This window comes from Sceloporus occidentalis, unplaced genomic scaffold (genome assembly GCF_023333645.1).
Source record: "Sceloporus occidentalis isolate IW3139 unplaced genomic scaffold, rSceOcc1.0.p SCAF_7, whole genome shotgun sequence".
In the NCBI taxonomy this organism is placed as follows: Eukaryota; Metazoa; Chordata; class Lepidosauria; order Squamata; family Phrynosomatidae; genus Sceloporus; species Sceloporus occidentalis.
The window spans coordinates 25,288,602-25,413,173 of NW_028316987.1; the positions used below are offsets into that span (position 1 = coordinate 25,288,602).

Genomic DNA, 124,572 nt, shown 5'->3' on the forward strand with positions numbered 1-124,572 from the left:
TAATTAGCATCTGTTCTGATAATTCTAGGTAACAACCTGGCATTTATTGTCTCAAACCGATGTTCCTCACTTCCTATGAAGTGTTTTGTTTATTTTATTGAAGTCAGTATTGGAACAGCGAAAAAGCTTGATTCTGTATTTGATTCTGATGCTATGTTCTTCCTAAATCTGAAGGCTGTAGGGTTTATGTATATATGTGTGCATGCCTTGGTTCTTTGGGAAAGTTTTGGTCTACAACTTTAAAAGAGCTGGCTACTTGTTGGTGATTTCTGTGCTTTTCTCTATGTTATGAAATATCCAGAGGGGATGCAATAACAACACATGGCAGAAAATCAGTGCGAAAAGATTAGAAACATTTCTCCCCAATTTCTTCACACTGCTATCATGGTATTCAGGAATACAAACAAAAACAAAAACATAAAAATGACAAGGAAAACAATATGAAGTGAATTCTGATCATTATTTCTTTATCTGTCTTGCATCCCCATCCTCTTCTATTTTATTAGAATATCATTTCCTCCTAATGTTGGCTGGCCTACCTTCATTTCCGTTACAAGAAAATGGGGTGGGACAAGATATAACTTTGGTCCATAAAGAGAAAAAAAAGCATATTAATCAGAATCATAGAATCATAGAATCATAGAGTTGGAAGAGACCACAGGGGCCATCCAGTCCAACCCCCTGCCATGCAGGAAATCACAATCAAAGCATCCCCGACAGATGGCCATCCAGCCTCTGCTTGAAGACCTCCAAGGAAGGAGACTCCACTACACTCTGAGGGAGTTTGTTCCACTGTTGAACAGCCCTTACTGTCAGGAAGTTCCTCCTAATGTTGAGGTGGAATCTCTTTTCCTGCAGTTTGCATCCATTGCTTCGGGTCCTGGTCTCCGGAGAAGCAGAAAATAAGCTTGCTCCCTCCTCAATATGACATCCCTTCAAATATTTGAACAGGGCTATCATATCACCTCTTAACCTTCTCTTCTCCAGGCTAAATTGAGGGTTTGGTGATTTAGAACTTTAGCTTATTTGTTGTCTGTGACTCTTATTAACAAAAATGTGGAAGTATTTTTCAGTCTCCTGTCATCTGAGGAAAGCAGTAAGAAATTATCAAATTGCTCTCCCTTCTCAAATTATACTAAAGTAAATATGCATAATTAAATTGTTCATATTTGATAAATACACTCCTCCCACTTTTTCCAATGGAGCACATGTGGAAAAATGCATACATAAATACAAAAGTGTACTTTGGAGAACAAAACATGCATGAATTTCTATTGGGGACTTAAAATAAAAAACTGAGATGTTTCTCAGCTTTTTGGTTAAGACCAAATACAGTATCCGTTCATAAGGATTCATATATATTCGTATTTAAAAACTGCATATCAAGTGTGTTTGCATATCTCTGTTCATTGATAATTGTGCAGTATACAGTATTCACATATTTCTGCTAAGCATTGTACAGTGGAGCCTTGCCTTATGCGAGGATCCAATCTGGACCTCCCCCCCCCCGCGTAAGGCAAATACCACATAAGTGCCATGGGCACGTGCACCATTCATTGAATAGCAGCACGGCTTCCATGTAAACCAGAAGCCACATATGGTGCGCCCACATATGGAGCAAGTGTGCTTTATATTCATGTGTTTAGGTCTGATTATCTTACTATAAAGGGCTAAATAATTGTACTGTACATTGTTGCTGCTGAGGTTTTTGCTGTTGTCTGTCATGTGTGTTTTGTACAAAGGTGAATCTACTATTTCATCCTTAAATGCAAAGATAAATAATTACTGATGCTTTTTGTCTGCTGGAGAAGAAAATGAGCATTTCTCCACATTTTGTTGTTGCTTGTTGCTATTTGCTATTAAGTCAACTTCAAATCATGGCAACCTTATGAATGAGAGACCTCCAAATCCTCCTATCATCAACAGTCCTGCTTGGATCTTGCAGACTCAAGGCCATGGCTTCCTCAATTGTGTCTATCCAGCTTCCTCTTTACCTACTGCTTTGTACCTTACCAAGCATTATTGTCCTTTCTAGTGAGTCATGTCTTCTTATGATATGGTCAAAGTACAACTAACTCAGTCTAGTCATTTTGGCTTCTTTTTAGCAGTCCACTGTATCCATGGAACTCTTCTCCAGCACCACATGTCAAATGAGATGATTTTCTTCCTATCGACTTTCTTCACTGCCCAGCTTTCACAATCATACATAGAAATGGGGAATATGATAGGGATGTAAATTTTCCTGGGTTTTATCCCCACATGGAAACATTTCCCCCCTGCCCTTTTTCAAACCAGTCTGTTCATACCTGTTTGACTTATTACAAGAAATAACTATTTCCAAGTGCTTAGTCTGACTGGTATAGGAATAAGAGTATTCCTCCTCACAACCTTCACCTTTGGGAAAAACCACTTTGATTTTAGGGCTGGTCCACTCATGACAGTTTACATATGGTCGAAGTATGGCTTCTAGGGAGAGTTCTGGCTTGTTCTGTTCTAGGACCTATTTATTTGTCTTTTTAGCTGCCCATGATATCCTCAGCACTCTTCGCCAGCACCACATCTCAGATGAATTAATTTTCTTCTTATCTGCTTTCTGTCCAGCTGTTACAGCCATACATGGTAATAGGGAATACAATGGCTTGAACGATTCTAACTTTTGTGTTCAGCTGTATACCTTTTCACTTTAGGATTTTGTCTAGTTCTTTCATAGTTGCCTTTCCCATTCCTAATCTTCTTCTGATTTCTTGACTGCAGTCTCTGTTCTGATCAATGTTTGATCCAAGGTGCTGGAAATCTTTAACTATTTCGATTTCCCTGTTATCTAGGTTGAATTTATGAAAACTCTCTGTGATCATTATTTTCGTTTTCTTTATGTTCAGTAGCAAGTCTGCCTTTGCACTTTCTGCTCTGACTTTCTTTAGTGTTTGTTACAAGTCTGTGATGTTTTCTGCTAGTAGTATGGTGTTGTCTGTATATCTTAGGTTGTTGATATTCCTTACTCCTATCTTCACTCTTCCTCCTGTGTCCAAGCTTATTTTTCTTACAATATATTCTGCATATAGGTTGAACAGGTAGTTGATAGGATGCAGCCTTGTCTGACTGCTTTGCCAGTTGGGAACCATTCTAGAAGTAATAGTCCCACTCTATTCTGCTCTGGTCAGGCCCCACCTGGGATACTGTGTCCAATTTTGGGTGCCACAATTTAAAAAGGATGTGGAGAAAATGGAGCGTGTCCAAAGGAGGGTGACTAAAATGGTGAAGGGTCTGGAAGCCATGCCCTATGAAGAACGACTTAGGGATCTGGGGATGTTTAGCTTGGAGAAGAGAAGGTTAAGAGGTGATATGATAGCCCTGTTTAAATATTTGAAGGGATGTCATATTGAGGAGGGAGCAAGCTTGTTTTCTGCTGCTCCGGAGACTAGGACCCGAAACAATGGATGCAAGCTACAGCAAAAGAGATTCCACCTCAACATTAGGAGGAACTTCCTGACAGTAAGGGCTGTTCGACAGTGGAACAAACTCCCTCGGAGTGTAGTGGAATCTCCCTCCTTGGAGGTCTTTAAACAGAGGCTGGATAGCCATCTGTCAGGGATACTTTGATTTGGATTTCCTGTATGGCAGGGGGTTAGACTGGATGGCCCTTGCGGTCTCTTCCAACTCTATGATTCTATGATTCTTTGTACTCTGTTTTTACAGTAGCCCCTTCTCCTAAGAACAGATTCCTCATCAGGACTATCAGATGTAGTGGCACTCCCATTTCTTTAAGAGCATTCCATAGCTTTTTGTTTTCTATGCAATCAAAGACCTTGCTATAATCTATAAAGCACAGGCTAATTTTCTTCAGGAATTCTTTGGCTTGTTCCATTATCCATTGTATACTGATGACTATAATATCACATAGCATATTGCTTCTGCATCTGTTGAAACAAACAGCCCCAAATCTAATGCCACAGACAGGAATTTTCATAATTCAGTAGCTGTTGACTTTCATTGTGCATGGTATACGCATGTTGTGAATGGTGTTCACACACACGCTCAAGTACTGTATGTTGATCAGGACAATTCCAGAAAAATTGATTCAGTTTCCAGATATGAAACAACTCTGGTTTTGTCTTCTCTCCCACTGTCTATGCTTGCTTGTTTTTTTATTTTTGTTACTTCATCTCACAGCATTTTGACAATCTAGATCACATGGTTCCAAAGCATTAATTTAAAGCCCTTCTATAATGGAGGGGATTAAGTTATACTTTCCTGTACAACAGACTCTGTAATTTAAACAAAAGGAAACCTTATAATGGTTATCCTGGCCAGCTATATTTTCAAGCATATTAGGAAGCCAATCTAGATTTGATTCCTTTCCTCTTCCCACCACGTAATTAGCAGAACTTCCACAAATCTCTTTGCAGTCATTGTTTTGTACTAGTCTCTGCAGTGCCACCAAGTTGTTTAAATAATATAAATGCAAAATGCAATTAGGTTTTCTAATTATTATTTTTTTTAAAAAAAAGGAACAGCCAGAGGAAATTTGGAAGTTGCTATCCCATTACATGCTTCTGCTGAGTCAAGGGAAAGGAGGATGTATTTAAGGAAGGGAAAGAACAGACTTACACTATAAGAAGAGGACAAGAATTACAATTTTGCCATGAGCACCCAATATCCAGTTTCTGAAAAGGCTTCTTGTCACTTATCCACAAGATCCTATGCTTTAACTCTACATTTTCCACATAAGTTTATTGTGTCTCTCTAAATCATGATTTAATCATTCAGCCACTGCTATTATTGAAATATTACGAAATTATTGAGACCTTAAAGGTGTGATTCATTGGAGCGTTACAGACCGCCCCTTTGGGGCGGCCTGTAGGTGCACATTTCCTAGCCGGATCGGGGCCTCAGCGGCCAGAGCGGCAGCCGCTGAAGCCCCGATCCACCGCTTTCCGGGCTGCAGGGAAGCGGCAAAAGGCCCCTTCCCTGCAGCCTGGAAAGGGGTGTCCTTGGGGGAGGAGAAAGGGGCTGCTTGGCCCCTTTCTCCTTTGGTCCGCTGGGCGCAGCCATCTGAAGGCTGCGCCCAGCGGACCAAACCAGGAAGGAGCTCCGAAACGGAGCTCCTTCCAGGGTTGCGGAAAGGGCGCCCTAGGCGCCCTGCCACGACCCCAATACGTCACGTATTGATGGCGGCGGCCGTGTGGAACGGCCACCACCATTTTGTGCGCGCACAGCGTGCACTAGGGTTAGGGCGGTGCAGAAGCACTGCCCCGTCTTAAACCCTAGTACGCGCTCCGCGCGTACTTTTTAGCTCGTCTGTAACGGGCCTTTGTCTGCTTAATTGGCACTGCAAGGTTGTAATGGAGAACAGAGTGCTTGATTGTGCCTTGGGGAACTAATGTTAATTCCACCTGATTTGTACCTCTCCTGAAATTGATCCCATAACTGTGACCATATGATATTTGCAATATAGTAGTTCCATAGGATTCATTCAGAATTCACAAAAGTGAAATACCTTTATTGGCCAACTAAAATGCACAAAAGACATCTTGCAAACTTTCAAAGCTCCACTGGCTCCCCCAAAATGGGATTCTCTTCTGCAAAGCTCCACTCTGGTTATTTTACAAAGAGAATAAAATGGCAGCCCATGATTCCAGATCTTAGAGAAAAAAGTGGCAGAAAATCAGTATAGATAGTTCAGTGCTTAAAGTTGTGGACTAGATATAATTAAATTTGGTGGTATAAAATTTTAGGATAAGCCTGTATTGTTGTTTCTTGTGTGCCTCCAAGTTGTTTCTGATTTATGGTGACCCTAAGATGAAACTGTCATAGGCAAGCTTTGTTCAGAGGGGGTTTGCCTTTGTCTTCCTCTGAGGCTGAGAAAGTATGACTTATCCAAGGGTAACTACTGGGTTTCTGTGGCTGAGCTGAGACTGAACCCTGTTCTCGAGCATCCTAGTACAATAGTCAAACCACTACATGATGCTGGCTCACCAAGTATCTGTTAGCTTTCAGTTATGGTCTCTTTTCTCTTATTGGTCAGAAAAACACTGGATGGTGAGGGAAGGTTTCTTTTTCTGATTGCATAATTTGTTAAAACACTGCTGCTTTCATAGTTTTCTTTATCATTGATCAAAGGGGCTAGAAACTTTTAGGAGGAAAAAGAGAGGACCAGAAAATCAAGGGAAAGAGACAGAAATTTTTGTGTGGAGGCATGCCTTCCCAAATTCCCTCTTCCCAAATGGTGTGGAGTTCTTGAGTCCAGCTTAAAGCAGCTCTTTGAAGCACGCACTATTGATGGGCCTTAAACCAACTATAATGTGGTTTCTGTCTTGTGTTACAGAAAGAGGATCAAAGGGGAATCTTGACCTAACAGAACTAATAGGAGTTCCACTTCCACCTTCTGTGTCATTTATCACTGGGTATGGAGGGTTTCCAGCATACAGTTTTGGACCAGAAGCAAACATAGGCCGTTTGACAAGAACTCTAATACCTCAGCAATTCTACAGGGATTTTGCCATCACTGTTACAGTCAAACCAAATAGTGATCGTGGAGGTGTATTATTTGCCATAACTGATGCATTTCAGAAGACAATTTACTTGGGCATCAGACTGTCACCTGTGGATGATAACACCCAGAGAATTATTATGTACTACACTGAACCTGGTTCTCACATATCTCGAGAGGCTGCTTCCTTTAAAGTCCCAGTGATGACCAACAAATGGAATCGCTTTACTATGACCGTAGAAGACAATGACATTGTCTTGTTCATGGACTGTGAGGAATATCACAGGGTCAATTTCCAGAGATCACCCTATGCCTTGCTCTTTGAATCCAGCTCAGGAATATTTGTTGGCAATGCAGGAGCAACAGGACTGGACAAATTCACTGTAAGTATGCCATATGGTAAATTTGTGGATTATTCTGTGGCTGGTCTACCACAACATTTGTAAATGAAATTGGTGGGTTCTGTTGCCCTTAAAAAGAAAACAGAGTGGCTACACAGACAGAATGGAAAAGCTGATAGGGGCAGGCAGCGCTTGTGGCTGCATGTCTTTTAGAGCAAGGAGACAGATGGGCGGAAAGAGTAAAGAGAGCAAAGACTGAGAGGGGGCAGGCAGGCAAGTGCCTAACCATTTACTATGGAGTTGATCACACATGAAATCTGAACTGCAATCCAAAGCAAATCTGAAGGGAAGGGGAAGCAGAGTCAATTTGAATCCAAGGCAATTCACGTGATTAATAATCTCACGTGAAGAGTGGAATTGTGGTCATTCCTGAGGCAAAGCAAAGTGAGTGCAAAATAAATTATCACACCAGTACATACCATGCGGAGTCACCAATTTGAATTAGCACCCTTGTACATGCTCAGTGGGGCTCTGAATGCATCGTGAACCTTTGCACTTCTGGGGTGAATTCCAGTTTCACGTGAATGCTAGCCTCACGTGAATGATTGTTTTATGTTTCTTCTTCCCTTCGATTTTATTCTATTTTTTACTCTATTTACTCTATTTCAACAATTTAGCAATGCCCGCAACTTGCACCATATGTGGTCTTGAGTATATATGCAGCCATATCCCAATGTGTCCTCTCTGTCATTCATTCATCCAAATCTGTCAGCCACATCCAAACATGTCATCAGTCTATCCATCCCTTCATGCAACATTCAAATCTGTCAGCCACATTCAAACGTGTCCTCAGTCTATCCATCCCTTCATGCAACATCCAAATATGTCAGCCACATCCATATGTGTCCTCCGTTCTTGAAGGAGTATGAGAAGCAAATGGAGCAAAATTTAAGCTCTGCATCATGGGAAATTTGCCACCTTGGAGGTTTGGGGGGGGTATACCAGGACTGAAGCAAAATTGCATTCCACACCAGACCAATTCGGATTGAAATCGAAGTGAGCTTGGAAACAATTTTTGTAAATTCACTTGTTACTGAATTCACCTACATCGGGAGTCACTTTGGAGTGACTTTGGATCTGGCTTGGAACTACTCCCCATAGAAAGCAATCATGTGTGATAATCTATCATGTTTTAATGTTTAATGGTTGGACCAGGAGCTACTTTGGATTAGAGCTCGTTTTAATGTGAATTTGCATGGTTGGACCAGGAGTGACTTTGGACTGGAGCTGCAAAACCCGTTGTGTGATATCGTCCCATGTAATGCCCTTGCCTGAGTGGACATAGTCCTTCTGATGATGCATGGGAGCACACCATGCTAGGTGGAAGAAAGCGTATGCATGTTGGTGTTTGAAAGAGGTGCACTGAGAGACTATTGGAGGATGCTGGCTGATGGAGGAGAGATGAGATAGAGAGAGAGAGAGAGAGAGACAGAACGGGCGGCTAATTGTAAGTGTGCCAAAGTCCCTGGATAATGAGCAGCAGAAACACTAGGCTAAGTGGCCCTAAAGGTGTGTTGTGCATTCAGGCTGGAACAGCTGCATGTGGGTAGTGGCGTGGTTTCAGCAGCATGCAAAGGCAGAAGAAGGCAAGTATGGTTGTGAACACAAAACATACCAATGTGAAATTTGAGAAATTGTCACTTAGGAGAGTATTGGATGTATTGTATGCAGGAATCCCAGCAGGAGAGACATGGGATCTAAAAGATGAAAACTGATTTACCCATGTCCCAGCTGTGTAGGCAGCCTGTATCCACTCGGGCAGCCTGTCTGCAACCCAGACTTTTCCTGCAGCTTTTTCAAGAATGGGAAAATTTCATTCTTGAAAAAGTTGTGGGAGAAGTCTGGGTTGCAGAAAGGCTGCCTGAATGGATCCAGCCTGGACACAGGTAAATGCGATAACATCCATTTTCATCTTTTAGATCCTGTGTATCTCCTGCTGGGATTCCTGGGTGCGATAATCTCCTTAGTGAAGGTGATAAGTCAGATTTATAGCTGAAGTGAGTGGGAGTTCCCCATCTTGTGCACACAAGTAGTATTACATACTGTCTACTTTCACGCTTTGTTTAAAGGCATAGAGCCAGTGTGGTGCAGTGGTTTAAACGTTGGACTACGACTCTGGAGACTAGAGTTTGATTCCCAGCTCAGCCATGAAACCCATTGGATGACATTGGACAAGTCCCATGCTCTCAGCCTCAAGGGAAGACAATGGCAAACCACCTCTGAACAAATCTTGCCAAGAAAACTCCCTAAATAGGTTTGCCTTAGGATTGCCATAAACTGGAAGTGACTTGAAGGCACACATTACCACCACCATTAGTGGTTTCCACACACCAATAGCGTAGTTTCCACACACCAATATTGTTTTAATCACTTTCATGGGCATACTTGTTTCACATTAGAAATGAACAAGGATAACCCTCACTTGAATTATAGAATCAACCAGCATAGCAGGAAAATAGCTGCAACAGATCTATCATGGCACATGGGAAACAGAAGACGTTGTCTTCTGATTGACTTTGTCTGCTGGTTGCATATCCATACCGTGTATCCCATTTAAATGAAAACTGTCTAAACACTAGTCATATGATTCCAAATCTTTCAACATTTGTTTCAATGGCTCCAGAAGGGGAAAGATTATACAAATGTATTTTATTAACAGCTATTAACCATAATAGCTAAGCAGAACTCCATTGAGATGTGGGACTGTAGTGGTTAAGACATTGGCTCTGATGATTGCAAGGTCAGCACATTGAGGCCCAAGTGTCGTGTGACCGAGTGAGCTCCTGTCACTAGTCCCAGGTTCTGCAGACCTAGCAGTTCAAAAGCATGTAAAAGTGCAAATAGATAAATAGGTACCACTTTGGTGGGAAGGTAACCATTTCTTTCAGTCATGCTGGCCACATGATTACAGAGTAGTCTTTGACAATGCTGGCTCTTTAGCTTAGCAATGGAGATGATTACTGCCCCCCTACAGTCAGACATGACTTGACAATTGTGTCAGAGGGGAAAGCTTTATCTTTAAAATTCCATAGTCAAAGAAAATATACAGTTGTCCCTCTGTTTGCGCAGACTTCAGATCCACGACCCTCACTTACTCGTGAGGAGCAAATGGAGGGAATTAGAATGGGGCGCCCATCCAAGGCGTGTCCCTGCAGCCACTTGCAGGCATGCGCCCCCATTCAGGCCTATAGGGCTTGAATATCTACGAGTTTCTGTTTTTGTAGGGGAGAGGGTCCGGCATGGATCCCCCGCGAAAATGGCGGGCTGACTGTACCTGTAAAGACCAATTGCAAAAAAGGAATAACATTGTCTTTCCTGAGTGTGTAATCTGATTGGATTTTTTTGCAAAAAGATGTTACAATAAGATGTTGAAAAAGTTTGATTGTAGCTAAAAAAAAAATTCTTATTATAGTTCCTGCATAACCTCAGCTTATTCATTTAATGGAGTGTTAAGTGAAGTGTTTAAAAATGTCCCATACTTCAGTTTTCAGTTGTGGGTGGGTGTTTAATGCTTTTCCACAAAAAACCTCCTTGCATGTTGAAATCTAATATGCTAGACATAAAGGATCAACCCCTAACTTTCTTTGTTTGCTTGATTTAAGGTGCAAGAAAGCACTGAATATATGAGCTCCAACATGCATCCCGAAGTGGTAGAGTGCAGATGCCAGAAGACTGCTCTCATTCTTTGTCCCTTTGTAGTCTGAAGGACTCTTCATGTGTTCTGTGTGGTTTTCCTTCGACAGAATGTCACCTTGAGTTGCTGTTTTTAATCCTTCTAGGGCTCCATTCAGCAGCTGACAATCAAGCCTGATGTAAGGGCTACTGAAGATCAATGTGAAGAAGATGACCCATATGTGAGTGCTCCCACATATGCATTTTTTAAAAAGTAGATGTCAATTGAGTACAAGCAGGAATATTTGCATTTCATTCTTTGTTTTTTTTGCAACTTCCACTGCAAATACTTCTTTAGCTGGAGACCAACATTTTATTTAATGGAAAACAGGTGAGGAGAATGCCAATTTTCATTGCTAAAAAAGCCTGCAGGAAGGTGTGTCATCACTTCTACTTCAGCAACACTGGGCCCAAACAGACAGGCCAAAATAAAGATGCTTCAGGTCACTTTGGAGGTACGCTGTTGAAATGCTGCATGTGTCCTAAGAGGCCGGAAGCTGCGCCAAAGCCATGCTCCAATCCTAAGGACTGGAGGCTTTTGGCCTCTTAAGATGTGTGAGTGTCGTTTAAACGGCATACCTCTAACGTGACCCGAAGCAGCTTTGTTTTGGCCTGTCTGTTTGGGCCCACTATTACAGTGACATTCACAGCTGCCCCCACCCCCAGCTACAGTTCAGAACCAAAGAGATATCAGTTGGTTAATTGCACATCTCCAGTGTCACCTTCAATTTTACTCTCATTGGTTCTACACACAAATAATCATGAGTTTTAGGTCCCTTTGGGGTGGCCTGTAGGCACTCCTTTCCCCGGTGTATTGGGGCCTCAGCTGCCACAACGGCAGCCTCCGAGGCCCCGATCTGCCGCTTTCCAGGTCGCGAGGAAGCGACAAAAGACCGCTTCCCCGTGGCCTGGAAAGGGGTGCCCTTGGGGCTTCAAGCCCCGAGGACACCCAATGGTGGCAGGGAGGAGGAGAAAGGGGCCGCTTGGCCCCTTTCTCTTCTGCGTTGCTGGGTGCAGCCATGTAAAAACTGCGCCCAGCGATGCAAACCTGGAAGGAGCTCCAAAACGGAGCTCTTTCTGGGGCTGCAGAAAGGGCGCTCTATGCGCCCTCACATGGCCTCTCTCTGTCACAACTGCACCACCCCGTTTAGAGGCGACACGGTCGTGACATCGTAATGGCGGCGGCTGTGTGGAACGGCCGCTGCCATTTTGTGTGTGCTCCGCGCATGCTGGAGTTGAGACCGTCCAGAAAAGACGCTCCTTTCTAACCCTAGCACACGCAGAGCACACACTTTTAGGCCCGTCTGTAACGGGCTTTTGTGAGGAACAAAAATGACTTTGCTTTTGCACTTTAGCCCTAAGGGAGCAGATCTTTGATTTCTGCAAATAAGAGGGCATTCTGGGTTGGAACACAAACCCCATTTATGCCCTGTATAGCAAGGTATAACCTACAATCTGTTTCATGGCACACTCTAGCACTTGTTCACCAAAGTTTTGTCTATATGGACATTTCCTGATTCTCCTTTATAGAAAAAGGTTCCTGGTAAAACAAAAACAAGTAAAATTTGTGTTTTAACTTTGTTTTAATATTAATAAGGTTTAACAATTTTTTAACTTTTGTAAATTAATGTTTTTACTACTGTCTTTTTAAATTATTTTATCTTTTTAAGTTATTGTAACCTGCCTTGAATCCCATTGTGGGAGAAAGGTGGGATTTAAATCCTTGAAATAAATAAATAAATAAATAAGAACAATGTGGCATGGGAAATCTGTGCTTTATGAAGCAACAATTTGGCTACTATCAGAAAGAAATAAAGGTTCACCTGAGCAGAGGAGTGGAAAGAAGGCCTAGGGTGCTGGGTTGCTGTGGGTGGTGCAGTGCATATTGTGTGCTCTGTCTAAAGCATCTTTGCTATTTAGTGGAAACTGGACTACTCAGGTGAAGTAGGCATTACTTTCATGTGGCAGCTTGAAACTGGATAATGAGGTCCCCCCCCCTGAAATTTTTTGCATGAGCTGCCCCTTTGTTTGATGCATGGACCACTCTAGTCTCTGTCTGTAGCTTAGTAGCAGAGTATATGCTTTACTCACAGACAGTTCCAAGTTCAGTCTTCATCATCACCAGTTAAAATGATGGCCCCTTCTACCACGGGGACAGTACCACCAGTCAGTAGTCTACGATCAGGATGAGGTACTAGTGTCCTTACAAATACTGCTGAACTACAACTCCTGTCATAGTTTATCACTGGTTATACTGCCTAGTACTAATAAAAATTCATGCCAAATATCTGAAGAGCCACAGGTTCCATACCAGCAAGCGGCCATATAACCAGCACATGGGATATATATGTACTTATGCAGTTTGTTCAGTGGTCAGCATATGCTGAATGTGCATATACAATATGTATTACATTTCTCATGACCTAAGTTCTTAATTATGGCTTGGTTCTTCTAGACTTCAGGAGAGAGCAGCGGACATGACAGTGTGCAGGAACAGGAGGGTGTCCCTGAGACACATGAAGTTATTTGGCCCTCACAAGTCCCAGTAAGTTTCGAACCGTATCCACTTTATCTTTGTGTCTTCCTTCTAATGAGAAAGTGCTATTGCTGTAGTATGCATGCACTGAATTTAATGCACACAGCAAATAAATTTGCTATTTGTATGCACCCATTGAATCTTATCAAGACAGCAAACGAAAGCAAATTGATTTGCTTGTGGCTATATCATAAGTTAATTTTTAACTCCAAATTTTATTTCTTTCGTATCTTCAAGATATGAAGGAGGAGCAGAGTAAGGCAAGAGCTAAATTATGACAGATACAAAACTTTCTCAGCTCAGGAATGCAACCACTATGTTAAAAAGATTAGGTCAAGGCCATGGTAGTCCTAAGCCTTTTCCAGCATCCCCAGGTTGGGAAGAAGTTGGATTCAAGAAAGCTGTAGATGGCTTGCTGTCAGCTCAGCTGGCCCTCTTGGTGAAGTAGGATTAGACACCAAGCCTACTAAAAGCCATGGCCCATGAACTGGTGCTGGTTTGTGAGCCAAGTTTCCAGGAAAGAAAGAATTGTAGCCATTGGGCACAAACATGGTACACATCCCTAGCACATTGGAAAAATAAATATATGCTAGTTTTCTCCCCATCAAGTAACCTGGGAAGCATTCCTCTAAGCCACTTAGTGAGGGCCATAGATCGTTTAAGGTAGGATATAATGACACAGCAATGAAGTGGGGTGGTCCTGTGCTGCATTTGCTGTTTCTGTAGCTGAGGCCCGATACAGATGGGCAAAAAGCACCATCCTGGGGCTGATTTAAGGGCTTGGGATAGCGGAGCGTCCCCACTCTCCCAAGCCCTGCTGTGCTCTCCCGGGTCATTTTGGTGCGCTTGCTTTCAGATAGTGTGCACGCCGACAACATGTGTTGTGTGCCACGTCCAAACAGCGTGGCGCACAACAGACGTCACCGCACCACTCCAAAGCACTAGTGGTGTTTCGCATCTTGTTTTTCTGAGTGCATTGTTGCACATGCGGTTGCCATGGCAACAGTGCGGGGGATTGTCTGTCCAGCCCCTGAGTTCCCCATGTGAGCCTGTCAAAATGTCTGACGCTTGCTGTCTGGGAGAAGGGGAGTCAGAATCCAGAGGGGAATGAGCCCTGCAGCTCTCACAAGGTTATATCTATGGTCACATGATTGTATCAGTAAATCCTAGTTAGAGGCTTGGCAACTATATCTTAAACCAAGGGCCAGAACAGACAGCCTGTAAAAGACACCTTCAGGGTGTCATCAGAGCATGGTATTTATATGCCACATGCTGTGACGACGCCTTGAAGCCGCCTGGAAGCCAGGTGGCTACCCAGACATGGGCAGTTTCAGCTCTGGCACACTGCTGGAGTGGCCTGCAGCCGGCTTGAAACTACAGCAAGGGGGGGAAAGCCATCTTTTTGCCAGCTGAAAAAGGAGTGAATCTTTGCCAAAAAAGGAGTGGATCTTGGTCGCTCCTTTTTCAGCTAGCTTCACAGCGGATTGGGGGTGCAATGTGTCTTTGCCACAGCCTCAATCCATATTCAGAAGGGCAGCTTCAAGCCGACCCTTCCTGCCTGTCTGTTTCCCCCATTACTGAACTTTCTGAACCAGTTTCAAAGGCAGCTGCTGACACTGTACAGTATATTGCAGTAATCCACAAGCCTTGGTTGCTAAAAGGTGCTCAAAGCCATTCAGACCACTTATACCTTAATAATGAATTCAATAGCACATTTAAACTGTGTACCTACTCTTTCAGGGGGAGTACAGTTTCCTCCAAAACAGACTGAAAATCTCTCAACCAGGCAGGTTAACCATCTGCTAACATTGCGTCCTTCCTGCCTCTATCAGGTTTCAGTTTGTGGCTCCCATGTGATCTATTAACCTCTTCAAGAACTGTCTCAAGATGGCCACTATCTCACTTATGTTAGTTTACTGGTTCCCAACCCTTGGTCCTCCATTTGTTTTAGACTCCAGATCCCAAAAGCTCCAGTGTGGCCAACAGTCAGGATTATGGGAGCTGAAGCCCAAACTATCTGAAGGACAAAAGGTTTGGAACCACTTTTTAACATGAAAAGCAGAGTAAAGCCAAGTTTCATCTCCATCCACCCACATCCATGTGTAAAGTTTTATATGTTAAATTAGCACCAGAGTATGTGTGAAATCAAGCTCTTGAGACCCTGTGAAAGAAGACCATGAAACAAGACCTGAATCCTTCACTACCACCTTCTGAAAATTTTCATCTATCTAGGAATAGAGCAGATGGAATGTAAACTAATGCCCTCCATCTCCAATTGAGGTAGCTGATCCAGTTTAATAACATGTTTTATGGTATCAAAAGCCACTGAGAGGTTAAGGAGAGTCAGTAGGGACGCACTGTTCCATCTTTCTCTTGGCAAAACCCATCCTGCATGGTGATCATGTTTCTGCCCCAAAACTGGGTCTAGATCCATATTGAAATAGCCCCATCCAAAAGAACCTGGAGTTCATTGGAAATCACTTGCTCTAGCACCTTTCTATGGGTCTACAGCTACCCTAAGAGCCTTTTTGAATGAGACCAAAGCCCTATTTGGTCCAACATGTTGTTTCCCACAGTGCTTAGTCCAGCATCTGTGGGAAGCCATACACTGGTCATGAGCACTAGATTTTAGCTAGCAACTGGTGCTAATAGGCATATATATGCTATCATGCCTTGTAAGCATTGATAACTTCATTCTCAAGGAATTTGTCCAAGCTCCATGTAAAACCATCTGTTAGTGACCATCATTACATAAAACTAGAAAATTCATGACTAATCTTTACATTTGACCACTTTAACTGCTTTGTAAGCAGCTGAAAGTCAATTGCATGCATTCTAGATAGGTTAACTTCAAGTAGCTTATCTTTTCTTTTTAAAGAATATTTTATTAAAGATTATATAGATCCTTTAATATAGAAAGAAGAAAATAAGTAAAAAAACTGTACAAATAAAGATTATGAAGCAAAGTAAAAAAGGCTTAATTCTTCCTTTTGGTTATATTTCAGTAATATAACAATACCATTATTTCAAGCCTCTCCAGACAAAAATCAAACAGTACCCTTCTTTACATACCCCATTTCACTATTTCTCAAAACAAGATTTCCTTTCTTCCAAAGAATAGCATAACTAACATTAAAATTCCACTCATCATCTTTCTGTAATTGTATCAAACATTTAAGCAATTACATCATACTAAGCAATGTTAAGTATATAATATTAATCCTGCTAATTTAAATTATAAATCTATTTCATATAATAGATGATCATCTATCCTGACCATCTTCGAGATTTCTGTTGAATTTCCTTAAAAAAATACACACATTCAAATGACCAAAATGGTATCCCTTATATAACATGGAAAATTAAGGCTTGCTATTTGGAATTCATGCCTTTTCTGAATATTTTCAAGCCGTGAATGCTTGAATCCGTGGATAAAGGGGGATGACTGTATGTATATATGATTGGCTTTTGTTTTGTGTGCACAGTCCATTGTTCTCTACTGGCCAGAACATGTTAAAGCCATTATTAGTGCTTGAACGGTATGTTTATGTGCAAGCACTTTTTTGTTTTTTGAATAGAACTTTGTCAGGCGATTTTTGCCTGACAAATATGCGCCCATCAGCACTGGATGGGGACGGCTGCGCGCCGGGGGATGGAACGGGGCCTGTTGGAGGACGTATTCATGTGCGATAAACTCTGTTCTTTGCAGGACGCGCGCGCACACAAGCGTCCTCCTACAGTTCCCAAAACGTTAAAAAATACGTGTGCGATAATGTTCAGAGTCTCTCTGTGAGACCTGCCTTCTGCTGCTCCAAGCTCAACATATATACAGAATCCAACAGGGGTCTACTCTGAAATAAGACCAGTTAACTTCAAGGAAACGGGGGCGGGTTATAGACCGCCGCCGCCGTTTGCTCCGTAAGGGAGCCGTCGCAGCCACACCGCGCGGCTCCCTTGTGGAGCAAAAAAGAAGCTCCAAAATGGAGCTTCTTTCTCCGGTGCCCTAATGACATCGCGAGGCGCCGCTGGCGCACTCGTGACGTCATTAGCGCCGCGACACATTCGGATGCACAGCGTCCAATACGTAAAGATGGCGCTGGCCGTGTGGAACGGCCGGCACCATATTGTACGGACAGAGTCCATACTAGAGCCAGGGGCGTCTAGAAGAGACGCCCCTTTTTTAAAATGGGACGTCCTGCGGATGTCCCAAGTGGCGGTCTATAACCCGCCATAATCTCAGGAAAATGGACATATATGTATTTCCTCAGAGGTATGTTGCATTGATTTCAGTGGAACTTACTTAGCATGTCTAAATTGGCTTAGAGTGTGGATAATGTTGGAAAACAAGAAATGACTGTATTGACTCATGTATAAGTCTAAAAATTTTAGTCAAAAAATTGACCCCCAAAACCTGAGTCGACTTATCCATGGATCAATGTAAATACTGTACTTTAATTCTTATTAAAAAATGAACTATCCCCTGGTGAAAGCCAAGAGTGAATGTCCTGGAAGCACTGACTCTCCTCTACTCTCTTATCCATTCAGGCTTTCATGTGAGCACTAACAGGTATGCCTGCTGGAATCTTGTAAATTCTTTGGCATTGTTTTCCTTGCTCCATCCTTTAGATCCTTTGTTATATGCCCCTACGTTTTACCCTTGACTTATTAAATTAAATGCATTTAATTGAGATTACGTTCCCTTGAGGTCAATGGGCTTACTTCTGAGTAAACTAATATTAGATTCTGCCTTGAGAAAAATTCAAAGATGAAATAGAGGAAAGAAGATACTAACACAATTCTTTAGCTATAATCAAGTTGGTAATGTGTCCTGAATACCAAAGTATAATAGCAATATTTTGGATACAACAAAACAGTTCATAATGTCTAAAACATATGTGATCACCATAAATCAATTTACCTGTTGACGTGTGATGGCCCAATTAATTTTATAAGGTTTTCTTAGTCAAAGAATTCTCAGTGTTTGTTACATTGCCACCACATATGTATGTATGATCCCACTTCATTACATCCTCTCCAACAGTATTTTGAATTATTCTTATCTATGTTATGTAATCTCACTGGCGTTAAGTACCATTTCCAGATCAGTTTATAATAATTTTCCTTTATTTGTACCGATAGATTTTTCAAATGTCTTTGTTCCCAAATTTTATTCCATTCATTTTCACAAAATTTACATCCAAATTCTTCTTCCCATATCTCTTTCCAAATATTTTGGTTTGTTCTCTATTAATATTTTATAAATTTTGCTAGTTATTCCTTTCATATTTTCATTTTCCTTTAATTCTTTTCCTTTCTGAATTATTTGTTCAAATTGCGTATATTTTCCCTTTTCTGTATTCTTTTTCTTCCAATTTTTCAACCATTGTTCTATTTGAATGTAATGAAACCATGACATTTTTATTCCCTTAAGTTTTTCTTTTATGTTTTCTCTTCCTATTTTTAATTCTATCCAATTTTCTATTTTACCTATCCTCCTTTCCTTTAATTCTTTATCTAGTAGATTCTTTAAGTTCTTTGGGAATGAATTTACCATTATTATTGGTGTTATTAATGTGTTTTCATTCAATAATTCTTTTTTATATTTGTTCCATATTTCTAGTATATTTTTCATAGTCAGAAGCTACCTGAAGATACATAACATCAACAAGGGTTTTTTGTTTTGTTTTGGGGTTTTTTTTTGCTGCTGCATAAAACGGTATAATGAATGACAGTAAGGCCTGGTACATAAGTCTGGGAAAGTCCGGGCTGGCGGTGGCCTGTTTACCTCTGGATGAACGCCGCAGCAGCCAAACTGCCTGGCGTCCCTCCACCTCAAAAAGAACCCAGAAAAACGAGTCCTTTTTGGGTCACTGTTCAGACGTCACAAGTGTGCCAATGGCACACTCATGATTTAATTGACGCACAGCAACATGTATATGCAGCATGCTGCTTATGCTAAGATGGTGATACCCATGTAGATGGGCCACTGCCATTAGCCCGCCGCCGAGCCGTGCTAGGGTTAGGGACCATGCAGTTGGTGCACAGTCCCTAACCCTAGTATCGGCAGCGGCACAGCACTTCAGGACTGTCTGTCCCAGGTCTAAGAATTATTTAGGACATCTTTCATGAGAATATAGACATACAAAATGACTTTACATTTCTGAGAAGAATTTTAATTGTTCTATTTGTTCTAACTGAAGTATTGTTTGACAGCTAAAATTCCTTTGTATTGCATTTTTTAAAATACAGTAGCAAAGGAAAAATAAGACTGGTCTCAAAATGATCCCTGTATGAATAAATACTGTACATCCACATTGACCTCAGATATTGCTCTTCGTTAGAATGGTATTTGGCTGTACAGATAATTTAATACAGTCGGCCCTTCTTATACATGGATTTTTTTATACACAGATTCAAGCATACACGGTTTGAAAATATTCCAAAAAAGTATAAATTTACCTTGATTTCTCATTTTTTATAAGGGACACCATTTTGCTATGTCATTATATTTAATGGGACTTGAGCATACATGGATTTTGTTATACACGGGGGATCTTGGAACCAAACCCCAGTGTATAACAAGGGTCCACTGTATTCTTAATTAGTGGCCAGTTTAAAGATGACAAAAACAAAAATATTGAAGAAAACCCTGAATTAATAAATAAATTATCACAACACAGTTTTGACATGTGTGTCCAAGACACAGATGTCCAAGCATGATAAGATTTGATTATATGTTCATTGTGGGCAAACGTGTGCTTCCATTCACATGCAGACAAGTTTGTGAAAATAACCTATCCACATTTAGTTTTGATTTGTTTTGTTTTTGTGGTATGCTGATCATACCTATATATCCAGGAAAGTACAGATAGAAGCCACAAGTCTCACTAAATTGCCTTATACAGATTGCCTGTGCTTAAGCCCAAGGTTGGCTCTTTTTCCTCCTTGCATCAGGTGTAAGCCAACCTTTCAAGTTGCAAATAGAAAAAGATTTACACACATTTTGTATCTTCCTCCTAGAAAAGCAATATGACTGTATCAAATTGAATTAGAAGATATGATAGAAGAGTGAGAGGAGAATTCACTTCAGTTAATTTCAGAGTGGGGGACATTTAAAACAAAAATTGTCCAAAAATATTGCACAGTGTTGTTGAGATTGTCAGTATCTTCCCTGTTATCTGAAAAATTAATGCTTCAAAGAATTGTGAAACATTACTGTTGATTTATTTGGAATAAATTTTGATTTCTATTGCTGTTAAAGAATGTCAAGCTATGACACAGAACAAAGCACAATGGCTTCTAAACTTCCCAACACAACAACATATGATCAATGAGATAATGTCCAGATAATGTTTGGTTTATATTCCTTCCTAGAAACCATCTGAGAATTCATCTGAAGAAACAACTGCAGGACCAGTAAGCCCACCACCAACCATATCAGTTCATTCTGAAGAAACGGATTTCTCAGGACAATATCTCTTAGAAGAAGCAGTGGGCTCAGCTAAAGTCAAAGAACAAGGCATTATACGTTTTAATTTCCCTCCCCACTACATGTTATTCAAAGTAGTGACTTGTCCCTGGTTGCTGAGGTGTCCCTCAGACAGCTATGATGATGATCATGATATGATAGTACTCCGTATGTAATTTTTGATGCAATGAGTATGTCCCGGAAGCCTCCATTCTGAGTGATGTTTAGTGGGGATTTGGCCACATTTTTAATACTTTTACATTGGTCTACAGAGAGAAACTCCATGGTCTGACTTCCTAAAACTTTCCATCGTATGTACGTATGGGCTTAATAAGACTATGCCAGTTTAGAGCAAGAGATTGAAATGAGAACCAGGGAGTTCCTGGTTAAAATCTCACCTGTTATAATCTTATAGCATAGTCACAAGAAAGTCTTTCTCTTGGCATCAGTTCCACCAAGTAAAAAATTGAGGGTAATTATTGAGCTATTTTATAGAGCTGTTTCAAGCAGTTACTGAAATAATGTATATGATATGCTTTGAGCACACTATAGAACTGCATTAGAATTAATACTGTTTCCACCTAGGAGTAATGACAATACCTAATATTTTATTTTAGCAGTTGTTAATAACAACTGAAGTGGGCATGGACCAGATATGGGATGCCTTTAAAGTTGTTATAAGGGGATTTTTTTAAATCAAAAAAGGAGCGGAAAATAAAAAAATAAAAAATAAATTGTTATGTACATTACAAGAAGAATTAAAGAATAAACAAGAACAATTAATGCTTAACTCTCTAAATAAAAAAAAAATCAAGAGGAAATAAAATTAATACAATCTCAATTTTCCTTACTTTTATATGATCAATTGAATAAAAAAATATGTTAAACAGAAATATTTTGAAACAGCTAATAGGCCAGGGAAGTTTTTATCTTATAGATTAAGGAAGGAAATAAACAAAAAATTAATCTCAAAAATAATACATACTGGTAAAATTTATGATAAACAAAATAAAATAAAACAAATTTTTGTAAATTATTATTTAAATTTATTTAAGGGAGATGAGATTGAATTGGACACAATTTTGAAATATTTAGATAGACAGGACATAGTTAAAATTTCTAAGGAACATCAAGAACTACTAAATCAAGAAATAACACAACAAGAAATTAGAACAGCAATAAAAAATAGTAAAACGGGTAAAGCTACGGGCCCTGATGGCTTTCCAGCTGAATGTTATAAAACTTTCTTGGAAGAGATAATTAATCCATTGCAAAAAGTAACGAATAATATATTAAAAGGTAACTATCCGGCAAAATGGCAGGAATCTTATACGACCTTAATTCCTAAACAAGACAAAGATGGTTCAGAACCAAAAAATTACCTCCCAATAGCATTGCTATATGCCAATTATAAAATCTTTGCAACAATATTAGCAACAAGATTAAAGACAGTTTTTAAAGAACGAATTAGTACTGATCAATGTAGATTCCTACCTGGAAGGAAAATGAAAGACAATATTAGATATATTTTAAATCTAATTGAATTACATGAGAAGAAAAATGAGGAAAAATGGCTTTGGTCTTTTGAAAAAGCGTTCAGTCGAGTTAATTGGTTATTTTTTTAAGCAAATTTGTAATGGAATGGATATGGGTTACAATTTTGAGAAGTGGATAGATCAGATTTACAAGAAGCAAGGAACCAAGCTCATAATAAATGGGAAAAGAACAAAAGCAGTTAAAATTTTAAGGGGAACAAGACAAGGTTGCCCCTTATCCCCCCTCTTATTTATCTCAATATTGGAAATACTTAATGATGTGATAAGGAATGATCCAAACATTGAAGGTGTTAAAATTAAGGGAAAGGAAATAAAGCTTAGGGCCTATGCAGATGATGTGTTATTAACACTAGCAAATCCGGTAGAGGTCATCCAAAAGGTAAATAGATTATTAGATCAATTTAGACAGGTATCTGGTTTATGTATTAATAAAGAAAAAACAGCCACACTTACAATGAATTTAAATAGGACAGAGAAAGCTCAATTTGAAATAAGATCAAACTATCATATTAAAGATAAAGTTAAATACTTGGGTATTTGGTTAACTACAAAAAAAAGTTGATCTATTTAAAAATAATTATGTAAGATTGTGACAAGAAATTAAAGAGGACATGTCACATTGGAGCAAAATTGGGCTCTTGTGGTTAGGAAGAATTGCCTCTGTGAAAATGAATATTCTACCTCAGTTAATATTCTTATTTCAAACTATCCCCATAATTGGTAATGAAACCCCCTTCAAACACTGGAACAAGGATTTAAGTAAATATATTTGGGCTGGTAAAAAGCCAAGAATTAGATTAAAAATAGTCCAAGATTAAGGAAATTGGGGTGGGTTTGGATTACCTAATGTTAAAATATACTTCTTTTCATTCTGTTTTGAGTGGTTAATAGACTGGTTTAAGTTGGAAAACAAGGACTTAATTAATCTAGAATTAGATGACCTATTTAGCAGTTGTTTCCAATTTACAGTTCTTAGGATTTCTTCTTTAATATCTTCACTTTCTGACTCATCCACCCCCTTTTCATCCTTCATGAACAAAAGTAACATTGTCTTATTACCTATCACCTTGTGTGTTGTTTTCTTCCTGGTGGATGTGATTTTATGGTGGAGTTTTGATTATTTCATGTAGTTTTCATTTTCTGTCTCATTTAGGTGTGACCACTATACAAATGAATAGACAAGAAAGTGAATCTACCACTATCGCTCAAGAAATATTGAAAACAGAAGTGGGGCCTTATGATGGTGTTCTGCAAGGTGCAAGCAGAGAAAAAGTAAGTATATATACACTGTTTGAGTAAGGCTCATGATACTAAGCGCTTATATCTTAGTGGACATGTGCCGAACTGTGCCAAAAGTGCCATTTTGCTCAGAATCGTCCTATGGAGATGAAAAATCAAAGGATTGGTTGTTTTTTCCCACAGCATGTGCTGTATCAGAATTGGTTCTTGCTACCAGAATTTACCCACAATCCTGTAAGGAGATACTTAGCTGTGCATAGAGAGGTCAGCAAAAAACAGAGTTTATACTTGGGATGAATGGACTCCAATTTCCATTCATAGCTTTTAAGATTTCTTATGTTCATAACGCTTAAGAGGACAACTTTAATTTCATTATTTCAGTTGAATTTAAAGAGGGTTTTCACAGTCCAGTTCTAAATATATTTACTCAGAGGTAAAACATAATTTAATTCTCATGGGGCTTTAGTTCCAAATAGTTTAGGATTATAGCCCTGATTTCTGATTCCTACCTGAAGGTGCAAAAAGATGCAAAAGGGCAAAAGGGAGAAGAAGGACTACCTGGACCTCCAGAAAAAGCAAGCCCAGAAGAAACAGAACTGGAGACGATAAGACCACCCGGGGTTCCTGGAAAGCCTGGAGTGGATGGCAAACCTGTGAGTATCACTATTTTGCTAATTTGGACTGTGCCGATTGATTTAAATGCCAGTGCTATGAACAGTAGTCTATCTGTATGAATGTGAATATGTTCAGATGTGTTCTAACCTTCCATAGATAAGAAATGTTCATTTTTGACAGCAGTGAAAATGATTACAAACTGGGATAAATGGTTTTAGTCAAATAAACACCAAAGTTTCCCCATTCTGCATTATATTTATTAGCTACAATAGACTCTTAATTCTTCCTTCATGAAAAAGATGGTTCTTGAGGAGTAAATTGAGGAAAGTTACAGAATGGTCCTGTTGACTTAGCTGGGTTAAAGAATTTACTCCTGAATCAATGATCAAACTATTTGACTGATAAAGTGCAGTATTATCAATATAGAAAGGAGACTAAACTCAAACCCTTTAAAAAGCCTTTTCTTCCATGAGGAATACAAAAATATGCTAAAATGGGAAGCTTTGAGGGGAAAGTTTTTGAGCAGAAAGGTATGGGTTGGGAGGCAATTCCAATTTTTTCTCCATCTGTTCATGCTGTACATACCTCTCTCTCATTGCAGTATAGGAAATAAATAGTATTTAATTCTACTTGCAAGCTATTTGCTCCATAGGAAATAAATAGTATTTAATTCTACTTTCATGCTATTTGCGCTCAGATATAAGCCAAATCACCACCAAACGTCAAAGAGTAGTTTCAGAAAACCACAGGGAGATGATGTTTCTATGACAACAGACAATAATAGCATGTTGTTGCAGACACAGCTCTGTACAGTATATGCTGTGCTGAAATAATACACATGGAAAACATGTCAGACACATATCTTCCGAATTGCTACTTTTATTCCCAAATGCGCTGACTTGACTTGGGAGAAGTTGGGTTTAAAAACAAATCAGAATATTTCTTCCTGTAATAGGATGGCTAACCTTTCCCATCCTATACCTTCCTGATGCTTCATTTCCATCCTCCTCCTTTCTCTGTTTCCTTTCTTCTTTATCCAGGGCTAACCCAATTCTGTTATGACAGAGCAGAAATAACAACTACTAGAAGCTAAAAAAATAAAAAACCCAAAATAAGAAAAATCTTTTTCAAGGTAAAAGTAAAATATGGAATTGTCAGTGCATACATTTAATCTTTGTGACATGGTCTACCACCATTTTCTAAGTTAATATGTATGAGTGCAGTCATCTCATACTATTAGAATTCAAAGATATAGCCATGTTAGTCTGTAGGATCAGTATGTAGAGAGATCTTGTAGCACCTTTAAGACCAACTGAAAGAAAAAAGTTGGCAGCATGAGCTTTTGTAGAGTAATGTCTATTATCTCAGATGCATATGTGTAGTATGCCTTGCAGGTCATTAAATGAAACTAGCAGAGGAAAGATAAAGGTTGCTGAAAAGAGATTTGCAGTGTTAGCTACTGTATGTATGACATGTACGTTATATAGGCAACTACAAGTCGACCTCATGTATAAGTCAAGGGCAGCTTTTGGAGCCAAAATTAGGGATTTTGAGATGACCTGTGGATAAGTCGAGGGTGAAACTCTAAGCACTATTCCTCCCCGTTCTCCACAACCCAGTTTTCCCCTCAGGAGACAGCTGGGCTGGGGAGGAAGATGGAGGGGTGAGCATTCGCCCTTTCTCTCCTCCACAGCCCAGCTGTTCCCTTAGGAAACAGCCAAGCTGGGGAGAGGCTTGGGGGATAAGCACTGGCCCTCCATCCTCCTCTCCACCCTGGCTGTCCTCCATGGGGCAGCCAGGCTGGGGATGAGGCTGGGAGGGGGGGCAGAGCTCACCCTCCATCCTCCTCCCCTGCGTCCTGGCTGTCTCCTGAGAGGCAGCTAGGGTGAGGATGAGGCTTGGGGAGCCAGCTCAGGAGAGCGCCTGGCTGGGGAAGGAGGCTTGATACCATATTGGCCCATGTATAAGTCGACCCAGGGTTTTTTGGTCAATATTTTGGGGCATTTTTTATTTACTTCTACATGAGTGTATATGACACTTATTCCTAGATCATATACAGTGGGCCCACATTATCTGTGGGTTTGGTATTTGCAGATCTGAGCATCTGCAGATGGAAATGAATAAATTTAAAAAAAAATTTTTTTTTACCTGTGACAGACTGCCATCAGGATGCAGTAGCAAGACTTGGGCACTAAGCATGCATTCTTCCTGCTTTGGTTGCCAAGTGATAGAAGAGAGTAAAGCTCTGATGGTTAGGTGCTTGGTGGAAGTACCTTCCATGAGCAATGAGAAGTGGGAGCAGAAACTAAACCCCACATTGCAAGCATTGTTCTTGCTTCCTACTGGAAGCACATGGGCCACGGCTTCTGCTTGTTGAAGAAAAGAGAAGAATTGCTGCAGCAGCCTGAAGCACAAAGTATGTGTGCTTGGTGCCTGGACCTTGTTTCTGCAGTCTGTGCTACTTCCCTGGGTCCATTTCTCGGCCTGGCTGCAATTGGTTCAGGTAATTTCAATTTTTCAATAGTGACTTGAGCATCCACAGTTTTTGTTATTCACAGGAGTCAGATACTTAGAGCCCACTGTATCTTAATTTTGCTATCCATCCCTCCTTTTAAACCAGAAAGAGTGTGATAAGGTAAAGACGATCTCACAGCAACACAATATTCCTTTTTGGAGCATTAAGCTCTGAATGCACTAAAGGAGAACATAAAGTGGATCTTCATATTTGTTCAAATGAAGCAACAAGTAGGGCTTGATTATCTTTGCAATTACAAAGAAACACTACAGAATTAATGGACTTACTGATACAAATGGTGATAAAATTTTCAGATTGTCAGGAGAAGCACAAACAAAACAGTTTAAGCCCCTTCCACTGTTATGTCTTCCATATACTTTGCAGAATTATAATGTAAAGTGTTTCTTTTTTTAAAAAAGGGTAAGCCAGGAACTCGGGGATCACCGGGGATAAAAGGAGAACCTGGTCCTAAAGGAGAAAAGGTAGGTGCTGTTTGATGTAAAAGAAATGACAATATCAATTGACAGTTAAATGCTGGATATTCTGAGAATAATGGCATATCCAAACTGATTTAAAAGTCCCAGATTTCATTCCACTATTTTTCCAGTTTACTGTTGTTGCTGTGTGCCTTCTAATCATTTCTAATTTATGTTGATCATAAGGTGAACCTATCATGGGTTTTTCTTGACAACATTGGTTTAGAGGAGGTGTGCCTTTTCCTTCCTCTGCGAGAATGTGACTTGCTCATGGTCACCCCTTGGATTTCCATGGCTGAGTGGGGATTTGAACCTTGCCTCCAGAATCATAGTCCCATGCTCAAACCATTATACTGGCTCTCACATACTGGGTTGATATAAACCACGTTGGGGTCGTTCCCACTATAATTTGCACCACATCATGTTGCAGGGTATATGACCCTCGTTCCCACTTGAAACCGCTTCTGATCCTCATTGGATCAATTCCAGTTGGAATAAAGTGGGGCAAACGTAAAAAACCCAGGCTATCCTGATAGTAGTTTTTTGGTGGTTCTTTTCAGGAGAATTGATTCTCATGCCTGTTCAATAAGTGGGAATGCCAGATAAGAATCGATTCTTTCTGATTACAAATGGCAGAGGGGTGTTTACCTTCCCTCCCCAGAGACACCCCAGTGCTGCCTTTTTGGAGTGGTTTTTTTAAAAATAAACTTGATTGCAAAATGGATAGGTTGGTAAAGCAACTATTTGCCTTTCCAAACATTGCTTTAGCAATATACCAATTTTGAGATAACAGGTTTTTTAATGTGTCCCCTGGCCACCTCCTCCTCCTCCTGAGTCCCCCTTGCCTCCATCCTCCTCCTCCTCCTCTCTGCTCTGTTCTGTTCCTCGGCCTGGCCTTGCTCTCTTCCTCGGACTCTGTGCTCCCTCCTCCTCCTCCCTCCTCCTCCTCCTCTGATCCAGAGAGAGAGCCAAAGGTAGTCTGGCCAGTGAGAGCCCCAGGAGCGGGAAAGACATCAGGGAGAGGGCTTCCTCGAGAGCCTTCCTCCCTTCCTCCATGCCCCACGGTGCCTGGCAGGGGTCTCGAGAGGGGGAAAGACACGGGGGAGAGGGCTTCGTCGGTGACCTTCCTCCGCACCCCATGGTGCCCAGCAGGAGTCTCAGGGGGAGCCCCGGTCCTGCCATCTCATCTGCCATGCCCCACCAGTGCCTGATCCTCCTCCTCAGCAGCTCACAGGACTGTGATTGCTGGAGGTAAAGGGTCTGGTCAGGGCCGCAGCCTTCCAAAGGGGTTCCAGGAGGGTGGTGACCAACCGGCTGAAGGGCTGCTCCACCTTCCACAGCTCCAACTAATGGGGATGACAAGCATGCTAAACAAAAGTGATTCCACAAAAGGTCCCTTTTTGTAGTGAGAACAAGGGACCTTTTGTATTCGCTTCACATAGCGGAGCGGAACCGGATCAGAAAGTGGGTTATAACCCATTGAGGAAGTGGAATAAAAAGTATCTAATTGTATCAGAAGTTAACTAAAAATATTGTGTGATAAGCAAAATATGTATGGACTTCCAAAATAAAAGCAGAAAGATCAAGAAAAAAGTCTGGGACTTTGTGATCTTTTTAACCAGTTTGTCTACACCCTAAGGTCCCTTCCCATATCATACAATGTCTGTGTACATGACTTATTACCCTGCTCCCATACAGGAAGGACAATCCTACACACAAGTAAGGTGCTTAGAATACACATGCTAGGAAGCTTCATTTGATGATGATATGAATGCAGTGGAAAATATTTGCAGTGATATCTCAAAAGCAGAATTTAGTGTATTGTTCTGATAGTAGACAAGAGGATAACACCTGTTTGCCTAGAAGTTACAAAGAAGTACAGACTTCATTCACTGCCTGTAATGGGTTAATACCATCAAGGTGAACCTGACCAGCATACTAGCCATGCCACTGCTGTTGCTTGAAGATTTAAAGAATCAGCAGACCTTTAATATGACTCACTATGGTTTTCTTTTCCCTCTGGTAGTGTAGTGGTTTTTTTTTTAAAACAAACAAACAAACAAACACATTATTGCTATTCATTGTATTTAACAACAAACAAACAAGCAAAGTATTCTTAATTTTATGATGTTAGGTAGATTGTTTTATAGCATTGCGGTACTTTACAAATATCTACAGACAAATAACATTAAACTTCTGGGACTAACCTTTCTCTGCAAACAGCATGCATGATACAGAGGAGTAGTGAAGGAGAGGAGAATGAAGCAAGGGAGACAACATGGTGAAAGAGCTGATGGGAAGGCAAGCAAGAGGTGATCATTTAATGATCATTAAAGGGGATTGAACTATGGGTGAAAATGGTTGAATGTTGCCAGGGGGAGAGGTCAGAAAAGAGAGAATTGACAACGTGCCCAATGAAAGGGCTGGACAAGAAGATGGGGTATAAGTGCAAAGGAGAGCCACCTTGGATCCCATCCTGGGAGAAAGGTTCTATAAATCTAATTTTAAAAAAAGAGAGACAAGAAAGAGATTATCTGGTGGACTCCTGACTCCACAAATATCTAGTAGGTATAGGTCCTCTACTTGCCAAAGGGATTTGTAAGATGTACAACTGGTTTGTTTATTCCACTAGTTTATTTTAGAAGAAGAATCTTTTAAAAAATGTTTTGTAAGGACAGACACTGATTACTGTGGTTGCTAAAATACAGGTCTTTGTTTATTCAAGTGCTAAGACACTTGTTTCTGTGTAACTTTGCCAACCAGTTCCTATAGCAACATATTGTATAAGTGCTATTCTTGTCATTTACTTCCTAACACCATATTCATATTTCTGGCTTAGTTTCCTCAGAGATAGACAGTCTGTACTCCCTCAACTGCTTATTATATCCCTCTCACTCACTCAGTCATGCATGCATACACACATAAAATATTAAAGCATTAATTCATTTAATTTGGTTCTATTTCAGAGCATCGCTAGTAGACAAAATTACTTTGCTACCTTCAGTGATTTAAGCTGGAGACTCTAATTTTTAAAAGAGTCGGGAAAGTTATAATGGAATATATAGTACCTGTTGACTAAAACAGTAGGATCCGAAATGTATCTATGCATTGCAGACAACTATGATTATTATATGATTCACAGTGTGACAGTAGAGGGAAGGGGTATCTGGCTATGAATGTTACAGAATGGCCTGAGGAGCATGGGGATGGGTAGGTAGGTGAATGGGAGAGAAAAGGCCCAGTGAGAAGCAATGGGAAACACAAGGCTGGACTTTATGTTGTGGATCCTTATATTGCTTGTCTGTGTGAAGGAAAGGGGCCATGAGAAAGTGAGATTCAGATATGAGATGGGTCATGGAAGGAGATGTTGGTTGAAATGATGTTATCCCAACAGGGCTACCTTGTGTTATGCAGCATTGCTAATTTGTGTTCTGGGTCTACTGGAAACATCTAGATAGAGATTCCATAGTGCTTACATTAATTCCCCTTTCTGTCAAGTCTAGTTTGCTACTGTACTAAATACTCAGATGAGCTGAGGGAAGTGAATCCCACCCAGCTCATCTACTCAGGTCTCACTAAAGCAAATAAGGTTGCTTTGAATGAAACAGTCCTGTAATTTAACATATATGCTCTAGTTTTCACAATATCATGCTTGTTCTAGGGAGATCCTGGTGTTGGATTCCCAGGCCCTCCTGGACTTCCAGGGCCCCCTGGACTACCTGCCCCATCTAAGGGATTTGTGAGTTTCAGTGTTTCTTATGTGGAGCAACTTTTCTGTTTTCTTTTATTTTCAATCTTACACAGAAGGTTTACCATGAACAATAGATGTGTTGGGGGAAAGCAACTGGTAAGAACAATATAAAAGGAAAGGAAAGGTGTGGGAGATATGCAGAGGTAGGTGAGAGAAATAGACTAGCAAGGGGGAAAGTGATAAAGAGATGAATGAAAAGTAACGAAAAAAAGACTGGAGACAGGGAAACCTAACCTTTGGCCAGAGTTTGCTCCTTATAACAAGGTAATACATGAGAGAACAAGATAGAGAAACTGTTTCCCCATAGTTCATTGATTGGTTGGCTATGTGTGGGCACAGCTAGAGAGGTTTTGAATTTATCAGCTTTATATATCACTTGATACAGACCTTTAGTGGTACTGTATATAAAGTTGTCTGGAAGAACAGCCAGATACATCAAAAAGAAGTCCTCAATTCCAGTAGACACAGTGGTGTTGTCTTTTTTCATTCATTCGTTCATCCATTCATTTATGGTCATTGACCAAATACAGTGTGCCTGCGTCATACATGGGTGCACCTTACACCCATGCTGGGAGAAGGGGCAGCGTGTCCCATAAGGAATAATGGGGTGCGTGCCTGTGGTGTGTGTGCATGCCGCCACACCGCCACTCTGCCGTGTGCATGAGCCCCATTCATTTAAATGAGGGTCAAGCATAGGCGGAATTTCCTTTATGCAGGGGAGTCCAGAACGGATCCCTGCGTAAAGGAAGGGCTGACTGTACAACCAAATGTTCTTGTACTTCTCTGTTCCATTAAAATGTAAAACCTGAATGTGAAAGTGGTCAGATTTTGCTATCAAAGGGGGCATGTCAGTGAGAAGAAACAAACTAAGGCTCTTCCCCACTTCATATTTCCACACTCTGTAACTTCAGACACTCTTCTCTGGTTGGGAGAAAAATACCTGGGATGACAGAAAGGTGAGAGAGGAGAAGATGATGTGATAAGTGGAGAAGATTCTATTTTCCCTACTTGCATGGCCCATTGCTGTGGAAATCGCACACTCACCCATCTGGTTTGTGTGTAAATGAGGCAGTTATATGCCCCAAACAGTTGTGACTTCCCATCACTCTTTCTTGCATCATAGATATTTGCACCTCCATTCTTTCTCTAGAGAGAAAAGTCTAGCAGCTTAACCTACAAACTAAAAATGCTATCAGTTTTATCAGATGACTATATTTCTTATGGTAGCATAAGGTGGTTTCATATCCCATTAACAGTGTTTTTGAAATAATGTTGTTCCTTATTGCAGAGAAGACTGGAAATAGACGGGTCTGGCTCTGGATCTGGTGACTTTGACAAAGACATAGAACTTCCCAGAGTAAGTAGGCACTACTAGTTGTGGATGATCGCTTCTTAAAACAAGAATGTGTCCTTACAACTGTGAGAATAATAGTTAGCAGAATTCTCTTTACTGTTTCAGTTTTCATATAGTATTACTCTGGACCTCAATAGAGGCACAGGAGTTTATCACATGGAACGGACCCTGTGACAAATTGGATTTAAACTGAAAACCCCCCACAAAAGCGGGTTGTTTTTGAGATAACGCTAATGTTAATGAGAATTAATGCGACATTAACCTGAATGGAAACTAGACAAAATCTGTTCCTTTTTACTTTCAAAAATCCTGAAAGTAAAAAGGGGCAGATTTTAACTACTTTGTGTTCAGGTTAATGTCACATTAACCCCACTGTGTGTGAAAAACTACCCTCTTTTGCCGATTTCCCCCCATTTTTTAAATTCCGTTTCTGCAAAGGATTTTGGCAGTTTTCCCCTGTGTGATAAACTACACTGTAAGAAATACATTAGTTTCAGAACTAAGGCTCTTCTGTTTATACCATTGATAGTTTGATTTATTTATTGATTGATTTATGATAGAAAAAGACAATTCTGCAAGAATTGAGGATTTTCCATCAGCTTTTCTCTGTCTCATTAATGCTGTATAGTACAAGATACTAGTACTCTAAATACTAGTTTAGATTATAATTGCTCATTTAAGCTTCCAACAGCTCAGTACACTGTGCCTAACTTAAGGTGTCTATTGGTGTAGCTAACTGGTATGACAGATGAGCCAGAGAGCTAATCAGTTCTGTGGCAGATCAAGATGAGTTCATACAGCTTTACTCAATTGTACAAAATCCTGTGAATTAGAAAGTTCTTCTTTGAGGATTCAAACCCAGCTTCTGAACATGTAATAAGCCTGAATGAAAATAACCTGATATATTGGATTTGTGAACACAATCAAAGTACTTTGGATACCTTATCCATACATACTGTTGTCCCTGTGGGTGGGCTTCAGGCAGAGAGGGTTCTAAGACCAGTAAAGGACTCCATTGTTTAGTCAACTGCTGCAAAATTTTATAACAGTATATCTGATTTACATAGGGTGCCCCTGGGCCTCCAGGGCCTCCAGGTCCACCTGGTGCTCCAGGATTACCAGCACCAGATTCAAATGCAGGGATTCCTGGGTTTCCAGGAGAAAATGGGAAAGATGGAGCAGCTGGAGAACCAGGCTATCGTGTAAGTAACTATGCTCTGAAGACTTTCACTTTATATATTTGCAATGGAGCCAATGTTAGTATCATAACAAAATATAATTCAGTCTGGCTACTTGCCCTGAAGTGGAATAGCTGGATTAAAATTAATGTATTAATGGTGGATTAAGGATTGCAGGTCCTAGGGCCAAGCTTGGTGTAGCCCTCAAATGGCTACCTTCGGATTTCCCCAATCAGAACACTCCCCTGCCTTGCTTTTGGTATCTGTTTCTTGGGCAAGCCCTATGTCACTGTTATGAAACATCTTGCTGCTGGCTTAACTACTGTGTTACTATCTAGTACTTCTATGATCAAAGGGATGCCCACAGGAGGTCATGCAAGTAGGCAAGAGTGAAACTGATCCTGTGGCTCAGTGGTTTTGTAATAAGTGTGGGCTCTTGTTCACAGAAAACAGAGAGAAAATGGCTTTTGGTGTTTTTATTTTTTTAAATAATTGTTTTATATTACTATCTTTCTTATGGACAGGTTGTAGTATTGTCTTCAAACTTTCTCTTCTGCTGGAAAAATTGCTTCTAAAACCAGATTTTATTGTAGTCAAAATCTCTGATAGTTGTTGTGTACTTTCAAGTTGTTTCTGACTTATAGCAAACTTAAGGTGAATTTATCACAGGGTTTTCTTGGCAAGATTTGTTCAAAGACTCTGAGGCTGAGAGAATGTGACCTGCCTAAGGTCACCCAGTGGGTTTCTGTGGCTGAGCGGGGATAACTCTGGTCTCCAAAGTTATCATCTCAGCTGAAGCTGCTACACGCTAGCTCTCAAAATATTTGATTAGTAATTAGTAATAACTGATTACTAGAGTACAATTGAACAAGTTGGATGAGATAATGTATTGCCTTATGAAGAAGGCTGTTCAGTTTCCCCTTCTGCTGCTGAAGAACAGCGCGCGCACGCGCCATACGCAGCCTTGAGCATACGTGCTCAAGCCATGGGGCGCACGCGGGGCGGAAGGGGTGGCGCGTCCCATTCAATTGAATGGGTGCGCGGGCCCGAGCCCCATTGTTTCCAATGGGGCTCGAGCATAGGCGGAATTCGCCTTACGCGGAGGGATCCGGAATGGATCCCCCGCGTAAGGCGAGGACGGACTGTATGCTGAAGGGTTCTTTTTCAACCAGCTATGCAGCTAACATCTGAAAGCAAGTGTACATTCAGGGGAAGATTTCATTTGTCAATCTTAACTGATGAATAGGTTTGTGTGGAAGAAGGTACCCTGCCCATCAGTGTTCCAGACCTTCTTCTAAATATGGGCATTGAACACTAGCATTACATGATTTGAAACTAAAATGCCTGAACACGGCTTATTTTACAAAGATATGTTATCATACAAAGAGTGTATGAGATACTATATGCATACGATTTTTTTTTCTAAATAAAGTATGCCCCCTGTATCCTTGGGACTGGTAATCACAGTTTCATTTATCTTCATCTAGAAAAATAAATCTCTCTAGGCATCGGGAGGGCCCCCCTTATGCCTAGAGAGACCTCCTCTTTAGGTATCTGGAGGTCCTCCAGCATGGCTTTGTGGTCAACATCTAGAAGAAAAGTAGGATTCACCATTATCTATGATTATCACTATCCACAATAAGTCTGGGAACATATCCCCAGAGGACATGGAGGTCAAACTGTAACTTAATGCTGACCGAATGTTATGTAACCTTATATCACAAAAGGACAATTCTTATATGTCTAGCAATGTTTTTCAAGGGAATCAGAGGTCTGTGCATGCATCTTTGCTCATGCCAAACATCTGTAAGTAGCACATTCATTGTCCAGAATAATTTTAAGTGGCAAATAAGAGGTGAGTGATTACTCTCCCTCTGCCCTGTCTTTCCTTAGCATTTCTTCTAGAAAGGCTCCCAGTCCTATAGGAATCTAGCTTAGGTGAGGGAAGGGGTGACCTGAAGGGATGAGTTCCAGGGGTGGAAATGGGGGCTCCCTTTCTGCCACCTCTTTGACCAAAATTCTTCCTGTCACCGATTTTCAGCTGTTTGAAACACTCTTGTATTCTGAAATGTGGACAGGGAACAGAAATAACTCATTCTGTTCAGAGTGCTTTCATGTAATTGTCAAGATATCACCTACCTAGACATTCCATTCCTTTAGCAGTTTAGTTAAACGTCATATTTATTACATAAGGCTTAGTTCTTAAAACAATGGATGTCTCTGCAAGTTAAAAGTAGCCTTTTCCAGGCAATTTGTAATGGTGACATAAACCTAATACCTGTTGTGATTTTCAGGGTCCACCTGGTCGTCCTGGTCAAGATGGGTTGATCGGTTTTGCAGGATTGAAGGGAGAAAAAGTAAGGTTCAAATTAAAATTCATTGAAAAAATATTTACAAAATTCTTTTTATCCAGTTTTAGGAGTTTCAAATAACACAAACATTTCCCAAAGCCACCCAAGTGTAATAACAATCTATCATTCTTCTGTTAGTGCCTTCCAGAAATTATTTAAGACATGTACAGTGCATGTGCAGTTAGTCGCAATATTCAGTTACCATTCTTTTTCCCATACAGGTTATTTGTCGCTCAGGTACATATGTCATTGATTAAGTCAAAAGTGCAGAAAGAAATCTGATGAAGTATCAAGATTCCTTTAAGTCAGCAATTTAATCAGTGTGAGTAGTAGGAGGTGCAGGATACATTTATTTTTACTCCCAGGTTTGAAAAGCACTCTTACGGGTTTGTACTGAGCTTGTCCTGGGTTGGATCAAAATCATGAAAACTCCCTTCTGTGACTTCTGCTGAGACCACATCATTCATATTTGAATAAAGAAAACATGTCTGTTGGTCTAATTATTTGTCTCTTTCACATGTAGACACTGCCAGGTGGAGATAGATAGTGGTGTATATTGCATGTGAAGGAATCTAGTTGGGCCCATTTATGTGATTGTTCTTCAAGCACATGGATTGCTGGCATGGCATCAAAACATTCACATCAAAACATGAAAGGTGTGTGAGTGTGTGTGAATTTATAAATAGTAGAAGCCTACCTCAGATCATCCAGTGGGTTGGTGGTAGAGGCAAGTTTTAAACTAGAGATATCCTGATTCTTTTGAGACTCCCTTCTCCTTCTGTGTTGTGTCTTTTTAGATTGTAAGCCTGAGGGCAGGGAACCGTCCAATTAAAAAGATTGTATGTACAGCGCTATGTAAATTTACAGCGCTTTATAAATAAAGGTTAATAATAATAATAATAATAAGACTACATTAGACATGCCATGTGACTTACTGTATATACTCACATATAAATCTAGAAATTTAGTCAAAAATTGACCCCCAAAACCTGGGTCGACTTATCCATGGGTCAATGTAAGTACTCTGCTTTAATGGTCATCAAAAGAAAGAAAAAAGAAAAGAAAGAAAGAAGGAAGGAAGGAAGGAAGGAAGGAAAAAAAAGTTAAAAAAAACCCACCATCCCCTTCTCTGAGTAGAATAGCAAAAGGCAAGAGCTTATTCAATCTTGCGAGAACCTAAAAGAATAATAATAATAATAATAATATGCTTTATTTATATACCGCTATTCCAAAGATCATAGCAGTGAACAGCAAGTAAGCTAATTAGCAAGTAAGCTAATTTGCCCCCAACAATCTGGGTACTCATTTTAGCGACCTCGGAAGGATGCAAGCCTGAGTCGAGCTTGGGCCCTTTTGCTGGTCTTGAACTCGCAACCTTGTGGTTTTGAGTGAATGGCTGCAGTACAGGCATTTAACCACTGCGCCACCAGGGCTCCTTTTACTGATCCCCTCTACTCTCTCTCCTGCTCCACTGCTTCTGGCATTTCGTTCTGGAAGGAAAATGGAGATAATAGTTTCCTCCTTATCCATCTAGCCTTTAGGGTAAGCACAACATTTATGCCTGCCAGAATTTTTTAGAGTCATTTAGCATTTGTTTCCTTTGCTTCATTTTTTGCATCCTTTGTTACATACCACTAAGTTTTATCTTCAGCTTATCCCTGGATCATATCAAAATCCATAATTTTGGTCCCAAAACCTGCCCTTGATTTGTACATGAGGTCAACTTATGGTTGAGTATACATGGTAAATTATTGGCTCTCCCAGTAATATTTCTTCATCTAATAAATGTCTATATGGAATATGGATTGAGATTTTGGGTTTTAACCCTTTGCCCCTGCTACAGCATTGTAAATCATGCCTTGATCTTGCTAAAAATGTCAGATGTGTGTGTGTGTGTGTGCAAATATACAAGTATCTGTGTGTTTCAGGTATTTTTAAAATCAGTTCAGGGACAAAGGTTAACTCCTTCTTTCTCACTCTATCATAGTCCTAAGTCAAATTGCCCTCAGCCCATACTGCTAATTTCTGGACAAAGCATAAGGCATGGAGTTCTAGTCATCTAACGCTCACTTCCCATTTATAATGACCCTTCATCAGGTATTTGCACCTGCAAAAAGATTAAAACAAAAATTCTTACACCAGAGGAAGGAGAACTAGAGATGGAGTCAACTAAGCATTCAGTCCACATGCAAGTTCTCAAGTAAGAGGCTGCCATTCTGGATCTCACAATCTTTCATGAGCTATATATATAATGTTTGGTTAAATTAAAAATTAAATTATTTAGACATACATAAATCCTGAAGTTTAAATAATGTTCTGTGGCTGTTTATACTAGTCATGAAGACTAAGTAACTGAAGTAAAAATCTTACTGTAGGTTTGTTATTTCTTCAAGTACATTACAAATTGATAGTATAAGCCAATGTGGGTGATAGATTTATATGTATATGTGTATATCTATCACAATCTTTAACTTACAAGTTCTTTAGTTAAACTTAGCACTTAGTTATGAAATGTACTTAAAAATGAAACATTCTTTTTATTGGAAAGCAGAGGACAGGATCAGAATTCAAAATGACCTTCATAGCTTAGAAAGCTGGGCCAAAACTAACAAAATGAATTTCAGCAAAGAGAAATGTAGGATACTATACTTGGGAAATAAAAATGAAATGCACAGATATAAAAAGGGTGACATCTGGCTTGAACACAGTATGTGCAAAAAGGATCTAGAAGATTTAGTGGAGCATAATCTGAACACAGCTAAGAAAGTTGATACAATTCTGCATCAGCAGGAGTATAGTATACTATAGTAGAGTAGAGTATCAAGGGAAGTAATAGTACCACTGTATCCTGCTTTGGGCAGAACTTTCTTGGAATGTTGTGTCCAGTTCTGGGCACTACAGTTCAAGAAGGATGTGGACAATCTGGAGCATGTCCAGAGGAGAGAAGATTAAGAGATGATATAATAGCCCTATTGATATATTTGAAGAGAGGTCATATTGAGGATGGAGCAAGCTTCTTTTCTGCAATTCCAGAGAATAGAACCCAGAGCAACGGATTCAAATTACAGGGAAAGAGATTCTGTCTCAACATTAGGAAGAACTTCCTGACATTATGAAAGGCAAATGTATTGCCTACAAAAGAAGAATGGCTGGCTGAGATGGATAAATTGTCAATGCTAATCAGAGAAACGTCATTCAAAACAAGTGGGGCAATAATTAAAATTCTTCCTACGAACAAGCGTAATATAATTAGCAAATAGCTTAAAACAGTTTTGTTCATTATAATTACAATAGTATTATAAAGCAAAGGACAACATCAACATTTATTTTTAAGAAGAAATGCCTTTTAAAAGTTCCCACTGAGATGAATAGGGGGGAAAATGTATATAAAAAGGTTGTTGTGCCTAAACTGGCCAATAATATAAGAGTAAAAAAAGAAGGTCCAAAAAACCCTTCTTTTTAAAGTTTGGGAATAATTTGCTGTATACAGTGTAAGGCATGCAAAGACATAAGGCTTTCATAGTGTATATTGCAGGATCATTATATTTATAATTGTGATATGATACTGACATTACTGCAATTTTATGTATGAGAGAATGTCTGGTTGCTGTTGTTGTTGTTGTTGTTTTAAAAAAACTTCTCTATTTATCACTGATCTCCCATTCTGTGGTGTTTTGTCTTACAGGGTGATCAAGGTATACAGGGACCAGTTGGAAGAAAGGTAATTAAGTAGATCATTTTTAATAATTTATTAACATTAAAATAAACATATAGCTAGAGATGGCATTCTAAGGTTTAGCAAAAATATGAGGGGCTATCATATGCAATAATATTTTAAAAAGTAACCATATGTTTCTGCTGTTGTCAAAGAAGAAGTGTTTAATTTCTGGAGGTGGAGAATTTCTAAGGCTTCCATAGGAATTTTGCCTTCTGTCCTAGGGAGGCCTATTCCCATAATGCCAAGTGTTGGTAATAACCTTTGATTAAACTTTCTCAATTACCACCCATTCTTCTGAAAAGCAAAGTGACATACAAATAATTATAAAACAATAAAATGTGACTGATAGATATTTCTTCAAAACATGCTATTAAAACAAGGAAAAACACCAGATACAATAGACAAAAACAGCCATCTGAAATGCCCTGGGGGAAAAAAATCAGTTGATGCTAAAACAGTTCCAATGATGGTATTAGCTGCATCTCCATGGGGTATATAACCCAGATTTGGAATACCATAGCTGTGAAAACTTTCTCCCCTAGTGGTATATGATTCTTCTGAGGTACATGGAAAAGACTCTCTCTGGTGATCACGGAAAGGCTGATATAGGGAGAGGTGCTCCTGTGCATGGTGGTCTTTCTTTTTATTTTCCCAGGATTCCAATATTTTTAAAACGTTGTGCTCTTCCTACCTTAGTGTTGCTATGGGTTTCCTCTTGCTTTTGTTTAATAATTAATGTATTGATGTTTTAATGCTGGTTTAATAGTAATATTTTAATGCTGTTTTAAGATTATGACATAAATGTTATAAAATAAATAATGAACATGTAAGTTTAGAGTTAGGTTTTGTTCAGAGGTATTTTTTATTATATATATTTATTTTGCATCTATATTTATTGATCAGAAGATGGAAGGATGGTGTTAAATGGATGTGGCAAAGCTGCTCATGGCTAAAACAGTGGGGCTATGGGTTAATATGGATTAATGCTATATAATAATAATTATGTTTCCCTTAGGGTGACCCTGGAGAGACTGGACCACCAGGCCCTAAAGGGCAGGCAGGAGCTGATGGAGAGCCTGGGAAATCAGGGCCCCCAGGACCCCCAGGACCCCCAGGTCCAGGCTATGGGTTTGGATTTGAGGTATTTTGTTTTAAACCGCTGACTGACCTACATTTCAAGAGAGAATATATGTGTCCTAATTTAGTGTACCTTAGAAATGTTTTGTTAAGTGCTTGCTAAATTACGTCCATATTTACAATTCCTCTTCCTTCCTCCTAGCATTACAGCCAATCCACCCAAAATGTGGTATAAGTCTGGTAATAAAAAGTGCCATAATGATTTTAAAAAAATGACATTCTTGAGCTGATTTCTTAGTGATCATCACTGTCAGAATTACCATGCTCTAAATCAAAGGCACTGATACTTTCTTTCCACAGGTATTAATTTTTTTTTTTTACTTACATACGTTGTGTATAAGAATCTTGCTATAGCATTGACAACTTAAGTGTGAGTTTTCATCACAGATGCCAGTTGTTTTTGTTGATGATGTTTCATTTGCCAGCTTATTCAGTCTGAAAGACTGAAGACTGTTGGATTTTTGAAAGGCTGGCTAAGGGAAATGGATTGGTTCTTTTCTTCTGCAGCATTAAGGGCATTCCATCTTCATACAAGCTCCAAAATGCCAGGGAATTGCAGCTGTTAACATAGTTTTTAGGTCTGGGGAGGGGGCTGAGCAGATGGGCTAGGATAGCACAGGCCAAGCTCATAGAGTCTTCCTGAACTGGATCGTGACCTGGGTCAGATCCCGGGTCAGCATGGGGATGGGCAGGTATTTACATGCATGTACACTGCCTTGCCATGCCCGGGAAAAAAGTACATAGCTTGTTCCAATACTGCAGTAACATTGCAATGTAGCAAATACAATATTATCAACAATTAGCAGTAATTTTGTAAAATGCCACCAATAGCTTATATGAAGAAAAGAGGTAGCAGTAATGTACCACTGTGCATCCTTTACCTTCCTCCACTGTCTCCTCTACTGAGAAGACCTCTGTTGCGGCCTCTGACATGGGAACACGGTACCTGGTTACATCCATGTGGCCAGGCAATCTCTTTCCATACCAGAGGCCACAACAGGGGTCTTCTCTGTAGATGTGACAATGGAAGAAGGTAATGAGCACCAGGGACCATCTGGTCTGTTGGCTGTTGCAGTGGGGTTTCCTAAAAACTCCATGGCAAACAGCAGATCTTTTTGACCTGTACTAAGGCCACTTTGAACTGGGATTAGACCAGGACCAGATCGGCATCCAGTCTGCCCATTCCTTCTCTGGAGGTGATTGACCTGTATCATCCAAACAAGACAATCCAAAGCCAGGGGGGACACAGGCCTTTGGGCCATACATACAGCCCCTGGGAAATATGTAACTCCTATGAGAGAGATTTATTGTAGAAATACTATTTTAAAGGACAAAAGATGAGACAAACATGATAAATTAACACTTGAAATACAAAAAAATGGGGGGGGGGGGAACCCAAAGATATGTGGTAGACTTGTGTATTGACAATTAAAAAATAAACTGAAAATATTAGATACCAAGAAATGAGGAAAGTAAACTAAGTTGTCTTGAGCAATTTATTTTTGATTCAACAGTTTTAAAAAATCAGAAAAGCTTGTTACCCACAAAGGTATGAAGCTTGGAGAGCCTCCACTACCAACAAGCAATCTATATTTAATATGTTGGGGAATCTTATTTTGGTTTACAAAAGGGTGAGTAATCTTTAGGACTGGATGCACCTTTTTATACCAGAACTGAGTGGCCCTTTCCAGACGGGCCGTTTTGTATGTACTCCGTACGTACTAGGGTTGCCCGGGGGCGTCTCTTTTAGACGCCCCCAACCCTAGTACATACAGAGTATGTACAAAATGGCGGCACTGTGTCCACATGGGCGCTGCCATTACGACATCATGGCCGTGCTGCCCCCAATTGATCAGCTTAGCAAAAAGGTAAAGGTTTTCCTTGACATTAATGTCTAGTCGTAACTGACTGTAGGGGGCTCATCTGTTACTAAGCTGAAAAACCAGTGTTGTCTAGAGACAAGTCCATTGGTCATGTGGCCAGACTGCACAGAACACTGTTACCCAAAAAAGCAGTACCTATTTATCTACTTTTACTTTTACATGCTTTTGAACTGCTAGGTTGGCAGAAGCTGGGACTTGTGACAGGAGCTCACTCCATCATGAGGCACTTGGGCCTTGAACTGCCAACCTTGCGACCTTAAAATCATTAGAATTAGTATCTTAACCACTAAGCCACTGCTTCCCTAGTATTGAAGCAATAAAACCACTCAGAACCTTTGAATTTCAAATGGACATTCCTGTCCACCAGTTCATTTGCAAATGAACCATCTGACAGTTCTCGCCCCTGGCTGAGAATATGGCAAATTTGTCAGTTAGTAAATAGAAATTTAAAGGGGCCCAAGACATTAAAAATCCATAGTGAATTGGAAGGAATGATAATCACATTTCTAGATATGGCTATCCTCCCATGCTCATTGTGGAAGCTGGTGGCTCAAGCAAATGGAATTTGAGGCTGGTGGGATTTTTCTTGGCCTTTCTCTTTTCATCTGTAGAGAAAAATATAATGCACTCTTTCCCATGGTTTGAATAAATGCCTGGATGATCTTGACACAGCCTTATCTGTGGTAGTGAAGAGGATGGACATACTCCAAATACTACCAGCCTGTCAGTGTAACTGCAACTAACATTTATCAGCCTTTGCTGTTTAAGGTATTGTGACCACACTTCTGCAAGCTTACCATTTTTCCGCATTAAAAATTCACAGGATTGAATTTTTGCTGTACCTAACAGTGGTCTGAATGCAGAAAGTCTTGAAGAGATATTTGAAAGTGTGTTTTAAATGTGTAATAACCCACTTTAGAAACCCTTTGATTACAACAAAGACACAGATAAGACAACCTTTGTTTTTATTTATCAGGACATGGAAGGTTCAGGGATCACTGGCTTATCAAATGAACCTCGAATCGTGGTATCCAGAGGGCCAAATGTAAGTAAATAGGATATTGGTAGTTTATTTACTTTTGAGAACTTGGAATCTTTAAAATCTATTTAGTCATAATCTCTGGACAGTTGGACTATTTTAACTTGGCATTACTTGTTTTTCCCGTGATGTATTTGATTCATCTGTTATCTAATCATTAGTAATATAGACACAGTTACAGTATATCCTATCTCACAGTTCCAAAAGAAACTCACAGTCCCATTTTGGAAATTGCATGAATGGAAGAGAACATAGCTACTAGTAATGTAGGATGACATGACAGGAAATTATCAAGTATATTTTCTGAATGAAAATTAGGAATTACATCACTCTATTGAAGTTAATGTTGCTACAGGTTTCCCTCTCTAATCCCTGAATGTACTCACTGTTTCAAATGATGGTGATGAAAAGAAGATAGTATATTTTGAAGAGGATTTAAGTAAACCCAGCTGTTATGGCAAGAACTTTCTTTTAGCTTTTTATAGATACTGTTCTACCATAGATGGATTCTTTCAGATGCAATGGCAATCATCCATTTAGATATTCTTAATCCAATTATGAGAATTCCAGACAAGGCTTTGATTATACAATTGCCTTCTCTCTTTTATGGAATTTTATTGGGCAAATGCCCAATTTTCTATTTGTATGATGCCATTTTCCATTTCTAACTTTCCTAATTTTATGTACTTCTGCTTCCAACTTTTCTCTTACCAGAGAAAATCTATTAAGGAAATATAAGCAGAATAGCTGCCTTCCATCCATCTGGGTACAACATACATTGTATTAAAGGGTCACTGTTCTTGAAGCCAGTTTCTACTCACCCCCAGTTATTTTTAAAAGGAAGAGAGTGCTCTCCAGGGGAGACTTCTGGTATGACTGTTTATTTCTTTTCTTAGACATTAATATTTCATTAGTTGCATATTGTATTAGTTGTGACATAAGCACATGTTGCCATCTAAGCAATACAGTCCCCTTTATAAACTGGAGATGTGGGTGCCCAGATCTTTCTTCATCATCAGTTGCATAAATTTCAAAGTAAAATCCTATGGTTTTACACATAAATGTTTCTGCTTTAAGTGATTGTCAGAAATTGCATATTCACTTTGCCTGACATAAAATATTGGGAAGCTGGTGTGATGGGTTATACAGTAGAAACAGCTATTGCTGAGACATGGTGATCTCAGACATAGGTGCTGTGATAATGGCAGAGGAGAGGCGGGTATGAGTAAAGCCTATTCAAGGTAATTTATGTGAAAAGAATCTAGCTGTAGCAACCAAGAAGGGGTGGTGTGGGAATGAGAGGGAGAAATGTGTTTTTTAATTATAGCTAATGAGAATAAAGGCTTAATTAGCCAATGTTAACACTTGCTGTACAGGTCTGGCAATGGAAAGTCTCTGACCTGGATCTATAGTTACTGAGTACAGGTTTCCTGAGTTTTTAACTACTGAAGCCTGAGTTTCTAAAGTTGATGTCCTGCCAGACTTGACAGTGATCCACACATATCCTTGGATATCTTTACTTGGGTATTTTTTTTCCAAAAGAAGGCAACATTTAGGATTTCAAAATTCAATGAAAGTGAAATGAAAGTTTTTTTAAAAAAACACAACAGAAATTGCCATACAAAATTATAATCAATGTCATATTGTGGAGAGAGAACTGCACTTCGATTAATGAGAGTTACGTTCACATCCTCATTCATCCACAAAGCTCATTTTGAGAAGGTTTTATTGCCCATTCTTAGAAAGGATGGTGGGATACAATATGTAGGCATGGTTAGTTCAGAAAACAAGCAAAATAGCATATAAAAATCCTAGAATTACCATATGTAATAAAATACTCATCAATATTACAAGTGTTCCAGCATTAATAAACCTAATGATATACACAGTCAACAAGGAAAACAAATCATATATGCTATATATACTCTCTCTCTCTCTCTCTCTCTCTCTCTCTCTCTGTATATATATATATATATATATACTTTGCTATACAAGGTAAGAATGGCCAAATCTCCAAGCAGGCTTCAGGAAAGGAAGAGGCACTAGGGAGCAAGTAGCAAACATATCCTGGATAATGAATGTACTAAGGTGTTCAAAAGAACATCAGTCTGTGTTTTATAAACTATATCAAAGCATTTGATTGTAAAGATCATCAGAAACCATAGATTGCTCTTAAAGAAATGGGTGTGTGTTGACTCCTCCCCCATCTAGATTTAGTAAATGGCAAAAATGAATTCTTCAATTCATTTTTTTATTTTAAAAGACCTAGATATTCCAAATTCACTAGACACATTACCTCCAAGGACATAGGCCTGGCATTCCTAGATATTGCACTGTATTTCCACACTTTCCAATTCAGCCAAACTATTAAACTAATTAAGGACAACAGTGCTATCAGGTGGGTAAATCTAGAAGTTTATAATTTGAAGTCAACTGCTTACCTTTACATCCAAACTTCAAAACAGAAACTCAGCAGGTTATCTAATCTTTTTTTATCTGGCTCATTACTCATCTGGCATAAATGGAAACACATATTGGCTCCTGACCCCTCTCCCAATAAACCCTTTTTCTTGTATGCTAATTTCTCACTTAGACAATGTAGAAATGTGGAATCTCAGACCTGTTCTTTGGTGGATTACTAAAACACACCACTACCACCATAAAAACTTCCCTACAGCAAACTAACATTACTTAACTCCAAGTGCACCAAATTGCTTCCTTTGCATCACACACTTAGCCTCAGCAGGAGAAGCTCCATGTCCACTCTCTTTTTTTAAAAAAACTTTTGTTTGAACATCGTACCTCATACTAAAGGGATAGTGCTGCTTATCTACAAACATCTCCTGTAACACACATATGAGAAAGGCCAATATATGCACTCATTTTGGCAAGAAGAATTGAAAACTAAGATTTCAGATACTGCATGGGCTCATACTTGGTCTTTACCTCCATACAAATCCCGTTTGGCATCCATGAAAGAAAATACTCTAAAAACCATCCATAGATGGTATCTTACACGCGTCACACCGTCTAAAATGGTTAAAATGCTTTCTCCAGATTGCTGGAGGGGATGCAAATCTAGAGGCTCTTATATTCACATGTGGACTGAATGCCCTAAAGTGAGAGAACCTTGCCCAACAATTTATACAGTCCTGTATAAATTTCTGTCCAATTTTGCTGTTGCTTTCTATTTTTTTAAAAGATAATTCTAATTTGAAACATAGGAAACTGATTATTTTTAACCACTGCTGCCAGATTAGAAGTAGGCAAATGTTGGAAGTCAGGTGACCTCTCCACTGAGAACTGGTGGGTTAGAATGTAGGATATGTGGTTGATGGAGATACTGTTTATTATGACAAGATTTTGCAATGGCCAAAAAAGAACTGACACATTTCAAGAAGACTGGATGATCCTTATTGATTTGACTCCCATCAAATTCAACCTCCTACTTCACAGATAGATCTTCGGACAGGCACTCTACAGCTGGACAAATTGGACTCTCTGGCTCTTGCTGAGAACCAATTTCATGATTCTGCTGCAAAATAATTAATCAGATAAATATTCTTGGTCCTTGTAGTTTATTGATGCTGTTGTTGTTTTGTTATTGTCATTTTGTCATTAGAATAAAAGAAAAAAAAGAAATGGGTGTGCCACATTATCTGATCGTCTTGATGTGTAACCTATATTAAGGACAGGAGGCTACTGTTGGTATAGAATATGGAGAAACAGAATGATTTCCACTTGGAAAGGGGACCAGACAAGGCTGCATTCTATCACCCTACCTATTTAATTTGTATACCAAGAACATCATACAAAAAACAGGATTGGATTCAGAAAAGGGAGGCTTGAAAATTGGAGGAAAGAACATCAGCAGTCTAAGACATACAGATGGCACCGTAATACCAGCAGAAAATGTCAGAGATAAGGAAATATTGTTGAAGAAGTTCAAGGCAGAAAGTGCAAAGCAGCTTTACAGCTGAATATCAAGGGGAAAAATATTATGACCACAGACAATCTACATAATTTTAAAGTAGACAATTAGAAGATTGAAATAGTTCAAGATTTTACATATTTGGGCTCAATCATTAGTCAGAGTGAAGAGTGCAGTCAGAAAATTAGAAAAAGAGTAGGACTTGGAAAGACAATTATGAAGGAACTAGATAAGATCTTGAAGTGTAAAGTTATGTCATTAAATACCATTAGTATTGTCGGTATAATATTTCTCACCTCTATGTATGGCTGAGAGAGCTGGACAGTGAAGAAAACTGAAGAAGAGAGGAAGCTCATTTGAGATGTGGTGCTGGAGAAGAGTTCTGAGAATACTGTGGACTGCTACAAAGACCAATGGATGGGTCCTAGAGCAGATCCAGCCTGAACTTTCCTTGGAAGTGAAGATTACTAAATTGAGGTTGTCATATTTTGGCCATATCATGAGAAGAAAGGGCTCACTAGGAAAAACTATAATGCTTGTAAAAGTGAAGGGAAACAGGGAAACAGGAAGACCACATTTCAGATACATATCTCAATCAGAGAAGCCACAGCCACATATAAGCAGGGCAGTTGAGGATAGAGTGACTTGGAGGTCTCCCATACATAGGAACTGGGTTGGGGTTGAGGCTGACTGCAATACATGGATAAGGCTGTGTTCAACTCAGCAGATCATGCATATCCAGTTCATTATTGATATCAGACACTGATTTAGCACTAAAATAGCTCAATTTAGATGGACAGGAGAAATGAGTTTGGTGTCATCTGCCTATTACCCTCAAGTCCCCATACCAGAGAGGAAGCCCAGAGAATACCATGGTCAATGGTATCAAAAGCAGTCAAGAGGTCTAGTAGCACCAACAGGAACACAATCCCCCTTTGCAATTCATGATGTAAGTTGTCCAAAAAGGCAACCAGTGATGTTTCTGTCCCATTACCAAGCCTGAGATCAAACTGAAATTATTCTAGGTAATTAATCTCATCCTGGAACTCTTGAAACAGCAAGGTCGCCACTGTAGAACCTTGCCCAACAATGGAATAATGGAGACCGGCCAGCAATTTTTTGGTACAGTGAGGTATCAGAGAGCTTCTCAGGAAACGTTTTGACACTATATCTTTTAGGCACATCAGAGTTTTTTCTTGTTATAGATAGGTGTTAGCCATCTCTTCATCCAAGTCAGCCAGTCCTACCCTCCCTGAGTTGCTTGATGTACCAGGAAGGGCAAGTACATTTGCCATAGAATCATAGAGTTGGAAGAGACCACAAGGGCCATCCAGTCCAACCCCCTTACTTGGGGGATTCGTTCTGGACCCCCCGGGAAAATGGAGGCTTGCACATATTAAAGCTTCTTATGCTTGAATGGGGCATCCCCCTGTGCGCATGGCTCAGGTGCACATGTGCGCCATTGGTCGTCCCTATGCGGATATTCGAGGTCGCGGATCTCAGATCTGCAACTTGGAGGGGCAACTGTATTTTTACTTGCTTTCATAGTTCTAATGAACTTTTGTCATCAGTCAGAGAAAACACTGATTATTACAGAATCAATTAATTCAAAAGCGTTTGTGGCTTTTTTCAGCATTTTCTTTTTTAGAATAAACTTACTGTAAGAATTGTAGATAGCAATTCAAACACACAGGTGGATTCTGTGCAAGGAAAAGTTGAATGAGCCAACACACTGGAACTGAACATAACTCAGCAAAGCAATTTGGGTAATTAATTTTTTTCTAGAAACAAAATTTAGTGATGCAGGGTAATTTCAGACCTGCAGGGATAGCAACAAACCATGTTTATACTTTTCTGCAGTATGCCAGACATAATGCAGCAATGTGGTAGAGATAATGCAGCAGAATAGGGACTAGTTAGCTCAATTTAACCATTCAGGGAGAAGGCTAGGGAAGTGGAAAGTGTTTTCTCTGGCTAAACCAGATACTACAAAGCATATGCACATGTTATCTCCTTTTGAAAAGAAAAGTTAAACCTTGAGGTTTAATTATCCATATGGAATTCTTTAAATCTGTCTAAACTGATAGTATATGTAGGCTGCAGTGATCCTTAGTAGAGAAAAAATCAGCACAGAGGGGTTCTTCAGTCATTCCCTTTGATTGTTTATTAGCACAGAATCACTCTCCCCCTCCACACACAGACACAGACACACCTTTTCCATCCAGAAAGGAATGTTTCACCTGATTGTGACAGCGGGGTGGGGGTGCCATGATTATTAATGGGAAACATGTCTATGTGCAAAGGTTATAGAGCCATTCCTACTGACACCTCTTTGTTCCTAATGAGTCTGACATCCCTGTGTTTGTTTTAAATAAAGTACTATGTGATGTGTCACAGTAGCTTAGCGCTTTTAAAAGCCTTTCATGTGGGATGGTCTTGTGGTATCAGAGTCTTTCTATGTACATTGTGGTAATATATATATTTTGTGCTAATATGCATACATTAAAAACCAGCCATTATTGCTTATTTTAGCCAGTGTGTAACTCATGTTGCTTCAGTTGGTGCGTACTCACAGCATATAGGATTTTGAGCAGGAAGGGGTTACAAGGGTCATCTAGTTCATCTCATGCAGGAATATGTAGCTAAATCACTCCTGAAAGATGGCCATCCAACCTCTGTTTAAAGATCTCCAAAGGAGGGAGGTTTGTCCCCCACTTGAAGCAGGTTATTCCATTACCAAATAATGTCAAACCAAATCTTTGTTGTTGGTGGTGGTGGTGATGGTTCTGTTGCTGCTGTTGTTATGCCTTCAAGTCAATTCTAAGTTATGGTGATCCTGACATTATGTCTACTTGACATATTTGGAGGATATTTGTCCTTGCCTTTCTCTTGCACTGAGAAAGTATATCTTGCCCACAGTGGGTTTCCATGGTTGGGCAGGAATTTGAACCCTGGTCTCCTAGAGTCCTAGTCTAACTCTCAAACCACTAAGCCAGGCTGACCCTCATATACTCACACCCTCCAAAAACCTAGGTTTGGGGTTATGCCTTCTGAACTTTGTGAAAGCTGGCCTCACCGAGGCTGTAAATATAACAATAACGTATCTATTTTGATATGTAATGTTTTTATTTTAGGGTCCAGCTGGAGAGATGGGCCTACAAGGACCAAAGGGACCAAAGGTAAATAGGTAAAATAAACCTATCTGTGTCTCAAACTGGATTATTTCTGCAGTGTGTTTTGGACTTGAGGCTGTCGGTCTTTGACCACATCACAAGAAGTCGACTCTTTAGAGAATACTGTACAATGATGCTAGAAATCCAGCTTGTCAACATCTTTTTTGAATTAGAAAAGGAAGAGGCACTAGGTCCCACATTGCAAACATACAATGGCTAATGGAGCGTACCAAAGAATTCCAAATGAAAATCAGCCTGTGATAGTGAAGCCTTTGAGTGCATAATCAGGAAAAGCTGTGGTATGTTCTTAGAAAATGGGAGTGCCACTACCTGGGGATTCTACCCTGCAAATGAAGTTGAAGTGCCTCTACAGCATTTGCCACTCCTGAAGGGTCTGCTTCTTGGCCCCAAAAGCTTCATTTATCAAGCCCTAGAACTTTGCTAGTTGTTTTTTTTTTTAAGGTAGATAGGGCACACTCCAGACAGAGGGTAATTGTATGCCAAAGTTACTGAGTCAAGTGACAGGCCTTTGCCTTTTATCCCAGGCCAGAGGGATGCCAAGCTTGTTGGCTAAGGATCGGAAAGCCAATGGTGTGTGCTGATATCTGCTGCTAAAAAGAAAGTCATCTACATAATTAGTTACCACCTGTATTCCTGCCTTACTCCTTTAGGCCCCACTCCAGAAAAGAACTTCAATTTTCTAAGGCTGCAAATGTAATCAAATGCTGCACATGCATGGATTTGTTTAGGAATTTGAAACTGAGCAGAAGAATTTTTGTGGGTATACAGGCAGAAGCCTGAAGACAGACTGGATGTCATACTTTGTCATAAGAGTGCCGGGGCCACAAGACCTAACCTAGCCTGACTACGGGGCTATGCAGACTGCTCCTAAGGGGCGGCCTCCAGCTTTCCCTTTCACAACCAGATCGGGGTGGTTCCTAAACAAATCCATGCCTGATCTTGGCTTTGTAGTGCGTAAAAAGGAGCCACAAAAAGTGGCTTCTTTATGCGCCCTGCAAAGGGCGCAATAGATGTGGTGCCGCGGCTTTATGGTGCTCCTTCAGTGCTGCATCGTGTTGTGCGTGCCATGTGGTGTGGTGTGCGGTGTCATGCTGGCCTGGGGGCAGAGCTGGGGCATGCATCATATGGATGCTATGCTCTAATTCCGCCCCCAGGCCGGCTTGTTTTGCCGGTCTGCACAGCCTCTGCATGGTCAAAGTTGCATAACAAGCTGAGCACAGTTTCGGGGGCATCACCTCATTCACTGATGATACTTTGGGGTAGAAAAATGGGGAAATAATTTGAATTCCCTGAGTGCTTTTTTCAGCATTTTCAGTGGAGAATCATAGGATCATAGAGCTGGATGAGACCAAAAGGGCCATCCAATCCAACTCCCCATCATGCAGGAAGACACAACCAAAGCATTCCTGATAGATGGCCATCCAGCCTCTGTTTAAAAGCCTCATTAAGAAGGAGACTCCACCACACTCCAAGGGAGCATATTCCACTGTCAAACAGCTCTCACTGTCAGAAGTTTCTTCTTACTGTTTAGGTGGAATCTCTTTTCCTTTAGTTTGAATCCACTGCTCTGAATTCAGTTCTCTGGAGCTGCAGAAAATAAGGTTGCTCCGTCCTCAGAATCACCCTAAGGTTTGGGAGGGGGGGAGTGCAAAATGGGCTGGCTAACCTACCCATCTTGCATTCCTTCATTATAAGCTCTTGCTATTGCATGCAAACATAGAAGATTGTTTAGAATGGTTTTTGTTGAACTATTAATTATTTACAGTAAGCCTTCCACATTTGCTGGGGTTAGGATGCAGAATCCCTGTGAAAACAAAAAAACTTTATCACCCCCCCCCCAATCATATTTAACATACAAAAAATAAATATACTCCACAGTTTTAACCCACCATGGATGCTTTTGATTGGCATGGTTCTTTCACAAGGCAAAAAATGATGGCTAGTGGAGTTTGGTGTCATCTCTGCTGCTGCCCTATGCCATTTTAAATAGAAACCTACAAGCCTTGATGCATGTTTGTAGTTCCTCAGTGTTGCAAGCCTTGCAGTCCTTCTTAAAAATGCCATATGACCATAACAGTGGTAGCAGCAAATAGTCTGTGAATAATCAAATATGCAAAAGGCAAACCCACAAATATGGAGGACTAACTGTATAATCTTCATCTTTATTAAATTAAGCTTGTTCTTTAAAATGTTAACTCTCAGTATAAAAATGCTTCATATTTTTGTTTTTCAGGGAGAAAAGGGTGACCCTGGAGTACAAGGTGTCCCTGGTTTAAAGGTCAGACTTTAATTAAATATTATTTATACACTGAAATCATTCAAATAAGGGCTAATATTTTGTATTGGACAAACATTAAAAACCTAGATGGAATGTCTGATCATTTGAGGACACATTAGGAGCATATCAACTCCAGAAGTCCACGTTCCTTCAGGGGAAAGTGGTACAGATCCACATAATGGCTTTGGGTGGGGCCAGAGCATGAACAGATACCACAACCCATTTCCATGCTGTATTCTGAGATAAGCAGACTCCTCCTCCAGTGCACAGTGTGAAAAACAAAGTGACATGGTCATCAGGCAGGTCACTCTGCTTTCCTGATGTGCTCTGTAAAGGGAGCAGAGGTCTCTTTCTGAGTATGTGGTTGGAAAATGAAGTCTGCTTGCTTACTTCTTGGTCATTATCCCTTTTTCTTTAATGTCTCCCAAGAGAGATGGAGGCCATCACTAGGAGGTAGGAAATGTTACCATAGATACTGCTGAGTTATGTTGACTGTTTTCAGATGTCCTAGGCTGCCGTACTCTCTAGTTGACATTCTGTTGTTAGCTGTCCTCTTGATCCATATGTGTTGAGGAAACATGAGAAAGTGGTTTTTAGCAAGGGCCTATATGTTTACAACAAAGTCTGTTATTTCACAGTTTTAGATGAGATGATGGTGAACCTCACATAGAGAGATGATCTATAATGTAATTGATGAATGAGGACCAGTGGTCAATAAAGGTGTCCTTTTTTATTTCTCCTCTGTTTAGCCAAGCATGGGAAGTTAATTTCTTCTTCGTGGTCTCTGCGAATCACACAAATGGGTTATTTCTGCGCATGCGCAGCAAACTCGGAAACTTCTAGAATCTCTGGGCAGAAAGTCATGTAACCTTCTGCAGCCTCTTTGCAACTTTTTGGCGGTAGCCCCGCCCATCCCATATATAAAGCCCCTGGTGGCCCGCTCCTCTTCAGTTCCTTCATTCCGCCGCGCTAGTTTTCTGCTATGGAAGCCCTCCTAATTGGTAGATCCTCCACTAATTTCCATGCCTTGAACAACTCAGTTTCTAAGCTCAAGTGGCACCTAGCATTATAGAAATTAATTGCTTCAGTGGTAAATCTGTATTGCTCCATCAATGGTCAACAGAATTAATAACGTGTCTCAAAACAGTGTATCTTACTTTATCATTGACTAATCCAGGAAAGGATCTCATTTGAAAATGATATGACCTTAGAGCAATGAATCCACATACTTTCTGGAGACTCTTTGCTTCCACATCTTCACTAGCATCTCTCAGACAAAGCATTATTAATATGATGCAATTTAACACTATAAAGATGCCACCTGTGTACAGATGTTATAATACTTCTCTTAGGAAGGGCAAAAATTGAGCTGTATGGAGAAGTGACCAAATGCTGTGCCAAGCTTTATCTGAAACTTTTGTGTTAAGATTTGTCTCCCAAACTACTTTCAAACCTTTGTTTTGCCCAAATGCTTTCTCAGTTAACAGTTAATAGCGTGGGTGCACTGTATGCTTCTTCTTTAATCTATTCTCTCTAAAATATGTTCTTTTTGAATGGGCTTGCCCCTGTAGAACAAATATTAGATTCTAAAGAGTTCCATTTGTCTCTAGCCTTAAACACTGTTTTAGTTTATCACAGTATATAAAGTTAGGATCTTCAAGAAAGATGCATAAAGGCAATAATGAAGGGGACAACACATCTGAATGCTTTCACCAGATTTCTAATATTTGCTTGTAAAGGGATTCTGAATTTTTATTTGGGGCTTATGCCCTAATGTCAGCTAGACAGAAGCTTCTTCTATCAGTGAAGTTTTGCCCCAGGCTGTAAAATGTCTTAGGTGCATGCAATGTGTTAAAGGGGAAATGCGGACTCAGAGGAAGCTGATAAAACTTCAGCATGGAGTTGTGTCACAACAGTTCAAAACTACACAGTCATTGTAGATGCATGACAGGTAGAAGGGCATCCCAATAAAGGATCGTACTTGTATATATGGATGCCCGGAAATAAAGGACCTTGTCCACTATATATTGTTTTGCCCATTGTATAGAGAACCAAGGGAAAGTTTTGTGACACCCCTAACTAGAATTAGCCCTTGTCAGAGTCCACTAGAAATAGTTTCTCATCTCCTTGTAGACCATGACAAATATGTGACCTGGAGAGTAGCCTTGTATGCCCTAGTGGCCAAACAAATCAGGAAGAAATATATAGCCATAAACTGTAAAAGTGATGATGATTATCTGATAAATTTATAACACTATGAGTTAGGTGGATGTTGGTTGATGACAGAGCATTATGTTGAATTGTGTAAATGTTGCTGTCTCTTGTTTATAAATATTTTACTGCAACGAAGAGCTTCTGCAGACCGGTGGAAAGAGCCTGTGTGTGGGCAGAGTGGGGGCACGGTGACCACATGCCGGCCACAATGACTCTGCCCCCACTCCATCCCTAAACAGCAGGCAGCATCATGCCACATCTTAAGTTTCAATATCTGAGATGTCTAATTAGATTTTAGATTTGAACAAATGCATTGTAGAAAGTAATAGAAGTCTAGAACACCAGATGGACTTTTGAAGATTACAGATAGCATAACAAGTAAACAGTTTTAAAGAGTTTTATGAAAAACTGTTCAAAGCAATCATGATGTCAGTTCAGAACAGCTGTTACTCATAAACATGAACAGGAGATCTCTGTTAATTCGAAGGGAATTGTTATCTTATGGCAAGATTTGGAGAAGCACAGGATAGAATTATGATAATTAATTTAAAATCAAAGGAAACACAGATTAGATTAAGAGCTGTGCCAGAAGAGCTGACCGATTTAAAACAGGCATGTGAGATGGCTCTCACATCTTCAAGGATCCTGTCTACATCCTCAGGTTGCACAAACTAAAATTGAGGGGCAAAACAGACTGGTAGTAAGAGCCGGATTGGGGAGGTGGCATCTGAGCACAGCATTTAGATGCTGCCCACCCTGATGCTGCCCCCATGCCACCGGGAAGCCGCACAGCTGACCGCCCATGTGGGGGTTTCATGACATTTTAGTGGCGAAACTGAAAATCTGTGGTGGCAAGGGCACCATTTTTCCACCCCCAAAAGGATCAGCATTTTGCCACTTCTTTTTGGATTGGAATCAGGGGCATGGCGTGTGTTTGCCACAGCCCTGATCCGGTGCACAAAGGGGCGGTATACCACAGCCCCTTTAGGGCCATCTGTTTTGGCCCACATTCAATAACACTGGAGAAGCAGAGGCCAAGGTTGCATTCACCAGACCTGTATCAACCATAGCATCCAGGTCAGAGTGGATTTGAGCAATTTTATCCACAAAATGCTGTACAAACTCTTCACAACAGGCTGCCAAGTAGTTTGTATACTGCTGTTGCAGGACAGAATGCAAAAGACCTCATACCACTTGAAACAGCTCAACTGGACCACACTGTGAAGAAGGATTTCTTCAGTGCCACCATCAATATGTCATAGACTTTCCAGTGAACTCTAATCCATGTTCAGTCAGACTTGATCTGAGTCTTCTGCCATCATCGTTCTAGTCTCTGCCCCATTCATTTCATCACCATCAGTTCCCTGGTGAACCAGGGTGCTCACTTGGCTTCACTCTATAGGAGGAAACACTCAGGAGCATTGTATCCACTGCCCTGGCCATGTCCCTATTCCAGAGGTCACCAAAGGCTTCAACAGGATCCTTTGGATCCTGGGGTGGATCATTTTGATTGTCTCGCATCCCCACCCCTGCAGAGGCTCTGAGTTCCAGTAAACTCAGTGCAGAGTTGGTGATCTGTCCATGACAATAGATCAGGGGTCCTCAAACTCCGGCCCTCCAGATGTTTTGACTTCAGCTCCCAGAATCCCAGATCATTGGCCAAGGTGCCAGGGAGGGCATTATGAGGTAGAATGGAAATTTGCATGTGGGCGGTGATTGGCTGAGGCTTCTGGGAGATGAAGTCCAAAACATCTGGAGGGCTGGAGTTTGAGGACCCCTGCAATAGATCTACTGAAAGTTCTTCCACACTCAGATCACCACCATTCCGTCCCACACAGAAAACTAGCTTGTCCTGCAGCATGGGTAGCACCAAATACTACTTGGGACAGACCCATGGTTGTCATGGAAGACATGTAGTCCTGAGCTGTTCCTGACAGAGCAGTCTCTGCATGGATATTGAAGTCCCTCAGCCAACCAACTGAGGGGACTCCAACTCAGTCAGCTCAGGAAGGGAGAGTGTTGAGCAGCAGGGTAGGCAGTACAGCAACAGAATTCCTGTTCTATCCTGGCCACCCACTGTTAAATAGACACATTCATACTTCATAGGATGGGCCAGGGCCACCGGGGTGTGTGAGAGTTGCTCAAAGGGAGAATGAGACTTGGAGGCCATGATCCCTCCCCCTCCTCCCCCTCCTCTTCCCAAACTTTTTATGTGTAAAATTTACATATGCATTGAGTTAAATATTGAATTTACTTCAATAATTCTGTTCTAATTTGTACAATGTTATTTTCTTATAAAATGTTAAAGTATGGATATCTATGACTGTACAAATGACATTATGCACACAAAATAAAATATTTTATTCATATACCACTTTGAGGGGGTGCAACGTCACATATTGGGGGGGCTGAAGGGTAAAACGTTTGAGTACCACTGCCATAGACGGTTGCAACTCTACCTCCCTGCTCCCCTAGGACTCCATGTTCAGGATCAGTGAAGTGTCTGGAAACCATGACCTATGAGGAACGACTTATGGAGCTGGGATATTCAGCCTGGAGAAGAGAAGGTTAAGAGATGATATGAGAGCCCTGTTTAAATATTTGAAGGGATGTCATATTGAGGAGGGAGCAAGCTTGTTTTCTGCTGCTCCAGAGACTAGGACCTGGAACAATGGATGCAAGCTCCAGGAAAAGAGATTCCAGCTTAGCATTAGGAGGAACTTCCTGACTGTAAGGGCTGTTTGACAGTGGAACACACTCCCTCGGAGAGTGGTGGAGTCTCCTTCTTTGGAGGTCTTTAAGCAGAAGCTGGATGGCCATCTGTCGGGGATGCTTTGATTGAGATTTCCTGCATGGCAGCAGGTTTGACTGGCTGGCCCTTGTGGTCTCTTCCAACTCTATGATTCTATGATTTTATGATTCTGTGATTTTATGATCAGGTCCTAGATCAAAGAAATTCTTCCATTTACTGGCCTGGCATTAAACTTCAGTATTTTCAGCTGCGGGGGGGGGGGGGGGGTCTGTTGTCAAGTCTATCCAGACTATTCAGGCAAGAGCAGGTGATGCTGCTGTCTCATTTAAATTTATTTGCAGGCACAGCTATGGGTTATGTTGTAGTGGTTAAAGTACATCATATTGCCTTCAAGTTGTCTTCACCTTATGGTTACTGTAAGGTGAATGTACCACAGAGTTCTCTTGGCAAAATTTGTGTAGAGGGGGTTTGCCTTTGCTTTCATCTGAGGCTGAGGGAATGTAACTTGCCCAAGATCATCCAGTGGGTTTCCATGGCTGTGTGGAGATTTGAACCTGGTCTCCAGAGTCATAGTCTGGTGCTCAAACCATCCCACCATGCTGGCTTTCCATTACACATTTTGAAAATACTTAAATTACCCATTAAACATCTGGAGTTTAGCCAATATAAAAGCTAAAATGATGCTATTGTTAGTCACATTCTCTTAATTAGTGAAATGTTCTATGAAATAACAGCTTTTGCTTGCTGTAAATTAGAAAACAACAGAATGCAGAAATATACTTTCTTCTAAGCTCTAGCATCTCTCTCTATTTTTGAATCTCTGACAAGCTGCATGAGACAAATTCTGAAACACATGTTGTTTTGAAAATTGTCAGTACAATAACAGCTGATGAAAGCTGATTTGAAATGTTAAATGTCCTCTTCACATGTCATATTTCTTCTCTATGTACTCATTTAGCACTTTTGAGTTGTGTCCCATGATCCAGGTCAAGTTACAGAATGATTTGTGATCAAGCCATCTTTGTCATTGAAGTTTTTCACCTCTCTGGTGAGGCAGAGCAGGTGGATACATCACATGCAGCTTTCCGATGCCGGACTAGGCTTTCATCACTTACTTATGCTCCCTCACAGTCAAGAAGCACTTGAGCATCAGGAAGTAGTTGGAGAGTAGAGAAGTATTATTGGCAAGCTTTCTGATCTTTGCAGTGCAAAAGGGAGAGTAGTTTCCTTACTCTGCATCTAGCTTAAATGACATTCTGCCAAGCCAGATAAGTCATTTCAAAAGTTGTGAATGTAGAAAGGAAGATTCCTTTTCTATGAGATAACCTTTTAAACTTGAGGTGTTGCTTGGCCTATCAACAATGTAGGCTCTTGGCAGACCACATAGAATCATAGAGCCGGAAGAGACCTCAAGGGCCATCCAGTCCAACCCCCTGCCATTAAAGCACTCATCACTCATGAATAGCTTGGTGGCAACAGATCACCATCCAGTCTTTGTTTAAAAAGCTCCAAAGGAGGAGACTCCACTACACATCAGGGAGTGTGTCATACACACACACACACACACACACACACACACACACACACACACACAAAAAACGGGGGGTAGATAAAGTTATTCTAAAGTGATAGGCAACATTATTTGGCCCAGAGCAACCACTTTTATTTCAGATATGCTGGGAATGGGCACGGATACACAATGGCTACACTGATAAAATAGCCTCTGTGACTTCTCTGGTTGGAGATAAGGGAGAAAAATATTGCTTGGAAAATTCCCAAATTATGCAAAAATGGCAGCCACATCCTTGATATGGAAACACTCCGACCCTCCATTAAGCCCATGTTGTATAAGCTGCCCTTTAGATTGTTTCCAGTCATTGTCTAATAGGGGAAAATTATAGCATGAAGCAAACACATTCATTTCCTCTGACCTCACTGTTTTGTCTGATAGCCTGGTACTCCTGGGCAGCATCTCAGCCAATCTCACTGCAGTCTCCACTCATTATCCACCTTGCCCCCACCAACCAACCGCCTGCCTCAGAGTCACTGACAGCATTCCATTTGTGTGCTTTGAGAAGCTTGCCTTCTCACAATACAGGGAAACCTGTCAGCAGGCAATGGAGGGCAAGGAGAGACATACAGAGAATAGTCAGCAATTGAATAGTTAGTTCCTTCAGCTGGAAGCAATAGCAATAGTAAGCCAGTTGCCCCTAACAAGTTGAGTATTCATTTTACCAACCTACAAAAGGATGGAAGTCTGAATCAACCTTGGAGCCCTGGGATCAAACTCACAACCTTGTGGCTATAGTGCCAGCATTTAATCATTGCACTGCTCCAGAGTAGGTCTCTCTAAGGGAGGGAGAGAAAAAGAGGGAGTGGTGCCACCTTACAGTTCTATCAAAGCTCATGCTTCAGTGTTGCAGTTATGTCTTTTTGTTCTTTGGGCAATCCTCCACCTATCCAGGTTTGGCAGGAACAATTCCAATTAATTATCTTGTCATACCACTTTTTAGTTGCTGTCTCAGTTTCTGTATCCTCCTCCCCTCCCTTTATGTTCTGTGTACATGCAAAGTGAGTTCAAAATGCAAACGTAGTTTGCAATCAATTCAGTGAGGGGGGAGAGTCAATGTGCGGGCAGAATCTTACCCTTTCCAGAAGGTTCAGGCAAAAGCAAACTGCTTCTAGCTTGTATGTTCTTCCTTATTAATAATTTTTGCCAACCTAACCACACTAATGTTGCTTGTCCATGTGTGTCCCAGTTTCCATCTGTGAAATGTTGAAGGGCATGGTGATACAGGGGCCACCCATAACAATGTATGTTACTGCACTTAATTCAAAATATGGAAACATTGATGAGCTGAGGTTTAAACAAAGATGCTGTAGCTTTTAGATCATGCTCGAATCTGCCACATCACTCATGAATAGATTGGTGACAAGTTATCTTAACCATATTTCTTGCAGCAAACTTTATATGTCATTTTCACAGACGATGAAGACCTTTAAACTTAAATGTAATATGTGTTTCTCCCTGGCTGCATCCGTGCTGCCCGTGGAGTGTAGAAGGATCCCCTGATCACATAGTGTGGGTCCTTGGAGGCAACCACCATGTGAGTGGGGTGTCCTTCTGCCCTATCTTCTCATGAGTTGCACAGCATCTGTAACATGGAGGAGAAAGAGCTGCAGACTACAGAGTGGAAGACAAACAGATGTGTTGCAAACTATAGACTAACTGATATGGGAAGAGAGGGTGTGGCTGAACAGAATTTGCATACATGCTATGCTTTAACTCTTAAACATGCGCACTAATAACTCATAAGTATAGGCATGCTAATGTTGCTACCTCTAACAGAGAGGTATTATTGCAGGAAAAGCTAAAGGTCACCAAATAAGACGCATGGAGGTTCTCAAAAATGGCAGGATGGGGCTTGGGACACTATGGCAACAGGAGTTTCTTTGAATATTGATTTTATAGAGGTGAAAAATAGTCAATATTGGGTATATTTACCTTTTTAGGATGTACCCACAAACCTTGCTTCCTAGTTAGTCATGGGTATTAGGAAACCCACAGATGGTATAGGCATCAGGTCTGTTCTACAGGTTTGGTCTGAATTCACAGAGACTCCTGAGCTTTTTTATTTTAAGTTGCAAAAGTAGAATTTTGCATGTAGAGTGTTAAAATAAATCTGAGGACAATGTTGTTAATATCTGGGTTTTTGTTTGTTCGTTTGTTGTTTGACTAGGGAGAACAAGGTCCAGAAGGAAGGCCAGGATTTCCTGGTGTTGCTGGCCGCCCTGGCGATGAAGTACGTCTGCAAAGGCATTCATTCTTTATACATCATTTAAAACTGTAGCACTGTTGCAATTTAGCTCGGGAATAGGGGTGGAACTGGGTACAGGCATTTCAGTGAGGGATGGACAGCAAAATTCAAAGGGAGAATGTTGAGTATATCCATTGTTACATTTTACAACACATATAGATACTGGTGTTTCTGGAGAATAAAGATTTAGTGTGAAAAGTGAAGGATTTCAATATGGGCAGTCTATGTTAATCTTGATATGTTTCCTGAAATCAGTGTGTTCCTTTCCTGCAATTAATGCTGGCTTTCAATTCAGGGTCCCAAAGGAGATAAAGGTGACCCAGGTCCCCAGGTAAGAAGTAATGTAAAGACATTTATTATCACTGAATATTCATTTGGATCTCAGTAATACAGAAACAGCCATTTCAAGAATAAAAATGTTCTTCTGTTGCAATAGGGTGAAACTGGACAAGATGGTGCTAGTGTTGTGGGCCCACCAGGGCCACCTGGACCACCAGGTCCTGTTATAGCTGTTCCAGGGGTAAGTATCTTTTAGCTAGTGCTAAGGATATATTGGCCTGTTACAGACTGCCAAAATAAAGCTGCTTTGGGTCTCTTTGGAGGTATGCTGTTTAAATGATGCATGCATCCTAAGAATCCGGAAGCTGCACCAAAACTGCACTCCAGTGCTTAGGAATGGAGTGTGGCTTTGGTGCGACCTCCGGACTCTTAGGACCCATGCGTCATTTAAATAGCATACCTCCAAAGAGACCCGAAGCAGCTTTATTCTGGCAGTCTGTAACAGGCCATTGTTATTTTGCTGCACCATTTGTTACCTTTTGTAACTTTGTGTGAGAGCTGCTGATATTGTTGTCCAGCTGGGAAATCTGGGTCAAATAAAAGTCCAAATAGGCAGTTTCCACTTTAAGATACTTGTCAGGTCTGCTCCACACCAGATATTATTGTTGTTGTAGTAGTTGTTATTTCTTACCCACTTCTCTCCATGCATCGAGGAAGGGGACAGCAACAAATTAACATATAACATACAACACATAACATCGTGGAGTCGAAGGCTTTCATGGCCGGCATCCATAGTTTTTTGTGAGTTTTTTAGGCTATGTGGCCAGCATCTGTGGCTAGCATCTTCAGAGAATGATCACCAATTAGCAGACATTAATCCTCTTTTGCATTAGCCTCCCAGCAACTGAACAATATACATGCAAATCACTCCTGCATTCCCAGGCTCAGACAGTATATATATATACCCAACTTTTCCAGGCAAGCATTCTCTGAATATGCCAGCCAAAGATGCTGGCAAAACGTCAAGAAGAAAATCTTCTAGAACATGGCCACAAATCCCGAAAAACCCACAAAAAATAACACGTAAGATCAATTAAAAACACTCATCAGTTAAAAGCTCACATCAGTTTAAAAGAACAAATAAAACCAGTATTTAAAAAACCAAATTAAAACAATCAATCCATAGTTTAAAATTCACAGTTTAGATTATTTTTAAATAATAATTATTTTTAAATAATAATTTGTTTATTTAGATTATTTTTAAACTGTGAATTTTAAACTATGGATTGATTGTTTTAATTTGGTTTAATAGGCCTGCTGGAAGAGATTGTTCTTTAATTCTGTTTTAAATTCAGACAGCATATTCAGCTGTCAAATCTCCTCCAGCAGGTTGTTCCACAGTCTAGGGATTATTTAAATAATCTAGTCTAGAGAAAATATAGGGGCGAAACAGACTTCCCTTTTGATGCCGCATGCTCTGAAGCTGCCCAGAAGCTGGTGTCACACTGTCTGCTGGCCCACATGTGGGCTGGCATCCGGGCGCTCTGGTGGCATAGCATTTACACATCGCACACTTCAGGAGAGTCATAAAGCTGCAGTGAGGTGGGAAAAGCTGGCTTTTTGCCAACTCAAAAAGAAGCGGCAATTTGCCACTCCCTTTTGGGCCAGCAAAAAGCTGGATTGGGGCCGTGGAGGATCCAGAAGCACGCCCAGGCTATGAATACAGTGTAACTCCATCCAAGATGGTTGACACACCTCCAAACCTAGATTAGGAACCTTGACAGTAAGCACCTCCATCCTGCCCCATGCCTCTAATGATCTCTCCCAGCGGTTTCATGTAGATTTTGAATAGCATTGAGGATAGAATGACATTTTGTGGTATGTGATATAACAGTGTAGCTAAGGGTCTTATTAGGGGAATTTATTATTATTGTTATTAGCTCAATGATGCGAGAGGGGGCTTACTACGACAGCCCTGTGAGGTTGTCTCCCCTTATGTATATGGAGAAAACCAGGGAAACCAGGGAATCCAAGAAATGGAGCAAAGCAGACTGTTCTAATTAATGTTCAATTTATTAATAAGGGACAAACACACACAATTTACTAACACGCACTCACTCATACAAGGCTCAGGAAAATCAGAGGTTAGCGTGGAATAGAATTCTAGGCGTCACTAAGGTGATACTTACCAGAGTATAGACTCACCTCCGGGAATTGGATGGGAAGAATGGCCATGGGACAAGTCCGTTCCGCAACGTGGGTTTGAACAGAATTGCTGGTGTCCAACTCAAAGGTTTGAATGACGTGGAACAGAGAGACCTCTCAGATGGCAGACACAACTTGTAAAAGTCTGGGTCTTTTACAGGGGCAAAGGTGTTTAATTACTGGGCTAACACCTGGATGACTGGGTTTGATTGTCTTAGTGGTCTTAATCTACTGACAACAGACTTGGTGAGGGGGTAAGCAACTCTGGGAAGGCAAACATTGCAGCTCCTGATTGCATGGGCAAAATGATAATCTCATCTGCAATGCCCTAGACTATCTGGAGTGACAAAATTACTGAAGATGACTTCACCTTTAGGTGTGGTGTATACATGTCTTTTCGCTTAGCTCTTCATACCGGACAGGCAGCCAGGGTTCATCTAGGGGTCATATGGGATATCATTTATACCAAATTTTCATAAAGAGCAGTGTTGGTAACAACAGCTCCTTTTTTGAGGAGCAGCTATACCCAAGCATCACCATCTGGAACCTGCCTGAGATATAGGCCTGGAAGCACTGATGCACAATGCCCCCAATTTCTAAATCCCCCAGGTGTTCCAGAAGGATACCATGGTCAATTGTATCAAATGTGGCTGAGAAGTTCAAAAGCACCAGCAGGGACACTCTCCTCCTGTCAATTCCCAGACAAAGATCATCTTTCCAAACAGCTAACAGCAGCTGGCTTAGGGACGTGTTGGCACCTATGATTGCTGTGAGGGGGGAGAAGAGTAGAGGAGTAGAATCACCACCCACTTGCAACACGTGACTGTGTGGGAAGCAGACCTGACCTTGAAGGGTCCTACCACACCAATGAAGTTATGGAGTAGCAGCACCATTGAGGGCATATTGACAGACTTTGCCCATCATGAAAACAGTAACGCACAACAATAATGCACAACAGTAATGAACTGAATGCAAGGTAGCAGCAGGACAAACAGGACATTGTATGACAAGTACTGGCCAAAATGATTTTTATCTTGTTAAAATTCCACTTTTTACCCTCATGATAATCTCCATTGTTTGCTTCTAAGAATCCATCTACCATTCTCTGATTTAGATATAGTGAGTAGGAATAGTCATGCTGCCTGGGCAGTTCTAGAAATATCTGAGGATTGTATTACAACAATGAATCAGCGACAGTTTACTTTTTCTATATCCTTACTTTTTCAGTCTTTCATCAATGCTTCAGATGTAAATTTCAACTTTTCTGAAATCAAAGGACTTTTTGGGCTTCCAGTGAGTATCTCTTAAATAAAATCATATTTTGGTTTACTTATCTCTCTGATGCCTTTTCTGTTATCCCCAATTATTAATATGCTGTTTTGACTAACTTCTTTGAACTTCACGGAAATATGTAAAAGTGCATTCCTGAATTATTTGTTGTTATGTGCCTTTGAGTTGAGTCTCAATTTATGGTGACTCTATCCTAGGGTTTTCTTGCAAGTTTTATTCAGAGGAGTTTTGACATTGCCTTGCTTTTAGGGTGAGAGAATGTAATTTGCCCAAGGTCACCCAATGGGTTTCCTGGACTGAGTGGGGTTTCAAGCCCTGCTCTCTCTAAATCCTAATCCAGCACTGAAATCACCACATTATCCTGGATCCCTGATTTATTACTGTCTAAATCTAATATGACACTCATGATAGCACCAGGGTTATGAGTCCCTCCTTCCTGCAGTCCTCTTCAGCATCAAAACCTTGTTCTGGAGAATTTTCTAGCCCTCCAGAGAAGATTTTTATGGTAAGTAGGATGCAAGAGGAGGAGGAAAATGTTCTCTTTCTCTAGTGTAGCCTTGGACTGTAGCTTATACTTGCATTCTGTTATTTCCAATACAGTGAGCCCATCGTACTGGCGGGCTAGCCACTCATGGATTGGAGTTCCCACGGATCATCCACCCTCATATTAGCCAATAGTGGTGCTCACCTCTGGGCATGCTGACACAGGCATGCTCACATCACCACCCATTGACTAATATGGGCTTGAGCTCCTGTGTTTTTCTCCATCCATGGGAGGACCCAGAACCAAACCCCCATGGAAGGGAAGGGCCAATTATAGTAGTTATCTGCTTCCAACATGTAGAATAGCACCAAAAGAAATGATAGGTAGTTAACATTAAAGTTAAACATTATCCCCAATGGGATACAGGCACGTTTAATTTTAAAATTGGATGTTATTGCACTCGCCAATGGCTGGGTGAATGCAACCTGTATGCAGCCTGGATCCCAGCTGCGCTTATGCAATGAGATTTTGCCATTTTTGAAAATAACAGTTTTAATTAAAGTCTTTGGACTTTTGATTCACACCCCTCCCCCAAGATTTTGTTCTTAGAAATGGCTAATTAAACTGTGTGTTCTTGACAATACCTATTGTGGCTTCTTTATTTTTCCCCTTCCAATAAAGTGTTTATAATAGCTCTCTATTCTCCCCACTTCTTTACTGTTGCCCCTGCCCCTACTCTTTGAAAATCAAACTTCTATCATTGTTAAGATGGCTTATTTATTCTCTGAAATTGTCCTCCTTGATCTGACAATATTTGTAGTTTATCTGGTGTCTTGCTGCTGTGTACTTAGAATATTTATACATTTCCACCTATTTTACAAAGAAGAGATGTAATTGACAGGGCTGAACAATCTGAAACAGACACAGGGAAAGGCAGAAGTGAAGGCAAGTGTAAATGGACTTATATTACATGACCATATGTGAGGCTTTGTAGTATGAAAAAATAGATTAAACAATGTAATGACAAAGTAAGAAAGAAAGAGAGAATATGCTGAACTGGAGTGTCCTTTAAATCGGTACTGATGCTGATCCATGAGCCATTATCTGCCAGTTTCTGTTTAATTTCAAAGAGAGAAACGATTGTAACCAGTGAGCACAAGTGATTGATGGTTTTCCACATCAAATAGCCTGAGAAACAATGTTTTAAATGTTACAACAATGGCATGGGAACTATTTTTTCAGTGAGTTCAGCACTGCTGAAATGTTTAATAGTACACAACCACATGGCTGTGGCCAATTATGCAGGTCATTATCATGCAAACTCTGTTTAGCTGAATTCAGGAAGAATAATGGGGTGGCAAAAATATCTGTGGTTGTCCATGCCGGTGTGTTTACATATTACATTAGTACTGTAGGTGCCCATAAAAGCAGTTATTTCACTGACATCATAAGGGACTGTTTTTGGAAGCCTGTCTTCAGCTTACTTTGTAGGAAGAAAAATGCATCCTGCATCTGCATCCAGCCAACCCTGTTTCAAATTAAGCCTTGAATATTGCTAATGAGATAGCCATCAACTAAAGTTATCTAATGTTTTGATGCAATTCAGAATGAAATAGCATTCACAAATAGCAGATGCTCAGAGACTGCATGCTCCATTTAACCAGACTGAAATATGCTCATGTGCTTTGTTCTTGCATTTTACAGGGTCCAGATGGTATGCCTGGCCTGCCAGGATTTCCTGTAAGCACTGTGTTTCTGAAATAGTAAACATGTAAATAATCATATGAATGTTAACTCCTTTAGTGTGATGCAAATTTTATATAATGCCTCACAGACTCTCAGGGCAATGAAAACAGCACCCCAAAAAATTAAATGAGAAAATAATACGCATCTGAGTGAAACAAGACAGAATGCTGCAGAGCTATTAGGATATCAGTGGTGGGATACAGACTGCCCAAAAAGGGCAGTCTGCCGCCGCCTCCATTTCCGCCGACAGGAAGCCTCAGCCTCCAAATGGTGAGGCTTCCTGGTGGCGGAAAAAGAACCCACAAAAAGTGGGCTGTTTTTCCGTTGTGCTTGCGACACCTGAGCGCGCAAATGGTGCATTCGTGACATCGCAAGCGCCACGTGACATGGGGACGCTACGCGTCTGTCGCATCAAAATGGTGGTGCCCGTATGTACAGGGCGCCGCCATTTTGACGCCCCCATCACGTGCCAGGGGTGAGGCCGGTATGGACGGCCAACCCCTAGCACGTGACGGGTGTGGCGAAAAAGGCCCATTTAAATTGGGCTAATAGTATGTTTGGTGGGAATAAACAATGTCTCTTCTAACCAGATTGACAGTATTATTGTGTTCTCCTCATATGACATCCTTAGGTTTACAATCAAGGTCCTTTTACCCAATTATAGCACTCTGATTTCATTTCAACTACCATGGCTCCATCGTTATGGAATCCTGGGATGTGTAGTTTCATGAGGTATTTTAAATTCTCTGTGAGAGAACTCCAGTGCCTCCCTAAGCTACAAATTCCAGAATTCCATAAGGATATAACCATGACAGTTAAAGTGGAATCATTGTACTCTAACTGTATAGTGTGAAAGGAACCAGATGACTTTGATTTAAAGTTGTCAAGATTGTACAATACTGTAAGAGGATGTCATATAAAATGCAGTGAATTGAAATGATCCACTTCTAACATTCCCAGAATTCATGAGATTAGCTTTGGGTGCCTGTTCAGGACTTATTTTCCATTTACACAGCAAATATTGGAGATGGAGTGGCAATCTTCTTGCTGTCCAGATACCTAACACTGACACTCTGAGGCCATGCCCCTAGGTTATAAACATACATGTGCCTGGAGCACATATGAAGCGGGTCCACTAATGTACAGAAAAATTTCAGAGCTTCAGTTTCTGCTTGTTAGGTGCCATATAGATGTTCTGTACTTTGGTTTGTTGTTGTTGCTGTTGTTGCTATTGTTGTGTGCCTTCAGATTATTTTCTTGGCAAGATTTCTTCAGAGGTTTTGTCTTTGTCTTCCTCTGGGACTGTAATTTGCTCAAGGTCACCCTGTAGATTTCCATGTTGTATGGGAGCTGATATAATCTGACTTTCGCCACACTGTTCTAGTAATATTTGAAGGAATGTATCATATAACATGAAGGTGTGAGGCCATATTGTTGTAGAAGCCTCATCCCATTCCCATTAATTTCCATAAATGTTTTTCTAGAGCAGAGTGCCAAGATCCACAACATTGCTAATGCTTATCTATTTGTGCCATATTTATCTGTAAAAGTTCTAAAACATTAGAAAGTTGAGGCTTGGGAAGGAAGAATTCAGTTGTCACCTTTTCCATGCTATTCTTTAAATTAGTGCTACTCAAAGTAGTAGTCCCTGGACTGATGCTTGTCTATGAGCCACTTGTTGACAGTCTGGAGTTTCCAAGAAAGAAAGAAACAGCTATAGGCATTGGGCACAGGTATGGGACCAGTTCCTGGAATGATTGGGGGGGGGGGGGGGAGATCCTGGTCATCCACATCAGATAGCCTGAAAAGCACTGCTTCAGATCATTCCACCACCTCTTCAATATAGAAATTTGACAAAAGACCCAGTTCTGTTCACTTGATTTCTATTGTCATATCTAGTTTGTCCTAAAATTTCAGATTTGAATTAAGTTTTGCAATATGCATGAGTGTCTTAACTGTAATATTATTGTTTATAGAATATCTGTATTGCTCTAGGGCCCCAGAGGACCCAAAGGAGATACGGGGTCAGCAGGTTTACCAGGTCAGAAAGGAAAACAGGTAAGAAGGAAGCAGGTGGTAGCCCAACAGAAATCAGAATGAATGTAAGAAAGTTAGTAACATTTGGGCAAGTTACAAGCATATGAGAGTTTTTCTTGTATATAAAAAGGAGAACGCACAAAATCCTGGAACAGGAATATTGTAGGAATTTTTCTGTTTTGTTTCCATGATTTCTTAGATTTTTTTCCTTTAAATCCTGGGAATGAGCCCTCCTCTTTCTGGATTTTCTTCTAATAAAAATTTTATTTTGATGAATAGGAGGGAATGTGCAACTGCACTGTATTATACATTCTACACTTCCTCAGATGCAACTCAGAGATAACTTTAGTTAAGGTACCCATGGAATATCTACCTATACATTCAAGTATTTAAGGGAACCCACTTTAAGGAGAATGTGGATTATTTTATTGTTTGCAATAACTGCCTCTTTTTTGCCGAGAAGAAAAGAACAGAACAGACTGACCTGTGGTTAAGCAATACAAAGAGAGAATTTCATGACTGACCTTTCCCAGCAATGAAAGAATGCCAAAGATCTGTTGCATCAAGCAATTGAATGGTACTGAGCCACTGATATTAACTGACTCCTTTCATCAAGGATGATTTAGTGCAAGTCCCATGGCTGTGGTTCCTTCCTACAACAAGCTGTCCTATTGGCACACGGGGGGGGGGGGGGGGGGTAATCTGTTAAGATTTGGTCAGAATTTTTTTAAAAAATTACAAAACTTGAATGTAGGAGAATGCTAAACTGATAGATTTGCCAGTATACTAGGAATGAGTAGGAGTTTGGTTGCAATTCATTTTTTATTTGAATTTGCCAAAATTTGCAAAACTTGAAATGTGAGAAGTTGATGGTTTTGATGCTGTAGTAGCTAGCACTCACTAACATGCTTGTTAGTCTTACAAAGGCAATCTGACCAGGATGAGTGCCTACCAATTCTCATATTCAAAGCTGGGTTGAATATGTACCAAGTTTTCCAGAAAAAGAAAGAATTGCATTCATTCATTGAGATAAAATCTGTCAGCTTGAACGAATTTTAACCCATTTCCTGGAACTGTTTTGAAATAGTTTCACTCTTTTCCACTTGTTTCTTTCTTCAGTTTTGAGGTTGCAATATCTTCAGGACACACAGAAAATGATAAACATAATAATGTAATTATTAATAATATAGTAATATATTCTGTGTAAACACAGAATATTATTTTGAAAATTGTATTGCATTGAGATATAGATAGAGTGTCTCTTATCTAGAATTCCAAAATCCTGCATGATCCAAAATCCAAAATTGTCCAGCTTGGTGGTTGAGATAGTGACACCTTTGCTTTCTGATGGTTCGGTGTACACAAACTTTGTCTCATGCACGAAATTATTAAAATTAATAAAATTACTATCAGACTATGTTTATAAAATTTATATGAAACATTATGAATTTCATGTTTACACTTGGCTCCCATCTTCAAGATTATAGAATCATAGAATTGGAAGAGACCACAAGGGACATCCAGTCCAACCCCCTGCCATGCAGAAACTCAAAATCAAAGCATCCCCAACAGATGGCCATGCAGCCTTTATTTAAAGACTTCCAAAGAAAGAGACTCCATCACACTAAGCGGGAGTTTGTTCCACTGTTGAACAGCTCTTACTGTCAGGAAGTTCCTCCTAATGTTGAGGTGGGATCTCTTTTCCTATAGCTTGCATCCATTGTTTCGGGTCCTGTTCTCTGGAGCAGCAGAAAACAAGCTTGCTCCATCCACAATATGACATCCCTTCAAATATTTAAACAAGGCTATCATATCAGCTCTTAACCTTCTCTTCTCCAGGCTAGACATACCGAGCTTCCTAAGTCTCTCCTCATAGGGCATGGTTTCCAGACCCTTCACCATTTTGGTTGCCCTTCTCTGGACATGCTCCAGCTTCTCAACATCCTTTCTGAATTGTGCCCAGAATTGGACACAGTATTCTAGGTGAGGCCTGACCAAAGCAGAACAGAGTGGCACTATTTCTTCCTTTGATCTAGATACTATGTTTCGATTGATGCATCCCAGAATCGCATTGGACATTTTAGCTGCCGCATCAGACTGTTGACTCATGTTCAACTTGTGGTCTACTAGGACTCCTACGTGCCTTTCCCACATAGTATGGTTAAGCCAATTGTCACTCATCCTATTTCATTTCATTTTTCTGCCTTAAGTGCAGTACCTTACATTTCTCTGTGTTGAAATTTGTTTTGTTAGCTTTGGCCCAGATTTCTAATCTATTAAGGTAATTTTGAATTTTGAAGATATCTCATTATGTACATATAAATATTCTGAAATCTGAAAAAAACCCAAATACCTCTGGTTCCAAGCATTTTGGATAAGGGAGACTCAACCTGTATATATTTCATTTCTTTTTGCAGTTCATTTAAAATGTTTACATATATAATTCTACACTAAAAAATGAACGAAGTGATCCAACTTTATTTTCTTTCTCAGACAGAAAAAAGAAAAGAAATAAGTAGCAGCACTAGTCTTTTGCAGGAGGGGGACCCAAAATCACCAGTTGAACAATATAATTATTAGGACTAGCCAAAGTGCCACATAAGTACACAGGCTTTTGAGATCAAAACCCTTCAACACGCCACTTTGTTTGTACCAGATAGTCTAGAGAGCTTGAAAGATTGTACATTGTTACGGTATTTCTCTAAAGATACAGTTTGCATAGATTTATTTGGTTTGGAATTTGGAATATATTTCATTTTGATTCAAAAATAAGAAGAAGAATCAAGTTTAATGCTCACATAATATCAAAAGAACCAATATGTAAAGGCAAAGAGGCAGGAATTGTTAAAGCATTAAACTTCCCTGATTTCTGAAAGCTCCAGCCAGAGCTCTCCTTAATCATTCCATTTAAATTATTGATAACATTGCACATTCTTTTCTACCACAAGAGAACTAGAAATCTGAAACTTCTGTTTCTTGGAATGTATGGTCATTGCTAGACTATGACAATGGTTTGGTGGTTTTTGCCATCATAGGCAGAGCTAGGATGCCTCAGTACAAACAGAAAACCCTCCAGTGTGATGTTACAGAGGATGATGGCACACATCTTCAGAGCAAACATGTTCAAGCCAGAAGCAGCACACAAACCCACTTTTGCATTGCTTCCATGATGCCAGGCATCCCCTGAAATGGGCTAGTACAATCCAAACAGCTTTAGCAGCTAGGTGCAACTGCAACTTCATCCAGTCATGACTAGCCAAGAATAAGATTGGCATATTTGTCGGTTACAAAATGACTTCTGTTCATACAAGACCCATTTGTAATTTTGGTCATTCCTCAGGCTTCAACAAATTATACAGCGCTAGAAAAGTGTGCACCAATAATGTACACCCTTTCTGATCCTGAGGGGAAGCCCCAGACTGCCTGTTTTTTCCCATTCTAGCCAACATATTTTAACATTACATTACAATGTATTTTTGTCTTATCTAACAGCCACAAGCCTTTTGTCACATTGTAGGCATAGAACTCAGAAGTTCATCTCAAATTCCGTTTAAGAAACTAAGGCCTGTTACAGACTGCCAAAATAAAGCTGCTTCGGGTCTCTTTGGAGGTATGCTATTTAAATGATGCCTGGGTCCTAAGAGTCCGGAGGTCGCGCCAAAGCCACACTCCATTCCTAAGCACTGGAGGGCAGCTTTGGTGCAGCTTCTGGATTCTTAGGACTCATGCATCATTTAAACAGCATACCTCCAAAGAGACCCGGAGCAGCTTTATTTTGGTAGTCTGTAACAGGCCTAAGGGCCCAAACAGACAGGCCAAAATAAAGCTGCTTTGGATCACTTTGGAGGTATGTTGTTTAAATGACACATGCATCTTAAGGGGCCAGAAGCTGCACCAAAGCTGCGTTCCATTCCTTAGGACTGGAGCGTGGCTTTGGAGCAGCTTCCAGACTCTTAGGATGCATGCATCATTTAAACAGCATACCTCCAAAGTGACCCAAAGCAGCTGTATTTTGGCCTGTCTCATCAGGCCCAATGAAACAAATAAAAATGCAAACAGTGAGAGACAGGTTGAGATAGGGTTTAAGGAGACATAGAGACAGGTGTGAAATAAAAGATTTGTGTAAACGAAAAAAGGAAAAAAAAACCCAACCTACTTTGCTATGTGTTGCAGTCCACAAAGGCTAAAGCAGCAAGAGAACTCAAGAGGAATGGGCATCTGTTCATTTCTTTTTCTCTCCTTTAGACGGTATCATTTCAAGCCAGATTCATGCTACCACTCAGTTTGGATGAATACAGCAGCTGATTCACTGGTGAGGTCTCATATATCGCTTCTTTTAATTAAATGAACAAATAAATTCCTTTATGTTTTTAAAGGGTGAAAAGGGTGAGCCAGGAGCTATCTATGCCTCAGTCGACTCATTAACAGAATTGGTAGCAAGACCAGGAGAAAAGGTAGCTTTACTGGTTATCTGTTTCATGGAAATACAATTTTTTTTGTATTCCTTTGCTAAATGTCACATAAATGATACAGCATTGTCTTAAATCACTGATATATAACCTCTCTTCTCACAGGGTGAACCTGGAGTAATGGGACCACCTGGACCAATGGTGAATTTCTGAATTTTTTAAAAAAATAAATCCATGCTCTTTGTTTATACAGCTCCACTGTAGTTGAGAAACATGAAAATATTTCTACAGCCTCCAAATATTAGTAGAGGGAATAAAAGATAGAAGGAATGAGCTGGAATGAGTATTACTGTAGAAAACAAAGCTCAGCTTAAAAATGAGAACCATACAATGATTTCACATATGTGAAATTTTTTCTAAAATGAGTCTTTTAATAAAAAACACACACAATAATATTCTTTTTCACTGCCCCCTATGCTTCGAATTTCTTCCCAGAATATTTGTATGGTACCAGAATCAAACTTGCTGTTTCCACGAAGCCTTCAACAAGCCCTTAGAACTCATCCCAACTGAAAATAAAACCTAAGTACATGATTTACTTTTGCCCTTTCCTCCCCTCCACAGATTATTTGTTATCTGCTGTACTTTTGAAGTTTAAATTATGAACATTTTTTAATCTATGTATCTGTAGTCTGCCTCTTTTTGTACTGCCTCCTACCTCACTAAGCATTATAGTCTTTTTAGTGAGTCATGTCTTTTCATTATAATGGAGGTAAAACAACCTTAGTTTAGTCTCTCCAAACAAACAAACAAGTCCTAGAGCAGTTTATTAGCACTTCAAATAAATAAATAAAAACTTCTTAAATGATTCATTCTTTAATATTAGGGCGAAATAGGTGAAAATTTATATTGTTATTGTCTTATGAATGCAGTAATAGAATCATAGAATCTTAGAATCATAGAGCTGGAAGAGACCACAAGGGCCATCAAGTCCAACCCTCTGCCATGGAAGAATACACAATCAAAGCACCCAAACAGATGGCCATCCAGCATCTGTTTAAAAATCTTCAAAGAAGGAGACTCCACCTTCTTCTGAAGCCTCATATTCCACTGTCAACCAGCTCTTATTGTCAGGAAGTTTGTCCTGATGTTTAGGTGTTTCCTGTACTTTGAATCCATTGCACTGGGTCCTATTCTCTGGACCTGCAGAAAAGCAACTTGCTCCCTCTTCAGTATCACATCATTTCAAATATTTAAACAGGACTGTCATATCACTTCTTAACCTTCTCTTCTCTGGGTTAAGCATACTTTTTTTTACTGCTTTAACAGTTGTCTCTTCTTTTTTAGAAGGCACTGAAGAAAACAATGATAAATAAGCATTTGGCAAAATGCATTAACTGGTCAAAATGCATTTAGCACTTTCAATGAATAAGAACTATTTTGTACAATATGCAACTGAGGCTCTTTTTCTCACTGGGTTACATTATATGGTTCCAGTTTCTTTTGTGTGTTCTTTCTAGAATTAAAGCTCCAAGAACAACAAATAGATACTGCACTACCATGTTCTCACAGATTTTTCTGAGAAAGAAAATGGATAACAAATACACTGAAGATCTTCAAATAGAACACAACAATCCTCCCTCCCTGCCTCATAAATTCCATGTATAAAAACCTTACCTAGAAATACTCTTAAAATTAAAACTGCAAATGCAACCCAAGCATATTTCTCAAGTTCTTTCCCGTCTACTCATCATAGTGCTTTTTTTCTTTAGGGACCACCTGGACATTTGGGACCAAAAGGAGAACTTGGTTTTCCTGGCAGGCCTGTATGTACATCTTGTGGGAGAGAGATTAATATTTTTATCGTTATTTTTATAGTATAGGAGCTGAGCCATTTGTTTGTGTTTCTTTCTCCAGGGACGTCCTGGGCTGAATGGACTGAAAGGCATAAAAGGTGAACGGGGTGTAACATTATATGTAAGTTTTCATTGAAACAAAGAGTCCCCGCTAGTGGTATAAAAAGACTCAAACATAGACAAGACAGATAAAAAGAAGCACTTCTTCATACAGTGTACAATGAACATGGAATCTGTTGCTATGTGATGAGAGAAATGTAGATCACACTATGTATCAGGGTGGACAATTTTTGGAAGCCCAAGGTCCTGTTTTGGAAGCCCAAGGTTTTCAACCACAAGTCCTGCTGTGGGTGGACCCTCCCACTCCAAAAACAAACAAACAAACTCAAAACAGAATTCCATTTCAGATTTTGTAAATCCGCTTATGGGAATGAGGGGGGGGGGAACTCCCCCAAGGTGTCTAAGGGATTATTTGATACATGCTGTTGGGGCGGGGAGTTGCTAGGTGCCTATGGCCCTGTTCGTGCCTGTACTGCAGTCACACACTCACAAACCATAAGGTTGCAAGTTCAATACCAGCCAAGGGTTGTACCCAGATTGTTGGGGGCATTTAGCTTACCCTTTGTAAGGGGAATGCTTAAATGCACTGGGAAGTGGTATAGAAATGTACTTGCTATTGCTATCGCTATTGCTGTGGGCTGCAAGAGTGGGAGCTGCATGTGCCCTGTAGGCCACATGTTGCCCACGAACATTATAAACAATGGCCCAGTGGGAACTGGATAAACATTCCTTTTTCCTCCTTGAAACCAAACAAACCTACAGGTAGGTGGGGTGATGAACACCTGGCATGTCCCAATGCATGATATGTTGGCTAAATTCCTCAGAAGTAGAAGTCTGCCTTATTCCATTTCTTTAACTTTGTTCCATTAACCTGGTGGAGATTTAGGCTGAAAAGATTTGTTATGTGCTCTTTACAAAATTGCACATATTCTTCTGTGATTGAATACAATTTAGAATGGAGTTTTGGAAAGATAAAAAAATATGTAGGCAATAAATGCAGACATATATGGAATACAATTTCTCTGTAATTTTAAATTGTTCATTCTTCTAAATTAAATGGAAATAGAACAAGCTTCTTATGAATCCTGTATATAATGGATCCTGTAGATGGATGGATCAGTCTGTTTAGGATTAATGCCTGCTTGGCTTGTGTTCATTCATAAGACCATTTTCTCTCATTGCTATCTTAATCTGTATATTATTTTTTAATCCACATACTATTTGGAAAAAAAAAATTTCAGAAAAAAAAATCTCAAGCTATGTGTTTCTTTACACGTTTTCCTCTAAAATAGGCATTTCAAAGTAACTTTTGAGACATTTTTAAGTTGAGAATTGTATTGTAAAATTAAGAGAAGCGCAAAATCCAAAAAATAAATATGTTTCAGTCTTTATTATAATCCAGGGGTATGGATTAGCTCTGTTTACATCAGAGTTGCTGTACTACCAGTTGCTGTACTCCCAGAAGAAGAATACAGTTGGGTGTGGGGAGGGAAGAAATCAAAATTCTCACATTTTTCCTTCAATGGAGACTTTGATGAGAGATCCTTGAAGAAGAGGGGTGGGCATCATAAAACTCTTCAGATATTGTTGGACCACAACTCCCAGCAGCTTTCACCACTGGATAGGGATGCTATGAATTGTAGCCCAAGAGCATCTGAATGATTCCTATCTCTTGTGTTAAGAACTACAACTATGGAACAACCACAAAGTAGTATATCCCAGCAGATGTTGAGTGCAGGGCTCTGGTTGCGTCATCCATTGCTGTTCATGCTAGCCTCCCATAATCTATTTCTGTTCATATCAGTGTGAGGTTTTATAAACTTTATTTGAAAACCATGGAGAATGCAATGTTAATTTTTTTCCTTTAATGAATTTTAAAAAATTAGGATCCAGAACTCAACCCCTATATGAACCATTTAACAAATGTGCTGCAGTTGGAGAGTGATCCCTGATGTTTCCTTAATTTTTGTCTTTCCAGGGCCTCCCTGGTTTGCGTGGGCCCCCTGGCCTTCCAGGTCCTCCAGGCCGTGTAGTATATATTAAAGGAGTAAGTACTTTTGTCTTCTTGCTTAACTTTACCCAAGAAGGCTATGACAACTAAATGCAGCCTCCATCTTCAGGGGCACTACTGTATATCTCTGATTGCCAGAAGAATAATGGCTGAATGTTTCTATCATACTATGCTTGTGATCTCTCAGGGAATTGCTCTTGGACACAAAATGCTCCAGCACCATCAAATTTTGGTGTGATCTGAACTTCAGTAGTTTTGAGAGCTTGAATGTTGGTTTGGCAGTATTGCTTGACAGCTAAAGCTATTCTTGAAAATTGCACACTAGAGTGCAAATGCATCTTCAAGATATCTTGAAGCAAAGGAAAGGATAGGTACAAGCGTAATGAATAAATAAGGCTTATGTCTTCTTCTTTTTTAAAGGTTCAGCTGATAGCAAAGGATTAAGTGGGGGATAATGTCCTTGCTCTAAATTGTCTCCCCAGTTTCCCTCCTGCAAAATTAAAAATTGTATTTGCTTGCAATGTGTAATTTAGAACTTAGGAAAGTTACCTTATGCATGTGCGCACAACTGAAGGATCCTTTCTTAGGAGTTTATAATATCCAGATGGAAAAACCTTTCAAGCAGCATCAGGCAATTAATACATTACAATTTTATATAAAAATGGTATTTACTGTATTTACTTTCCTCCAATTTTTAACAGACTGTTTTCCCAAATTCTCCCAGGCCTCAGTGCAAACCAACAGTAAGTCATGCACAGTACCTGTGTTTCATATGATTCATGGATAAGTATATATTGTATGCTCATAAGGACTAGCAACACAATGTGTAATACTAGTAACACTTTGTGTATATAATATATTTAGTTATATCTGGCTTTGATTATATTTTTGCCTGAGATTTGGCACCAAAAATTATATAAGTATTTAGTATAATGCTGAACATATACTAAGCTGCATGGGGCAACAAATGATAGGTTGGAAGGAACACATGCAGTCACATCCCCCCCCCCACAAAAAAAAACACTCATGCACACACACATTACACATAGTACACAGTGGGGGGGGGGGGGGTTAGGCCACTCTGTCCCTGCATGTTGTCCTCACATCTTGCACCACCACTATAGCCCAGGAGTGCACTTATGTTGAGGAAGAGAGCATGCAAGGAGAATCTTCTCTGCACATTTTTCTTCATTGGCTCATTCATGTCCTAGACAGTCCACCAAACAGTTGTTTGGAATTCAGTTGTGCTGGAGAAGAAGGTGCCTGGGATTGATGGTCTTCACATGTCTTCTTCACTAGGCCAATTCTAGTGGATATCCATTTGTTGGACTGTTAGGAGTGCAGTTGTGCTGTGGGAGAGAAGTGTGGGAAGATAGTTATCCCGGAAATCAGAAATACTTTCTTCCCCATTACATTTGTAGTGATGACAGCAAGGGAAAGTGCAGTGAAGAAATCTGGCAGGGGAAATCTTGCATGTTAAGCACCAACAGTAGGCAGAAGATGCAGCCTCCAAAGCTTGTATGAATTCTTGAAAGGAACAGGGTAATTCTGGGGAAAGTGATTATCTCTGTGCAGAATTTTACTTTTAAAGTTTGCTTTTTAAAAAACGTTATTTCAAAAGGAAACTTTTATTTTAACATTTTAATAATAAATATTACATATATGGCCACCACCATTCTTACCAGAGCAAAAGAAACCCATATGTGTAGACTCTGAATTGCATGAAAAGAAAGAACATTATCTAAATGACAGAGCACATTCATCAAGTCTCAGTTCAATCCTGGAATTTCCAGTTAAATATGTGTTTTGAGTAGCCACATGAAGCTAATAGTAGTCCAATAGGGTGGAGGTTCATAATAGGGAAGGGGAAAAGGGAGAAAGCTAATACTCTCCCAGTTCTGTGGCTCCAGTCCAAACTGTAGGACTGTTCCTACTATTAGGCAAAGTGAGGTGGCTATCTCAGGCAGTGGAATTAGGTGACACATGAAAGGGCAGAAAATCCTTTGTTCCCCAAGAAGATTATGATCATGATCATGACTGGCTTCATGTCTCATAATAATAACCAACTTTAAAGACTTTATACCTTGATTTGAATAATCAAGGGGAGAAAATTGCCAAAGAAGGATGCAAGTACATTTACTTTTTAAAAGCCTGGGGAGGGGAATGTGATCGTCAATTTTCTAGGCTGTAAGTTGCCATCTGTAGGTTTAGAAGGTAAACATTTGCCAGTCTGATCTAATTAACTACAGAAGTGCAAACACAGTCTATTCTTTTGAAAGACATGTTCTGTGATGATAATCCAGAGAAATTATAGTAGGTTGGACAGATTACTTTTAACAGCATGGAATGACATGGTGCAGTATGTGGGATTTCTTTAGAGCTGATGGACAGACTGTGGCTGTTGAGCTTGAGAGAACAGTCCTTTGGGAAGCCAATAAATGTTAAGAAAAAGACCAAGGTGTTAACTATATGGACTTCCTTGGCTACTAAAACAAGGAGCATGGAAGGGCAGGTTGAAGAAACTTTACTGAAGACCAAATTTTTTCCAAGGAAGCATGTCCAGAGGAGCCACATGCCAGTGGTTTAGCACCAACTAATAGAGGGATGTGACTCCAGCCTTCTGATGTGTTGGCTCCTATATGATTGTCAGAATACTGTTCTCTCTCACAGACACACACTCCTATACATAAACACAACATATATACATACACACGTTGCTTCTCTTGCACTACAATCAGGCATTGAAAGAGAGCAGATGGTTTTCCCCACGTTTGTTGGGGGCCATAGCAGGAAGAGTTATCCCTTCTGTCCCTAGCAGCAATCCACATGCTCCAACTGTTTCAGCGTACAAGGGAGGGGGAAAAATCTTTGTTTCTGATTGTTGAAGGGAAATCAGGACTTTTCCCTTGTTTAAGGGAAATCAGGAAAGATTGTGTGTTGATGGGGACATTGCTTATCATAGATACCACACAGGAAAATTTGAAACTAAGATACAATTCAAAGGTAAATGTGTGTTAATTGCATTCTGAATGTATTTGCTCTATATACAGGTAGGCACTGATCACCCTGGAAACCCAGAAGTGACCGATGGTGAGTTATTCAGGAGCTGAGGCTTCAGTTCTAAATTCTATGTTCTTATTATTCCAACATTTGCAATCTGCACTGGCATTTCAAAGCTCAGTTCCAAGAAGTAGTTTTAATCTCCAAAGCCCTAAATTGCTTGGTTCAGGTTAACTGGAATGTCTTCTCTTATTCATCTTACCAGCCCCTAAAACTATTGTCCCGGACCCTCCTCTGGGTGATCCCACCAAATGAGACATTCTGTGTTGGGTTATGCCCTGTTGCCACCCAGGCTAGGCAAGGGGCACATGATAGCAATAACAGAGAAAATATACCAGTCCTGGCTCTGCCTCACAGTTCTTCCCTTGCTCTGACCAGTTTAAAGTATATGTTTCACTTTCTTCCAAACTCTGGCATTTTTTATTTTGTTCTATTGGTTTTTCTCTTCAGTTGTATTTTTTTCCCTTTCATTCTTCAATTGCCATTATTTAATGGCAATATCTCCTTCTTGCCCTCCCAACCCTACTGAACATGGGGGGAAAACTATGGGAAAATCTTCCAAGGCTCCAGTCTCGAAATCACATCAACCTTTCCAAAGCATGTGCATGTTGCCCGGAGCAGCCACACAGCCATACTGCCTCCTCGGGGAGCCATTTGGCTCCACGTGGCAACCAGAAAACAGTGAGGAGACAAGCTCCATGTGCTCTATGATGCTCAACTATTTATTCAGTGTTTAAAAAGCCCATCGTGTTTCTATGAGAAAAGGCCTTTGTTAGGAACTGGAAACAAATACAAATACACATACGCATATAGTATAAATATTTAAAAGGCATGATAACAATGAACTATAACATAAAAATACTCATATTATTCATATCAAAATTATACATACCCTTCCAAAGAATTCAGTGAAGCTAGAAACATCTTCTAAAATACAGGGCTATAGAGATTAAAGAGATCAGAATCTACACTATATATATATATATATTCCAGATAGATCTTGAAAAGGCATAACCAATTATGTATCTTGTATTGAGACACAGGGACACATGAACAATCTCTCCATGTGATTACTCAGCTCATTCATGCCATTGTTTCAATCATGTATATACATATGCTCTAATGTAGAGAAAGTCCTCTTGCTTCTGCCACACAAGCTTTGCCCCCACAGACTTCTCCATAGGTGCATTCACAATATAGAATTAAAGCACTTTGACACAACTTTAACTGCTATGACAAAATCCCTACAGAATCCTGGGATTTGTAGTATGGTGAGGTGCCAGAACTTTCTGACAGACCAGGCTGAATACCTCGCCAAACTACAGACCACAGGATTTATCCATTACTATTAAAGTGGTGTCAAACTGTTTTAATTCTGCAGTGTGAATACATTGCCAATTCCTCTGATGAGGAGCCAGATCAGTTGCTAGGTACTTCTATGAAGCTGACACAATCATGACCTGATTTAGACAGCCCAGATTTAGGCCAGCCCAGATTTTTCCTCTGTTCACTATGTTTCTGATCTTGAGGAAGGTGAGTGGTCAGATACCCTTGACTAGAATTATTCAACTAATGACAGACTGTTTGACTCTAATAGTTTTCTTTGTTCAACTTGTGGTCTACTTAGACTCCCAGATCCCTTTCACATGTAGTTTCATTCAGCCAGGTGTCCCCCATCCTATATCTGTGCATTTCATTTTTCTGCCCTAAGTGCAGTACCTTACATTTCTCTGTGTTGAATTTCATTTTGTTAGCTTTGGCCCAGCTTTCTAGTCTATTCAGACCATTTTGAATGTTGATCCTGTCCTCTGGAGTATTAGCTATTCCTCCTAATTTGGTGTCATCTGCAAATTTGATAAGTATGCTTCCAATTCTGTCATCCAGGTCATTGATAAAGATGTTGAATAACACTGGGCCCAGGACAGAGCCCTGTGGGACCCCACTGGTCATTTCTCTCCAGGCTGAAAAAGAGCCATTGTTGAGCACCCTTTGGGTTCGGCCGGTCAACCAATTACAAATCCATGTAACAGTTACTTTGTCAATCCAGGTCAGGACTGGAATTAGACAAGGGTGTGTTCTTGCCCCTATTTTGTTTAACTATTATATAAACTCCCTAGTTCCTTATTTGAGTGATTCTTCCTTCCATCCTCCTAAAATTGCAAATAGACATGTAAATCTACTGCTATATGCCGATGATGTAGCCATCTTATCCCTAACTTCTGTTGGACTTAGGAGAGCCCTGAGATCGTTAGCCAATTACTGTGTCGAAGAAAAACTAACAATAAACCATGCTAAAACTAAAATTATTACCTTCTCTAATCAATTTAGGAGAAGAAATTGGAAACTGGGAAACGAAACTATAGAACAGGTTAAAATCTTCAGATATTTGGGGATCGTATTCCAGACCACAGGGAATAGATCTGCTCATTTAGATTTCGTCTCAAAAAATGCACAAAAAACAACAAATGCCATCCAATTGTACTTTTTTTCTAAAGGAGCTCAATTTATTCCAGCTGCAATCAAACTTTTTCAGGCCAAGGCCAGATCACAACTGTTGTATGGTGCTCAGTTAGGTCCCTATAATAATGATTTGTTGCCTCTGGAACGTGTACAAACAAATTTTCTAAGGAAAATTTTTCAAGTCGGTCGCACTGTCCCAAACGCGGTATTGAGGAGAGAGGCTGGAGTAAGTAAAATTGAAACAAGCATGTGGATTTATATCTTTTCTTATTGGCTTAAGTTAAATAAAATGCATGGTGGATTAACCAAATATATTCTGGTTGATACCTATAAATCCTCTTGGGAATTGGCCATAAATAAGAAATTGACAACCTTGGGTCTGCTGAGGGATTCTATTCTGAAATTAAATTTCAACCAGGCTAAATTGGCTATAAAACAAAGACTGCTTGACATTGAAGGCCAGACAGAGATTGCTGCCTTTCCTGGCCACATTTTGATTAATAGACAAATCCTGGTGTCTTCTCCTGCTCCATATCTGTTTCAAGTCACTCTACCTAAATTTAGAAGAGCCTTTTCTTTGGCACGATTTAATGCCCTCCCCTCAGCGGTTTTGGAAGGCAGGTTCAAGAAAATTCCCTTCCATGCACGGCTTTGTCCCTGCAACGAGGGAGACATTGAAACTCTTGAACATATATTCTTATATTGTCAATTCTATAAAGATACCCGACTTCAACTGATTACCCCTCTTTTGGGAAAATTTACAAGTTGTACAGATACCTCACTTGTTTGTAATCTTCTGAACTGTCAGATACCTAGCATTGTATACAAAGTAGCAAAATTTTGTTACATTGTATGTAAAATACGTCCTATAATGAAGAGATGAAATTGAAATATTAACTGAGACCGATATTGATAGAGAATTGGAAGCTATCAGAGTCAGATGCGGACTGTGTTTTATGGCTCATGTCCTCTGTGATTGTATTTTATGTATAACAATTGCATTTTATCCTTTTATCTCTTTTATCTCTTTTGCTATTCATAGCTGTAGTGCAATCTAAAAGTTTTTACAATTAGAGCTTAATATTGGTTTTTGTGATTGCTATTGTATTTGCTGGTCAATGACCGAATAAACTTTATTACATTACTTTGTCTAGCCCACATTTTACAAGCTTGTTTGCAAGAATGTCATGGGAAACCTTGTCAAAGGCCTTACTGAAATCAGGATATACTATATATTAAAGCTTTTGCTGTCAGGACTCAATATGAGCCTAAAACTTAACACACTAAGATCCCAAACCTTCATTCTCTCCTGACTTCTTTTCTCATCATGGCACTCATATCAAGTTCCTTCAGGGAGCCTCACACATTTCCTTTTCTGTTGTCTGCTGTTTCTTTACCTGAAATCTCCATTCATTTCTTCCTAAAGCCCCTTTCAAACCTTTACACGCCATTCCTCTTAGACCTCTCTCTCGCTCAAAGTCGTTCTTTCTGGTGGCTGTCACCTCAGCCAGGAGAAACTCTGAGCTAGGAGCCCTGTCCATTCATCCAGCCAGATGCTCCTTCAAAAAGGACTCAGTCGCCTTAACACTAGACCCTGGATTCCTTTCAAAAGTCAACTCTTGTTTTTTTACCACTCTTAGTCAATCACTTTTCCTTCCTTCTGCCCTCATCTAATCACTCCACAGAGAAACTGTGACACAAGCTGGATGTGCATAGCCCTCAAAATTTATATTCAGTGCACAAAGTCCTTTAGGTAGTCTGAGGACCTCTTTGTCTTCTTTCTTCCTTAGGAAAAAGCCTTCCACCTTGGCATGCTGCTTAAGGGTATGCATTTTCACAGCCTACAAATCTCTAAACCTGCTGAAACATCCTCACATGTTATTGCCCACTCTACCAAATCAGCAGCAGCCACAGCCACTTTCTCCACCACCACTACCCCCCAAACCTCTGGTAAAGATTTGCAGGGCAGCAGCATGGTCAGAATCTTCTACATTCACCAGGTCCTACAAAATGGGCAGGTTTTCTTCTGCAGATTCTTCAGCAGATTCTGGCATTTTAAGTGCCACTGTTCCACCCATCAACACAATGTAAGCTTGCGTATATCCCAGTACAGGATGTCTCCTTCACAGAATACAGAATGACATATTGAATACTTACTGTTACAATCCATTACTGTAAAGTTTATTCAGAGTTACTTCAGAGGGGGGTTGTTATTGCCATTCCTTGAGGCTGATCAAGTGTGACTTGCCCAAAGTCACCCAGTGGGTTTCCATTGCTGAGCCGGGATTTGAACCCTGGTCTCCAGAGTTATAGTCCAATGTTCAAACCACTACACTGCAAATTACTTAAGTTCAAAGCAGCTTTCCTATTGGCTACCATATCATCTACATAGATTTCTGAGTTAGGGCCCTCTCCTCCAATCTGAAGTTACATATTTTTCAAACAGAAAAGGTAGTTTGAAACCTGGCCTCCCTTAGCATTTGTGTTTAATGTAAACCTTATAATTCACTAGGTACAAGAAATTTCCTAATCTTCCTTCCAAATTTGGAACTGGGACATCTTGGATGTGAGCAGAGCATTCCAATTTCATTTAGACCAAACATTGAATATCAGAATAAGCAATGCAATGTTTTTCATTGTTCAAGGGAATATAGATTCTGCAGATCCAAGATCAGGGGTGGTCAGAGTTCAGAGGTTCCCATTTTCAGCTGTTTTGGACCTCCTAAGGGAGCAGTCAATCATCTTGGCACCATTTTGGACCACCAGAAGTGATGGTGTGACATTCTCAGTCCATTTGAAACTATTCTTGGGTGTAACTTCTTGGATGAGTGGAGGATCCAATGAAACAACATTTTAACAGTTTTTAATTTTTTTTCTAGTGATGTTTGGCTTTCGGAGTGTAAAACAGGATTTTTACACACACACACACATCAATCGGGACAGGTTCTGAAGTTTGAGGGATTAGTTGGGTTCCAAGGCCTTCACTAGACAACCCTCATGACTGTTTCATGAACATCTGAGTTTCATGAATATCTTCTTAAAAACTTATATGTTTTCCTCTACCTTGGCCATAAAGTCTGGCAAAGAGAAGTAGTACAGGATTCCATTATCCTTAGAAGGCTAATCACAAGTGCTGTTGTTGACTCATTGTTCTGTGAAATTCCTTCCTGAAGCTCAGGAGAAAATGCGATTTTCTAATGGTGAATTTCTCTTTTCTCAGAATTACAGAGGGTGTTCTGCCCTCCCCTGCCTCCAAAAGGAATGACATTATTTTTGCCTTACATGTGAATGTGCAAAGGGATCAAGTCTATAAAAGCTCATGCTACCTTCTCTCTTTCAGTTAGTCTCAAAGGTGCTACAAGGTCCCTTTGCATACTGATTTTCCAGACTAATACATCTATGTCTTAGAATTCCTAAACATGTGGATGTTGGTGTTAGACTGGACTACCCATAAATGTTCCGGTGTTCTAAAGTGTCTGGATACTATTTTATTTCCTGATAAGTAGTTTAGAATTGGTTCTATTTCATGTTTTCAGTTCAGTATCAATAGCAGCAAGTTCTCAATGGTAGAAGTGTTCCAGAGAGAGGTTGAGGGCTGGTTTTGCTCTTCCATACTGACCTCCTGAAGGTCAGTCTGGTCTAGGAGGCAGGACAGATCCTCCCCTTAGAGAAACAATAACCAGTAGGTAAATTTTCCTGCTCAATCATAGAATCATAGAGTTGGAAGAGAGCAAGTACCATCCTGTGGTTTGGAATGTCCCCTTGATGCTCAGAGAATAAAAGTAAAAATATTTGGATTTCCTGAAAAATCTTTTAGATAATAGGAATCAATATTCCAAGCATCCACATTTATTGCTGCTTGTGTAAAAATGCAAATTGACTACCTTTTTCTTGGTATGTTTCAGGTGACTTTCTGCTCCTTTTTCCTGACTTATAGTAACAGTATCTGAAACTCATTTCATAATGTTTTGGCCATAATGAGAAAAGGCCTTCTTCAGGGGGTGGAAACAAATACAAATGCAGTGGACCTTTGCCTTACACAGGGGATCCATTCCGGACCCCACCCCTCACCCCGTGTAAGATGAAAACCGCCTATGCTCAAGCCCCATTGAATATAATGAGTCTTGGGCACAGTGGTGCCATACCTTTTTTGCTGCTTGTATAACAATGCAAATTGACCTTCTTTTTCTTGGTTTGTTTCAGGTGACTCTCTGCTCCTTTTTCCTGACATAAGTAACAGTTATATCTGAAACTCATTTCATAATGAAGAACAATGATTTCATCTGGTGTGAAATAAGAAGGGTATTATTTTATTTGTATTGAGGTAGCTCCCTGTGTTGTACAAAAATAACTCTCTTCTTAGTTTATTTTAGACATACCCATTGTTCTTCATTTGGAAATGATTTACGAATAGAATTGTTACTGAAAGGGAGAAAATGAAACCATAGAGTCATCTGAAAGCAGGATCAATTTGAGATGTTTTGCTATCCTGCCTCCATATTGTTATATTCAGAGGCTGCAATGGTGCTTTCTTTTCAAGATTTTTACCATTTCAAATCCCCATTCCCTGATCCAATTGATTGTGATTTCCTGCATGGCAGGGGGTTGGACTGGATGGCCCTTGCGGTCTCTTCCAACTCTACGATTCTATGATTCTATGAAAAAAAAACTTTCACATCTTCCAGGTGTATAAAGCAGGAACAAGGGGCTACATTTGGGAAAGACACACCTGCTCTGTCATATATATTTGTTCTAAGAATTAACGTCTTCCAAGATAGAAAGGAAGTGTGTCTTTTTCTGACAGAGAACAGATAGTTTTCTCCCACTCCAAATGCCACTTTTACCACACCTTCATTGGGTCAGCAAAGAAAAGGAATGGAGCTTTACAAGACTGCACCTTCTAGCAGAACATGTTGGAAATCTGTTTATGTGTTGCACGGTGCTGATGTCATAAGCCATGCAAAAATTACCCTGTTACTGATACCATGTTTTCTCATAGAAATATTTTCTAAAAGCAGGTTCCAGGAGTGTACATGGCCCACTGGTCCTCAAAGGTGAAAAGGGAGACAGAGGTCCATCAGGGCCACCAGGTATCATATCTGAAAAGATTGTTTTTGGTTTCAGATGGTGATTCTGAATGAGGATGTTCTATAAATAAATCCAAACATCTCCATAATATCTGGAAGGACTAAATTGGAAACATATAGCAGAGAATATTTGTATAACCCAATAGTTTTACATTATGAAAGGTAATCACACTACAGTCTGCTCTTGCCATACGCGAGGATCCATTCTGCTCCCCCTTGCATAAGGCAAATTTCACATATGCTTGAGTCCCTTTGATTTGAATGGCAGTGCGTTCCCACGCCATTTTGTCCCTCACCGCTCACCATCCGCATAAGCTTAAACCCGCATATGGCAAGGGCGCGTATGCTCAGGGCAGGCTGTATATTGTTAGTATACCCAACGTACCCCATGTCAGGGTCTCCATACTTTCATAGTTTTAAATCTGGAGCAGGCATGTTCTTAAGAGGTCATGATGACCTTTGGAACACCAGGAGAATTTCCCATAAGAAGGAGACATAGACCTAAATACATGTGAAGGACCCAGGTAATATCAAGATAAAAGCTGAATGGGTTTGCTGATTGATCCGTTTCCTCCCCCCCCCCCCCCCGCAAACTCCTCTGCATATCCTCCCACATTAGAAACAAAGACAAGGGCAAGTAAGCCAACACTTCCTACCTATCCCCTGCTGTGTTCCCAACCAACTTCCCTTTCCATCTATCCTGGCGTTATCCTAAATCCAATCACTGTTTGTATTACTCTGAATTTAAAGCCATAAGTCATTCCAGAATCCCATTGTTGATTCCCTGGGAAGACCTTTGTTACATTGCAAACACTTAACACCCATACGACTAAGATCTCAGAGATAAAGATCAATCTCATACCTAGCTTCTTTGCACACTGCTGGCACACAATTCATACACAGTGTGTCTTCTACTTACTGTGTCGCAGTTGATCCAATCTGAACCACATCCCACTTTCATTGGTCGCCCCTTCAGACTCTCCATGCTTCTAAAACTCTGCCACCCAATTTCTGTACCTCTATTTTGGTTAGTTCTGGGTGGAGTGTGTGTGAATTACTATTGTATGTTTGGTTGCACTCCTGCATATTTCTAAATAAAAATCTTACAGTCCTCCTCAGTTAGTACTGGTATACATAAGAGGAAACAATACTCAAGTTGCCCAACCTCTCACAAACTTCTTTGAGTTAAGCAATTCCCCAGTGTTTAAAGATAAGCTGACACAGATGGTGGGGATGCCCCAGTCCCCCCCCCCCCAACTTTTGGGGTAACAATATCCTACTGCTATTCAAGAAAATTAGGGCACAGGGTTCTATAGCTTTTGGTATAATTCACACCATTTTATACATGATGCATGAGATATGTAGTAGCTGATCTGTGGTGTCTAGTTCAAACCTTGCTAAGTAGGACATGAGAGATCCATGATGAGGATGTCCCATACTTTCTGTTTTGCTGACTAAAGAAATCTGTTTCAAATTGCATCTGAGTAAAAACACTCATGTAAAGACAGAATTGTTTTTGTATATTTATTGCTGAGCAACTTAACCATAAAAACAAAATGCCACATTTTTTTAGTTTGATTATATCAACCACTAAAAGCACACTTTTTCACCATTTCTAGCATCCTTTTGCATAAGAGGAAACAACCTGCTGTAGTCCATGTTATATTACAACATGTTGCAAATTATCACTTCAATAGTTAGGGCAGTTAGCAAGGGACCTGAACAGATAGGCCAAAATAAAGCTGCTTCAGGTCACTTTGAAGGTATGCTGTTTAAATGATGCATGCGTCTTAAGAGTCCGAAAGGCACAACATAGCCACGCTCCAGTCCTAAGGACTGGAGCACAGCTTTATTTTGGCCTGTCTATTTGGACCCAAGGTCACTGTAATTCAAGTCAGGCACAATACAATCTTCCTTTGCAGACTTTGCAGTATTCTCAGCTTTCTTGTACCCCTCAAAGGTCAGTACTGTGCTTGCCCTAGGTACCTGCCTAGATGGCTTTGGCTGCATGAAATATTAGATTTCTACTTCCCCAACAGTGTGATCCAGTAAAAGGGGGAGGAATGCAATTTTTCCTTTTTATTGCAGCCTTTGAATTTCCCAAAAATACTGCTCTCTGGATTGCTGCAAACCCCCCAACATGTTTTCACTGCTAGAGAGATCTGCAAGGGAGGGAGAACAGGAGCCCAAAATCTGGATGCTGCTGCACGTATCTAGGCCTCAGCCCTGACAGTATGGAAATATGGTTGCTTAAATATAGAAGTAATGGATAAATTAACAGAGCCGATCCCTACAACAGAAGATAATTGGCAGTTTCTTTCTACAGAAAAAAAATGGGATGCATTTGTATTGGAATAGTCTCAATAGAAAGGACATTATTTTTTATAAAATGATATACATTTACTTCCTTTGTAGTTTCCTCTTTTTCCATTTAAAACAAAATTTTAATCTGGCTTTTAGAAACAGAAAAGTAGTCTATACATTGAAATATGAAAAAAAAATCACTCCATATTTTGTTGACTCATTGGTTAGATATTTTGCTAGCAGCATATTAGGCAGGTGATTATGAGTGGCATTTTAAAATGCAAACACTTGGATTTTTAAAAAGCTTGTTTGATTAAAAAAATAATGTTTTTTTAATATCTATTGCTTGAGGAAGGAGCCACTGAAGAATTGAAAAATTACACTATGTATTTTCTGCTTTTTAGTTGGCCAAATATATATACTTTGAATTTTGTTATACTTTGCTCCATGGCCACATAGTTACCTCAAATGTGTTTCCAGGAGCAAAAATAAAGATGGTATAGTTTTAAAATAAATGTTTGTTTGATAATAATAATAATAAAAAAAGATCTTCTGTGGTGAAACTACTTGTCAACTCCAGCTGTGCTAAAATACGGTGTCACATGTGGCAGACATAATTGTTAACATATCTGTAACAAAGAAGATTCAAATTATGTCTGCTGCATGGATATGACAAGCCATTATGCCTCCTGCTTAAAATTTCAAAAATAGCCGTAGGCTTAGTGCAAATGGAAATAACATCAAATGGTTTCCCTTGTTTTCCAGGTCCTTCTTTTCCATCAGCATATTTTGACCACTTAAATATCATGAAGGTAAAGATGTTTAAAAATGTGGGGTGGGGGGTTGGGAGGCAGTGATAATGTTAGAGCCAGTTGTCTACATGTTGTCCTATGTTGTCAAGAAGACCACGCAGATTAACATTTTAGGACGTTCAAGTATTTATTTATTTATTTATTTATTTATGATATTTATACCCTGCTCTTCATCCCTAAAGGCTCTCAGAGCGGCTTACACATAGTTATTCAGACAGTTCCCTGCCCTCAGGCTTACAATCTAAAAAGACATGACACAAAAGGAATGGTGGTGGGGAAGGGGAACAGGTCCAGCAGTTCTTCTCTCCCTCTGAGGCCTGGACCATGGCAAATGGACTGGAGGGAGAGCTCTCCTCCTTCCTTTAGACGAGGCCTGATGGAGCTGGCAGGCCTTTCTCTCCCTCTGATGATGTAGATGGCAAAGGGAGGAGGGCTCATCTTCTTACTCTGGTCCAGGCCTGATGAAGCTGAACCAGCCAAGTTAGCCATTCTCAACTTGCTCAGACCCTCGCTTCCTACCAATCAAAGCCTAACAGTACTTTGAAGTAGGGGTGGGCAATGTTTTTGGAGTACAGCTCCCATAATTAGTGCTGGCTAGGGTTGATGGATGTTGTAGGCCAAACACATCTGTGAGGCTGCAGTTGCCCACCCCCATTTCAGAGTACAGAAGGCCCTCTGTTTTCATGGGGATCAGTTTCGGACCCCCTTGCAAAAATGGAAGCTCGTGCATATTCAAGCCCCATAGGCTTGAGTGGGATATGCCACCATGTGTGCGGCCCATGCGCATGTGCCGTTGAAAATAGTGGAGGTCACCCCTCAACAGATATTCAAGGTCGTGGTTCTCAGATCTGCAAATTAGGAGGGGTGACTGTATACTGCCAATAACAAAATCTACAGTCATGGCACTGAAATACTGTAAAATGTTAATGCTCACTGTTGTCCTTTTATTAGTATTTCTGTATATTTTATACTGGTCTATCATTTTTATGAACAAGTGTATGTATTTAAATATATTATACATGTATCCAAAATTACACAATGTACCAGCCTGTCACATATCTACATTTTTTTTTCTTTTTTTAGGGTGAGAAAGGAGAGAATGGAGAAACTGGCCATAAAGGAGAAAAAGGAGAAGCAAATGGAGGGTTTTTAATGTCAGGACCACCAGGACTTCCAGGAAGACCAGGACCAGTGGTAATGCTTTCTTTTGTAAAATAAATGGCCTCATTAAAACCATACTTGATTAATTGAAAGATTTACTAATTTGCACATTTTAATTAGTCCCACTTGGCTTCCATTCACTTGCTTTATATCCACAGTGTGTGTGTGTGTGTGTATACGGTGTGTAAATAAGCCAAGATCCTATTCTTTCATGATCATAGTTATACCAAAATTTCAGAAGGCAGAACAATGGCAAGAAGCAGGACTCTCATTGAGAAAAATAAGAAGGAACAGCTAACTGTACTGGCCTAGAAGCAGCAAGCTCTGGGCTATCTCTTATTTGAATGCCTGGTTGAGGGGGCTGATTTGAAAAAGATGCTATAGGAGAAGTTGCTGGGCCAATTGCCTGCACCTTGGGATGGTTAGTTGGTCAAGCCACAGCTCCCAGAGTATGTTGCCCTCAAGGTCATCCCTGCCCAAACCATGTGTTCAAGAAAGAGGCAATCCAGAACCAGCTGTTCTCCCCTTGTTTCTTCCCTCACTGCTATTGCCATTGCAAGCATGGAAAGTGCCAAACAACAATGGACCATTATAATAGTGGTTTATAACTACAGGGAACTAGACATATACCTCCACATTTCTGGATCCATAGAATCATTGAGTTGGAAGGGTCTCAATAAGCCACTGAATCCAGTGGGGTCTTTTACTACTCTCTCTGTTTATTAACAATAATAAATCTGTAAAGCTCAAAAATATTACCACATTTTGCTTGATAAATGCCCATAAGATAATAACTAAAAATTGGAAGGAAGGTTATTTTACATGGTTGATTGCTGGGCAAAAATCTATGACTCCCTCCTCATGGAGAAATTGTCACATAATATAAGAGCAGCTAAATGACTAGTTTCCAGTGAAAAACTTATTCAGTACTGGTTTCCCTTCATAGGGTATATCATCAACAGTGGAGACTTTTTGCACACCTACCTCCTCATCAACTGGCCTTTTGGAAGGACTTAATCTCTAATTAATACCAGATGATGAATTATGACAAACATTATTCTTTCCTCGACCTTTTATTGGTGCACTATTACACATAATAGTATCACATTTGTTATGTTGTTTGTTTTTATGTTTGTTGCTAATAAATTTGCAAATTGCTATAAAAATTTAAAAAAAAACTGCAACTAGTGACCTGATCAAAAAAAGATGTAAAATTAGTTTGACAGGATTTGTTCTTGACAAATCCTTGCTGGCTCTTACAAATGACTGCATTACCAGCTTTGGGCTTGTTAACTGCCCTCCAGTTGACCTTGACTCATGATGACTCTGTGGATGAATTCTCCATGACTCCTAGTCCTCCACTGCTCTGCTCAGGTCCTGCAGACTCAGGCCCATGGCCTCTCTTATTGAGTCCATTCATTGGCATGTGGGCTTCCTTTCTTTCTGCTTTCCTCTGCCCTACCTTCTATTATTGTTTTTTTCTAACGATTCATACCTTCTCGTGTTGTGGCCAAAATACAACACCTTCGATTTAGTCATCCTAAATAGTTTGGGCTTGATCTATTCAAGACTCACTTATTTATCTTCTTGGCTGTCAACAGTATCGTCAGCACTCTTTTTCAGGAGCACATCTCAAAAGAGTTTGTTTTCTCTGTGTTGGCTTTCTTCACTGTCCTGCTCTCACATCTGTACATAGTAGTGCAGAATACAATGGCTTGGACTATCCTAACTTTAGTGCTCAGAGTTAGGTCTTTGTTCTTTAGGATCTTGTCCATTTCCTTCATTTCCCTTTGCAGTCCTAACTTTCTTCTGATTTCTTGACTGCAGTCTCTGTTCTGATTTATGTTTGAACCAAGGTATGGGATCTCTTTGACTATTTCAATTTTATTGTTATCTAGGATGAATTCTTAATCTTCCATGTTCACTTGTCTTCCTTAATGTAACATCAATCCTGCCTTGACACTTTCCTCCTTGACCTTCTTCGATAATTGCTCCGGTCTTTGTTGGTTTCTATTAATAGTGTTGTGTTGTCTGCATATCTTATCTTGTTCCTACCTCCAGTCTTCACTCCTGCCTCTGAGTCTAAGCTTGCTCTGAATAGGATATTTTCTGCATGCTAGCTGAATAAATCAGGTGATAATATGCAGCCTTGCCCTATTCTGATTGGGAACCATTTCTCCACATTCTGTTCTAACAGTGGCCTCTTGTCCTAAGTACAGATTTCTCATTAGGACTATCAGATGTAGTGGCACTCCTGTGACTTTAAGAATGTTCCATAGCTTTTTGTGATCTGTGCAGTCAAAGGCTTTGGTGTAGTCTATAAAGCACACACTGATTTTCTTTTGCAATTCCTTGGTGCGTTCCATTACGCCAGGATGCTTTATGATAAAAACAGGAACATACTGTTCAATGTCTAGTAGTCATTCAGTGACTATGTAGTCAAAGGCTTTACTGTAATTAATAAAGCACATTCAGATTTCCTTTTGAAATGCCCTGGCACATTCCATTATCCAACATATGTTTGCAATGTGATCCCTTGTGGCTCTTCCTTTCCTGAAACCAGTGTGCTCTTCATGGATTTCTCATTCTATATATAATAGGAGTCTTTACTGCAGAATTTTGAGCATGACTTTGCTTGCCTGGGAAATTAGTGCAATGGACCTGTAGTTATTGCAAACTTTTGTGTCTCAAAAATGATACCTAAAGATTCAGAGAGCACATCAGCAAGTTCCTTAAAGTACTCCGGGATGCAGTTCATCTGACTCTGCAGATTTGAACTAATTTAGGTTAACTTTGGTTTGAGTGTTGGACTATAACTTTGGAGAACAGGGGTTCAAGCCCCACTCAGCTATGAAACCCACTGGGTGGCACTGGGCAAATCACATTCTCTCAGCCTCAGAGAACAGCAGTGAAAAACCTGTCTGCAGAAACTTGACAAGAAACCCCTGTGATAGGTTTACCTTAGGGTTGCCATAAGTTGGAAATGACTTGAAGGCAAACAACAATGACACAGGTAATAGTTTTTAAATAGTTTTTAATTTTAAACTAATGCTGTATTGCATTTTATTGTTTTTAAACTCTGATTGTTTAATTGGAGAGGGGTTGGGAAGGGACCATTTAGTACTTTATTGTAATGTCTTTTTACCGTTGTAACCTGCCCGGATTCCTAGTGATTGGGTGGGCTATAAATAAATAATTTATTATTATTATTTATTAATAGCTGATGATCTTGTCAATTTTGGTTTATGATCTGGATCCCTTGTATCGAGCAATTCTGCCTTTTTGCTGTGATCTGATAGCATTTTATCATCCTTAAAAAACATTCACTTCTTCCTTGAGTTTACTGTGCAGCCACATTGGCTTTTTCATATATTTCCTATTTTTCTTTTTCCATAGGATTGTTTGTGATTTTGTTTTTGCAGCTCCTTTTTCAAGAACTCCTACTCTTTCTGGGTCTCTTTTTTTGCTTAACATCTCTAGCCATGGGGTTTCATCCAGTATTTCCCTGAATTTGATAAAATCAGATTTCCTGAAATCCAAGGTTTGTGTTTGACTGTGAATTCTAGCAGTTCATGTTCACTTCCCCCTTCCAGGGATGAACTCCTCCCTATTGGTTAGGGCAAAGTCAGGGATTGTTGATCCCCTTGTTCCTTCCTCTACCTTTTGAAATAGGTAATTATCTTTAAGTCACATCAGTAATTTGTTGGACAGCCTATGCTTCACAGAGTTAGTCTCCAAGCAGATTAATGGGCTAACTGGAGTTCCTATTCTCACCCTTACACTCCATTTTCAAATTTTAGAATTATAGAAGTGGAGGGAGCCTTGTAAGCCTTGTAGAGTTGGAGGGAGCCTCCCCTCCCCGCTCTTTTTCTTTCAGTTAGAGAAGCATTCTGTGATGTAAATTTCCCCTTTAGTTTGAGAACTAAGCAAATTTACACAATCCAGACCTGTCTGTTCATACCTGAGTACCTGGTTTTCCCCGGACATAGTGCATACTGGCTGTACAGTTTTTTCACAGACAACTTCCTTCGGGACACTTTAAATGACTGTACAGAGATTCCTGTAATAATAATAATAATAATAATAATAATAATAATAATAATAATAATTTAAGACCCCAAATGAAAATGTTTGGCTTTTATGGATGTACAAACCAAACATGATCAGGATGATAGGGGAGGAAAGAATATTTGCTGTTATTTGTTTTGTGGCTGAAAAATGGGTTTCCCCAATTGGGAAGACTAAAACATTAGCAATACAGTGGACCTTGTTATACGCTGTACTTTTGCACCATCTGTATCAGGTATTTGTACACCCTAAAGTGTTTTAGGAACACTTCTGTGCAGGATTAAAACTATTTTTTCCCCCACGACTGTTGTAGGATTTGGTGCAAGTTTCCCGGAGATATTCAAAAACAAAAACCAACAGCCATACTTTTTTGTGCAAAAAATCCCCCATTGTTTCCAGCTAGCCACTGTTTCCTTTGTGCAAGATTGCTATTCAGAATATGCCAATACTATACAAGAACTGCACAGAAACATCTGTTCTCTCCATAGGGAGAGAAGACTGCAGAACCAATTCTTCCTCACTTGCAAAGATTAAATACTTGAATATTCACACTCCTGCAGGACATCATTCTGCATGTATTACCACTGCTCCTGAGACTGCTGCATCTGCAAATTTATATTATAATTATTTTACAAAAAAATGTGTGTACTTTCTACTTTGACAGGGGCCAAAAGGAGACACTGTTGTTGGGCCTAGAGGGCCCCCAGGAGTACCCGGCCTACCTGGGCCTCCAGGGTTTGGACCAGCTGGGCCGCCTGGTCCCCCAGGGCCTCCTGGACCCCCAGGACCTCCATCAATCTATGGTTCAGGTATAATACCCCCATTTTTATTGTGTACCAGTGCATGAAATGTGTATGTGCAGAGAGGCATATGGCTATACCAGTATATAAATGAATATAAATACTTGATAGATAATCAACCTTTTCCTATTTCATATTTTACTCCAGCACATGATGGCTGAGTTTTGGAGGAGTGAAACTTATCCCTTGCTAAAGCCAATTGGGTTCTTTCAGAGGGTACATTTTGTAATGTCCTGCAATGATCCGTCAAAGGGATGGGGGAGAAGCTTTTAAAAAACCCATGAGACATATGAATCTAAGCCTTGCCAATAGTTGAAAGGCAAAAAACCTGCTACACTGAAAGTATGGCTTCTCCATCACTGATATAATGTTGTTATTTTTAAACTAGCTGAATGGGGTGGAAGATTGAACTGAAAAATTTATAATCTGGCAAGAGTAAACATTTTAGTAAATCAACCAAGCAAGCCCTCTTCTTTATTAAATAATATTTTATTGATTTTTTAAATTTTACATATAAAAAGAAACAATCACAATCACAAATCATAAACCATCCACAAATGACAAATAACAATAAACATACCAAAACTCACACTTACAACTAATACAACACATATATCTAATATTCCACATCCATTACTTCCTGTCTGCCAGTCTAGCTTTTGTTTCTATCTTATTCGCATTTAGATTATCCGTTAATAAGTTAAACATAATAAGTAATCATTGTTGTCCTTCTTACTCTTACAGTTTTTCCTAAAGCCTCAAATTAGTTATAATAGATCTAGTGCAAATTTACTTTAAAATTAAACATCATTGGATCTTTTTTAAAATAAAATAAAATTGTTTCTCCAGTTGTTAAACATCTTAAATTAATTCAAAGAAAATTAACCTTAGTCTAATTCTTTCCCTAGAAAACTATACCCCCCCCCCCCCCCAGGTTTCCCGGAGATATTCTATTATATTATTCCAATCTTCCTTGTATGAATTCGACTGTTCATTTCTGATTTCTCTTGATAGCTTGTCCATTTCCAACATGTTGAGTAGCTTGAGTGTCCAATCTTCCCTTGAAGGTATTTCTTTTGATTTCCATCTCTGGGCATATACTATTCTAGCCGCTGACAACAAATAGAATATTATTTTACAAAAATTCTTTTCTACAATCTGTTCTATTATATTAAGTTAAAAAAAGTTCTGGTGAGAATTTCAAAGATACATTTATAACCTTCTTAATTAAAAACATCCCAGAATTCCACTACTTTCTCACATGTCCACCACATATGATAGATCGAACCTCTCTCTTTTCCACATTTCCAACAAACATTACTGCAGTTGTTAAAAATCTTACTTAATCTATCAGGTGTTAAATACTGTCGGGGAAAAAACTTGTAATAATTTTCTTTGATGTTCTGGCTACAAATATAGTTTATTCTTGTTCTCCATGTTAAGTCCCATTGATCCAATTCAATTGTTAATTCAAAGTTTTGGGACCATTTAATCATATTTTCCTTAATGATTTTCTTCGCCATATAGATTTTAAGTAAACTGTTATATAATCTTAAGAGTATTGCATCATTATTAGACATTATCTCTTGTTCTAATTCTGAATCAGATTTTCCAATATCATATTGTTTTTATCCATTATTAGTTGTCTATTTTAAAAAACCAAGATAAGTGATGGCCCTATTCTCTAAGTTCTTCTCTGGTTTTTATTCTATATACAGATTCATTGATTTTGATTAAATCTTTGTATTTCATCCACTTCATGTCTTTTTATTTGTTTTGTCTGAGGTAAGCCTCATGGGGGATTCCTATACACAAATTTTAGAACAAATTCTTTTTTTATATTTTTTCTAAATCGTTATTAAAGATTGTCTCACAAAGTGATTATTAAAGTCACGATTTACTTTTTCCTTATTGTAAAATAATTAGGCGTGCCAGCCAAATCTCAGATTTACACTTTCTAAATTTAATAAATTTTCATCTTTTAAAGTAAGCTAATATTTTATCCAGTGCTGCCTCAAAGTATAATCTGAGATTTGGCATGGCAAGACCACCCCTTTCTTTTGTGTCCTGGAGATATTTCATTTTTATCCTTGCTCTCCTTCCTTTCCATATGAATTTGGCAATCCCTTTTTCCCATTCTTTGAATGGTACTTCATTTTTAATTATTAGTATCATTTGAAATAAGAAAAGGAACTTTGGAAGTATATTCATTTTTATCACCACTATTTTACCCAGAAGAGTTAGATTCAAATTTTTCTACTTCTCTCTTTTTTTTAATTTTTTGCCATAATTTCTGGCAAGTCAGAGTTTTTATTAGATATCCAAATACCTAGGTATTTTATCTTCTAACTTGTTTGAAGACCAGTAGTGGTTTCCAATTCTTTTATTTCAGAAAAGATCAGGTTTTTGGTTATTATTGCTGTTTTATCCTTATTTAATTCCTTTAATTCCTTTAATAGTTCTTGTGAGTCATTGATCAGATCACTGATAGTCACCATTAGATCATCTGCAAATGCCCATTCCCTTAACTTTTATCACCTTAATATTCACATTATTTCTTAAATTTTGAAGCAAAACTTCCATAACCAATACAAAAAGCAGGAATGACAATGGTCATCCCTGCCTTGTTCCTTTTAAAATTTCTATAAACTCGGTTCTCCCCCCCCCCTTTATATTGCGTCTAGCTTGTTGTTTTTGATATATCGTTTTCACACAGTTTATACATTTATCTCCTAAATCTAGCTTTTCCATCACACAAAATAATAATTTCCAAAATACATTATCAAATGCCTTCTCTATGTCAAAAAAGAAGGCTGCAAGCTTTTTTTTGGTTATGTGCTTTGTGGTATTCCATTAAATCTATAATATGTCTTATATTATCCTCTTTGATCTCCCTGTATAACAAATGGGTTTTTTTAAAATTCTACCAGCAAGAATGCTCGCGAACAATTTATAGTAATTGTTTAACAAAAAGTTTGGTCTGTAATTTTTAACGTGTGAGATCTCTTTCCTCAATGAATCAATGAAATCACTACTTCCTTGCAGGCTGGGGGAAAAGTCTTCTCTTATAGACAATTCATCACATCTTTCAATAGCTCTGTTATTTCTTCTTGAAGAAGTTTGTAGTATAATGATGAAAGTCCATCTGGACCTGGTATTCTGTTTGATTTACTATTGTTGATGGCATTTATAATATCCATAGTGGTAATTGGTTGGTTCAAGCCCCCTTCTACAGGCTTGCTTTGGTCTTTAGATTTGTGTCTGCCTTAACTTTTATTTAGATGAGCTGCATTATATACACAGAAAGTCTTTGACAGTCAAAGATTCTGTTTTAATTCATGGAGAACAAAGAACATAGAGTTTAAAAGGCAGGAGATTTCAGTTCATCATTACTCTTCTAAGAGCCCCTTCAGGAGATGAATCGCTAATTTTACAACACAGTCTTAAGTATGTCTGATCAGAAGTATGTTCTGCTGAATGCAATCCTGCGTGTATCTTTCCAAGAAGCAAATTTTACAAGTTCACAAGGGTTTACTTTCAGACAAGTGGGTATGAGATTACAACATGACTGCCCATTAACATTGTCATACTGTGGGGCAGGGTAGAATGTGGTCAGCCATCTAAGATGGCAGGCATCTAGAGCTAAGTGGGGCAAGGTCTCAATTAATATAACAGTTTCATAGTGATAATATAAACCAAAAATAATGTGGCCAAATACCTCCCTGGATTCAAGACCAAAAGCAGCTTGCAAATCACAAATTTCAGACTTTTACCTGCTGGCAAAAAAGCAGAAAGTTCTGCTAAACTAGACAAATTCAACAGACAAAACAAGCATGGAATGGCCCAGACAAAGGAAATAAGGAAGGAAGGAATGACCGATAGTTAATAGTTGTTGTTGCTTTCTTAGTCAGACTGGAGAAGCTTCATCAGAATTTGGTGAGAGATCTTCAGAAGGGCTGGACTTCAGCCCTTGAACCTGTAGATTCCAAACTTTTAGTCCTCTCTACACCTATCCGTAACATAGAGATACAGTGGTACCCCGGGATACGAAAGCACCGCCTTACAAAATTCCCGGGATACGAAAAAATCCCATAGGAAAAAACTGTTCCGGGTTACGTTTTTTTTTTTGGCTTACGAAAAATTTTTTTGGTGCTTTTCGGCGCTATTTCGCACGAAATCGCGGCTTTTAGCGCTAGCGCCTATGGCTTTTTCGGGTTGCGAAATCTTTCGGGTTACGAAGGGCTCCGCGGAACGGATTAATTTCGTAACCCGGGGTACCACTGTACGGCAAATGCAGCCCTTCAAGAAGGAATGTCACTCAAAGCTAAAATATCAAAATCAGAGCAATCTCAAGAATAACTTCTTAACAAGATCATAGGCCTTGAAAATCAGGGGTGCCATTTTGAACATCTACATGAGAGAGGCCCTGGAACATGCAGAGCAAGGTGACATGCTGTCGCTCATACTTATCTGGATTAAAAACATCTGTCTGGACCTGGATCTGAAAAGCATGGATGTAGAAAGAATACATCATTATGCCACTGTAAACCCGAAATGTGATGCCCTGCCTAGAGATACAGTTCTCAGATTTGTGCAATATCTGAAGAAGCACAAGTTCTAACAAAACTCTCCAACATTCAGCTTAAAAAACCCACAAAGAAAACCTTCAGTACTTTTATGGCACGTTGGAGTAAAATACAAATAGAGATTCGTCTTCAAATTAATACTTATGCATGGAGAAGCTGTCATGACAACCGTGGCCATTCAAATTCCTTAGAAATTAGGGGGGGGAGGAATTGAAAGAGAGAATGTGCCTCCCCTCCCCCCAGGAAAGCAACAGTCAAGAGATCTCTGGCTGGAATGCGGTGAAGCAAAGGAAGAATGGGAAAACCAAGGGACAGGCAACAACAAAACCCTAATGACATGAAAGAGATATTAAAGATACAGACAGACTGAGACTAAGAGACATGTAATTTTGAATATTTTGAGGGGAAAGATATTGTTTTTATCCTTGTTATTTATATGCGATTTCCAGAGAGGATGATGCATTGCCATAATGACAGTCTTCCTCTCAGTCTATTTTCCTGCCATAACATGTACACTGTGTATTGCCCATTTTCTTATCATAGAATCATAGAGTAGGAAGAGACCACAAGGGCCTTCCAGTCCAACTCCCTGTCATGTAGGAACACAGATTCAAAGCATCCCTGACAGATGACCATCCAGCCTCTGTTTAAGAACCTCCAAAGAAGGAGACTCCACCAGACTCAGAGTGTGTTCCACTGTTGGAACAGCTCTTACTGTCAGGACGTTCTTCTTAATGTTGAGATGAAATCTCGTTTCTTCTAGTTTGAATCCATTGCTATGGGTCCTGTTCTCTGGAGCAGCAGAAAACAAGCTTGCTCCATCCTTAATATGACACCCCTTCAAATACTTAAACAAACAAACAAAAATACTTATCCATTCTATCCTCTTGGGGAATCGTTAATAATTTAAACATACTCATGATTAATATGTAAAAATGTTTCCCATTACCCTCCACCATTTTATTGCAGTATTTGAAATGTATGATCCATTCTTTAACATTACTTATTCTTTTTAAACAGTATTTGAGAACTTAGCTCCTTGATGGCATATCAATTTTGTCCCTTCGATCCTGGAGGAAATTGGTCCTTACCAACGAGACTGAGATTTTGATTACCCCCAGACCCTCTTCCTCTTGATTATTAAATACTGAACAAAAGTTATGCTTTGTTATTGCTGTTAAATGTGGCTTGTAGATGTGGATATCTTTTCAAATGACTCTAACACTCTGTTGTCCTTAACTGTGTTTACTCGGTTCTTAGTTGAATCCCTATGACTATGTATGCTGTGCAACTTTAAAACCCCATGGAGGACATTTCGTCCTTCACAGTGCCTTCATATGACACCCAGATAAGATTAAAATAATCTATTTCATTGTTAAGGGCTTGGGTTCTGCCCCCAGATCTTCACTCATTAAGTGCCTAAAGCAATTAAAAGCTAATACAGCATTCCTACAGGAGATGCAAAGGCAATCCTATTTTATCCTATTTTTTCCCCATAATCAAAGTTTGGATCCTAATATAGAACTGGGACGTGAACAAGTCCAAGGTAGTTGCAATTTTATTTGATCCCTCTTGCTCCTTTCTAATAGAAAAGGTAATAAGGGATCCAGCTGGACATTTTCTAATTTTTCAGGGAGATCTACTGACTAGACTCCTTAATTAGGCATTTTAGTTCCCAAATTCTGATAAGCATAAATTCATGAAAACTCTTTTCAGGTTTTAAAGAAAATTGTAGTGGATAATATGATTGGATGATGTTTTAAATTATAAACTGGATAAATCCTACTACCTAGAAAAGAAGAAATCTAATGTGCTCCCTACTGTCAGAAGGAATAACCAAAGCTAATTTAGTAGATAACTGGATAGGTCTGCACCCTTTCTATACTTTCTAGAGTACACTTTCCTTTCAAATACTCATTGCTCCTATTCTAGAATAATTACTTCTTCATTTCAAAACCCCTGGAATGCAACAATAGACCCCATCATTTATTTTGACCACTTGTCTCTACCTATAATTTGGCAATTCAGACCAGAATTGGGGGGGGGGGGGGTAATATATACATGACTCCATCCTCTGTCAGGTGACATAATGAACATTCAAATCAATCAAGATGAATTGCACATCAGCAGTAGATGGCTCTTCATAACTTTATAAATTAAGAGCCATATCCCCCCCCCCCCCCCGGGCACTTTCTAAATTGTTTCTGTGTAAAGGGCAAATTAGAAAGTAACCCAGCACTCTGGTGGACACCAAGAAAGTGAGGGAATTATTCAGAGGGTATACTAAGGAGAAGCACTCGTTGGGGGAAATTCCTGATTGCATCTTCTTTCACCATTTTTACTGACTAATGTGTTTAAAGCCCCACATTACACTGGTCTAATTGCCAGTATTTATCTGTTTACCTAGAGATCCCTGATTTTAAAACACCATCAAAGCCTGCTTTATAGCTTAATGCAAAGTAACAGGCACTAAGGATAGAGTTAATCTCTCCAAATTAAATTTTATGTAATGGAAGTCAAATTCTACAAGTCATACCATTAGTTTATTTATTTTATAAGGGATATTGCTATAGGTAGTGCTTTGGCAGCATCTTTCATATCATCATTAACACTGGAATATTGTAAAATGTACCTTATTTTGGCTTTCTTTAAACAGTAGCAGTAGCAGGCCCACCAGGACCTCCTGGGGAACCTGGATTACCAGGAAGCAAGAATCTGGTAAGCATATGTCTGATTCTGAAGAACGTGTCAGACCTTAACAGCCTGCACCTGCAGAGAAGGACACATGGTGACAGCAGTGGTATCAGCCATGTGATTACTTGGGGGAACATGTTGGGCTGCTGGTAGTCTTGTAATTTCGCACCAGTTACATAGAGGGAGTGGTAGTAAACACTACTGCTCCAGAACAAGTTCAATATATGAAGCTACTAAAATGTGTATGACCTTAACAGCTCTTCTTCAAATAACTGCAATAACATAAATTGCAGTAACCACATATAGGTCCTAGTTAATGGCACTATTTCATGCAATCACTGTTTCTGTGGTTACTGTTGGGTTCCAAGCCTGCTATCTCCAGGAAGCAAATGATCTTGTAGGCTACAAAACTACAGTCATTCAGACAATGTCTGACAGTGATCTGCATGGAACATATTCAATGGTACCCATGCTGGCCATATAGCAAAATAAAACAAAATCCATTTTGGCCAGCCAAAATGCACAAAACACATAATGCAAGCTGTGAAAGCTCCACTGGCTTTTTCCTTAGGCAAAAGAAGTAAAAAAATTATACAAGAAGAAGAAAAAAATGATGGGTGTTGAAGTCACAGGCTTACATGGTATGCATGAATATTTCAAATGGACACCTTCTTGACATGCATTAAGAATTCTTAGTTTTTTTCTTATTTTTCCCCTCCTTTGGCTGCACATTGTTGGAACTTACAACTTTAGGGATGTAGAGGCTTACAATCAAATAGACAAATCTAATAGACAGATTCAATTTGTTCAGCCAGAATATATGGAGAGGATTATTGGAGAGGAGAGAGCCACTGTGTGTCTTCTGGATCCTTGCCCTTCCTGGCTTTTGAAAGCAGCCAAAGGGGAACTGGGCAAAAGATGAACTACAGCAAGGGTAGTTTCCATCCTGCCTGAAAGAGCTGTGGTAAGACTGTTACTAAAAAAGCTGTCCCAGGACTCCACCATACCTATTGGCCAGTCTCTAATACAGTTGGCCCTCTGTATCAGTGGGGGTTCCGTTCTGGACACACACTTGGGAATACCAAAAAATGTAGGACCTCAAGTCCCATTACCATGAATGGATACTGACATGTGCCTGGCCACATCAGTATGGCTGCATGCACATGCCACCACAATGAAGTGGGGCCATCTTTGGATGCGCCAATCTGGATAGCTAGCCCACCAATATAGAGAGCAGACTGTATTCCATTTCTGGACAAGATCCTGGAGCGTTGATGGCCTCTGAGCTCCAAGGGCTTCTGGATGAAATAGATTATCTCGATACATTTCAATCTGGCTTCAGCCCTGATTATGGGATGGAGACAGCTTTGGTCACCTTGGTGAATGACCTGTCCAGGGAACTGGACAGAGGAGTATGTTGATTCTTTTGGACCTCTCAGCAGCTCTCAATATAATCAGCCATGGTGTCCTTCTGAGCCAACTCTCGGACTTGGGGCATTCTTATGCAATGGTTGCAGTCTTTCTTGGAGGGATAAATGCAAAAGGTGGTGCTGGGGACTCCTGTTTAATGCCATTGGCCTGTGCAGCCCCTCGGGGCTCTGTTTTGTTCCTCCAAGTTATTTAACATCTAAATGAAACTAGTGGAAGAGATCATCCAGAATTGAGATGGGGGGGGAGGCATGGTGTCATCATTATGCTGATGATATCCAGCTCTATCTCTCCTTCCCATCTGATTCCAAGTAAGTCAGTGCTGCTACCAGTAATGAACTGAATGAGGACAAACAAATTGAAACTTAATTCAGAAAAGACAGAGGTGTCCCAATCAGTCAAAAGGCAGATAAAGACATAAGGATTTTGCCTGTACTGAACAAGGTTATGCTCCTCCTGAAATCTCAAGCTCATAGCTTGGGTGTCCTCCTAGATTCAGCTCTGAGCCTGGATGCATAGAGTTCAGCAGTGGCGAGGAGTACTTTTGCTCAATTAAAACTAGTTCAGTCACTGCACCCATTCCTTGGGATGTCAGATCTGGCTGTGATTACATCCCATTTGGACTGTTGTAACACGGTCTACATAGGGCTGCTTTGAAAACTGTTCTTAAACTTCAGCAGGTCCAAAATGCTATAGCCAGGCTGTTGATTGAAGCTGGATGCAAGGATTATGTTCCCAGTTGAGCTGCACTTGCTACCTATCCATTTCAGAATAATAATAATAATAATAATAATAATAATTATTATTATTATTATTATTATTTATTTATTTATTTATTTATTTATTGCCCACTCAAACACAAGAAATCCGGGCAGGTTACAGCATTAAAAATACAGAGAATACAATAAAATAAACTACAGTAAAATAAGATTAAAGAGAGTGATGTAAGTTGCAGAATTCACAGCTAGACCTGATGGAACTGGGCCTGTCTTTTTCACTCCCCCCCCCCCCAAGTCTGATGATGACAATTGGTATGGAGGAAGGGTTCTTCTTCTTGAGCCAAGAATTTTATTTAATTTTAATTTAATTCTTCTCATTAAATTTAAGAGAAGAATTGGTGGACAGACTGACATAAGTCACAGTAAACTGGTAGAGGAACTAGGTAGGGAAGGCCTGCCGGAAGAGATTCGTCTTAAGAGCCTTCTTAAAGGCTGTAAGAGTAGAAATTTCACAGATCTCCTTCGGCAGGTCATTCCAGTGGAGACAGCCCTCTGGGTAACTGAAGTTAGTCTAGAATTTTTTGGCTGAAGCAGATTCTTTCCTGAGGACCTTAGAGTGCGGGACGGACAGTACGGAAGAAGGTGTTCCCTTAAGTATTCTGGACCCAAGCCATGTAGGGCTTTAAAGGTAATCACCAACACCTTGTACCTTGGCCAGAAACTAATTGGCAGCCAGTGAAGGGATTTCAAAACTGTTATGTGGTCATTATGAGAAATACCTGTAATTAACCTGGCTGCCATATTTTGTACAAGTTGAAGTTTCCAAAATGGGCACGAGGATAGCCCCATATAGAGTGCATTACAGAAGTCCAATCGAGAGGTGACCAGCGCATGTACTACTGTTTCAAGGTCTCCCAGTTCCAGGAAGGAGCACATCTGACTTATCAGATGAAGCTGATAACAAGTGCTCCTGACTGTCGCATCCACCTGAGCTGTCAGGTGAAGAGATGAGTCGAGGAGTACCCCCAAGCTGCGGATAGAGTCTTTCAGGGGAAGTGTGACCCCATCCAGAACTGGCTGACATAACTCCATATCTGAGTACCTCCATCTTACCTGGATTCAGCTTGAATCGGTTTTCCCTCATCCAGTCCATTACTGCCCCAAAAGAGGCATTCAGAGGGGAGATGCCATCCTTAGTCAGTGCATCAGTCTGAGAATAGAGAAATATATTTGGGTGTCATCAGCGTACTGATAACACTGTGCCCCATGTCTCCGGATTATCTCACCCAGCGGCTTCATGTAAATGTTAAACAGCATAGGAGACAAGATGGCGCTGTGGGGGACACCAAATTTTAGCTCTCTTTTAGAAGAACAACTGTCTCCCAGCACCACCACCTGGAATCTGCCCGAGAGGTAGGACCGGAACCACTGTAGAACAGTGCTTCCGATACCCAACTCTCTCAGGCATTCTATAAGGATGCCATGGTCTATGGCATCGAAGGCCTCTGAGAGGTCCAAGAGCACCAACAGGCTCACATTTCCCCTGTCAATGCCCAGACAGAAATCATCAACTAAGGCGACCATGGCTGTCTCAGCTCTGTATCCTGCCCTGAAGCCGGTTTGAAATGAGTCCAGATAATCGGTTACATCCAAGACTGCATGTAGTTGATTGGCGACCACCCTCTCGATCACCTTGCTCAAGAATGGCAACAACGAGATTGGTCTATAGTTATTTCTATCCAGGGGATCCAGGGAGGGCTTTTTTAAGAGTGGTCTCACCACTGCCTCCTTAAGACAAGAAGGCAAGGTACCCTCCCTGAAGGATGCATTGATTATATTTTTCAGCATCAGCTTGACTTGATAACCCCCCCTGGACAGCCAGCCAGGATAGGCAAAGATTGAGAGGGCAAGTTGTTTTTTTCAGACTACTAAGGAGCTTGTCCAAGTCCTCAATACTTACCTACTCAAACTGATCCAGTCTATCAGTAATAGCGGAGGCAGTGGATGCCTCTCTCATTGCTTCTGACTTAAAGTTGGCATCTAAATCAGCTCTTATCAGAGAGATTTTATCTGTGAAATAATCATTAAAAGCATCACAGCAAGCTGTAGTTGAATCGAATAAAGGGTTCTGGGTGGGAGGCAGTTGTGTTAAATTCCTTACCACCCTGAACAGCTCAGCTGGACAAGATTTCACAGATGCGATGGATGCAGAGTAGAAATATTTCTTGGCTGCATCTATTGCCACTTGATAGAACCTAAGAAAAGTCCAATAAGTGTCTTATTTGATATGAGTTGAGATTTCAGCCAACGCTTCTCTAGTTATTGTCCAACCTGCGTCATTTAAGATCCAAAAAGGGAGCATATTAAATAAATAAATGTCATGATACAAAAAGAACTGGAACTAAAGAGGAATGCCAGCCATGATGCAGCATTTGTTTTTCTCTTACAAGAGAATGGGGCAATGCCCATCTCTGTGCCCCTTCCCTTGTCAAGAAGTTCTAGGAATTAAGGGACATGGCTTTTCAATAGCCTTTAGCATATCCTATCATGTGCCTCTCTTCAGCTCTGAAGTTCCAACACTACATTTAGGTTCTGCTCTAAAAAATAAGTCACCTGTTCATTTCTTGTTATTTGAGCTATTGAGCTATTATTTATTTATTTATTTTTCTCTTAACAGGTTATGACACTAAGCAATGTTGGCAACATGCTACAAAATGTTCACTTAGTTTCAGAAGGCACATTGATCTATCTGAGTGAAACCAGTGAAGCATTTATTCGTGTTCAAGGTGGATGGAAAAAACTGCAGGTTGTATTTTATTCTAGATCGTGTATCTAAACTTCCATTCAAAAAATTTGTTTTGTGATTTTTTTTCCTAAAAGGAATATGTGGGTGCTCAAGTAAATAAATATTTCTTTCTTGCAGTCCCTCATTGCTACTGTTTCTCCTATATGTTTCATTTCAGCTTGGTGAACTTATTCCTATCTCTGCTGAGAGCCCTCCACCTCCAGCAATTTCTAGCCAGGTAAGAATTAAAACACTGTTCTGAGTAAGGAGGAGAACTTGACCTAGTAATAGCCTATATGTAGTAGAATATGGGTACTAGACCTATGAATGTTCTGGTCTCTTATTGTTCTTAGGAAGTAATATGGGAATATGAATGCTTGCAGTGTTTGTCTGGTCTCTTTAGGGCTATTGACAAACACTGGAATGGTATGAAGGGCTGATGAGGATAGAGATGTGAACTGGGAAAACTAGTTTTCTAGGTTCTAGAGTGGTTCAATTCAGTGGGGAAATCCTAGCTATAGAGGGGAGCTATTGGCTAGCATCCATGTTATCATCAACATATGAATCCCATCTCTTAAAACAGGTTTGCATTTATTTTTTAAATGTCAGTCACTAGGATACATGTGTAAAATAAGCATAAAACTATAAATGCCATTTTGAGTTTTTAAAAAATCAGACAGAATACCTGACACATAAGGGGAGAGAGAAGGCTGAGATTCATCTTGGTGATGTAAACATCTGTCTTCTGAGTTACCAAGCTGGGCTTAGACCATGACTCAGAATCTGGTGGCTGACTTCACCTTTGTTTTCCCTGCTTTCAGTGTTTTATTTTAACCTTTGTAATTTGTTGTGTGTTGAACTAACAGGGTTTTCAACACCTTCCAGCACCAGTTCCGCTTTCGGGTCCTGACAGCAGAAGGCCAAGCGTAAGTTGGAAGGGGATAGTTGCACTATTATCAGTGATACAGCAAATTAGTAGGTGAAGGACATGTTTGCATGGCCTCTCCTCCCTGTGTACATCCCAGAAAAGCTGGTGCTAACAGTTAATACCAAACCACAGGGGGAGTCACAGTCAGTATGCTGACTTTGGTTGGGGGCAGGTAAATTCGTCTTCATTTTCTCATGGTGAAGAAATCTTGTGAGAGCACTGGACCTATAGCTCAAGAAAGCTCCCTGGTACCATATCTTCCCATCAGCAGTAAACACTAAAAATGCTTGTTCATGAAGATATATACAAATCATTGTATTGGAGCCTTTTTGTAGCTGAACTATTGGTGTCCTTTATCAAGGTAGGCCTGCTTGGCCGAGAAGGATTTTGGCCTTCTATTTCAAATTATACTCTGGAGCCTTACCAGAGAGCAGATCTATCTGGGATGCACAGCTGAGAGGACTTCTTCCAATTTTCTTTGCTGGTGTGCAAAGACATTTCCAGGAGCTCTTTCACACTACAGAGTTAACGTATTATCATTCCATTATAACTGCCATGGCAACTTGCTATGAAATGCTAGAACTTGCAGTGTAGGGAGAGGTATTTAGTATTCTTGACACTAGTGCCTCATAAAACTACCAATCCCAGGATTCCATAGGATGGCAGTTAGAGTGGAATCATAGAGCTATAAGTCTGTAGTGTGAAAGGGACAGGCTACAGATGATTTACCTAACTTTCCTCAGTGCTGTAAATGCATCTAAAATTCTTGCTAACTGGTATCTATGCAGGTTCAAAGGCATTTTCACATATTTTCACAGGATAATTAATATATCTCATAATTTAAGGCCTTTTATTCATTTTTGCTTGAAATTTCTGAAACTTGTTTCAGATATTGGGATTCAAAAGCCTGAATCCTGTTGGTAGTCCCAATGAGGCTAAGCTCCTTAAACCAATTGCTGAATGGTTAGAATCCTGTAACTCCACTGATAAAGTGCGTCTACTCCAGTTGGAATTAACAATTGGATTCAAGTCTTAACTATGTTTAAAAACAATCTCAAACCTATTAAAAAACCAAGATGACACTTTAAATTTAAATGTGTAACTAACATAGACTTTTATAAAGAAAACTGTTTCTTTTATTCTGAACACATGGCCAAGTATAAAATTATTTTTTTAAAAAAAATAATAAGTTTAATACACACTATTTTCTAATTGGAATAGTTTCTAATAAAGTAATCAAATAATTCTCCCCATTTCCTAATTTTTATATCATCCATGACACTGGAACAGTAAGAATGAATGATGACAAAATAAGTTTCATGCCTCATTAAGAAACTATAGATTTGTCCAGTATTTGCCCTCGTAAAGCTTGAGGCTGATTTCAGACTATGCTGCTAACAAATAATTAGTCTTAATTATATGTTAGTCTAAATATTCTCATTTGGAAGACACTGTTCCACCAGTTATGTCAGATGTTGCTCTGTTCAAGGGCATGTGATATCATCTGCAAAAGTGCATGGTAATAGACAAAACAGCTACTAGCCTGCAAAGACTTCCTGGCAAGATCAAATCAATATGTGAAATCCAGCCTTTCTCACCCCTGCAGTTCAACTGCATCTCTCAATCCTGTCTGTTCTTCAAATTTACTTCTTCCCTTCCCTAATTTCTCCTTCCCCCTCCTCCAGCCAATTCCTTCTTCCAAGCTTCCTTGTGTAGCCTGCCCTGACTCCCTTCCCCAAGCCTTGACCTTCCTAGACCCTAGAGTTTGATTTTTCCTATCTGCTTTTCTGTAGACTAATAGGTCTGGGGGAGGGGGAGAGGATGGATAGATAGATAGATAGATAGATAGATAGATAGATAGATAGATAGATAGATAGAATGAGACCACTGAAATTTAGCAGAGGAAAAGGAAACTAAACCTTTGCCTTCCAGCTCAGTGAGCTTTGTCTTCACCTCTTCCCCAATTCTGTGCCCATATCACTCTTCATGTCCTTCCATCCTTATTTGCTCCAGACAGACACAAAGACAAGGAGCTGTCTTCACTACCTCTTCCCCAATCTGTCTCAGCTGGAAGAGTGAAGCCAATTGGACCTCTCATTCTAGAGCCATGCTCCTGCTCTTCTTGGGGGAGGGTACATCTGGGAGGTGGGAAGGCCTGGTCACCCAAATGCAGCCCAGGGGTCCTAGGTTTCCCTTCTATGTCATACTGCATTACAGTATAGTTGTTTTCATCCTTTACTCTGCAGCTTCATCTAGTTGCTTTGAATACCCCATTTTCTGGTGATATGCGAGCTGACTACCAGTGCTTCCAACAAGCCCGGGCTGCTGGCTTAACCTCAACATACAGAGCTTTCTTGTCTTCGCATCTTCAAGATCTCTTGACAGTTGTCAGGAAAGTTGACAGATATCATCTGCCCATAGTTAACCTTAAGGTAAAATACCTTTGATGACCTTGCTTTCTGAAATTGCAAGTGCTTTCAGACCTAGCACTCCTAGTACTGCACTTCCAGTTAGAAGCATTCTGCACTATTTTGTGTTTACTCTTTTTTTTTCTGGTGAGAAATGACACAAAAATGGTGGTAAAGCATGGGAGGAATAACAAACGATAGATAAATGTGTCGAGACACCATAAAGGTAGAATTCAAAGAGATAGCCATGTTGATCTGGAATATCAATATGCAAAGGGATCTTGTAGCACCTTTGAGACTAAGGACTTTATCACACGGGGACAACTGGAAGTATAAATGGTGATTATCCTGTGAAAATCTTGCATTCGTGATTAAGATTTTCTTATGCCATTATACTGGGAAGATCCTGTGAAAATCGTGCAATAGCGATAAAGGTTTTCACATGATGATGCAATAAAAAGTGATTAAAGTGCCATTATGCTGGGAATAACCAGACAATAAACAGCAACAAATCATTCACAGGAAAATCCCGTGAATAACCCTATTATGTAATTCTGAAAAGTAGCATCTTGGAATGAATCTTTAAGCACTTCATCTTGATCTGACACACTTAGAATTAATCAGAAGTTTTCTTCCAGGGGAGATGACAGGGCTCCCATACAAGTCTGAGCCCTGGAGCTTTTACTTTTTAAAAATTAAGACCTGCACTCTCTCTACCATTTTCACAGCATTTTGAAACAAGGGACAAAACTACTTTGTAACCTTATAAGCTTATTGTAGCATTCCTCCACCACATGTAAATATTTGTCCATACCTGATTGTATTTGCTTACTTTCACCACTAATGTGCCTGTCTTGTGGTTTCATGGAAACAACACAGGGGGCATTTCAAAATTTATTGTGTCGTACATAGAATTGCAGGGGGAGATGGTTGCATCTAGTCTTCAACCACATCTAATGTTGTCATTCTACTGTACTTTCATTTTGCTTCATAGCTTGTGAAAAAAAACAAGACCCATAGAAGGGGGGGAGGTATAAATATTGGGACCAAGGAAGGAATAGGGTGGTAGAATTCACAGCTGCCTTGTCTTTCATGGTTTTGGACTGTTGCAGAAACAGAAGTATTCTCTGAGTAACTGTAGAAGTGACTGCAGTCTCTTATGTCCTGTGACTAGTGGTGGAATTTCAGAGAGAGAGAAAAAATCAGAAGCAAGGAGGAACCATGTAACAGGACAGTGGGCAGAAGACTAGTTGGATGGGTAAATGTAAGACAAGGGCCTGTTACAGACAGGCCAAAATAAAGCTGCTTTGGGTCTCTTTGGAGGTATGCTATTTAAATGATGCATGGGTCTTAAGAGTCCGGAGGTCACGCCAAGGCCATACTCCATTCCTAAGCACTGGAGTGCAGCTTTGGTGCAGCTTCCGGATTCTTAGGATGCATGCATCATTTAAACAGCATACCTCCAAAGAGACCCGAAGCAGCTTTATTTTGGCAGTCTGTAACAGGCCCAAAACTTTGGAATGAGCACTAGCTGATGGGCCCAATTTTTAGAACAATACTAGACAAACCATTTAACATTATCACAAAAATAAAGCTGAATGTTCATTCAATTTCACTTAATTTCATTGTTAAGTGTTTCCTTCCTTCCCCTCCCCGCTGCCATAGGAAGAAATATTGTTTGATAATTGGGAGTCAGTTTTCTCTGGCAATGGGGGCCAGTTTGATCTCCAAATTCCAATTTACTCCTTTGACGGCAGGAATGTAATGACTGATTCAGCCTGGTAAGTTTACTTCTTCATTTTTGTGTGTGTGAAATATTAGTATTGTGTTTTAACAGCTGCATGAGCCTTCATGCTTACCTAGATGGGGCAGTTTAGTCCTCCCCAGAGTAAAATTTGTTGCAGAATCCACACAATACTAAGCCTCCAAGATAGGCATTCTTTGGTATTTTCAGTCATGACATGCTGTGGTTATTCTGGAGGCTAGCCATTTGAAGGGGCACTGCAATTATCGGTGGGTGAGAAAATACAAGAGGTGTACATGATACTGTACATTACCCGTCAATAAATTGGGGTGAGAACATAATTCATAGCACACTCAATGCAAGCTTTAAAAACCATTATTCTATTATGACTATGCCCCTGGAAACTTTTAATTCTCCCAGAATCTACCACAACTGGGGATTAGTGTTATGAGGTAAGATTATAACTTCAGAAATTCTTTTCACATTATCAAATCAGCCCATGTCTCCCCAGAGGAAAAAAATCTATGTAAAAGAAGTAACATTTATTTATATCTTTCCCTCACTAGCTACCACCTTTCCTCCTCCCCACAATTTGCTGAAAGATTAAATTAATTTTTATCAGAAATGGAACGTGCTCTAAAAATAATATCAATAATTACAACAACTTTAATAATGCAACTTTAAAACGTTCCTTTAATTTTAGGCCTCAAAAAGTCATCTGGCATGGTTCAAGTCCGCATGGAATACGACTGATTAGTAACTACTGTGAAGCCTGGAGGACAGCAGATCTAGCAGTCATGGGACAGGCATCACCTTTGAAGTCTGGAAAACTTTTGGATCAAAAAGCATATAGCTGTAGCAACAGGTTTATTGTTCTTTGTATTGAAAATAGTTATATCTCAGATACTCAAAGGAAATAAATTTCCTCTCCTTCCAATGCAAATTTAAATTTTTATTATAAAAAGTTGTCATTGAAATATAATTTTTAAATGATGTAAATATTGTATTGCAAGTGTGTACTTTTTTAAAAGGGTAATAACCAAAGAAAGCATACCTCAATGCAGAGTCTTATTCCAAGATGGTGAAATTCATTTTTCTGAAACATTTCAACCCACACAGAATCTTAGTGAAACATTAGTACAGAGTCCTCAGTGTCCACTGGGGTTTGGTTCCAGGGTCCCCCATGGAGACCAAAATCTTTGGATGCTCAAGTCCCATTAAATACAAAGATGCAATGGCTTGATGGCCTGTGAGGTCTCTTCTAATTCTATGATTCTATGAAATAATGTCCCTTATATAAAACAGCAAAAACAAGGTTTGCTTTTGTGAATTTATATATCTTTTGGAATATTTTCAAGCCATGGATGGTGGAATCGGTGAATAAAGAATCTATGGATATAAAGGACTGACTGTAAAGCTAAGCAAACATGAAGTGCCTGAGCTATAAGGCACATGTCACCATTATAACCCTACTTAGGGTAGTTCCTAAAAGGTAAAGTTCAGATATCCCCAGAAAGGTGTGCCAACAAGATGGATCACTCCCTCATTATACATTGGTCCAGTGACCCTGGAACATATATGTATGATAAAGAAGGGTGTAATCTCTGCTGTAGCCCATAGTTTTCCATAAACACCTCTGCCAGAGTAAGGTCTATTGAATTTAAAGAGTTCCTATATTTTCATGCCCCAGCTGCAGACAAACCCTAACCATGGGTGCAGAAAGCTATTTCATGTTCGCTCAGTGAAATTTCTGTATTTTTGCTTGAAATATATACTAATGTGCCGTGTTGGAAACTGGTTCTGAGACACTGCTTTGCTTTCAAAACCAGTTTCCTATAAAACCTGGGAAACAGAGAAGCACATATCCAAAACCCTCTTGGGCATATGGAAATAGCTGTATAGCTTTTAAGAACCAGGCCCATTTAAGAAGGACATTATTTTAAAAACTGGAACTTTTTTGTTTCTCTAAAAATTTTCTGAGGTGACACAAGTTTGAATGCAGTTGATCTACAATGAAGATATCTCTCCCCACCCATAAATATTTGCACATGAGAAATACATGGAGCATGAATTTCACCCAAATGGAAACAGAATCTGGTGCATATTCTGGTGCTACTGTGGTCTTTAAAGAAATCCAAACAGTGTTGAGAGAAAATTCTAATGATGATAGTGGTGGTTACTCCAAAGGTCACATAAAGAGCTCCCATGCATGCTGAGGCTTTTGAAGATCCACCTCAACAATGGGTGCTTCCATGAACCACCCAAAAATCTTCCCCAAAGCTGGACTGGTATTTGATACTACATGAAGAACTACAGTTTGAGTTTGTTTTTTTTAACAAGGAGACATCAATATGCATGTACAATTAATAAATGTTATCTTCATTCAAATATAGATTGTACATTTTCCCCATGCAACTGAAATGCAGAATTACTGCTTTTTCTCTCCTTACCACCATTACTATGGAGCTCTCATTTCTTCAGAACTGCTGCTCACACAATTGTTCAGAGAAACAAAATTGTAGTCTATAGGAATTAACGGTTAATCACATGATTTCCTTACCAAAACAGTATTATCATAGTGCTTAGATATTTGTCTCCTCTGAACTTTCTCATGGTGTATGTTAACAAGTTATATGTTTTTAATTGCCATAACATAATACAATAAATGTAGGTAATAATCACTGTTTTGAAATGTAAGCTAGTAGTTCTGTTCTTCAATGATCTCTCTGACTTGTTTGCCATGAAACTAGTAGTTTGTAAGTAAAAACATATTTCGTACCAGAAACCCTGCAATTTCTAAGCAATTTGTTTATCTATGATGTAAAAATGTGAATTGTAGTACTATTTTTCCGTTTGAATTAATATAAAAACATATTTCCCACTCTATCTGTAACAGGTATGTGTACTTCTACATATATATAGCTCCGTTTAATTGGTAAGAAATGTTTGTCATGGGGAAAAAAATTCAAGCATGTCGCATTTGAGCAATTGGCATCTTCATTTGGGGACAGGAATGACTCTTCTATAGCTTTGTGTGTGTGTATAAAAAAGAAGAAGAAGGATTTTTTGGTCAGTGTAGCTTATCATGAAAGTTTGTGAAATTCTCATCTGTAGAAATTTCCCACTTAAAATATAGGAACATAATGCTATATTGTGTCTGGTTCCCTTCATATTTCTGTTTTTGCTTAGTTCTCTGACTATGAGAGCTGATTCATTCAGGTTTTGTCAGGTTGCCTCCAAAACTGGAGGTAAACATTATTTCATTTTCTCCTGATTATTTTTTAACATATTTTGGTGTATCTGTACTAGCTTTCTGAATGGTGGCACACACTCATTCAGTCTCATGGTTTGTAAAGTACAAATGAGAGCCAGTGTGGCGTAGTGCTTTCAGTGTTGTACTATGACTCTGGAGACCAGGATTCAATTCCCACTTGGCCATGAAACCCACTGGGTCACCTTGGGAACACCACATGCTCTCAACTCAAGGGAAGGCAATGGCAAACCCCCTCTGAAGAAATCTTGCCTAGGATTGCCTTAGGGTTCCATAAACTGGAAATCACTTGAAGGCACACAACACAATGTACAAATGCCATAGTCTCTACGGTTCCCCATTCACCACAGTTTCTAACGGAAAGTCAGAGAAATATGTTGTTTTGGGATGCTAGTGAGAAATCTTACCTAGGAAAGATTTGCTGTTATTTGCAAATGTTTCAGGGAAATGTTTGCTTTTATAAAGGGAATGCTATTCCCCCCCCCCCCCACTGAGGCAGTATATCTGCACTGCAGAAATAATCCAGTTTGACACTGCTTTAACTGCCATGACACATAGCTATGGAATTCTGGGAATTGTAATTTTGTTAAACATTTAGCCTTGGCTGTCAGTGAGCTCTGATTCCACAACAAACTACAATTCCCAGAATTCTGTAGCATTAAGCCATGGTAGTTAAAGTGGTGTCAAACTGGATTATTTCTGCAGTATCGGTACAACCTCAGTTTCAGGAATTGGGGAAGAGGAGACTTACACAATTTCTTCTTGTGGACTATTGCCCCGAGGTTTTCTAGTTTTTGTCTGTCTTAGTATCAAAGGTTAACTCTCAAAAATCCACATATCAATTTGATATAGTTTACATTTTGCTGATCATTTCCTCCAAAAGAGTCTACATGGTGTTGTCTGAGCATCAGACTAAGGCTTGAGACCACAGTTTAAATTCCCTTCAGCCATGGAAATGCATGGGGGTGACCATGAGCAAGTCACAGTCTCAGCCTCAGAGGAAGGCAAAGGCAAAGCCCCTCCGAACAATTCTTGCCAAGAAAACCTTGTGATAGACACTTGAAAGCGCTCAACAACAACCCTCCTAAAAGACAAGAATCAGAATAAAATATATTTCACTGCTGGGCACACTACTGATCCCACCCCATATACCCTAGCACTGGCTTGGATTGTCTGCATCAGGAGACCCTATGCAGAAGGTAAGGGGTGCATAGCAATAGCAGATCCATGATGTGCCTGCCCATCCCCACACCAACTTGGGGACTGACTCGGATTATGACTGGGTTAGGATAGCATGGGATTGGCACAGGATAGCACTGATATAAAGAATACACGGGACCAAGACAGGATGGCATGGACTTGGATAGGAATGATACCTTGCCTGCTCTTCAATACATGATGTTACTTAGCTCATCTGGCGGTGCTGCTTTATGGGTCACCTCCTATCTCATCTAGCTCAGTTTGTATATTAATAGCCCCAGCCCAGGAAAAAGGCATGAAATGAAATAAATGAGCCTTGTTCAAAAGGAACTTTTTCCTTTCCTTGACAGCCACTATGGAACAACTATGTAAAAATGCTGAAACCAGAAAGTGACATTTTGAAAATTACATAATTATGGACTAGGGGCTGGCAGCCTTATGATTTATGCAACAAACATATGAATTCTGAGCAACAGTCATCATGACAGGAGTAGATACTCAACAGTGTGATGCGGCAGCTAAAAAGCCCAATGCTATTCTAGGCTACATCAATTGAAGTATAGTGTCATAGTGTCTAGATCAAGGGAAGTAATAGTGCCACTCTATTATACTTTGGTCAGGCCTCACCAAGAATATTGTGTCTATTTCTGGACACCACAATTCAAAAAGGATGTTGACAAATTGGAGCGCGTCCAAAGGAGGCCACCAAAATGGTGAAGGGCCTGGAAAGACATAGGGAGCTGGGTATGTTTAGCCTGGAAAAGAGATAGTTAAGAGGTGATATGATAGCCCTGTTTAAGTATTTGAAGGGGTGTCACATTGAGGATGGAGCAAGTTTGTTTTCTGCTGCTCCAGAGACTAGAACACGGAACAGTGGATGCAAGCTATAGGAAAAAAGATTCCACCTCAACATTAGAAGGACCTTCTGACAATAAGGGCTGTTCAACAGTGGAATGCACTCCTCAGGAGTGTGGTGGAGTCTCCTTCTATGGAGGTCTCTAAGCAGAGGAGTTGGGATGGATGTCCCTTGTGGACTCTCAACTCTATGATTCTATGATTCTTTGTGGTCTCTGTGACTCATACAATTGGATTATCCTGCACCTACTCAGTGCATATGTGTAGAATAGCTAAGTAAGCTTTCCGGTGGTAGCTCGTTCCCGCTCATTTACTCCAGTTCTTTTTTGTTTGCCACATTGGCAGCATCTAAGGACTCTATCCATCCTATTCCTGTCAAAATATTTTAAAGTTTTTTTGCTGACTTTGGCTATGTATACAACTACTCCTTTGGATTTCCATTTGACTTTCAAGCAATTTCTGATTATCTGGTGAAAAACTCAGCTTTTTACAACTTGTCTTTTGTCTTCCTTCCGCTCAGACTTTCTCAGTTTCTTCTCAGCAATCAACTAGTTTATGGACTATGAGTTCTCTTTTCTCTTCAGCAATGGTATCTTTGTTTTTGTTCAAGAGATGTGATGATCCTGGGGCTAAGTGTCCTAGCTGTGGATGGTCATTCATGCTGTTTATTGTGCCTTGGTGAGGGCAATAACATGGGTTCTTGCACTCATTGCCAGGCATTTACACCCCAAGCATATAAAAATAAGGAGTCTCATCTAAGGTTCTTCTTTAGGAGTAGGCTTTGAAGCCACTACAGTCCCTAACAGCAATGGTTTTGTTGTACCATGGGCAGGTTTGGAACTGGCTGTTAGCTATTATTCTTGAAAATGGCTAATTGAAGCCGAGACACTGGCAAGGCAAAGAAGCATAGATCTATTTCAATGGATTCAAGTGTTGGCACTGTGTCTATGCTTTTTGATAGTGACACAGGAATGTGCTGTACCTTCCCATCAAGATGTACTTATGACTCTGGGTCACTCATTAAATATTGAATCTTCTTCTCCCAAGCAGTCAGTGGAGAAGAAGAAATATGTGACAAAGAAGCATTCCAAGCATGCATATATTGCAACTAAGGAGCAGCTTGTGACTCAAGCTTCAGGATCCAAAACTACTGCACCAGTCATACAGTCAGTATCAACTGCTGCAGATTTTCCTTCTCCCAAAGTCTTTGTAGATTGTACAAGTGCAGGATGCATCAGCATCTGAAGGAGAGATTTTTGAGTCATCACAATAGGGGATTTTCCTGTTCTTTCAAAAAGTGCCGGAGAAGTACGGATCAAGTATGGAATGCCAAGATCAGTATAGCCTACTGGGCACAGAGGTGTGCGATAACACCCATCTTTAAAAGTTATTAAAAGTTTCAGCCTGCGCTGAGGTTGGTAGGAAAGGCAGTGCAATAATCTGCTCTGAAGAAGGAGGAATGAAGATAGGAAGATGAAATGTCAACAATCTAAGATATGCAGCCACACTCTATTACTAGTAAGGAAAAAATCATACAGTTGGAAAAATTACTAAGGAAGGTCAGAGAAAAAAGTACAAAGTCAGACTTGCTGCTGAGAATAAAGAAAACAAAAATAATGACCACAGAGGACCTACCTAAATAAACCTTAGATAACGAGGAAATCGAAACATTGATCAGAATAGAAACTGCAGTCAAGAAATAAGACAAAGATTTGGAATGGGAAGGCAGCAAGGAAAGAACTAGACAAGATCCTAAAAAGCAAAGATATATACCTAAGCACTAAAGTTAAAATTGTCCAAGCCATTGTATTCCCCTTCACTATGTATGAATGTGAGATTTTGACATTGATAGGAAGAGAATAAATTTATAAGAGAATAAATTCATTTGAGTTGTGGTGCTGGAGAAGAATACTGAGGATACTGTGGACAGCTGTCAGAATCTGGCATAAGATGGTTATTGCTGTAATAGATAAGCATGGTTGCCTTTACTGCAGCCACTCATTCACAAACCACAAGGTTGTGAGTTCAATACCAGCCAGAGGCTCCAGAGTTGACCCAGCCTTGCATCCTTCAGAGGTTGCTAAAATGAGTACCCAGCTTGTTGGGGGCAATTAGCTTACAGTTGTAAACCACTTAGGACACTGGTAAGTGGGATAGAGATGTACTTGCTATTGCCTGTTGATATTATATGCTGGAGGGAGGCACTAGCCTTAAGGGCTGGTGGCCCTCCTGAGTCCCTAGTGCCTGAGGTGAGAGAGACTTGGCCCTGGACAGGCTCCTCTCAAGAAGGACAGACAGGGGAATGTATGGAAGGCTATCTGCTTCAATGGGGGCCAATCTAACAGCTGTCAAATCATGAGGAACTGACACAGTAACTCTCTCTGAGCAAAGATGCAACCTAAGGTAACACACTCCCGGAAAATGGCAAAAAGGCGCCCCTCTCCTTGGGATGGTAGTCAGGCTGAGAGAGAGGCTTCCCTGACACGGCCCCTATTTAAACAACTCCAACCATGGAGCAGTCAGGAGAGATTGGCTGCACACTCAGAGCACTCACTGCTGCTGCCACCCGGTTCCCACTTCTTCTTATTTGGCTTCCTGCTGCGCTTTCAGCGTGGCAGCGGCAGCACGATCCAAGGCTAGGCCTTGGTTCAAGGAGGAGCTAGGGGCAGGGCACCAAAGGAGGAGGCTGCCGCTGCGGCACCGGCTAAGCCCTGAAAGAGGAGGCTGCTGCCGCGCAACATCCTCCTCTGGCAGCGGGGAGGCGTGCGGGGCTTAGCCAGCTAAACCTCAAAAGAGGAGTCTGCCATGGCAGCGGAGCCGCAGCAAGGAGAAAGAAGTTGTCAGCATGAGGTTTCCAAAAGTCTGCTTCCTGAGATGCATTAGTCTCACAGGTACAAGAAGATCTCTCTATCTTTGAATCCTACTTCCTGAGATGTATTACGTTTGTTGTTGTGTGCCTTCTGTCTAGGAAGAATGTCAAAATCTCCTCCATTTTTCTTTTTGTAAATAAGGATTTATATTGTTTTTGTTAAATAATTAATGTTTTTGGCTTCTAGTTGGTTGTGTCCTCCATTTTTCTTGAATGTTTTACATTTTCCAGGCAAACCTTGTCCTACATTTGCCCTACATTTTACCCTACATTTTGTCCCAGTTTGGTGGTAGCAGATTATGGCAACCCTAAGCGCAGTCCTATGGCCAGTGTCTGTCGGACATTGACCACTGAGTTGCGCTGGAGGACCTAGAGATTCCTAGAGAGGTGTCCTCTCAGGTTAAAAGATGGTGTTTTTGTTATTTGCGGTTTTTCCATATTCACGGGGGTCTTGTGCCCCTAACCCTAGAGAATGAGGAGGGACAAGTGTACATGTTGCTTTTAATGCTGGTTTTAATTGATTTTATTGGAATGTTTTTATAAATAATTGTTCGCCGCTTTGATCAAAATTTTGGAAAAGCGGGTTACAAATAAACTATATTATTATTATTACAATATAATAATTATTTTATTAATATGTAATAATAATATATTGCAATAATCATTGTATTAATATTATTATTATATGAATAATATAATTATTATTATATATTATAATTATAATATAATTATAATATATAATTATATTATTCATATAATAATATTAATAATATAATATAAATAATATAATTATTATATATTATGATTATAATATAATTATAATATATAATAATTATATTATTCATATAATAATAATCATAATATAAATAATATAATTATTATTATATATTAAAATTATAATATATAACAATAATTATATTATTCATATAATATTAATAATATAATATTAATAATATAATAATTATTATATATTATAATTATTAATATTATTATATGAATAATATAATTATTATTATATATTAAAATTATAATATATAATAATTATATTGTTCATATAATAATATTAATATAATATAAATAATATAATTATTATTATATTAAAATTATAATATATAATAATAATTATATTATTATTACAAATAAACTATATTATTATTATTCCATTATAATAATTATTTTATTAATATGTAATAATAATATATTGCAATAATCATTGTATTAATATTATTATTATATGAATAATATAATTATTATTATATATTATAACTATAATATAATTATAATATATAATAATTATATTGTTCATATAATAATCATAATATAAATAATATAATTATTATTGTATATTAAAATTATAATATATAATTATATTATTCATATAATATTAATA

At 39.7% G+C, this 124,572-nt stretch overlaps 1 protein-coding gene across 1 annotated transcript; it reads left to right on the forward strand.

Moving 5' to 3' along the window:
- Window positions 1-6,300: 6,300 nt before the first annotated feature.
- Window positions 6,301-117,860, forward strand: COL15A1 (collagen type XV alpha 1 chain). The gene is made up of 40 exons (XM_089532277.1): window positions 6,301-6,873; window positions 10,671-10,745; window positions 13,019-13,108; window positions 20,474-20,618; window positions 23,277-23,395; window positions 23,878-24,015; window positions 26,912-26,974; window positions 30,630-30,707; window positions 32,008-32,076; window positions 33,141-33,275; window positions 35,546-35,608; window positions 39,288-39,323; window positions 40,336-40,461; window positions 43,317-43,385; window positions 50,445-50,489; window positions 52,738-52,782; window positions 61,489-61,551; window positions 61,862-61,897; window positions 62,003-62,086; window positions 65,278-65,343; window positions 67,529-67,564; window positions 69,566-69,628; window positions 73,984-74,061; window positions 74,182-74,217; window positions 75,789-75,842; window positions 75,934-75,993; window positions 77,911-77,979; window positions 78,645-78,686; window positions 80,994-81,033; window positions 88,482-88,553; window positions 91,620-91,666; window positions 92,750-92,860; window positions 97,560-97,704; window positions 104,938-104,999; window positions 109,800-109,928; window positions 110,086-110,145; window positions 110,774-110,833; window positions 113,082-113,267; window positions 114,909-115,024; window positions 115,691-117,860. The coding sequence occupies exons 1-40, from the start codon at window positions 6,301-6,303 to the stop codon at window positions 115,905-115,907; spliced, it is 3,801 nt and encodes a 1,266-aa protein (XP_089388403.1). The 3' UTR covers window positions 115,908-117,860.
- Window positions 117,861-124,572: the final 6,712 nt, after the last annotated feature.

Excerpts from the sequence above, each read along its gene's own strand:
- COL15A1 (XM_089532277.1), top strand. The coding sequence starts at position 6,301 with ATGTGGTTTCTGTCTTGTGTTACAGAAAGAGGATCAAAGGGGAATCTT. Across the intron at positions 52,783-61,488 it reads AAGGTGTCCCTGGTTTAAAG|GGAGAACAAGGTCCAGAAGG; the intron begins GTCAGACTTTAA and ends TTGTTTGACTAG. Across the intron at positions 88,554-91,619 it reads AGGTCCATCAGGGCCACCAG|GTCCTTCTTTTCCATCAGCA; the intron begins GTATCATATCTG and ends CTTGTTTTCCAG.